The sequence below is a fragment of the Equus caballus genome, chromosome 20 (assembly GCF_041296265.1).
Source record: "Equus caballus isolate H_3958 breed thoroughbred chromosome 20, TB-T2T, whole genome shotgun sequence".
NCBI lineage: Eukaryota > Metazoa > Chordata > Mammalia > Perissodactyla > Equidae > Equus > Equus caballus.
In genome coordinates, this window is record NC_091703.1 from 29123982 (window position 1) to 29253433 (window position 129452).

The 129452-nt window shown below is 40.0% G+C and overlaps 5 protein-coding genes, 2 long non-coding RNA genes and 1 pseudogene across 27 annotated transcripts in view; 6 read left to right on the plus strand and 2 right to left on the minus strand.

Moving 5' to 3' along the window:
• On the plus strand, nucleotides 17530-18472 carry OR1F12P (olfactory receptor family 1 subfamily F member 12, pseudogene; annotated as a pseudogene).
• Nucleotides 32397-35039, minus strand: LOC106782252 (uncharacterized). Its single transcript, XR_001379195.3, has 2 exons — nucleotides 34823-35039; nucleotides 32397-34697 (listed from the first exon to the last, which is right to left on the minus strand). It is a non-coding gene; the product is annotated as an uncharacterized lncRNA (long non-coding RNA).
• Nucleotides 34608-42137, plus strand: ZNF165 (zinc finger protein 165). Of its 6 annotated transcripts, none has more exons than XM_070245024.1 (5): nucleotides 34939-35055; nucleotides 36423-36467; nucleotides 38552-39035; nucleotides 39326-39464; nucleotides 41135-42137. In XM_070245024.1, the coding sequence occupies exons 3-5, from the start codon at nucleotides 38625-38627 to the stop codon at nucleotides 42043-42045; spliced, it is 1461 nt and encodes a 486-aa protein (XP_070101125.1). In that variant the 5' UTR covers nucleotides 34939-35055; nucleotides 36423-36467; nucleotides 38552-38624; the 3' UTR covers nucleotides 42046-42137. The 6 variants fall into 6 exon arrangements, with proteins under 6 accessions (XP_001493889.2, XP_023479891.2, XP_070101125.1 ...); XM_070245023.1 differs by lacking the exon at nucleotides 36423-36467 and adding an exon at nucleotides 36946-37539 and having other exon boundaries at nucleotides 34942-35339; XM_001493839.5 differs by lacking the exons at nucleotides 34939-35055; nucleotides 36423-36467 and adding an exon at nucleotides 34608-34708.
• Nucleotides 42138-63410: 21273 nt separating this feature from the next.
• LOC102148684 (zinc finger and SCAN domain-containing protein 31) lies at nucleotides 63411-75624 on the plus strand. Of its 3 annotated transcripts, none has more exons than XM_070245021.1 (4): nucleotides 63411-63481; nucleotides 66147-66606; nucleotides 66738-66885; nucleotides 74173-75624. In XM_070245021.1, the coding sequence occupies exons 2-4, from the start codon at nucleotides 66208-66210 to the stop codon at nucleotides 75099-75101; spliced, it is 1476 nt and encodes a 491-aa protein (XP_070101122.1). In that variant the 5' UTR covers nucleotides 63411-63481; nucleotides 66147-66207; the 3' UTR covers nucleotides 75102-75624. The 3 variants fall into 3 exon arrangements, with proteins under 3 accessions (XP_070101122.1, XP_014589754.2, XP_070101121.1); XM_014734268.3 differs by lacking the exon at nucleotides 63411-63481 and adding an exon at nucleotides 63495-63724; XM_070245020.1 differs by lacking the exon at nucleotides 63411-63481 and adding an exon at nucleotides 64039-64173.
• ZSCAN16 (zinc finger and SCAN domain containing 16) lies at nucleotides 66801-89611 on the plus strand. 7 transcript variants are annotated; one of them, XM_070245036.1, is made up of 5 exons: nucleotides 80516-80588; nucleotides 81134-81628; nucleotides 82598-82736; nucleotides 83150-83201; nucleotides 88959-89611. In XM_070245036.1, exons 2-5 carry the CDS (start codon nucleotides 81242-81244, stop codon nucleotides 88960-88962), a joined length of 582 nt encoding a protein of 193 aa, XP_070101137.1. In that variant the 5' UTR covers nucleotides 80516-80588; nucleotides 81134-81241; the 3' UTR covers nucleotides 88963-89611. The 7 variants fall into 7 exon arrangements, with proteins under 7 accessions (XP_070101136.1, XP_005603707.1, XP_070101135.1 ...); XM_070245035.1 differs by lacking the exons at nucleotides 80516-80588; nucleotides 83150-83201 and adding an exon at nucleotides 66801-66885 and having other exon boundaries at nucleotides 81210-81628; XM_005603650.4 differs by lacking the exon at nucleotides 83150-83201 and having other exon boundaries at nucleotides 80491-80588; nucleotides 81210-81628.
• LOC138919600 (uncharacterized) lies at nucleotides 74519-95540 on the minus strand. The gene is made up of 3 exons (XR_011429909.1): nucleotides 95380-95540; nucleotides 76929-77047; nucleotides 74519-75140 (listed from the first exon to the last, which is right to left on the minus strand). It is a non-coding gene; the product is annotated as an uncharacterized lncRNA (long non-coding RNA).
• Nucleotides 95541-95614: 74 nt separating this feature from the next.
• ZKSCAN8 (zinc finger with KRAB and SCAN domains 8) lies at nucleotides 95615-121379 on the plus strand. Of its 2 annotated transcripts, none has more exons than XM_070245013.1 (6): nucleotides 95615-96531; nucleotides 110770-111282; nucleotides 112217-112358; nucleotides 114161-114249; nucleotides 114562-114685; nucleotides 115357-121379. In XM_070245013.1, exons 2-6 carry the CDS (start codon nucleotides 110866-110868, stop codon nucleotides 116316-116318), a joined length of 1734 nt encoding a protein of 577 aa, XP_070101114.1. In that variant the 5' UTR covers nucleotides 95615-96531; nucleotides 110770-110865; the 3' UTR covers nucleotides 116319-121379. The 2 variants fall into 2 exon arrangements, with proteins under 2 accessions (XP_070101114.1, XP_014589751.1); XM_014734265.3 differs by lacking the exon at nucleotides 95615-96531 and adding an exon at nucleotides 104206-104565.
• A 1625-nt stretch (nucleotides 121380-123004) lies between these two features.
• LOC111769170 (zinc finger protein with KRAB and SCAN domains 8-like) overlaps nucleotides 123005-129452 on the plus strand; it is a 19681-nt gene continuing 13233 nt past the window's right edge. Inside the window, exons 1-4 of one of the 7 annotated variants that reach the window (XM_070245043.1) lie at nucleotides 123920-124522; nucleotides 124727-124887; nucleotides 125743-125887; nucleotides 127059-127207. The gene's annotated coding sequence lies outside the window, so the exon portion shown is untranslated. Of the gene's footprint in view, nucleotides 124923-125104; nucleotides 125242-125742; nucleotides 125888-127058; nucleotides 127208-129452 lie in introns of all 7 variants that reach the window. The other 6 variants (XM_070245044.1, XM_070245048.1, XM_070245045.1 and 3 more) reach the window with 6 other exon arrangements.

Below are 129452 nucleotides of genomic sequence, written 5' to 3' on the forward strand. Positions count from 1 at the left end.
ACCTTACAAAAATCAGTTGCATTCCTATATGCTAACAACAAACTAGCAGAAAGACGACTCAAGAAAACAACCCCATTTACAATCACAACAAAAAGAATAATATATCTAGAAATAAATTTAGCCAAGGAGGTAAAAGACGCGCACACTGAAAATTATAAGACATTGTTGAAAGAAAATGAAGAAGATATAAGGAAATGGAAAGATATTCCATGCTCATGTATTGGAGGAATAAACACAGTTAAAAACGTCCCTATTACCTAAAGCAAGCTACAGATTCAATGCAATCCCAATCAGAATCCCAATGACATTCTTCATGGAAACAGAACAAAGAATCCTAAGATTATATGGAACAACAAAAGACCTCAAATAGCCAAAGCAATCCTGAGAAAAGAGAACTAAAGCTAAAGGCATCATAGTCTCTGACTTCAAAATTTACTACAAAGTTATAGTAATGAAAACAGCATGATACTGGCACAGAAACAGACACACTGATCAATGGAACTGAATTGAAAGCCCAGAAATAAAACCACACATCTATGGACAGTTAATCTTCGACAAAGGAGCCAAGAACATACAATGGAGAAAGGAAAGTCTCCTCAGTAAATGGTGTTGGGGAAACTGGACAGCCACTTCCAAAACAATGAAAGTAGAGCATTATCTGACACCATACACAAAAATTAGCTCAAAATGGATTAAAGATTTGAATGTAAGACCTGAAACCGTAAAACTCCTAGAAGAAAATATAGGCAGTACAATCTATGACATCAGTCTTAGCAGCAGCTTTCAAACGCCATGTCTACTCAGGCAAGGGAAACAAAAGAAATAATAAACAAATGGGACTATATCAGACTAAAAAGCTTCTTCAAGGCAAAGGAAACCATGAGCAAAATGAAAAGACAACCTACCAACTGTGAGTGAATATTTACAAATCATATATCGGACAAGGGGTTAATTTACAAAATATAAAAAGAACTCACACAACTCAACAAAAAAAACACAACCCAACCAAACAATGGGCAGAGGATATGAACAGACATTTTTCGAAAGAAGATATACAGATGGCCAACAGTCACATGAGAATGTGTTCAACGTCACTAATTATTAGGGAAATGTAAATCAAAACTACAATGAGATACACCTTACACCTTTTAGAATGGCTATAATTAACAAGACAAAATACAACAAATGCTGGAGAGGATGTGGAGAAAAGGGAACTCTCATACACTGCAGGTGGGAATGAAAACTGGTGTAGCCAACATCGAAAATAGTACAGAGATTTCTCAAAAAGTTAAAAATAGAAATGCCATACAATCCAGCTATCCCACTACTGGGTATTTATCCAAAGAACTTGAAATCAACAATTCAAAGACACTTTTGCACCCCTATTTTCATTGCAACATTATTCACAATAGCCAAGACATGGAAGCAACCCAAGTGCCCATCAACTGATGAATGGAGAAAGAAAGATAAGGTATATATATACAATGGAATACTACTCAGCCATAAAAAAGACAAAATCGTCCTATTTCCACAACAGGGATGGACCTTGAGAATATGATGTTAAGTGAGATAAGCCACACAGAGAAAGACACGCACCATATGATTTCACTCATATATGAAAGATAAACTAACACAGGGATAAAAAAAAACAAATTAGTGGTTCCCAGAGGGGAAGGGGATTGGGAGAACGGTGAAAGGGGTAAACAGGCACACATGTATGGTGATGGATAAAAATTAGACTACTAGGGGTGAGCATAAAGGAGTATATTCAGGAATTAATAAACAATAAAATTACACAGTTATAAACCATTATAATCCCAATAAAATTACTTTAAAAAAAAGACCCAGAGTTTACAGTGTTAGCTAATGACTACACTTTTTTTTAAAGGTTGTTCTTACTTATAAAACTCTTGGTTAGTTCTTGTTGACCCCACAGAAGCCAAAAGCAGATATAGTATTTTAAACATTCCCTCCTTTGTAATTCCAGCTATGGTACATATTTTTCTTTGCAAAAAAAAAAAAATTTAGACTACTGATGCTGAGCACAGTGCAGTTTATGCAGAAATTGATAAATAATAATGTACGCCTGAAATTACACAATGTTATAACTACTATGACCTCAATAAAACAATTGAAAAAAATTCTTTTACTTTTTGCCATTATTGGACTCACTCTATAATTGATAAGTAATTATATTATGAAAATTATTAACATCTTAAAATTAAAAATTATAAACACAAAGCTTACCATTATACTGAGGAAATCTTTGAATGTACAGCAAGCCGTTTAAAACATTAAGAAAAGTTGATTGCCACCTTTTGGTAATCATTAGTCTCTACCTAGTGAGAGTGAGAGCTTATTAAAAGAAATAAAAGAAGATATTCCATTTTTACATAGAAAGAGCCTAACTCTGGAGTCTGAATATCTAGGTCCACATCTTGGCCTCATCATTCAGAATCTGCATCACTTCAACTAAGAATTTAACTTCTCTGTTCCAGAATGTGCTGAGCTGCAAAATAAGTATAATATCGTCCCTCAATGTTGTGGTAAATAAATAAGAAAATGAATGTAAAAATGCATTATAAATTGTAAAGCATTGTGTGAATGCAAAGAACTACTAGCATTTCTGGATAGAGTCATACTTTTTCTTCAGTCCGTTTCCTCAGATCGTCTTCAATCACGCCACGCTATTGGCTACTTCCTTTTTGAAATGGTCCTCATGTTGCTTTTACAAAATGTTCAGCCTTGATATTTTCACATGTCAGTGGCCACTACTTTTCCGATTTTTCTGAAACCCAAAGTCCTTTACCTTTAATTCTCTTTTTACACATTTTCTCTTTAAAATCGACTTCAAAGGTTGGTTTTGAACCACCAAAGAGATAATTGCCAAAGCACATCATTCTCAAGGCCCTCTGTGCAAATATAATCCTACATTTCCATTGTCATTCCTGACACACCTATTTATATATTTACAAATAATATGGCTCTGTAAATTCACTGTTTCCCTCTCCCCAACAAAAGTTGCTGTATTACTTTCCGATGGCTGCCAAGGTGCCAACAACTGGGGGGCTTAAAACAACAGAAATTTATTCCTCACCGTTCTGGAGGGCAGAAGTCCAATATCAAGGTGTTTTCAGGGCCATGCTCTCTCTGGAGGTTCTGAGGGAGAATGTGCTCTATACCTTTCTTTTAGCTTTTGATTTGGCTAGCAATCATTGGCATTCCTTGGCTTGTAAACTCATCAGCATTGCTCCAATCATTGCCTCTGTCATCCCATGGTGCTCTCCCTGTGCGTATGTGTCTCTATTTCTGTTTTGCTTTCTTATAAGGACACCAGCCATTTTGAATTAGGGCTCACCTTAATCAAGAATAACCTCATCTTAATTTGATTATATCTGCAAAGACTCTATTTTCAAAGAAGTTCACATTCATAGGTAACACGTGTTAGGAAATGAACATACCTTTTAGGGGGACACAATTCAACCCTTAACAGATGCTTTTCCTCTTGGCTTCTCCATTTCTAACAAAGGGATCAACTGATTTCTCAGTCACCAAGACTGGAATCTTTTTTTTTTAAAGATCGGCACCCGAGGTAACAACTGTTGCCAATCTTCTCTTTTTCCCCCTTCTTCTCCCCAAAGCCCCCCACTACATAGTTGTATATTCTAGTTGTGAGTGCCTCTAGTTGTGCTGTGTGGTACACCACCTCAGCATGGCCTGATGAGTGATGCCATGTCCGCACCCAGGATCTGAACCAGCGAAACCCTGGGCCACCAAAGTGGAGTGTGCAAACTTAACCCTTCAGCCATGGAACCAGCCCCAAGACTGGAATCTTTAATGATACTATGGATATCTTTCCCTTGTTTACTCCCCTATAGTTAGTTATCATATGTTATCCTGTCATACTCCGCCTTGAATTCCATAAACCGTCTCTTAATCTGATTTTAAATCCAAATTTAAGTCTGAATTCACGACTTAAGATGCAGGTTCCCGTGTATTAGTGGTGTGAGCGCAGGAAATCCCCGTACCCTCTCTGGACTGATTCTTCATCCAGAAATTGACGGGATTTACTAAAGGCTCTCTTAAGATTCCTTCCAATTTAAAAAGTTGTAACTTCTGCCAAGTGTGTTTATTTATTCCTCACCTACCAGGTTGAATTACTCGTATAATCAATGCAATTAAAAATAAAAAAGAGTGCCAACACTCAAAACAGAACAAAGACTCATTAAAAGGAACAAATTTGAACCCGTCTTCCTGGCTCCTTATTATTATTATCCTCACTCCTCCGATGCTATATCACTTCACAGATCACTTTGGAAAACATTTCTTTCACCTTGCCACTCTCCTGAGCAGAAAGGAATAATGTTCCCCATTGTCTAAGACAGATCAGAAAACTATGGCCCATTGGAACTCAGACACACTCGTTTGTTTATGTGTTGTCTACAGTCGCTTTCTTGCTACAATGGCAGGGTTGAGGAGTTGTGACAGAGACTACATGGCCTGCAAAGCCTAAGATATTTACAGAAAACTTGCTGACACCTGGCCTAAAAGATGAAGTCTGAAGTCCTAAGCCTGTCTTCTTGGGCCTTTCACGATAAGGCTCTTAAGTTTCTTCTCTATATGAATCCTCCACCTCCAGCACATACCCGGAGCTCAGACCTTTTCTTCTGCTTGTTAAGATCTCTCCAGCCTTCTCCACCTAGACAAAGATTCACATCCTTCAAGGTGCAGTTCGAGTCCTACCATTATTTGTAAGCCTTCCCAAACCAATCAACTTGTTATCACGCTCCTCTGAGCTCAAACACTATGGCCTGCTGCATTCATTTTGCAATTGATAATGCATCATCTTTCTTAGTTTCCTGTATCTTCTTTTTAACTCTTTTAACTCTTTTACAACTTATTTAACTTCTTTTCACGTTTTCATTTGCCAATTAAATTGCAACACTCCTTCGAGTAAGACATATTTATTTCTTTGTATTTCCCATTGCATCCAGCAGACACAGGTTCTCAAACAGTATTTGTTTAATAGCATATGGTTTAATAATCTCTTCAGGGGACGGCTGGTGGCGCAGCAGTTAAGTGCGCACCTTCCGCTTCTCTGTAGCCCGGGGTTCGCCAGCTCCAACGCCAGGTGCAGACACGGCACCGCTTGGCAAAAGCCATGCTGTGGCAGGCGTCCCACGTATAAAGTAGAGGAAGATGGGCATGGATGTTAGCTCAGGGCCAGGCTTCCTCAGCAAAAAAAGAGGAGGATTGGCAGTAGTTAGCTCAGGGCTAATCTTCCTCAAAAATAATAATAATAGTAATAATCTCTTGACAAGTATAAGTGGATGTAGAATTAGAGGTCATCTTCATCCTTAGTTCTTCATCAGTTCATGCTGCACAAAAGGAAACCCTTGTCACCTGACATTTTCCAGCTCCAACAATATAACCCTACCTTAAAATCTTATACTTCTTGATTATTTATGTAGGGTGCATTTGCACACACATTATTTAAATCCAGTGGGAGTGGTCAGCTGAACAGTACATATAAAAGCCAAAATCAGGGCCTCCAGCTACGTCCATTAACGATGTAATTTAAGCATCTCATCTTCCATCATTGCGCTCATTATCCCTGAAAATTCAATTCCCTAACTTCCCACAACAAATTTCAAGCTTCCCCTTCCCACTTGCTGTCTCAGTTAATAAACTCTTTCTCTAAATCATCCAATAGAACCACCACCTCCTCCCCACTGTCTGGATGCTGCTCTCAAACCCCATTCAGCACCTATCCTGGCAGAATCATCAGCAACTGCTCCAGCATCAGAAGCTCCAAGATCTAATCCTGGTGTGCGTCTCAGGCCACAGACACTGATGGCAAAGCTACCAGAGGCTCCAGAAGATGGCTCATCAAATTGCCTGAAGCATTTTCACAAGATCTCCTGTCCAGAAATCTCCACCTCAAGTTATATTCCTATTTCTGAGTATTATCCTCCTTCATATTTACTATTAGAAGTCCCTCTTATTTGGAAGAAAAGTGGAGATCCAGAGTTGCTGTGCTCCTTGATTCTAAAACCATTTACAAAATGGCTCATGGAACATAGAATCTAGATTTCTAGAAGATTCCTTCATGTACTATTGTTGGCAAAAAATACCACTGTTAACACTGAAAAATCACAAAAGTTGCTACAGAATTTAAAAGAAACTTAAGCTTATTTACCATCAATGGAGTGTGGCTATAACAAAGGCGGGGGTGAGAGGGAACGTAAAGTTAGGGGAAAAAAATCAACTCCTCCAAAAAAGGGTACCTGTTACCCAAGTACAACAAGAAACTACTCTAGATAGTCTTCCAACTGCAAGAAGGGTAAAAGTCACAGATGGAGAGAATGGACTGGAATTGCTGAACCAACATAAAACCCAGCAAGGATTTTTAAAAAACAAGAAATTTAAAAATTACATAATTAATGTTTGATTGAGAGTTAATAATTTGGGCCAGCCTGGTGGCACAGTGGTTAAGTTCACATTTTCCCCTTTGGTGGCCCAGGGTTCACCAGTTCAGATCCTGGGCACAGACCTACACACTGTTCATTAAGCCATGGTGTGGCAGGCGTCCCACATATGAAGTAGAGGAAGATGGGCATGGATATTAGCTCAGGGCCAGTCTTCCTCAGCAAAAAAGAAGGGGAGGATTGGTGGCAGATGTTAGCTCAGGGCTAATCTTCCTCAAAAAAAAGAGAAAATTAAAAATTAATAATTGAATGAGAATCTGAGAGAGAGGCTGAGACACAATCTCACCAAAAACCCCACCAGTGGTGTGGCGATACAGAATCAGGAGGGAACTCGTAACTCACAGTTTCTCCCTGAAGAGCAAAAGTGTTTGTACCCTACATCTGGTGCCCCAACTTTTAAACACTTCTACCTGAGAGATGGGCCCCCAAAACACATAGCTCTGAAGCTAACTAAGCTTATGTCCAAGACCCACAAGGCTGTAAGAAACTGAGAAACGGTTACCCAGACTCAGTGTGTCTCTCTCTCCAGGGCACAGCACAGGGGGAGCAGACGGAAACAGCCAGTTTTTTCCTGAAAGAGGCCTATTTACTTATCTTAAAAGCTAAGGCTTCTAATTTAACATACATCTAAGTGCAGATTGCAATCCTCTCCAGAGAGGGGAGGCCCCGAGCACCATCTTTGCACTCTCCCTCTGCCTCACTCCAAGTCGCCCATATCTCCCAGAAGGGAGCTTGTGTATCATGTCTGGTGCCTTGATTTTTGCGGCTACCACCTAGGGTACACTTCTTGATCACCTGGTTCTGGTAGCCAGCGAGGTTTATCTACACGGGTACCACAGGACTGTAACAAACAGAGAAAGAGGCCTTAACTGACTATCCCCCCAGGACTCAATGCAGAGGAAGCAACAGAAAGGCTCATCTCCTAGTCTTCCTCTGGGAGAGGTATGTTTACATACTTTAAAAGCTGCTGCCTGATGGTCCAGCCTACATCGAGGTGCTGACTGAGATCTTCCCCTTTGGAATACTGACAAGTCTTGGCAAACCCTCAAATATCAGGAGACACTAAGAACAAAGTAGAGTTAGAACTGCCCCCCAATTCTTGAGAAGCTACACCACTGCCTGAGAGAGAGATGGGTGGAAAGAGAGAAGACAGATGCAGAGAGAGAGAGAGACAGAAAAAGGATCTTCTGTAAGCAACTATATTTTCTGGGTCTTTTTGTTATATCAGCTTAGCTTTAATGCAACTAAAAGAATTTTTCTCTCACCTCTCTGCATTTTTCTCCCAATCTTATTTAGAGTCTTACAATTCTCTACTACCAATCAGTAAATGTTAAGGTGCCCCAAACCTTGGTCTTATGACCTCTTCTTTCTCTAAAATTGCCCCCCGTGGGATCTTCTCCATTCTTATGGATACAAATGTCTTTGATGTTTAGTAACTCCAAAATTCATGTCTATAATCAAGATTAATTTTATAGGCCCCGAGATTTTTTGTCTTAGCCTAGGTTTCCCGGAAAACAGAGCCTGACACAAAGACGTATACACAAATACCTAATGCAGAATGTGACACAGCATCAGGAGTAAAAGAAAGTGAGCAGAACAGGGAAGAAAAGTGGGTTTGTCAAGGATACATTATCACATTTACCACCAGTATGGAGTAACTGGGAGCTCAGTCACATGTGTCCCCAGATGTGTAACCACAGGCCCTCAAGGACCAGTTCAACTGACCCCATCTTATCAACAGAGTAATTAAGAATGCTTTTCCAGGAACTGAGACCCTCTTGTCCAGTTCAGGCTGGCTGAGACCACCAAACTATCAACTGGGCCTGCACAAATGCTCAACAAATGACCTTTTGATGTCAAGGAGCTAAAAACTCCACCCTCAGATCATGGTAATAGCTGGCATTTTGTGCGCATGCGTCCTATGAAGAGGCACGAAGCCTGACTACACTTGTGCAGATCATCAATTACCTTATTTCTCCTCACCTCCAATCATCTATTCCCACATTTTAGACCACCTTTCCCCCTCCCCCATAAATATCCCTGAGTCCCTATTTTTGAGAAGGCAGATCTGAGATTGATTCTCTGGCCTCCTAACTTAGTTGCCTTGTGATTAAATCCTTTCTCTTTGCAAACTGGTCATCTCAGTGATTGGCATAATCACGCGGCAGGCAAAATGAACCTGGTTTGGCAACAGAAATGTCAGGAGGCATCTCAACAGACATCTATCCCAGGAAAAGAATGGAGAAACAATTTACTCATTGGCTCACATTCCCCACTGGTCAGATTTTCACTCCATGGGATGTTAACTGTCCCACACTTGCAGGTTGTGAATGTGTGACCACTAAGCAGTTTCCTTACCCCCTGCCATGGTGTTGTAGCATTAGACGAACCTTAGGGCAAGCACCGGCCCAAGCTGAGGCATGGTCAAGGGGCACCCAATCAAAAATAGTGCTCACGGAGCTAACCACTGCAGCAGTGGTTGAAATAAGAAGTGTGAGGCCCAATGATCTGAAGTGGTGCTCCAGACGTTCCTGAAACAGTCTACCCCCGGCAACATAAAGATCCCTTTTTGTCTGAACAAACACAGAGTCGCCTGCAAGGTGGCTGCCAGCATAATCTCTATAAAACCTTAATGCAAGAGATTTAGTGAAAATGCTACAATCTCACTGTTGCAGCTGTTCCGAAGCCGTTTATCAAAAATAGATTTCATTTATTCTCAGGCATTATCTCTGTCGTTTGCCTGGAATGGTGGTCCAGACATTTATCCTCAAGAGAACTGTGTCTTGCCTTACTCTTGTAAGGTCTTTGTTGCCGTAATTTCACGTTCACACCCTGGGCTCCAGATATACTCCTTCCTTGTCTTATGTGTAGCAGCAACCCTAGATCTACACGATAATCAAGGTCAGTTATCCCCTACCAGTATAGTAACACCTTTCTTTGCCTGCTCATCCACTGGCATGCGGAGCCCAGAGCGGCCAGATGGTAGTCACTGCTTCAAGTTCAGTGAAACCCTTACTGTGTTCCCTTATGGAAACAGTCTCTTCCTTAGAATCAAATCTAGCAGACCTAAAGTTACAGGGATGAGAAACACAAATTCCAAAAGCAAACCATTTGCAGAAATGGTAAAAGATATCATTCCTACTTCCAGCCTTGGTTAATTGCAGAAGTGACTACAATTTTGCCCTCTTCCTTGAATCCATGGTTTTTGCAATGTGACTTTGAAGCTCCACCCATCAAGAGGTAGAGTCTTTCCCCACGCTTTGAAACTAGGTTGGTCTTGTGACTTGTATTGGCCAATAGAATGAAATAGAATTAACGTTGTGCCAGTCTTAAGCCTAGAACTCAAGAGACCTTTCATGTTTCTACTCTTTCTCTCAGAAATCTGCCTCCATGATATGAACAACCCAGGCCATCCTGTTGGAGGATGAGAGACCACATCAAGCAGACAGGAGCCATCCCAGCTATAAGCCCTAGACCAGTAAGCCCTAAAGGAACCCAGTAGCTAACTGCAGGCATTTGAGTGAGTCTAACCAAAACCAGAAGAACTACCCAGTTGAGCTCAGCCCAAGTGGCTGACTTACGTAATTGTGAGATAAATAAATGGCTGGTGTTTTAAGCCACAGTATTAGAGTGGCTTCTTATATGGAAAAAGCTAACCAATACATACCCTTTGGCATCTGGACACATAAATTACAGCAGTGGGGAAACACTACCATACATTGGTCATTTTTCCCATGCATAGCACCCTAAAATTTCTGGATGTTATCCCCAAGCTGATACATTAGTTGAGGCTTTAAGAGGCCATTCCACTGTTATTCTAGGCTGAGTGCTTCATGAGGATGGAGTACACTGTAAGAGCAATGAATCCTGACCATGTGCCCGCTATCTCACCTCCTTTACCACAAAATGGGTCCTTTTATCTCAGGCAACAATGATAGATCAAGCATTCACAAGCCCAAGGGTGGTGTTGCTGAAGAGTGCTGAGGCAGGGAAGATAGACCCTATGTTTAGAGAGTAAATCGACTCATGCCTGAAAAGATCATTTGTTATCAGTGTAATGTTTGATATTTGTTGTTTTGGGGCCTCTTGAAGGTAGAGGGGGAGGAATTGTGTTACAATCCTTCCTGGAAGCCTATGAACAACTTCCAGATCTTTTAATTGTTTGAATCTCCCTGGAGAATTGTCTGCCACATACATTATCTCTAGGGTTTCAGTTGGGAAACCCACAGGAGGATGAAGTAATTATTACTGGCATCGAGGGAGCTTGTCAACATTGGGTTCCAAGAGCTACAAAGAAGCTGTAAATGTCAGTGTGGGGGAGTCCTGTGGTCACTCCAGTTCTCACTGCACCAGATATACGTCACCAGATACATCCCATCCCTCATCCTTGTACATCCTCAGGGAAGGGTAACTTTCTTCCATTTTTATTTTCCCTATTACCCCTCAGTGAGACTTGGAAGCTAAAGTCTCTTCCTGGAAGGTTCCTGAGAGGAGCATTTGGTAAGCACAATGAGAAGTGAGCAGCTTTGAGAAAAAAGGAGAAAGCACGTCTTTAATTAGATTTGTGAAACAAGTTCAGGTTCTACTTAAGGTCACCAGGCATTGTCTAACATGTAGTAAATTCTTAATAACCATTTGTGGAGTGAATGAATGAACTGATTAATTAATGAGAACATACCCTGGGAATGTGTGAGATCCTAGATGCAGTAGTGGCTTAGTAAAAAGTGGGCTGGATTTCAAAGAAATCGTAATTCAGATCCTGGCTCTGATAAACTTAGTTTTGGTATAATGAGGATATGTGACGTACGTTATAGAGTTGTTATGAGGATTAATAAATTATGAAAACATTTTGTGTGGTATAGAGTACCTGATAGTGGCAAGTCTTTTCTTTATATTTTTTCTATCTTGGTGAGAAATTTATGATTTTTACATAGTTATAGAATTTACTCAGCTTATTTCATGTACTTTTTATTGCTTTATCATGTTTACAAGAGTGAAAAACATTTTATCTTATGGCAATTGAGAGGGATAGATGATGTCTTCATTGTTATCACTATTGCCACCACCCTCGTGCACTGATGAAATCAACAGATGTCTGTGATTATGCATCCAAAGTATTTTCTCATGCCTATAACTCCTTCTTGATGCCTCCTAGAGATTATTGAAAAGCCCTTTCTCCTCCCTCCAGGGTATTTGTTTTCTAGAATATTCTCTTTATACATTCTCTGTAAATGAAGGTTTCAGTGGATCAGTTCTTTAACGGAATCAACAAAGAGCTTAGGATAACAGCTAATAATAGGTTTGGGTGAAAATGAAAGAATACTAGAAAAAATATATACCTGCAGTTGAAAACATACCTGCAGGCAAATAAGGTCTGAAAAGCCAATGGATATGAACTTGGTCCAGGCTATGAACAAAAAAGAAGGAAGCTGTGTCTTCAAAACTGAGTTTAGGAAGAATCCAGTTTGGTAGGGCAGGAAAGTCAAAGGTGCAAAGGTAGGAGGGAAACTAAATAGGAGCAAACCCCTTTAGACAGTCAAAGCAATTAAGAAATGAGTCAGAATTGAAGGAGAGCACTATGTGACTCTCTCCCTTTTTCTGCAGATCAATTTTAGCCTTCCTTCTCTGCAGGTAAGTTTCCTCTTTTATTCATTCTACACAGCATAAAGTGGCAATAGTTCAAATTCTAAATTTTCATATCTGCTCTGTCCAAGAACTAATCCCACTTCACCTGGCCATTCCCCAGCACCCCCAAAGATCCTTGAGTGAAAGAGCAGAGACTTTGATAGAAGAAAAGACTGTGGGCACCATTTTCTCTTGGAGTTTTCTCTTTAAGTAGAAGTGAAGGATCTACACACTAGAAGTAGTTACTGTCAAGGTATAGAGATATTCTACAGCTTATGTGCAAAGTGGAGAAAGGCATTGGCACTTTGGACTCCAGAGAAGCCAGGGCTGCATTGGCATTAGCAGCATTAGCAGCTCTGTGATCATCAGTGCCCCGATATCACATCACTTTTGTAAAAGCAGGCACTGGCAGAACAGTATTGGTGAGCAACCTAGATCAAAAGAGGAAGAAAAGGGAGGATTCCAACCACCAGGGAGACAGCAGAGAACCCGTGTGAGGATTTCCTGGGAACTCTAAATAGAAATTATGGCAAATGATAAAAGCAGAGATGTCTGGTATGCCAGTGAGAGATGTGGAGGTGAGGGAAAGTGCAGCAAGAAGAAACCTCCCATAAAGGACTTTTAATATTTTTATTTCTTCTGCTTCCTGCAGAGCGCATGGCCTGCCCTCCCCTCCGCCTATGTGTGCTTTATATTCCATAGTGAAAATCCTGTCTCCTGCTGTCACCATAGCTGTTACAGAACATTTATTCAACTAACATTTTTGAGTGCAAAAGCTGTGCCAAGTGACATGACACAATTCTGATCCATGTTTCCTGAAACCACATTAATCTGTTGGCCCGAGAGTGGCAATAAACAGCAGGCTGTCATTTTATCTACCGCAGCAATCCCTGCAGTCTGTGGAAAGTTGCTTTAATTATTTCTGGGAATTCCCAGGAAGTTCTCACACGAGCTCTGTGTGTTCTGCAGTCCAAAGTGTCAATGCCTTTCCGCACTTGACATATACATGTGTAGAATGCCTCTCCATTCCATTCAATTTCACATTTTTATTATTCAATCAAGGAAAAAGTAGTCCAACAGCATCCCTCCATTTCCTTTAGTTTCTGCCACCAGACTCTCCATCCCTTTGGCTAAGACTCAGGACAACGGGGCTGAGTGGAGAACCAATAATGGAATCAGAGACAGTGTTGTCTTGCATCCTCTGGCAAGCAGCTCATTCCACCCATAAACTCAGTCTGTCTTCATAGACAAATATAAACCATTGTTTATAAAACTGAGCTTCCCTAGACAAAGATGAATAAGATTCAGTGCATGTGCTCTCCAAAATATCTTATAAGCAAGGAAGAGCCATGAAAACAAATATACAAATACTGACATATAGATGTAGATATAGATAATCTCAAATTCTATATAGCCTAGAATAAAAGTCACTATAAAATATGCATTAAGGACACATATTTCTGTCTGATATTTAAGAAAAAACTTTCTGAGTCTTTAATAAGTATGTTCATTTATTCATTTATTCAACAAATACATATTGATTATCTGCTGTATGTCAGGCACTATTCAAGACATATAGTGGTTTAAAAAAAAGACAGATTTCATGCTCTTATGGACTTTACATTTTACTGATGTAGATTAGAAAATAAATAAATTACTTTTCAGGAAACAAGAAAATTCCAGATAGTGGTAGGTGATATGAAGACAAAAAGCAGGGCAATGCAGTAGAGGATGTCTTGAAGGAAGCTTTAGATGGGGTGGTCAGAGAACTTCAAAAAAGGAAAAGCCACATAGACATAAAGTTTCAGGGTGTGTCAGGAAGTTCTAAGGGTGGGAAATTGACCACAGCAAGAGATAAGACAAGAGAAGTAAGAAAGGGGTAATGAAGAACCTTGTAGGCCACAATAAGGAATTTGGAATTTGAATTGAAGGCCATTGAAAACCGTTGAAAGGTTTTTTTTGTTTGTTTTGTTTTGTTTCTGAGGAAGATTAGCCCTGAGCTAACTACTGCCAATTCTCCTCTTTTTGCTGAGGAAGACTGGCCCTGAGCTAACATCCGTGCCCATCTTCCTCTGTTTTATGCGTGGGACGCCTACTACAGCATGGTTTTTGCCAAGCGGTGCCATGTCCACACCTGGGATCTGAACCGGCAAACCCCAGGCCACCAGGAAGCGGAATGTGCAAACTTAACTGCTGCACCACCAGGCCGCCCCCCGTTGAACGTTTTTAAGAAGGGAAATGGGGAAATTCTTGTTTTAGAAGGATAATTCTTTGCTAAGTTTGAAGGAAGGGTTGAAAGGGAGAAGACTATAGGAAGGAAGACCAGTCTGAAGTTTACTGTAAGTATCCAGATGAGAGACGGTAAGAGTTTGACATAGACAGTATAATTAGGAATGACGAAAAGGAGCATGGGTGCGAGAAAAATCAGAATCAACAGGGCTCATTCACAAATTGGATGAGTCAAGGACAACTCCGAAGTTTCTGGCTTTGATTTCAAACTCCTTGAGGGTAGAGACCACATCTCTCTTATTCACTGCTATTTCCCAATGCCTAAAACAGTGCCTTAGTTGTGGTAGATATTAAAAATCCATTTGCTTAATAAAAATATTCTGATTCCTAAGAAGTAATAGCAACAGGGCTTAGCAATTGATTGGATGTATAGGTAAAGGAGAGGGTCCTGGACTCACTCTCAAATTTTCTCTTCTTGAAATTGGATAGATTGTGGCGCTGTTTACTGAATAAGGGTACATGGAGAGAGAAACAGTCTTTGAGCCCTGAGGAGAATATGATGGATTCCATTTGGGAAGTATTAGAGATAAGCTGTCTATGACATCCAAGTAGAGACATCAGAAAGCATTGGGTATATGAATCTGAAAATGAAAGAGAATTGCACTAAAGAAATAAATTTGGGAGAGAGTGGCACATGGTAGCATTAAAGCCATGGAGGTGAATAGAATCATACAGGAATATGTGTAGGATGAAAAGAAAAGAAGCATAAGACAAAAACCAGAGAAATGTCAACATTTAAGGGGCAGTTAAAGGGAGGGAATTCTGCCAAGGCAACTTAAGAGGAATGGCCAGAGAGATAGGAGGAAATATGAAAATAAATCCAAGAAGGAAAAGAGTTTCTCAAGGAGAGAATTCTAGGAGGTCTAAAAATGTAAGGACTAAGAAATATCCATTGAGTTTCTCCAGAAATTTTGATGGGGCCGGCCCGGTGGCACAGCAGTTAAGTGCACAGGTACCACTTTGGCAGCCCAGGGTTTGCTGGTTCGGATCCCGGGTGGGGACATGGCCCCCTTGGCAAGCCATGGTGTAGTAGGCATTCCACACATAGCGTAGAGGAAGATGGACATGGATGTTAGCTCAGGGCCAGTCTTCCTCAGCAAAAAGAGGAGGATTGGCAGCAGATGTTAGCTCAGGGCTAATCTTCCTCAAAAAAAAAAAGAAAGAAATTTTGAAAGAGCAATTCAATGGAGTGGCTGGGGCAGTAGATAGATTGGCCCGAGATGGAATCACATGAAGAGGTGTTAACCTTTTCAGGGAAGGATATTGCTTCTGTTGTAACAAAAGGGAAAGAGAAAAGGAAGGATGAATGGAGATGCAGAGAAGTTTTCTGCACTGGTGGCAGGAAGAGAAGAAAAGATTTAAAACAGCCACTGGAGGCTGGGAAAGAAGCCTGACTTATCCCTTTCTGGCTTTCTCAACAATAGTTTGAATTTATTGAGTAATCATTATTTGCTAAGAGTTTTTCATACATTAATTCATTTCATTTTCACAACAAACTTTAAGGTAGGTACTATTATTTTACATGAGGAAACTAAGATTTGGAGAGGTTAGGTGACTTGGTCAATCAGACTGCAAGTGATAGAGTCTAGTTTCAATGTGGGCTAACTCCAGAGCCCACACTCTCCTGTATCTTGTCCATCTCTTAGGGAGTCCTCCATTCGTCTAAAACTATCTCATCTATGGACGTGAACCTTTGTCTTCTTACTTATTTTCCATTATAATATTTTTCCTCCACAACCTGATTCCAAATTTCTTGGATCAGGAACTCTGTCTTCTATTACTTTGTGTTTTCTACATCTCCAAGAAATGCAGGAAGTAATAATGATACTGACAAGAGATTTTCACATATTGAGGTATATGGGGTAACTATTTGAGTTCAAAACTGATTCGACTTGAACTAGAAAGCCTGACTTATGGCGTATCAAAAACATAGATTCTACATCTGCTTATCCATTAAAGTAAGGAATCTCTCTTGACATAAAGAATGCATACTTCCCCTCCTATGCCCTATTGGTAACAACATCCAATTGGTAACATCCTATTGGTAATGCCCAGATTAGTCCCTTTCCTGGAATCATGGTCATGTTGACCTGTTAATTTGCAACTGTGTACTGGGTGTTTTTGAAAATGTATCCTGGGTGTTTTTAATGTATCTTCTTTGTTCTAAAAAGATGTAAGACTGTACTGAAATTCATGCTTCTCTGGAACACCTTCTAAAGCCTTCCCAGGTTATAATCCTCACTTTGGCTCATAATAAACTCACTCTAATTTTGATATATAGGTTGGTTATGGATTATTTGCATTGACAATGCTTTATAAACCTGAACCCCTTTTTGTAGTTATGGTTAAAATATTACAAAGCCATCAAAAGGAAATCTTCTAAATTTGCCCCCCTATTTTGACACAACTTTTACTCTGTGTTCTCCTTTAGATTTATCTACATGTATTATATAATTATAGTATACAACTTTTTAACTTGCTTGTAAATACTTACCTATTTTGTACATAGTTTTCATGTAAAGTTTTCTTTGGTGTCTTAACTCTTTACACTTGCCAAGTATGTTCATATATTTTTATTTTGCGTCTCAAAAAAATAAGATAGTTTATCTTCTCCTTATGAATCCTAAATGGTAGATGTCTGACTGGTTTCCAAGCAGGTTGGTTATTATTGTGTTTGACAAACATTTGGAAAAATTTTCTCATTTAAATCTTAATGTTTGGCGTGGAGTCATTTAGTGTGTCAAACCCATGGATGTGTTCCAGCACACAGCTGACAGTCAGGCAGTCATACAAATTGCAGAATGTGCAAGAGTTTGTATCAACATCATAAGTAGGAAAAGAATCTCTACTTACAGAGGAGAGATGTATAGAGATCCCTTGGAAATCTTGGATGAGGTGAGGCTCCAGCAAGAGAGGATAAGTGAAAAGACAACGCATGAAATGGAAAGACACACCCAAGGTGCAGCAAGGCTTGCGAGAGAACATCAGAAAGGAGGTAGGGTAGTCTAAAGAGAAAATATTTAGTAAATGGGACTAGACTAGGTAAGTAGGTAAAAAGTACCAAGGGGAAATTTATTCTGTCGAAAATATTTCATCCTCTGGGTCCTCATGCAGGTATATCCAGGCAATGGAAAAGGAAAACCAAACCAGTGTCTCTGAATTTCTCCTTCTGGGCTTCTCGAGTTGGCCAGAGCAGCAGGCACACCTTTTTGCACTTTTCTTGTGTCTTTACTTAACAGGTCTGTTTGGAAACTTACTCATCTTGCTGGCCATCAGCTCAGATCATCGTCTCCACACACCCATGTATTTCTTCCTTGCCAATCTGTCCTTTGTAGACCTGTGCCTTCCTTCAGCTACAGTTCCCAAGATACTACTGAACATCCAAACACAGACTCAGTCCATCTCCTATCCTGGCTGCCTGGCTCAGATGTATTTCTGTATGATGTTTGCCAACATGGACAATTTCCTTCTCACAGTGATGGCATATGACCGTTATGTGGCCATCTGTCACCCTTTGTATTACTCCACCATCATGACCCAACACCTCTGTGCCTCTCTGGTGACTGCACCTTGGGTCATTGCCATTTTGAACCCCCTCTTGAAACACCCTTATGATAACCCGTCTGCACTTCTGCTCTAACAATGTCATCCATCATTTCTTCTGTGATATCAACTCTCTCCTCCCTCTATCTTGTTCTGACACAAGTCTTAATCAGGTCATGGTTCTGGCTGTGGTGGGGCTAATCTTTGTGGTACCTTCAGGGTGTATCCTAGCATCCTATAGCCTCATCATCTCTGCTGTGATGAAAATCCCTTCTGCCCAAGGAAAATGCAAGGCTTTCTCCACCTGTGGATCTCACCTTGCCTTGGTCATTCTTTTCTATGGAGCAATCACAGGGGTCTATATGAGCCCCTCATCCAACCATTCAACTGAAAAAGACTCAGCTGTGTCAGTGATTTTCATGGTCGCAGCCCCTATGTTGAACCCCTTCATTTACAGTCTAAGGAACAATGAGCTGAAGGGGGCTTTAAAGAAGGCTGTAGGCCAGAGCAAAATCTTCTCCCGGTGATTCATACTGGTAGAAAGGAGTTCAACAGGAGGCAAGTTCTAATGAGATCATCATTTTCATTTTCATCATAATTACAAAGCTGTTATTAAATACCTATTAAACTTGACAATGACCTAAGTTTGCTACAAACTCTAAAAATGACATAGTCACAGGTCTTATCCTTTTGAGCTCCCTGAAATATTATTTATGTGGGCAAATATTTACATATGAAGTCCCTGAAAAATCACAATAAAAATATAAAATCAACATTCAAATGCATGATTAGGACCTCACATATGGCTCAGATTAATACAGGAATACACCACAGGGAGTTCAGAATAGAGTATTTCCCCAGGACTGTCCTCCTAGAGTAGACAGGAGTAGATAACACATTGTCATGCACGAAAAACAGTAGAGAAAAAATTACTATGTAATGAAAGGTTCAAATCAGAACTTTGATGTGAGGTCGAAGACAGAAGATATTGGGGAGGATTTAAGAGGTCAAGTAAAGCTTCAAGAAAAAGACAGCACTTAATCTGGACCTTAGACACAGATGAATTTTACATAGGAGTGATAAGAATATTCAAAAGTGGTTAGAAAGCCTTGTAGGGAAGAAAGAGCATGGTACGTATGAGTAAATGTATTGAATAAATCAATCTGAATGAAGTGAAGGGTCCATATTAGAGACTGGTGAGAATGAAGGATGGATTGTTATTTCTTACCCTAATGTTTTATATTTATTCATGTTTTATGATATTGTATGAATTTCCTATAATCTATTTTTATCTCCTTGTGTAAAGAGCAGGATTTATATCTATGTCTATGTATATAGCTATATAAATCTTCATGGTGGTCTCAACAAATTGCCTGGGATGCTATTAATCATCATTTTAAAATTTAAAAATTTGTATTGTTATTTACTCTGGAACATGCATAGAGTTGCCTATATGAGTAGCAGACCACACCAGCAATGGAAAGCATATGCCTTTGTGACTTTTGATTTGGAACTCACATCTGATTTAACAGATTGTTTTCTGTCCGCAGTGTCCCCCAGAGCCCTGCAAAGTGCACTTTTCCATATGCCATATGTCCCATATTTTAAGTCATACTACCCAAAGTATCTCTTCAGAGTTGGTTAAAAAAAAAATGCTCATTCATTTTCATGTGATGTGATAACTGACAGGAAAAAATAAAGATAAAAAGATAGAAATAAGATAAAGACAGAGATTTTTAAAAAGACATCCTGCTATAAATATTTTTTATTCCTTTGTTTATTTATGATGCGAAGATCTTCTACAAATTACCCTTCTGGTTTTCACTCTTCTCTGATGAGAAAGAGATCCAAAAAATTTGCTGGGGCATGTAAGGCCCAGTATAAATAACATTGGGCGGAAGAGAGAAGCAATGGTAAAAATGGCCCAATCAGATACAAATTCCCCAACTCTTGAAAGATCTTTGTATGCATCAGATATCTTAGTTGCAAAGAAACAGAAATCAATTCTGCTTAATTAAGCAGAAATAAAATTTAATGAAAGAATATTGGGTAGTTCACAAAATTGCTAAAAGGGCTAGAGAACTGGGTTCAGAGGCTCACAACCAGACCACAGCCAATACAACACTAATAATCATCCTATAAGTTGACCAAAGTCATGTCATTAAACACTGGATATTGCAGCTTGACCCAGTGATGCTGTGTGCCACAGACACTGGATGCCTATGCTAGCTTGCTGCCACTGCTGACTCAAAAACTGGACATTTCTGTCACTGCCGCCACCAGCAGAGAGATTTTCTACCATTTCTCATTTTTGTATCACCTATCCTTGATTCAAATTGCAGAGAGACTATATCTGATTGGTCAAACATAGAATACATGCCCTTGCCCCAAGTACAAAGAAGACTGAGAGAGTATCTCAGATTTTCCCCTGTACTGAACACCATGCCATGCCTCCCAGATCCCCTTTCAAGACTGCCAGATTTATCCCCCCAGTTGCCGGGAGTGTTGCTGGTTGATAGGCCTCACTGTCAGCCCTCTCCAGAAATTGCCCTCAGATGAAAAGAACAGCCTAGTCTAAGGGGCAAGCTCTTTAGGGGCAAGCTGTATGCAAAGACTGGTCTCTTGAGGGAGTATAAAGACCTTACCCATTTAACCCAATTCAGGACACTCTGAAGGGCCATCTTTCTTCTGAGTTAGCAGCAAAGGCTTTGTTGTGATTGCATCACAATCCAACTTCCTTCACCCAATGCTGATGCCTTTATTCTCTCACAGGTGTCAGTCACAGGATCACTACCTATAAACTTCCTGCATGCCAGTCTGTAATCTCAGAGTGTGCTCCTCTTGGAAGGCAATCTGTGGCTCCGCCTGTAATGAAATAGTTAAGACAACAGTCTCTGAATGTAATCTAGTAAAACTAAAAATTAATGACACATTCAGAGACAGAAAAATCTTCCACTTGAAATGTTTTTAACTGTCCCTTAGGTAACTGTTGATTCAAGGAGGAGCTATAAATATTTGAGAATACTTAGAAAATTATAATAATCAAAACACTACATATGAGAAAGCATGAGAACAACTACAGCAGTGTGCAAAGGAGAATTCTGAGGCATAAACATTTAAGTGAAACTTAGATAACTCTAGTTAAGGATCCGACTGAAAAGTTAGAAAAAGGCAACAAAATAAACTGAAGGACTACAACAGAAATGGAAATAAAAGCAAAAAACAATGAATCATAATACAAAACAACAACAACAAAAAATAACACTTAAAAAATAAGTCCAAGAGATGGATATTTAAAAAACAATTGGTAAAACTGAGAAACCACTACCTAAACTAATCAATAAAAAGAGGAGGGCAGAAATATACAAAATAAGAAACAAGAGGAAATATCTACAGAAATAGGAAAATTTGAAGAAACATAAGACTAAAGTATTTTAATTAAATCTATGCAGATAAGTTTGAAAATCTAAACAAAATGAGTAATTTTCTAGCAAAATATATTTATCAAAAGTGACCCTAAACAAGATATAAAATCTAAATAGACTGATTTCCATAATAAAATTTTCAAAGAACTATCACCCCAAAAGAACCAAACCTGAAGTTTTCATAGGAGACTTCTACTAAAATTTAAATAATTTTCAGAGCCTAGAAAAACTTCCAAAATCTATTCAAAATGAGCATAATATTGATATCAAAATGTGGCAGAGATTAAACAAAATTGAACTAGACAATGTGACTCATGTACACTGATCCAAAAAAAATAAGTAAAACATCAGCAAGAGGAATCTAGCCGCATTTCAAAAGAATAATACATTATGAACAAACAAGCTTTAGTCCAAAAATGGTTTAATATTAAGATCTGTCAATATAACTTATCATAATACCAAAAAGATGAAATAAACAGAAATAATCTTAAGAATTGTGCAAGGTAAATATGACGAAAATTTTAAACCACTACTGAAGGAAACAAATGAAGAACTGGATAAAAGATAGAACTCCACAAAGATGGTCAATTCTCCCTAAATTAATTTATATATTTAATGTGGTACCAAAATTTATCAACAGTTTTTTAATCTAGAAGCGGGTACTAAAGTTAACAAGGAGAAAATAAACAGATTGATAAAGGGCAACTAGATGTATCACGTTTAAACATCACACAGCCTCAATAATTGCATAGCACTGGCATTTGGCAAAACAACCAAAACCAACAGAACAGAATAGAAACACATGCAGTTGTAGATAAGAGTTGAGTATGAAAAAAACGTGGCAAACGATAAAAAGACTAATGTACTATTTAATAAATGGTGTAGGGATCTCCTTGAAAACCAAATTGAATCCATTACTCATACCTTTCACCATAACAATAATAAATGAATCAAAGACTTCGATGTAAAAGATGAAACAAATATACAATGATAAAACATAGAATTCCTTTATATTCAAAATTCAGAAATCATAAAAGGAAAAAATTATATATTCAACTACATAAGTTTTAAAAAAACAAAAATTAAAAAAACTTTTACATGGTAAAGACATCAAAAGGAATATCAAAAGAAAAATGCAAAATATTTGCAACTCGTATGAAAGACAAAGAGCTAAAGCGAGGAACCCCTAGAAATAGATAAGAAAAAGACTAACACTTGGAAAAATGGCAAAAATATTAGTAGATAATTTAAGAAAAAATGCAAATGACTCCTAAACACATGACTAAATACTCAATAACGCTTATAAAGAGGAAAACAAATTTAGGGCCGACCCAGTGTCATAGTGGTTTGGTTCACACTTTTCACGGGTTCGGATCCTAAGCACAGACCTACACCCGCTAGTCAAGCCATGCTGTGGCTGCGTCCCAAAAGCTTGCAGATCAGTAGGAAACTTACATAGGTTATCCAATCATTGCTATTGGGACAATCCACATGTAAAAATATATAAAATTGTGTCTGTATTCCTTACCACACACACGCAAAAAAAAATCTGTCCAGATAGATTCAGGACCTAAATGCGAAAATCAAAACTTAAAATTTTCTGGGCTACTTGTATTTATTGGTCGCGGGTAATTGGAGCCGTAAGCGCGGGCTCGAGGCCTGGGGTTTGGGGCGGGGATGGGCTGGGACCTCGGCGCTCCGCACGGCGCCTTCGAGCAGCTGCACAGGCTCCATCCCGGCCTCGCTAACCAAGCCCAGGCAGTTTCGCGGTCCTCCTCCTGTTCTCAGCACCTAGCGGCCCGCCTGCGCTTTTTCGCAATTGGAGATCTGAAGCTTGAGATAGTGGCGGCCATTCCTCATATCGTCGTTCCAGTTCTGCTCTGGAGCTACAAAAAAATTCCTGGAGTTATACATATACCCTCGGATTTCCCCCTTTGTTAGTCGTATATGGCCTAGAAAAGCTATACAACAATCCACTGAAAATAACAAAGGCAAAGTACACTATAAGAGTGCAGGCATAAATGGATTACCAACAAAAGGACCAACGGAAATCTCCCACAAAAAGAGAAACCGAAGGGATTTTTTCAAAGGATCTCGTTTTAAAAACGAACCTGACCATGTGAAGCACTTTCTGTGTAACTGTCTCTGATCTTTTTCTCTGAGACCAGAATTTAGTAGATAGTTTAGATATTTGCCTTATACTAACCGGAAATACATAGTATTTATATTTAAAATGTATTTGGTTATGTTTAAGGACCTCATTCCTGAGTTTCTCTTTCATTAAAGTCGCTTTCATTCCTATTACTACAGTTTTAATAATATAAATAAATAGAAAGTTTGCACCAGTAGACACTCTGTTACTAAATCTGTACTGAAAATCCCTGGGCCTCTAGCATTCATTTACATGAATTTGACTGCTCTTTGCTCTAATTTCTTTGGACTCTTCTAATTTGAGTGGAATATAATTTTACTGTGAAACAGTGTAGTGAGACTGCACAGTGAAATGAAAGATAATTTTTGAATATGATAACTTGAACCATCAAGATATAATTACTGTCAAACACAGTGGAGCAGTTTATCTAGTAGAGTAATAATCTCTATTTACTGCTCCGAAGAAGACAGAAAAGGCACGGAAATAGGAAAAACTTCTTTGAAAAATGGAACATCTTTTACATAAATGGCTAATGAATATTATAAAATTCTAATCTGTCCCGTTCCTTCTATTCTTTCAAATGTTCTAAATATTCAGTTTAAAAAAAACTTTTTGGGGAAAAAATACAGAATAATATCTTTGTAAAAGCAGTCTACAGAAAGATTTATTAGACAATTACCATTTTATCCCCATTAGATGGTGGAAATTACAACCAAAAATACTAAATGTTGCTTGAAATATGGAGCAATTGTAACTCATATGCTACTAATGGGAGTATACACTGGTACAACAACCTTTGGCAACAATTTGGCTATATTACTGATGTTGAATGTATTAATACTCTAAAACCCAAAATTTAATTCCTAGGTATGTATTCTAGAGCAATTCTCATACATAAACACAAGGAAACATATCCAAGAAAGTTTGCCCCAGATTGTTTGTGTGGTCCAGATATCAGAAACAGTTTAATGTCCATTATCAGTAAAATAGACAAATAAATTCTGATATATAAGCATATAGTGAAAATGAATGATAAATATGAGAAGAATAATTTTGACCCACGAGTTTTTCCTCTATGTATGTTCTCTTCTATATATTTTCTATATATATTCTCTTCTACGTATATGCTCTAGAAAAAAAAGAGAGAGAAGTTAAATGTACATAATCAAGAAAATGGATGAACTGAGTGGCTACATTTCAGTATATTTATATAGTGAAATATTCTACTGCATTTAAAATGAATGAACTACATATATATAGGAAAGTTTAAACATCTCAAAAATATAATGTTGAATGAAAAATCAAATGTGAAAAAAGAAAGTTGCAGTACAATTTCAGTTATATAAATATTAAAACCCATAAAACACTACTATCTACAGCAAAATAAATATATACCGAAAATAGAATTCTAAATATTGAATATATGCTAGGGAGAGTGTTAAGGGGATGGAATGCAGAAACACAGAGGAGCCCTCATCTGCATCTGTTATGTGTAATTCTTTAAAAAAAGTCTGAAGCAAATTGAGTATAATGTTAAAAATTGATGAATCAAGGAGGTGTGGCCAAGGAATTTTACATTATTTTTTATTCTTGTCAATAAGCACAAATCCATTCACAGCTTTTAGAAAACTGGAGAAAAGAAAAGAATAAAGAAAATGAAAAGTAGAGTTCATGTGAGAAATATGTGGGGAAAATTTCCAGATCTGAGTTCATGACTTACTAGACTGAAAGGTCCTACTAACTTACCATGATTGTGAATGAAAAAGACTCTCACCAGGACATATTGTTGTGAAATTTAAGAACACTAGAAATAAAGATCATAAGAGTTTCCAAAATGAAACATTACATCACATACAAAGGATCAAGAATCAGATCTTACAGTCAAGTCTTTAATCCATTTTGAGTTAATTTTTGTGTATGGTGTAAGATAATGGTCTACTTTCATTCTTTGGCATGTGGCTGTCCAGTCTTCCCAACATAATTATTAAAAAGACTTTCCTTTCTCCATTGTATGTTCTTGGCTCGCTTGTGGAAAATTAGCTGTCCATAGATGTGCAGGTTTATTTCTGGGCTCTCCATTCTGTTCCATGGATCTGTGCATCTGTTTTTGTGCCAATACCCTGTTGTTTTGATTACTACAACTTTGTAGTACATTTTGAAATCAGGGAGTGTGATAATTCCATATTTGTTCTTTTTTCTCAGGATTCCTTTGGCTATTTGGGGTCTTTCATTGTTCCATATAAATTTTAGGATTCTTTTTACTATTTCCGTGAAAAATGTCGTTGGGACTTTGATAAGGATTGCACTGAATCTGTAGATTGCTTTAGCGAGTATGGGCATTTTAACTTTGTTAATTCTTCTGATCCAAGAGCACTGCTATCTTTCTATTTCTTTGTGTCTTTGATTTCTTCCAATAATGTTTCATAGTTTTCAGTGTACAGATCTTTCACTTCTTTGGTTAAATTTATTCCTAGATATTTTGTTCTTTTTGTTACAATTGTAAATGGGATTGTATTCTTAATTTTTCTTTCTGCTTTTATGATGAGGATTTTTAGGCTGCTTAATTTTAAAATGGCTTATGATGAGGATTTTTAGGCTGGTTAGTTTTAAAACTACAGATGAGATTCAGGCTCCAAGGAGTGGAATTTGTTTGCCCCTTTGTTGGGAAACATTTACATTTCTAAGGGAAACCTCTATCTGTGAAGATGCCTCCCTCTTTGTGCCAGGAAGAGGGGGGGATGGTCTTATCTCTAGAGGCTCTTGGTCAATGCCAGAGGCAAGAACTTAAATTGGTTGCTGTCTGGCAATCTCATGTAACTGGTTTAGGGTGGTGGTGTCTAACCTTTCTAACCTTTACTTAATCCGATTTGATTCTTGTCTAAAAGTCATGGGATCACCCAATGACCAGACCCCACCCACACTGATACCATTTTAACTTTTTTTCATGTTCTTTCCTTTGTCTTGTAAAGAGATGAATCATATACCTATGCCTTATAAAATTAGCCCTAACCCTCAACTCGGGGCAGCAGCAGGAGCTCTGACTGCCCATGGGTCCTGTCCCCACGCACCAGCTCTGCCTGCCCATGGGTCCTGTCCCCATGCCAGCGGGGGCAGCAGCAGTGGCTCTGCCTGCCCATGGGCTCTGTCCCCATGCCAGCGGGGGCAGCAGAAGCGGCGGCAGCAGAAGCTCTGACTGCCCATGGGTCCTGTCCCCATGCTATTCCACACTATTTTCTAAATAAAAGAGCACTACTGCCAGATCTTGAGAGTCTAAGAAATCTTTCTTTCGACTCCTCGGCTCACCGATCCCGCATCACTATTTTGTTGTTAGGCTATAATTAATAAGACAAGAAGCAACAAGTGTTGGAGAGGATGTAGAGAAAATGGAACTCTCATACACTGCTGGCAGGAATGTGAACTGGTGCAGCCACTATAGGAAACAGTATGGAGATTCCTCAAAAAATTAAGAATAGAACTACCATACAATCCAGCTATTCCCCTTCTGGGTATTTATCCAAAGAACATGAGAACACGAGTGAGAAAAGAGATTTGCATCCCTATATTCATTGCAGCATTATTCACAACAGCCAAGACTTGGAAACAACCTAAGTGCCCATCAATAGCTGAATGGATAAAGATGTGGTATATATACACAATGCAATACTACTTAGCCATAAAAAAAAAAGTGAAATCTTGCCATTCGCGACAACATGGATGGACCTAGAGGGTATTATGCTAAGTGAAATGAATCAGATGGAAAAAGTCAAATACCATATGATTTCACTCATAAGTAGAAGATAAAAACAACAACAACAAACACATAGATATAGAGATTAGATTGGTGGTTACCAGAAGGGAAGGGGGGAGGGAGGAAGATGAAAAGGGCAAAGGGCACATGTGTACAGTGACAGATGGTAGTCTTTGGTTGGCGAACATGATGTACTGTATACAGAAATCAAAATATAATGATGTACACTTGAAATATATATAATGTTTTAAACCAATGTTACCTCAATAAAAAAATTTTAACAGTATAAGAATGGTGTTAGGCTTGCCAACACAAGCATTAGAAATTAGAACATAATGGAGAAGTACTTTAAAAATACTGAAGTAAATCATTTCAAATCTGGTATTCTCTACCTCAGTAAATAACAGTTGAGTGTGAGAACATAAAAAGGACAATTTTAGACTTGCAAGATCTCAAAAAATTTCCTTTCATGCATTCTTTGTTGAGAAACCTCTGGAGAATGTTCTCTAACAAAACCAGGTAATAAACTAAGAAGATGTGCAATCCAAAAAACAGGGGACTCCAAACAGGAGTGGGTGCCAATAGATTTTGGACTATCAGCTCCAAGCCCACTGAGGAAAAGCAAACAACAAAGAAGCCCATACACAAGGGTCATCTTTAATTCATTTATAATGTACCATCCCTTTGTTTTCAACCCTGTTGTGGCAATTTGTTTTAATTGTCTCACTCTTAAACAGCGTGTTACTGGATGTTCTTTTTTTTAACTCTTTTCTGAAAATCTCTCTTTTAAAAGAATTTAATTCATGAATATTTATTAAAATTATTATATTACTGCGATAATAATTTGTTTTCTGTTTGCTGTGCTTTCTAGTTTTGTTTCTTCTTCTATCTTGTTACACAGCTATACCATATATACTGAAATATAATAAAACATATCACTGATTCAAATATATGATATCAGAATGTCTGATATCTTCAGATATCATTGAAAGACTTCTTTTGTATTATTTTAAAATTAATATTTTAATATATGCAAATGAGTACTTGTGATTGGATAAAACTTCCAGGATGCCATAACTGGATTCAAACTCTCAAACATCTTAGACAGAAATAAAGATGATGTGCTCTGAAAATTTACATAAGAAGACTCTAAAACTAGCTTTGGAACACAAAACACTATCAAGGATGTAGATAAAAAACCGTAATATATTTATTTCACAAAGTGTGAATGAAAAGTCGCATTTCTAAGTTTATTTTTATAATATATGGTTTTTATATTTAATAAATTCTAATTTATTAATTTTTTTCATGGATCATGCTTTTGGCTATTGTGTCTAAAATATAACCATCAAACTCATGGTCATGTAGGTTTTCTCCATTTTTCTTCTAGAGGTTTTATAATTTTGCATTTAACATTTATGTCTACGATCTATTTTGACTTAATTTTGTGAAAGCTCTTCTTTGATTTATTTCATCAGTATTTTGTAACTTTCCACATACAGATCCTGTACCTATTTTGTTAAATTTATACCTAAGCATTTCATTTTCTTGGTGCTATTGTAAAAGGTAATTTCTTTTCATTTCAAATTCTAATTGTTCATTGCTGGTATGCAGGAAAGCAATTGACTTTTGTATATTAACATTGCATCCTGCAACCTTGCTATAATTGTTTATTAGCTTCAGGAGCTTTTTTGTTTGTTTTGTTGTTTTGTTTTATAGAGTCTTTTGGATTTTCTACATAGAAGAGCGTATTATCTGTGAATAAAAACTGTTTTGTTTCTTCCGTCCCAGTCTGTATATCTTTTATTTATTATTTATTTTGTCTTATTGCACTAGCTAGGACTTCCAGTATGATGTGGAATAGGAGCAGTGAGAGAAGACACTCTTGTTTTATTTCCAGTCTTAAGAGGAAAATAACTAGCTTCTCATTCTTAAGTATGGAGTTAGCTCTGGTTTCTTGGGGGTTTTTATTTTCATTTTCTGTAGGTGTTCTTTATTGAGTAGAGAAAGTGTCCCTCTGTTCCTAGTTTGTTGAGAGTTTTATCACAATGGGTGTTGGATTTTGTCAGTTGCTTTCTCTGAATCAAATGATCATATGACTTTGCTTCTTTAGCCGGTTAATTATATTGATTACATTGGTGTATTATATTGACTGATTTTCAAATGTTGAACCAGTCTTGCATATCTGGAATAAATCCCACTTGGTTGTTGTGTATAATTCTTTTTACTTACTATTAGATTTGTTTTGCTAATATTTTGTGAAGATTTTTGCATCTATGTTCATGAGAGCTCTTAGTCTGTGGTGTTCCTTTCTTGTAATGTCTTTATCTGATTTTGGTATTAGAGTATTAGGTGTCATAGAAAGTTATAGGAAGTGTTCCCTCTTTTTCTATTTTCAATAGGATATTATGAAGAATTGGTATTATTTCTTCTTCAAAGGCTTGATAGAATTCACCAATTAAACTATGTAGTGGGCCTGATGCTTTCTTTTTCAGAAAGTTATTAATTAGTGGTTCAATTTCTTTAATAGATATAAGATTATTCGGGTTATTTGTCTTTTGTGAGTTTTAGCAGTTTGTATTTTTCAAGGAACTTGTCCATCCATTTAAGTAACCAAATTTGTGGGCGTAGATTTGTTCATAGCATTCTTTTATTATCCTGTTAATGTCAATGGGATCAGAAGTGATGACCTCTTTTTATTTCTGATATTGGTACTTTGTGGAGTTTTTGTTTGTTTGCTTGCTTTTTAGTTAGCCTGGGTAGAGGTTTAACAATTTTATTCATCTTTTTAAAGAACTATATTTTGGTTTTGTTGACTTTCTTTATTGCTTTCCTATTGTTAACTGCATTGATTTATCTTCTAATTTTTATTATTTCTTTTCTTCTGTTTGTTTCAGGCTCAAATTGTTCTTCTTTCTCTAGATTAGATACATTACTTTTATTACCTATTACGCGGGGGGGGGGGGGGGGGGGTATTTGTTTTTTCATGCATTCTTTTAAATAGCCTCTCAAGCTGAGACAGAAGTCAGAGATAAAAAGAGAGGTGAGAATATGGACAAGAATCTAACTTGAGGTTGTGGACATGAGCAGTAGCCAGAAAATTAATGCAGTGTGTGGGAAGAAAACTGGGATCTGGTGTAGATGAAATTTTAAAGAAATTCAGGAAGAATGATCAGGAGAAATCCTAAGAGAAATAGTTGAGCAAGAAAAGACTAAGGATGAGATAGATTAGAATCACTCACCATTGGAGTTGGAGGCAGAAAAGAAGGAAAACTAGAATTTGGCCAGATCAGGCTCAGAGAATTAACCCTGCTGCAGGTCAAAGCTAAAAATAGAAGAACAGGGTATGTTGTCATGAATAAAACTGACTTAAAGATACCAACTTGAATTGACAGAAATTCCCTCCAGGCCTACATATCACAACAGATCCTTCCAAGACCCCTTAACTTCCAGAATCCCCAAACTGGTGTGCAAAAGGGGGACTCTGTCAGTGGTTGTCATGATGACAACAGAGCACAAAGATTCTTGGTCATTTCCTTAGGATTGGTTTGATTCTGTAATGAAAGGTTAATTGAGAGGCTTACTCCTCTTCTCCAGGAACGTCCCAGATCCCAGACTTCACTCTCATGCAGACATTTACCGTTTCTTCAAGACACACAGTTGTGATAGAGGCTGGCCTTCTGCAGTGATCCTTTTTAAAAATAGCTTAAGCCTTTTCTATCAATTTCAGTCCACATAGAAAGCTAAGAAATAGGAACTATGGACATCTCTGGCAAGTGATTATTTACTGTTATTTCATGTAATTGTTTCACATTTATGCCTTCATCAAATATTTACTCAGCATCTACTCTGTGACATACACAGGGTCAGGCAGTTGGTCATAGAAGTATGAGCAGAAGAAATGTGCTCCTTCCTAGTGGTTACCATCTAGTAGAGAATACAGACTTTAATCAAATAACACATTAATCATGTATAATTACAAACTGAAGTAAGCATTCTGAAGGTAAGTCACATAATTCTTTGAGGATAGTCATTCAACCAGTGTTTACCAAATACCTCTCATGTGCTAAGTACATCACAGTCTGTGACATAGCAGCTGTGTGGTCTTGGACAATTTACTTAACCTTTCTTAGCCTCCATTTGTTCAACTGTAAAATGTAATAGTGGCTACCACATACAGTCTTTATGATAGTTAAATGATTATTGTATGTAAAGCAATTAACATAGTGCTGGCATATGATAAAAGCTCGTCAGCATCAGATCCAGTCATAGACTGCTCCTGGGGAATAGAAACTAGGGCGTGTGTACTATAACTTTGCTGCACAGCCACTGCCAAGCACTGGGGATACAAGAATGAATACAATGTGGCCATGTTCTAGAGGAACTGAGTGGAATGGGGGGAAGAAGACAATTCGAGGGATTATTTCTAGTATACTATAGTATAGTATAGTATAGGAAAATGAATGAATAGATTCAGAACTTATGTCAAAGCAAAACTTTAAAACTTTTGGTATAATATATATCTTTCTGTCCCTTGGGTAGGGAAGAATTTCTTTTAAAAGAACACAGAAAATGCTAATTCTAAAGGAAAATATTAATAAATTTGTCCATATTCAAATTAAGAACTTCTGTTCATAAAAAAAAAATAAGGAACGTGAAAACAAAGTGCTATAAATTGGCAGAAAATATTTGCAATAAATAAAATCAACAAAAAAATAGTATCTAGAATATACTCATACAAATCATTAAGAAAAAATTTTAAAAACCCAATAGAAAAATGTACAAAAGATATAAAGAAATTTTTCATAGGAGAGGAAAACCATAATGCCAATAAATATTAAGAGATGTCTGGTCTCACTACTAATCAGACACAGACATATAAAGACCAAATTTTACACCCATTCAATTGGTAAAAATTAAGGAGTCTGTCAAACTAATTTTGAAGAAAGTATGCATAAACAAGACTGCTTAAACATGGACAGTGAGAGTATAAATTAGACGACCACCCGGTCTAACAAAGTTTGACACCCGGCAAGTCTGCTTCTGAGAGAAACTCTTACCCATATACAAGATTCATAGAAGCACTGCTTGTAATTTTTTTTTAATGGAAATACTCTAAATACCCATTCATTTGACAAATATTTATTGAGAGTATATTTCATGACAGGCCTTATTATAGGTGTTTGGATATGGTAGTTATCAACACAGAAAAGAACCATTACTTCAAATATTGTACATTCTAGCATATGAGGCAATCGACATAATAAATAAAATAAATTACATAGCATGAAAAAGTAGAACAGGGAAGACGGATGTGAGGGGGCAAGATACGTCTCATTGAGGAGGTATGACTTGAGTAAAGATCTGCAGAAAGTGAGGAATTTAGCCAAGCCCATACTTGTGACAGAGAAAACAGCTGGAACTGTGGACCTAAGCAAGAACATGCCTTTGTACTCCAGGGAGAAGGAGGAGGCCCATTGGGGATGAGGAAGCAGAATGAGCAAAGGAGAGAGTAATAAGAGATACATAGGGTACAGCTCATATAGGGTCTTATAAGCCATTTTAAGGACTTTGGGTTTCACCCTGAATAAAATAGGGAGCTACTAAAAGGTTTTAAGCTTTAAAGGCTTTAAGTTTTAAAGGGCTAGTATAGGAGGTGAAAAAGTAATTTTCCCTCTACCTTTCTGAGTTCTTAGCTGAAATCCTCATAATAAAAGACAAATTAACAGGGAAAAATAAACAGAAGTTCATTAACCTGTATACCTTATGTATACATGGGAGACACACAGAAAAAAATGAGTAACTAAAGAAATGGCTTTAGAATTCCAATATTAACAGGGAAAGAGGAGGGTGAATGCAGGCCTCCTACAAGAGAGTAAATGATTTTTAGGAAAGATGAATGGGCCCTTAGAAGAATAAATGGGAGGTCTGATAGTTTATGACAAAATTTGCCTGGGTGCAATGTCTCCTATACTCTGATAAGAGTCGATCTTGACTGGTTGATGAAACTCAAGGAGAGGGAATTTATGACAATTTTGCTCTTTTTTGGAAGATCTGTCTGTAGGCAGGGATGAGGGGAGTTCAGAGAAAGCTTCTCTCTGCATTTGTTGTTTTTTAAGTGCCTACAGCTCAAAATCATCAACATATCAAAGCAGTATATTTTGAGGAGGTAATTTCTTCTACCCTTCAGTAGCATGATAGAACTTATGCTTCAACAGTACCACTCCAGCTTCTCTATTGAGAACAGCCTGTGGGGGACACAAAGATATAAGCAGAGGGACCACTTAAGAGGTTATGGCAGCAATCCAGAAGAGAGACAATAGTCTATAGAGATAACAGTGTATTGGCCCATCTTTAGGAGAATGGTTGAATGCAATGTGATATGCACAATTGGAATATTATGCAGTAGTGAAAACTAATTTTAATTCAACAATACGGATAAACCTTAGTAACATTGTTGAAGGAAAAGAAGCAAATATCAGATAGTCTATGACGTGATGCCTTTTACATCAAAAACAACTAAAACCATACACTGGTTTGCCCATACATACGTATCTAATAGAAATATCTTTTTAAAAAGGGAAAGATAAACACAAAATTTGTTAACAGTGGTTACCTCAGATGAGAGGAGGTAGGGAGAGTGAGGAGAGAAAGAGTATAAATCTAAGTTATTGTGAATGTTCTAGTTCTTCCAGGTTGGGAAATGGAATCAGTGTTCGATGGGGCCTGCAGTGGACCAGTGATTAAGTCCCTGCCCTCCACTTTCACGCCCAAGGTTTTCCCAGGTTTGGATCCTGGGCGCCAACCTAGCACTGCCCAACAAGCCACGCTGAGGCAGCTCATAGAAGGACCTACAACTAGAATATACAACTATGTACTGGCCGGCTTTGAGGAGAAGAAGAAAACAAAAAGATTGGCAACAGATATTGGTTCAGGACCAATCTTTTAAAAAATGTTCACATTTTAGGGCCAGGCATAGACGTCTTGAGCCAGGGTTATGCTTAATCCCGTTTTGTATATCTGCTTTTCATCGGAGTTGGGGGATGAATCAAGGGTTCGGGAAAAGGCTTCCCGTAAATCCAGAAAGGCTTTGCAACGGTGAAGTTTGAGCTGCATGCCTGTTGCGTGGGCTTCAATTTCACTGCCCCAGACTGAAGTTGAGGACAGGCCGCACGGGCGCAGCAGAGCCAAGTTGACTACTACAAAGTGCAGAAAAGACTCCTCCTCCTTCAAGGTCTGTGAATTTTAGGATAGCGGTGAAAAGGCCAGGGACACAGAGTCTGAGCGCTGAGAAAGCCAAGAGGCTTCTGGGAATTGTAGTCCAAAGCCAGGCCGTCTTCTGCGCAGACTCAAAAGTCTCTGTGGAAGGAAGCCTTGAGGCGGTGCAGAGCCGTCCTTCCACCGGAAGTGTCCGATCGGAACCAGCCCTGTAAGAGAGGTGAGTCCGGATTTGGGGACCCAGGTGTCCAGCCCTTTGTCCCCTCCAAACACCCAGTCCCTACTATGTTCTATACGGGATTGTAGCAATCCTGTGTCGACCTGGACCGCGGACCTTAGAGGAATCCCGAGGAAAGGTGGAACTAGGTTCAGCGTTGGGAAGGCATTCGCGCCCGCCTATTTCGAGAGGGTAGGGTGGTTTCCATAGTCACCCCCGCCGCGTGTTACGTCATCGTTGAGGGCGTAGAGGGCGTGGTTCCGGGAGCCGAAGGCAGTTCTGGTGGCGGATATCTGGGGTCCTGGTTGTGAGGAGTGGCCTGACCCGGTCGGGCGAGACGGGGAAGGGTGGTATCTTTTCCGGTTCGGCCGCTTTCTGCCGGAAGACGCTGTCCCGGAGTCCGCCCCCGATGCCTGCTACTCATGGGAGGAGTAACTGCCTTTTCATAGAAAAAGTGGGGATAGCCCCCGCCTCCTCGTGAAATTTATCACACAGTAAATATTTAGTATTTCCTGTGTGCTGGGGATGTAGTGAAACCAACGCTGAGCCCCTGCCATCGTTCTCGAACGAGAGACAGACCGCAAAGTAGGCAATTACAAGACGGTGGAAAGTGCATCCACGTGAGAAACACAAGGTGCCGTGGGAGCCTTCCCCGACACGCACTTTGAATCCCCTGCTCTGCTCTGTGGCCTTTACTAGATTTCCGCCAACTTCCCTCCCTCCACCGACAAAACTGTTCCCCCGTCCTCCTTCAACCCAAGCATACACATCAGAGACCCGCTAATCCATCAGGAACCCTGCTCTTCGTCGAACCTGCACCTTTCCGAACATAATTACGCCTTCCTTTCAGTTCTAATGGCGTTTGTTTACATATCTGCTTAGCTTTTTTGTAACTCTCCCCAACATAATGATTGTAAAGCACTAGATGCTCAATAAGTGTTTATTAGCTTGAAGTTAGTAAGACATTTAAAAACCATCTTTAGGGGAAATATGTCACATCTTTGAGGACTAGATAATTCTCTCCACGGTTGTGGACTGTTTTAAGTGGATCAGAAGTGATGAAACACCTGGAGACAGAACTTTAAGCTATCTGAGGTGATAACATATGTTGTAGACCCAGCCACTTAGCATGATAATGGAAATGTAAGTGAATTGTGGATTATGTAGGTCCATCTTCCTATGCTGAATGAGAGAATGTCCATAAAGTATTAGGACACTACTAGGTAAGCACTTCACACATCCAGCAAACATAATAAGAAGTGAAATTAGATTTCTATATCAAAAGAAAGTCTCCGTAAACTATGAAGGATTGAGACTCTCTGATATATCATAGCACTAGCCCCCTTATTTCACCCTCTATCATTGCTAAATTTTGTTCTTACTTATACCCGAACTCTCTTTTCCAAGGTTCAATCTAATTCTGTGATCCTCATTTCATAATCTTGGAGAGTTGATCCCGATATTTGTCTTCAACTGCCCTTTCCATGGATCTTGTCTAAATCTATATTTCCATTCCTAGCTCCTTTCCCTTAAAATCTCATAATAACTGTTGGAAATGTTTTTCCAAGTTGATGTCTCCTTAAGACAGAATATCCAAAACACAAAGCATCTCAAACTTTCCTAATTTCCACTTTTATTGATTTTATTCAAATCGACAAATGTGAGAACTTAAAAATAATAGTAATAATGCATGGTCCTTAACCTCATGGAGCTCTAGTCAACTAATGAAGAAAAGCAGCCAAACAACTAAAAATAAAACAAGGTGATATGTATTGTATTCACAGATGTTATGTATTGGCAACTCAGGGTAGAGTTGATGAATTCCGTAACTGAGGCAGTAGAATTCTTAGTCGTTCGAATTATTACAGCCTGCAGCGTGGTCTCACTATCAATCTGCTGTTCGTTCCTGCTTTCTAAGCTTTTCTTCTATCCCTTCCTTTTTGCCTTTCTGGATCTTTCTCATCCTTTATTGACCAGTTTAAGCCCCACCACCTCTAGGGAATATTTGCTACCATTTGCACACATACACACACATTCTCTCCCTACCTCTGAACTGTTTGGCTGTTGTGTCTCTACAACTTTAGTACTTCAGCGTTCAACAGTTATGAAGCGTTTTCAATGTGCCATGTGAAACGTTTCATTATTTAAATGTTATATCCATGTTTGTTTTATGTCATTTCTTTCCGAATGTTTTGCAAACTCTTTGCAAACTCAAACACTCTTTGTTTAATTCCTTATAGCCGTACCTCAGAAGACAGATTCTCCAGGCGTCCCCCGTACTAACCCAGTCAACATCCCAGGCATCTGTTTGTAACAAAGTTCCCACGTAATGATCAGGCAGCGAGCCCAGCTCTGAACTCAGACTTTCTTGGAAACCACTGCCATACGACCTCTAGCCCAGGGCTTTGCTTGTGCTAAGATTCTAAAAGCACATGTGAGTGAACAGTCAGTAGTCAACGTGGTGATAGGTCTAATAGAAGGACCGGAGGAATTGATATTTGCATTTGCTGTTGTCCTCTAGGACTTCATCTCTAAATTCCTCTTATTCAGTTTTTCAGTTCAGAAACCAGACTGACCATTCCCACTGCTGCTAACACTTGAGGAACTGATACTCAATAACAAGACTCACAGAAGGCTGGTTTATTATATTTTATTGGTGAGATGATAGGCCTCAATGTCCAAACCACAGACTAAGCCATGAAACTAGGAAGGCAGAGAAGAAACTGCTGGGACAAAAGGAAATCTATCTGGTTGCCGGCCCGGTGGCGTAGCGGTTACCACGCGTGTTGCACTTCAGTGGCCCGTGGTTCCCTGGTCCGGATCTCGGATGCCAGGCAAGGAGGATTGACGATGGATGTTAGCTCAAGGCTAACTTTCCTAAAAAAAAAAAAGGAAACCTATCTGGGGACTTTTGGGGAGGGAGCTAGTTATACTGACTGAAATTATTAACATCTGGCTCTCAAGAATATTTGTCCTATTTTATTATTTAAGAGATTTATAAGTAATCCTGGTTATAAATTCTGAATAGATAATTATAACATTCTCAGCGTCTATTTTCCTCACACTTGTATGAGTACAGTGGCCTCTTTTTGTTTCTGTCTTTTCATGTTGCAGTCCATCCTAGAAATGAACAATGTGTTAATCTCCACAAACAGTATCTTTCAGGTCATTCTTCTCAAAAACTTTCATTGGCTCCCCAGTGCCTAAAAGATGAACTCTGAATTCATAAACTTGACAGTTGAGGCTTTCTGCAGTAAGGCCTCAGCCTTTCCTCTGTAGTTTCCTGATGCAAACCTGCTGAACTTCCCAGTTCCCCACTTCCGTGTTCCTGCCATTAACCAATTGTTCAGGCTGTTTCCTTGCTTATAATTTCCTATTTCTCTCTTTCCCACACCCTAGTCAAATCCTTTCCATTCTTCGGAAGTTAGTTTTTTAATTGTTTCAGAAGTTAGTTTTTTAATTAAGCTTCCCTGACCATGCAACCTACTGTGCGCTTTTCCATCTTCCAACATTATGAAGTACTTCTATCATTATCTCTTTTGATCCTTATTGTCTTTATGACTTAGATACAATTTAATTGCATGTTGCATGTTAACATTTAGTATTGCCTTATATTTGTATTGCCTTATATTTAATATTTCTAATTTAAGTAACCTTATTTTTTAGTTGAAATTTTAAGCTGCCTTGAGGTAGAAATTATGTAACAGTTGTATTCCACAAAGCAGGTATTTCAGTGCTTTTACGCATAGGAAATGCCCAGGAAATTTTTGTGTAATGGAGAATGGCTAATTCTATGTGTGATCTTTCATCTTCCTAGAGAGTAATAATAATTTTTTTACCCCTCAGGAGAGTTCTTGAAACTAAATAAGACCCTTCACAAAGCAGAAGTGTGTTTTCTGATAATATATTCTATTCGAAGATGACAACAGGATCAAAGAAAGCTTCAGCTCAGAACCTTCAGGAAGATGAAGGACTTCTGATAGTGAAGATAGAGGAGGAAGATTTTGTCTGGCAGCAGGACACTTGCTTACAGAGAAGTGATCCCCTCAGGCAAGAGCTCTGCCGGCAGCTTTTCAGGCAGTTCTGCTACCAGGATTCCCCTGGACCCCAGGAGGCCCTCTGCCGGCTCCGGGAGCTCTGCTGTCAGTGGCTGAAGCCAGAAACCCACACTAAGGAGCAGATCCTGGAGCTGCTGGTGCTGGAGCAGTTCCTGACCATCCTGCCAGGGGATCTGCAGGCCTGGGTGCGTAAACATTACCCAGAGAGTGGAGAAGAGGCAGTGACCATACTGGAAGATCTGGAGAGAGGCACTGATGAAGCAGTACTCCAGGTACAGAGGGGATGGGAGATCTAAGACCTCCAGAATGCATGGAGTCCCACAATGGGAGAAAAGAGCCTGAGATTGAATATCTAGTGAGACTTACAGGAGCTCTTAGTTCAGTGTGCATTTATATCTCCTTTCCTCTCTGTTTGGTACTATACTACATTTTACAATTGATTCAGACTTAATTCTTTCTTCCCTAGTTTTGTATTCCTACAGGAAGTTCTCTTTGTTTTTGGAAGATATTTAATTCCAACAGAGATTCTCTCATAAGCCCAAATATACTTTCTTTTTCTCAGATTCCAGTCCATGGACATGGACAAGAAATATTCAGGAGAAAGGTGACACCTTCTGGACCAGCACTTAATGTCCAGTTCCAGCCAGTGGACGCCAAGGCCCTTCCTGGTTCTTCAGAACCCCAGCTCATAATGGACTGTGGTAAGGGGCAGTTTTCTTTGCGGTGCATGTCACTAAAGCAGTGTGACAGTAAATCTCCCTTCTCAGATTAGTCTGAGTCGCTGTAGATGTCCTTTCCTTTATTACCCAGTGAGAAGGAGAGAACCTTTTTTTTCTATGTCTCATTGACCAATTAAAAAAAATAATTTTGTTCCTTATCCAGAATATTTCCATTTTTCCATTTTTTCTTTATCTTGAATGTTTCCAAAACATAGGTTGTTTTTATTTTATGAGCAAATTAAAAGAAAGAGAAATGAATGAGTCAAGAAAATGTCAGGGAATGAGAAAAGAAGCAAAAGAAGAAGCAGCACATGGACAGAAACATGTTAATAGAGAAGTACGTGTAACGGTAGAGGAAGAGAGAGGCAGATACATTATGATATACTCATAAATAGAATATAATTCACAGATACATAGAATAAGATCCATATTGTTGCTGTTTTTATGTAATTTTGGTCTTCCAAAGCTCTCTTATGGTTTTATAGAATTGGCCATACTTCTGACTACCTCCATAGAATACTTATCACTGTCCTAAAACTGATCTGTTTAAAAAGTTCATAGATTCAGTATCACTTTAGGGGTGAATGGTCCCAAAAATAAACCCAAGAACAAATTACAGTAATTTTTTTAAAAAATACCCAAATTCTGCTTTCAAGGTTGTTCTGGAAACATTTCTATCCACCCCATCTAAAATTGTAAATTTTTCCCACCCTAAGACTAGCACTGCTTAACCCCCTGTCCTGCCCTAACTTATTCTAGACAAAGGAAACCCTATATAAAAGAGGGGCTGCTTGACTCCAGCACAATATAGAGTCATGAGCACACTATGGATTCGTGAGCTAAAAGGAAGGAATTATGAGGACTAAATAAGTGGGTCCTGGAAACCAGCCTGATGAATTCGGATGTGTTGTGCAAGAAAAGAGTAGAGTGTAAGAGGATGACAGGGTTTAATGACAGTCTGGTAAGAGTATTTATGATGGCTAAGAAGTAACAGCAAGGAGGCTGTTACAGTCATCTAGAAAGGAAGTGATGAGGTTCTTGACTAGGATGATAGTAAGAGAAATGTAGAGAAAGGAATGTATATAGGGGACATTTAGCAGAAAGTGGTGATAGAACTTGATTAAGCATGGAAGATGAAGAAAAAATGGAAGGTTGGATTGGATGGATAGACGGATGGAGGTTTTCTTCTTGACATACACATACCTCAGGGTCATTTGTAGCTTTACTTTTTCCTTGCATCTATATCCTCTTCTGCTTTCTTTGATATGGTGCCTCTCTTTCTCCCTCTAAACCTACCACTGGAAATCTATCATAGATTCAAAGTTCTCCGTCATATTGCATAGTTCTTTCTCCTTACTTTGTCTCCCCCTCCATTCTTGTGGGTGATGTTCCTATTCCCAGTCTTTTCTATTTGGTCTGTTCCTCCTTGAATGTCTGTTTCCTCTTTCTGCAAACCACTGCATATATACTTGCTTTTAACAATTTTTCTTTCTTTTGTGTCCTTGTCTATCACTCCTTTCATTTGAAAGGGCACATTTTTAGAGTGGCCAAGTGAGGTGCCAATATGTAACTGTATTGTACATTCCTCAAAATTTTCTGTTCTTCCAGCTCATAAAACAGGTATTTACCTCTTTCTTTTTTCATTATTTTAGATAATAAGAGTGAAAACAATGGATCCATGCCAAAGTTGGACATTTATGAAAAAATGGAATCGCAGAGAATTATATCAGGAAGAATTTCAGGATTCATGTCAGAAGGATCTGCTGAGTCTCAAAACATCTGTAAGTCTGCAGGCAAGATAAAGAGGCACTGGGAAAAAGAACCAGAGGAGTCTTGGAGACCATCATCTGCTCAGGATGGAGGTTTTAGTAAAATCCTCACCCACAAAAATACACTTACAGGTGAAATAATAAGCCATGATGGATGTTCTGAGAGAAGCTTAAATCTGAACACAAATGAATTTACACACCAGAAATCTTGTAAACACAGTACCTATGACCAAAGTTTCAAATGGAATTCAGATTTTATTAAGCATCAAAGAATTTATGCTGGAGAAAAAATCCATCAATACAGAAAATCTCTGAAGAGCCCAAATCTTATTAAACATGCAGCAATTTTCAGTGGAGAGAAAACGCATCAGTGTAATGAATGTGGGAAAGCTTTCAGACACAGCTCAAAGCTTATTAGGCATCAGAGAATCCACACTGGAGAGAGACCCTATGAATGTAATGAGTGTGGGAAAGGCTTTGGGGGGAGCTCAGATCTTATTAGACACCAGAGAATTCACACTGGGGAAAGACCCTTTGAATGCAAAGAATGTGGGAGAGCATTCAGCCTGAACTCACATCTTATCCTACATCAGAGAATTCACACCAGAGAGAAACCCTATGAATGTAGTGAATGTGGGAAAACCTTCAGAGTGAGCTCACACCTTATTCGACACCTGAGAATTCACACTGGAGAGAAACCCTATGAATGTAGTGAGTGTGGAAGAGCCTTCAGTCAGAGCTCACACCTTAGTCAACATCAGAGAATTCACAAGAGGGAAAACCTATTAATGTAAAGAACTCAAATTCATATGGAAATGCTAAGGAAATAGCAAAACATGAAAAACATTGAATGAAAAATAAACACTGGTGAGATGAATGACTGAAAGACCAGTGTCTCTTTTTTTCTCTCTCATTCTCTGGCTTGCTGTTCTGCATATGATCTTCAACTCTGTGTGTGTGCTTTCTGTGAGCCTGGGAATGTACGTCTGCCATTGACTGCCAAAGTCAACCCAAAAGAGCAGAATTTGGGTGAGGCTGATAAATGGGTTAGTCTAGAACAATGGAGATAGAAAAAAAGACTCTCTTGGGAAATAACCATAATTACAGAGCCAGGGGGAGGGGGTTGGAGAGGAAGATTCAGGTAAAGAGAGACATCATCAACCCTAGTTAATGATTCTCCACAAGAGGAGGTAAGCTAAGCCCAGGAATGGAATAGCTTGAGCAATGCACTGCAGAAAAGTGCTTTTGGAACATTCCTTTAAAAAATCAAGACACAACAAAATTAGAGTCATCTCAAACAAGAAGGCATACACAATGGTGGCATTCCAATATGGAGGCCAAAATCTATGTCCAGATTTACTTCTGCCAGGAAGTTAACAACCAGAAGAGCATACAAGGCAAGAAGCCAACATCCAGAGATTCAAATAAGACAGGAGGGGACGGGGCTGGCCCCGTGGCCGAGTGGTTAAGTTCGCGCGCTCCACTGCAGGCGGCCCAGTGTTTCGTTGGTTCGAATCCTGGGCGCGGACATGGCATTGCTCATCAGACCACGCTGAGGCAGCGTCCCACATGCCACAACTAGAAGGACCCACAACGAAGAATATACAACTATGTACTGGGGGGCTTTGGGGAGAAAAAGGAAAAAATAAAATCTTTAAAAAAAAAAAAAAGACAGGAGGGAAGTAGAAGTAAATTAGGAAAGAGTTGGTGTTAGAGATGAGGAAAGTTGTTCAAATTGATCTAAACCTTAGAATTTGGAGGAGATAGTAGTATATAGTAGTATAACCAGGATTGTACTGCCACATATGCTGTGGCTTTTGGCACCTTCCCGGGGTGGGAGAATATAGACTATAGTTCTGGGGAGCTCTTGACAGAAATACAGGGCTCTGGCTACTGAGTTATGGAAAAGAGCTGAGGGAATTAGTACTACAAATAAAGATTCTAAAATCTTATTTCATTGCTGCTGGCTCCTCTTCCGTCCAGAAAAGACAGGAGAGTGTAGAGAGGTTGGTATCTGAGAGAAGAGTGGAGAGAGGAATCTGCAACACGTTGGAGCTCTACCATGATTTCAAGACAGAAAGGTGAATTCTGCTCTACTTGTTTTACCTGTTTGTCGAGGCACATTTCTGCTAATGTGAGCAATAAAAACAACCATACAAGGCTTAAATATTCCACAGTATATGTTTTTATGTGAAAACTCTCTAGCTAAAAGCAACCTCAATACTAGAAGTATGATCATCTAAGGTACAAAATCTTACAGTAAGAGACTTTATACAAACTTTGCATTTATTTTTTGATGACCTTGAAATAGAAATGTCGTGATAGGATCTAAATATGCCGATATTTGGTTTTTGGAAGGTAATATTGAACTCATAGGTTTTTTGTTTTTTTTTTACAGGCACTGTGCTAATGCATCCTATCTCATGATTGTACAAGTGGTGTTATTTTTCCCATTTTATAGTTGAGAAAATTGAGCTGTATTCCTGCACAAGAGCACATGGATAGCAAACGGTAGAAACAGGATTTAAACATATTATTCCAGGGCCTTAGTTCTTAACACCTAACCTTGATTATGCCACGATATTACTACCACAGGACATAAATCGGAAACGACAGTACTGCTCCACCATAACTTTAAAGTTGAGGGGGAGAGCGTTCGTTTACCACCCTTTTAGAAGGCTAACTGGCCATACATTTCAAAATAAAGGCGGCAGCAGGGAGCTGGGAGCCGCGCGAGACCACCACCGAGAGCGTCTTCCTAGAGAGGCCTAAAAGCCGCCGCTGAGCCTCGCTTGGCGGGCGCCTCGCCGCGGGTTTGTGTGGCCGGAGGGCCCTAGACGGCGGCCGAGGATCTTGTGCGCAGTTCCTATCTCTAACTTCTCTCACGACTGCTGTTTATGTTTAAGAACAGGATTCCGGGGAAGTAGGCGACAGCTGCAGGAGGGGGCTGCGACGTTGAATCACGAGATTCGCCCCTCCTCCCACCGCCGCACACACAGACTCCAACACAAGGCCGGGGGAGGGGCCTGAGAGCTGACCCTGTTCCTTTCCCTCTGTTTTCTCCCCTCCGGGTGCTGGCTCTAGGACGCTCTGTCTCCAAGGCAGACGGTGGCAGAGGAGACCTGTTGGAGGGCTGAGGTGTATAAACACACACAAGCGCTCAGACCTGTATATGTTGTTAGTGAACCTCTGGACACAGTTTGATCATTTTCTGATTATGATCGGAAGTCTTATCTGTAGATTTATTTGTAGTGGAAAACACCAGCATGCTTGGTTTGGTATTTTAACTTCACTCCATTTATGGTCAAGCTTCACATTGTTTCTATATTATAAATTTTATTGTCTGTCTTGCCTAATTTGTGCTTTCTGTCACACATCACAAAATTCACCAGAACTGTTTTTCTTTTGAATTAATATTTTAGTGGTTCATTCAGTGAATTTCAAAATAACTAATCTTCTTTAACCTCAGTAAAAGTTGTTAGATGGGAGAAATTCATAATATAAAAATGCCAGTACTTATAGTGGGTTGAATTGTGGCCCCCAGAACCTCTTTGGAATAAGGATTTTGCAGATGTGATTAAGGTAAGGATTTCAAGACAAGAGTATCCTGTATTAGGGTGAGCCCTCAATCCAATAACAAGTGTCCTTATAAGAGACGAAAGGAGAAGACAGAGAGACACGGGGAAAGCCATGTGAAGATGGAGAGGTTGGAGTGATGCATCTACAAGCCAGGGAATGCCAGGCATTGCCAGAGCCACCAGAAGCTAGGAGGGACATGGAACAGAGCCTCCCTCAGAGCCTCCAGAAGGAACCTACTCTGTCAGCGTGTTGATTTTGGCCTTTTGGCCTCCAGAACTGTGGGAGAACATATTTCTGTTGTTTTAAGCCACGCAGTTTGTAGTAATTTGTTACAGCACCCTTAGAAAACTAATAAACAACTCTCCCCAAATTCTATAATGCCAAATAAAATACAAAATATAACAAAAGAGAAGGCAGATGGTTCTGCTTCCTGCAAAGATGACAAACTAGCATAGGCTATTGGCTCCTTCCACCCAAACCAAGCCTGGAGAAACTTTAGAAGCTGAAGGATAATATGGATTCCAGGAAATAACAGAGAGAGAAAGAACTTCTTGGAAGGACTAATGTCTATCTTGAATCAGTTGGGGGATGAGCTTCTCTATAGTCTGGGGCAGAGGAGTTAGTAAAATGTCAGAATGAATAAATATTTTTTGTTTGTCTTGGTTTTTTAAATAAATTCTACTTTTCCCTGTCCTTTGGGATCCTTTGGGATCCTTTGGAATAGTTATCATCTTTTCTTTCTGTATTAGTTTCCTATCGCTGCCATAACAAATTACTTCAAACTTAGTGTTTTAAAACAGCACAAATTTATTATCCCTGAGCTATAATGAAGGTGTCAAAAGGAGTAGGTCCCTTTCTGGAGGTTGTAGAGGTGAATTAATTACCTTGCCTTTTTCAGCACCTAGAGGATGCCCATATTCCCTGGCTCATGGCCCCTTCATTCATCTTCAAAGCCAGCAATAGTGGATTTAATCTTTCTCCCATCACATCACTCTCACCTCCCCTTCTACCTCCCTGTTCCACATTTATGGATCCTTGTGATTACATTGGGCCCACCTGTGTAAATCCAGGATAATCTCCCTATCTCAAGGTCAACTGATTAGCAACCTTAATTCTATCTGCAACCTTCATTCTCCTCTGTAATGTAAGGTAACATTCATAACAAAATAAAGAAGAAATACTCATTATTGTTACAGACTTCATCTCTACAGCTGTCATGTGGTTGTAGCTAGTATTTATAATTATCTTCTTCCTCTACACATTCTTTATTCCTTTTGCCCTCAGCAAACATCTCAGTTAATTGTGATTCTTTGCCTGGTGGGGTGATCCAAACTTTCATTCCTGAAGAGTCTGGACCATTAGTAGTTTCCTTGAATTGTAGTTTTCCATTAATTTTAATCACAGACATGGTGGTACTAAGAGAAATTCTAAGATACCTCATGTATTCACACATATTCTTCCTTACCTCCATTATGTAGCAGCAACCCAATTTACCCTAGGTAATCAGGATCAACCACGTAGCCAGGATAGCAAGCCCCTTCTTTGCCTGTTTTGTTGTTGTTGTTGTTGTTGGCTTTTTTGTTGTTATTTTTGTTCAGTGTTTTTAGGCATGAGATGTCTAAAGTGGCTAGGTTGCAGTCTCATCTTCCAATTCAATGGAATCATTGCCGGGTCTCCCGATGGAAGCATTCCTGCCTTTGGAACTAAGACATCTAAACCATCTGAGGTGTTTGCTGAGGGAAAAGGGAATATGGAATGGGTAGTGGAAGAAGGTAATTATAAATACCAGCTACAATCATATGACCAATTGCAGAAACAAAGACTGTAAGAGTTATGAGTATTTCTTCCTTATTTTGTTATAAAGGTGTTATCTTACACTGCAAAAGGGAAATAAGTTTGCAAATCAGATAACCTTGAGGTAGGAAGAATATCCTGGATTATCCAGGTGGTCTGAATGTATTCACAAGGGTCCATGAAAGTGGAAGAGGGAGGCAGGCAGAAGGGAAAGTCAAAGTGAGGTGATGTGAGAACGCAATTCACTTCAACCCACTATTGCTGGTTTTGAAGATGGAGAAAGGGGGCCATGAGCCAAGGAATATAGGCAAGATCTAGAAGCTAGAAAAAAACAAAGAAACAAATTTGCCCCTGGTACCTCCAGAAAGGAATACAGCCCTTTTGACACTTTCATTGTAACCTAGTAAGATCTGTGTCAGACTTCTAACCTACAGAACTGTAAGATAATAAGTGTGCATTGTTATAAGCTGCTAAGATTGAGATAATTTGTTAGGAAATAAATTAGTGATGTGGATGTGAAACCACAAGAAATCACAAAAAAAGAATCATGTGATAATATTAGTTATGGAAAATTTAACATTAAAAAAAACACAATAGCTGAGATAAATGGTAAAATGAATATAGCTAAAAATGAAACAAATTAGTGGTTTGGATGATAACATTAAGGAACTCTCCCAGAAGGCAGCAGGAAAGGAGCTAGTAAATATAAAAAGCTAGGAGGTAAGGAGGATAGATTAGAAAACCAAAAAAAAAAAGAAAACTGAAGTGCCAGAAAAGGAAAAAAATAAACTGGAAAGGAGGAACATTTTGAAGAAATAATGGGGAAAGATGAAAGTCTTCAAATTTAAAATTCACAAATTGGAAGGGCTTTCTCCAAACAAAGAGAGATGGAAAAACTCGTCCCTAGACACATTGTCTTAATTTGGGTTCCTCTGAAAGCAGAGCCTGAGAAAAGGACTAGGATACACATCATTTATTTAGAAGGTGATCCCAATGGGTGAGCATGGAGAATGAGACAAGAAATGAGGGAAAATCAATAGAGTGAATGTCACTGAACTGATTACCACAATGTCAGCTGGAGATCCTGCTAGAGATCCTCTGAGAAACACTGTAGAATGTACCTCAGAATTGTTCCTCTGAAGAACAGGAAACTGAAGCATTTGTTCACTGCCTTCAATTCAGTGTTGCCCCTGGGGCATTAACTCCCCTGCATTTTTGAGATGTCTTTGACTATGTGGACTGATGTAGCTCCTATGGTGTTGGAGAAATCCCTGAGGCAGTAAAGCTAAGAGAAGGTGCTCTAGGTGGAACCCCATCAGTGTGTATGTTGTATCTCTAAAATGTTTTATGTAAGCCTCATGGTAACCACAAAGCAAAAACCTATCACAGATTCACAAAAGTTAAAGAGAAGGGAATCAGAGATACTACCATGGAAAATCATCACTCCACAAAGGCAGGCAGCAAGAGAGAGAGAAAAAAACCAGTGAAACTACAGAACAACCAGAAAGCAATTAAGAAGATGGCATTAGTAAGGCCTTACATATCAGTAATTAATCTGAATGTAAATGGATTAAATTCTCTAATTAAAAGGCACAGAGTAGTTGGATGGATAATAAAAAAACCAGACCCAAGTATATGCTGCCTGAAAAAGACTCACTTCAGTTTTAAGAACACACGTAGACTCAAAGTGAAGGGATAGAAAAAGTATTCCATGCAAGAAAATAAAAGAGAGAAGAGGGTAGCAATACTTATAACAGACAAAATAGTCTTTATGTCAAAAATAGTAAGAGACAAAGGAGGTCATTATATAATAATAAAGACGTTAACTCATCAAGAAGATATAACTTCATAAATACATAAGCACCCAACATTGGAGTACCTAAATATATTAAGCAAATACTAACAGATTTCAAGAAAGAAATAGACAACACAAAATAGCAGAGGACTTCAATACCCCACTTTCAGAAATAGATCATTGAGACAGAAAATCAACAAGGAAACATTGGACTTGACCCATACTTTAGACTAAATAGACCTAACAGACTTATATAGAACATTCCATCAAAATGCAGCAGCATACACATTCTTCTCAGCACATGGGACATTTACTAGGATAGAATATATGATATGCCACAAAAAATGTCTTAGCAAATTTAGACGATTGAAATCATACCAAGTATTTTTTTCTGATCACAATGGTCTGAAAGTAGAAATTAAAAGAGGAAAACTGGAAATCACATAAACACATGGAAACTAAACAAATCACTACTGAACAGCAAATGAGTCAAAGAAGAAATCAAAAGGGAAATTTTAAAAATCTTAAAACAAATGAAAATGGAAACACAACATACCAAGACCTATGGGATGCTGCAAAAGTAGTTCTTAGAGGGTCTTGTGCAGCAATAGATGCATACACTGAGGGGAAAAAAAGCAAAAAAAAAAAAAATCCAATTAAAAAAGCAGGCAGAGGGGGCCCACCTAGTGACATCGTGGTTAATTCGCCTACTCCGCTTCTGCAGCCTGGGGTTCACATGTTTGGATCCTGGGTGCAGACCTGGCACCACTCATCAAGCCATGCTGTGGCTGCATCACACATAAAATGGAGGAAGATTGGCACAGATGTTAGCTGAGCAACAATCTTCCTCAAACAAAAAGAAGAAGACTGGCAACAGATGTTAGCTCAGGGCCAATCTTCCTCATATACACTCACAAAAGAACAGTAGGCAGAGGATCTGAATAGACATTTTCCCAAAGAAGACATACAGATGGCCAACAGGTATTTGAAAAGGTGCTCAACATCACTAATCACCAACGAACTGCAAATCAAAACCACAATGAGATATCACCTCACATCTGTTAGAGTAGCTATCAAGCAGACAAGTAATAACACGTGTTGGTGAGGATATGCAGAAAACGAAACCCTTATCTGCTGTTGGTGGGAATGTAAATTGGTATAGCCATTATAGAAAACAGTATGATGGTTGCTCAAAAAATTAAAAATAGAACTACCATACGATCCAGCAATTTCAATTCTGGGTATTTATCCAAAGGAAATGAAAACACTAACTTGAAAAGATATGTGCACCCCCAGAAGTGAATTCAACAGCATATTGAAAGGATCATACACCATGATCCTGGGATGCAAAGATGATTGAACAGATGCAAATCAGTTAATATGATAAACCAAATTAATAGAATAAAAGATAAAAATCATATGATCATCTCAATAAATGCAGAAAAAGCATTTGACAAAATACAACATCCTCGTATGATAAAAAATGTCAACAAACTGGGTATAGAAGAAACACACCTGAACATAATAAAGGCCATATGTGACAAGCCCACAGCTAACATCATACTCAATGGTAAAAGGTTGAAAGCTTTCCCTACAAGATCAGGAACAAGAAAAGTGTGCCCATTCTCACCACTCTTATTCAACATAGTACCAGAAGTCCTAGAAAGAGCAATCAAGAAAAATAAAGACATAAAAGTCATCCAAATCAAAATAGAAGTAAAACTGTCTTTATTTTCAAGTGATATGATATCTTATATATACAGAAAATCCTAAAGACTCAACCAAGAAACTTGAAACTAATCAATGAATTCAGTAAAGTTGCAAGATATAAAATCAACATACAGAAATCAGTTGCATTTCTATATACCTACAACAAAATATCTGAAAAAGAGATAAAGAAAACAATCTCATTCACAATAGCATCAAAAACAACAAAACACTTCAGAATAAATTTAACCAAGGAGGCAAAAGATCTGTTCACTGAAAACTACAAGATTTTGATGAAAGAAATTGAAGAAGACTCAAATAAATGGAAATATATCCTATGTTCATAGATCTGAAGAATTAACATTATTAAAATGTACGCACTACTCAAAGCCATCTATGGACTCAATGCAATCCATATCAAATTTCAATGGTATTTTTCACAGAAATAGAAAAGCCAACCCTAAAGTTTGTATGGAACCACAAAAGATCCTGAATAGCCAAAGCAATCCTGAGAAAGAAGAACAAAGCTGGAGGCATTACACTTCCTGATTTGAAACTATACTAAAAAGTTATAGTATCAAAACATTATTATACTGGCATAAAAATAGACATATAACCAATGGAACAGAGTAGAGAGTTCAGAAATAAACCCCTGCATAAACAGTCAACTAATATTTGAGAAGTGAGCCAAGAATACTCAGTGGAGATAAGAGAGTCTATTCAATAAACAGTGTTGAGAAAACTGGATAACCTCATGCAGAAGAACGATATTGGATCCCTATCTTACACCACTAACAAAAATCAACTGAAAACGGATTAAAGACTTAAACATAAGACCTGAAACTGTAAAACTCCTAGAAGAAAACATAGGTTAAAATTCCTTGACATTGGTCATTGCAATGAATTTTTGGATATGACACTAACAGCACAAGCAACAAAAGCTAAAATAAATAAGTGGGGCTACATCAAACTAAAAAGTTTCTGCACAGCAAAAGAAGCAATCCAAAAAATGAGAAGGCACCCCATAGAATAGGAGAAAATATTTGCAAACCATCTGTTGGACAAGGGGTTAATATCCAAAATATATAAAGAACACACGCAACTCAATAGCAAAACAAACATCAGATTAAAAAATAGAAAAAGGACCTAAAGAGACATTTTTCCAAAGAAGACATACAGATGGCTAACAAGTGCATGAAAACATACTCAACATCACTAATCTCAGGGAAATGCAAATCAAAACCACAATGAGATATTACCTCACACCTGTTAGAATGGCTATGATCAAAAAGACAAGTGATAACAAGTGTTGGTGAGGATATGGAGAAAAGGGAACCCTTGTGCACTGTTAGTGGGAATGTAAAATGGTACTATGGAAAAGAGTATAGAGGTTCCTCAAAAAATTAAAAATAGAACATGAGTCAGCAGTCCCATGTCTGTGTATACAACCATAGGAAATGAAGACAAGATAGCAAACATTGTGTCCATCAATGGATGAACAGATAAAGAAAATGTGGAATAGATACGTATATAATAGAATATTATTCAGGCATGAGAAAGAAGGAAATCTTCCCGTTTGCAACAACATGGATGGACCTTGAGGGCATTATGCTAAGTGAGATGTCAGCCAGAGAAAGACAAACACTGTATGATATCACTTATATGTAGAATCTAAAAAAGCCGAACTCAAAGAAACAGAGAATAGAATGGTGGTTACCAGGGGCTGCAGGGTAGGGGAACTGAGAGTATATTGGTCAAGTCAAGGGTACCAACTTGCAGTTAAAAGATGAATAAGTTCTGGGGATCTAATACACAGTATTATGATTATAGTTGACAATATTATATTATAAACTTGAAAGTTACTGAGACTAGATCTTAAATGTGCTCACCACATAAAAGATGAGATAATCATGTGACATGATGCAGGTGTTAGCTAATGCTATGGTAGTAATCATATTGCAATATATAAGTATCAAACCAACATGTTCATACACTTTAATTGCATACAATGTTATATTTCTGTTATTAAATTATATCAATTATGTCTGAATTTTAAAAAAACACAAACACAGAACTATTTTCAAAATGTCAATATCTTGACACGGATTCACCCTGACATGAAACATATTTTTCCAAGTCTCATTATTCATATACTCATAATGACTAACTTTTAGATTAATGATGATGATGATGATGATGATGAAATAGAATTTTAAATTCATGCTGGATTTGGATTTAGAAATGATTCCTCCTTTGTTCTTTCATTTCAACCCAAGTTTCTCAGTCTCAAACATAACTTCTTATAAGACCCAAGTTTTGTTTTCTTTCCTGAAATTAAAAAAAAAAAGTCCAAAAATATTATAGCCCATCTCTCCCACCTGAGGGACTGATGTTGTGCATTTTTAAAAGAAAGAATACTTTGTTGGAAAGACAGTGAAGTTTATGTCTCTTGAACCTGCAAATTTTATGAAAGCATAATAATGAACACTGTAATATATACCTTGGGGAAAGGTTTTGATTCATATTCTGGAAACACAATTGTAACATTTTTCTTAAGTGATATTTGTGAGGTTTTAATATGCATTTTTTATTCTCATTTATTTCTTTTCTTTATTTAAATCTCATACTTTTTTTGGTCTTCCATTTTGATTTGGCAGAGCCCATACTCACCTCTACTACAGCTTTCTCATACTGATGTGGATTAAGGCTGCCCCAGGTAGAGAAGCCCAAAGTAACCTGGCCTACGTGCCAATCTATATGACCCGGTGGATTTTTATGGTATGTGCCGGGAGCCGTGGCTACATCATTTGATCGGCTGTTTGACAGGGTCCAGCCGATTAACGCCTAGGGGTGCAGGGTCGCCCCTTGGTGAAGAATAACCGGCCAGCCCCCCACATAGTTCTGAAACCTGTGCTGCTTCTAATTGCCCTTCATTCCTTTTCCTTTCTTAACCTCCAGTTTTCACTCCTTTGGGTGGCTGCTTGGGAGGCACTAACTCCCGGGAAAATTAGATATAGTAAGAGAATGTGACCACCTGCAGGTAACTTTCAAGATATTTTTCAGTTAATGATTGGAGGAGCATACAGTCCCATTTGAGACAATCAGAAAGGAATCCTGCCCAGATAAGATGTCGAATTAGGTTTATGGCCTCTGTCTGGTTAATGTTTCCTTCTCCCTCCAGTTCTTTGTCTAAATATATATATGCATCATCCTTCTAAGTTTGCTGGTTAATTGGATGATCAAGAAGTATCTATATATTATTCTTGACCTTCTGCTTTCTGTTAAAATGTTATAGAGGTTTTCTCCTAAAAGCAATAAATAATAAACAATTGATGAGTAGAAGGGCCGAGGGGTGCAGGGATGCCCCTCGGTGAAGAATGGCCAGCAGACACCCCTGATATTTTCTGAATTATATGCACGCTTTCTAGCAAGGTTATGCCTATACTTATTTCTGTTTTTCATTCTTGAAGATATATAGTTTAGCTTAGCTTTTCAGCCCTTTACTCTACTAACAAAATGATACTTTCTCCGGCAGTGTGTTTAAGGGACTGTTAGCTCCACAATCTAAAAGACAAAGGAATGCTTTCGCCCGCTAAAGGGCGCAAAAATGTAAAGATGTTTAACTGCCCACTGAGAATGCAGATAGCCCTGGGGATAAGACACCCTGGAGTCGCCTTTTGTTCCCATTAACCATCTACACTAACGGCGTAAATGATTGAGGGAGGCAGGGATGGCTCCCCCAGGATGTAAACAGCTGTCCTGTCCGGAGGCCTGGACCTTCTCTCTTTGATTTAACTTTACCATGAATTACAACAGGTGTCTAGGTACCTATCTCTTTTAGCTTAGAGACAACAAACACTAGTTAGTTGCGGAGAAGACGATCATTAACTTTATGCTATATAGAATGGAATGCTAATAAATATTCTTGTGCTCGATTTTTTTTACTTCCTTATCTCTCTGAGAATATTTGTAGAACCATTTCTGTACTAATCCTGAAAAATATATAAACAACACTTGTGCACAGTAAAGTCGGACTTGCTAACACCAACCCAAGTCTCACGTCCTCTTTATTTCCCCCTCCTTCAGGTTTTCGCCGACGCTGTCTCTCCCGCGGGAACCTGGACTCTGCCGAGGCTGGACCCCGGCAGGTATGAATTAGGGCTGCCCCAGGGAGAGAAGCCCAGGGCATCCTCACCTACATGCCGATCTATATGACCAGATTCATATCTAAAGTTATACAACCGCACAATAACCAGACCCCATCTGCACTGAAATCATTTAATGACTTTTTACATCTTTTCTTTTTCCAGTAAAAATAAGTCACGTACCCATGCCTTATAAATTTAGCCCTAACCCTCAACTCAGGGCAGCAGCTCTTTACTGCCCATGGGTCCTGTCCCCATGCTATTCCATACCATTCTCTAAATAAAAGAGCACCAATGCCAGACCTTGAGAGTCCAAGACATCTTTCCTTCGACTCTTCGGCTCTCCGTGCCCACATCAATACCAGCACAGAAATGCATATATTCAAAATGCCTTCCATATGTTACCTTCTTCTATCCTCATAATATTCGTGGTAAACAATAGAGTAGTTATTATGATCATTTTATTGAAAAAAATTTCAATAAAAAGGTATAAAGGAGTTAAATAACTTTTCAGCAGTTACAAGATTATGAGGTGAAGAAGCAAGATTCTTCAAATCTACAGCTGTTCATCCAGAGACAATGTTTAAACCTTTAAACTATAGGTATCTAGCACACTGCAGAGAAGATTTATGAGTGTTTGGCTAGAAAAGGCTATTTTAAAAGATCCTCTCCATACAAGGGTCTGACACTGGAAAAATTTGCCATGGCAGGAGGAAAAGACCTTGAAATTTTTCTCATGCTCCTTCCTGTAGCATCCTTTTTCAGAACACGTTATCTGTTGAGAGAGGCCTGAATTCTTAATGAAATTGTCTCAGTATGTAGCCCATTATTAGAACTTCTTATCCACATGGGCAGTCTGATGCTTTAATCCGAGCTAAACTCAGCTGGAAACTTCTCCCACATTCCTTACATTCTTCGGGTTTCTCCCCTGTATGGATTCTCTAATACTGAGAAAGGCCAGTGCTTCCACTGGAAGCTTTCTCACATTCTTTACATTTACAGGGCCTCACTCTATCATGGATTTTCAGGTGACCAACAAGGTGAGAGCATTGAATAAAGGTTTTCTCACGTTTATCACAATGATATAATTTCTCCCCAGAGTGCGTTCTCTGATGTCCAGAAAGGTGGGAATGCTGAATAAAGGCTTTCTCACACTCAGCATAATTATAAGGTTTCTCCTGTGTATGAAAAGATTTGAAGTCCAGATGAAATTTTTTCCCATATTTATCACCTGTTTGTTTGAAGACTTCATAATTGTCTTCCTTGTTAAGTTTCCCCATTGCTCTGCTAGATGTGCAGGACTAGCTTCTAAGGTGTGTGACCTATGCCCTAGCACTCAGACGGGGCCTGGGTTCAGAAGGTCCTGAGCTTGGTTTAATGCTCTGTGTCACAGTCTTGAAATTCTTAATTTCTTTGAACTTGTTTTGCAAGTGAAGTAAAATAGGACAATAGAGTATGTGCTTGATGTTATGGGCATAGTATATATCTGTGGACATGTCTGTGGTTTCTTGTACTCCCATTCACATATTGCATTTGTAATATCCCAGGAGCACAAAATTCCAGTGGACCCACGATTCATGGGAGCTCAGCAAGACTCAAAGTGAGTATAAAGGGGAGCAGAATAGGCTGCCCCAAAATGTGCTACTTTGGCAATCAAGACCCAGCAGACTCAGAAAAAACTTTTACCTCTCCCTTACCTACCTGAAAGGATTTAGATTAGTGGCCTGTACCAGGTAGAGAGCTATTGCCAGAAATAACATTTTTTATCTGAAAGAACTATCTGCATGGCAAGACAAACTTCCAATTACCAAACATCTGCTCTTCTTATCTTCCTGTGAATTACCCTCCTCCCCTTTGAAGCCCCCAGCTCCTATCTCATTCCTTAGCTCAGGATGGCATATAAGCTTCAATTGCCTGCCTTGGCCTTGAGTCTCAAATCTTGGGACTCCTGTAAGTATGAAATTAATTTTGTTTTTCTCCTATTAATCTGTATTGTGTCAACCTAATTATTAGACAGCCAAAGAACCTAGAAGCAAAGAAGAGAAAAATTGTCCTCCCCTACAAGTATAAGGTAAGCATGTTACTTCTGCATCTGAGTAAGCTGGGGCTGACAGCCAGGTGAGACCACAATTTCTGCTGGAATCAGAACTTGTTTATAACTCAGAAAGCTGACAAATGGCAGGGTCTAAGAAATAGCAATGACTGAGGAACCCTACCATATTCTTTCTTAATCGTGTTACTTCCCTGTAGGCAACCACTTACTGAAAATTACGACACAGAAGGAAAGGGAAAGAGAGCAACACACTGTTCTCTTCCTTTCAGTCCTTCCTTACTCATCAGTAAGCTAAAGGTAGAGAGTTTTGGCAGAATGAGTACCTGTCAAGAAATGATGAGTCAGTTTTGTATAGTGTTTCCACTGATCTAAAATACATGTGCACATAGGAGCTACAAAATATGAATTGTGTATAATTTTAGTGATTCTACATACAAGTTAAACACTTTTATATTTTCATTAAAAACTGACCGCATAATATAAAAGTGAACAGTAAATTTCATACTAATAATTTAACATTTTAATTTTTCTTTACTTAAATGACATTAAATAACAAAAACACAAAGACAAGTCAAGAGAAAGACCTTGGGGGGGAATAAAAAGGTGTTCTATTTTAATATCTTTAATAATATGTTTTCCTTGCTTTTTGAACAAGAGGCCCTACATTTTCATTTTGCACTAGCCCTGAAAATTATGTGGCTGGCACTGCCTATGTGGATGTATTTCTTTAAATGTTTATTTGGTGCAAACTTCGTATTCTCAGTATTACTTTTGTCACTTGAAATAAACAGACTGCACAGATATGACTTATTTTCTGAGAGAGACACCTAATAGAAAGGGCAAAGGATAACTTAAGTATGTCCCAGGATTACATACAATGAGTTAACCTAAATCAAGCACAGATACCAGGGTCAGTTCAAGGGAGAGAACACTAAAACAGAGAGGTCCAGGAGACAGATAAGAACAGTAGAGCTTCAGCAGTAATTACAGGGAAAATTACAACAGAACATTAGAGAGTTATAATGGGTATTGTAGGGGAGGAGGACATTTCCTCTCCCCAAATGGGGGTTCGTCTGGCCGGAAAACGAATTAAATTCACATGAGACAGAATAGCAAGAGAAAATTAAACAAAGCTTTATGAGGAACCATGGCCCGGGGCCTTTCTTCCCGAAGGAAGAAAGGGCACCGAAGAAGTGGGGTGCACATAGTGGTTAGATACCCCCAAACGGGGTGTTTCACATGTGACTGAAATGTCCCTCCCACAATAGTCACAAGATTGCCCTGTCAGCACAGCACTTGATGGACACAGCAGGTAGCGGTCTGCTGTCTCGGAGGGCGTAGCCGGAGGCAAGTCGATTGTCTGGAGCTGGGCGGTCACAGGTGAAGCTGGGCGGTCACAGGTGAGCTCAGCAATCAGTTCCTAGCCTAAAGAAAGATGCTTAATCCTTAAAGAAATGCCAGCGTTGGGAGGGGGAGGGAAGTTAGTTACAGGAGGTTACCAGACTAGCACAATAAAATGCAGATTTTAAGTCCTTGCCTTTGGTATTGATTAAGTTTTTAGAGAGAAGGTCATCTCCTTTCTTCTTCCTGGTACAGAGAGGGAGGCAGCTTTTACAGATAGAGATTTACCTTACAAATGTAAATGTGTCCTAAGGAAGGGCAAGTTCCATTCCTCAGAGCCTCCTTCCCTGTCCCAGTTTATCAAAAGCAATCAGCCTCAAATAATCCTGACGCCAAAGAGATATATCTTGGGGTGGCCAATTTCAGGTCCCCACAGTATAAAACACTTTTCAAAGATATCATCCTCACTTAACCTCACAACTCATTCCTGTAAGATGCTATTTTCATCCCCCTTTCACAGGTGAAGAGACTGAAGCACATAGAAGATAAGTAACTTGCCTGTGGTGGTTTAAAATATAAGCACAAATTCTTTGACACAACTCCATCCACAGGTGGGGCCTAATTTCCCTCCCCTTGAGTGTTGGCTGGACCTAGTGACACCCTTCTAAAAAATAGAATATGGCGGGAGTGATGGTATGAAACTAGGTCATAAAAAGCATTACAGCCAACTTGGTCTCTTTCCTGGATCACTCATTTTGGAAGAAACCAGCAACTGTGCTGCGAGTGTCACCAGTGCATTTCCTAAGCAGCCTGAACAAAATTTAAAGGTGTCTAACACTCCCTCAAGGTTGTTTTTCAGAGCTATGTCGGGAAGAGGTACCAGCGTCAACTGGCCTGAACCAGATCAAGCCCCACTGTAATGGCAGTGGCTGTACAGTTGACCTGAAGATGACCAGAAAATGCCCTTTTTTTACATCTAAAGACTATGAGCTCTGCCCTAGGAGGAGCCTAGGGCTTATTAGAATAGCGTGTGATGTATGTGACAGCATGGTTTCAGACTGTGCCTGTGCCCGATAATACCTGCCTCTACCCGTGATGATAAAACTTCCTTTTTAAATATTCATTCCCCACCCAAAATAAAAGGACCTGCCTCCTTTTGTTTGGGGAGTGCCACAACTTTGGAAATGATTCTGCGTGGTCTCCTATTTGCTGCAAGAATACTTTGCTATGTGTGACAGTACTTCTGGTGGAGAGTCTGATTTTAACTCACCAGGGAGTGAATTCATTTTGGTTTGGTAGCATGAGGACACTCAGGCAGCCCTGTGGAGAGGTCCACGTGTCAAGGAACTGAGGCCTCCTGTCCATAGCCACAGGAGCGAGCCAACTTGAAAGCAGATCTTCATCTTTCTTCAGATGACTGCAGCCTAGCCAACATCTTGACTGCTACCTCTTGAGACACCCTAAACCAGAACATTCCAGCAACAAGCTAGAACCTGGAGAAAATTAGATACGGTTGAGCCAGTGAGGGAAACACACTGGGAATTAGAACTAAAACTTCAGAAAATACATCACAAGCAGTATGACTAATGGGCATATAACAGGAGACTTAGGAACTAGAAATTCATCTATTCCTCAAGTCTAGGAAAGAATGTAGCAAGGAGTAAGAGAGGGACAAACATGGAACTACAGGAAGACTTTAGTTCAGCAACAATCTACTTAGTGTAATTGTACATCCATGTCTCCTCCTTGCCATTCTCAACTGTGCTACCCAGATTATAACTCTCCTTCTCACCTGCTGTCCTAGATCATCAAATTCTTTCTCTAAAACTTCCTAGTGTGGTCACTTCCTCTCCACATTATGGAGGCTTCTCCCACACACAGGCCTAGAGCTCTTTGGGTAAGATGGTCAAGAACTGCTTCAGCACCAGCAGTTCTAGAATCTGGTGCCTGATGTCTATCTTGGACCTCAGACACTAACATCAAAGCACCTGGAGGTGGCTCAGAGATTTGTGGGGCCTAGGCATTTGTTTCCTGATAATGGAACTACCTAAAGCACTGGCAAAACTGCTGGTCCACAGCCTTATTCCATTGCTGCCAGGATTCTTGCACCCTAGTTTGGTCTTCTTCTTTTACTAAGAGAGGTTCTTTGTCTTTTGGAGACTGTGCCTAAGGAATCAAGTTGACTAAATCCTTTATTTCCTTAGCCATCCTGATCTTGAACAGTGCTATGGTTCAGACAGATTCCTCTGAATCTTTTGGGAGAATTCCTAAAGCAGGAAAAACATGACATTTCCCTGATACAATTGTCATGAAGCAGAATGTTACCAAACCAGCTTCGTTTTTGCCTGTCACCTGGAAAGCCAAACTCTGAGACCATGAGATGGCAGCAGAGAGAGAGTTTAACCACAAGGCAGCCCCAACACAAATCCTTGTTTTATCGAAGACTTCATTATAACACCACAAAATAAAGTCTTGTTCTCAATAAGGCTTAGGTAATGCTTTTGTCCAAGCTATGCAGATGATCCCTTTTTCTGCCACAAGTTCCTTAAAGTTCTCAGGCTTTACTATTGTTGGGGCCCAGGGCAGGCTACCCCAAATTATCCCACAATGGCAGATTGATGATTTTGATCTAAAGTTACTTGAGAAGCAAAAAGGGCATCCTGACTCTCCTCTGTTCCCCCTGAAAGCAGGAAATAAATCTCCCATGTGAAAGACGCTCTCCCTGCAGAGCTAGGGAATTCAGGGCCAAAAAGCTTGTAGAAACAAACCAGGTTAACGCACTACCTCACGCCTAAACTCTGTTCAAATTCCTCACTAATTATGTGCCTCAAACTTAAGCTTCTTTGTCCTGTCATTCCTCACAAATATATTGTTTCTTTATGTAAAAGATATATATACTGCCTGTTTTGTTCACTCTCAGAGCATCATTTCTCTATAATCTCGAATATGTACATATTAAATTGGGGTTTTCTCCTGTTAATCCGGTCTTGCTTCAATTTTATTATTAGTCTGGCCATTAGAACACAAGAAGGGTAGAAGGAGAGATTTCCTCCTCCCTGACAATATCAATCAACCAACTAAAAATATATTCATTAAACATTTACATACAGATTCAGCAGATAATACAAAGAAAGATAAGGCAGAGCCCTGCCATCTAGATGCTGATAATATTCCAGAAATAATAAATACATCTGCCCCAGGGAAAGAAAGCCTGTTTACCAGGTAAGAAAGAAAACACATTTTAAAAAGAACAAAGAAAAACCAGTCAAACGCCAGCTAAAGGGGGCATCTGTTTTGGAGCAAGGGGCTCAGTAAGGCACAGAGGATTAAGAGGAGCTGGAAGAGAGAAAGCCAGGGAAGGAGAGGTACTATCTTTCCTTCTCTAACCTGGGCTCCTGCCCCATCAGGGCAGGTGCTCATGCTCACACACTTCAACTCTGCAAGAGCCTCAGCACCAGCCTCACCGGTCTCCCCTCAGTCTAATTTCAGTCTGGTCACAACCACCTTTTCCATATAGTATCTCTGCTCCTACAAAGGTAATCTGCTTTGTCACAGTCCATCTATGTTTGCCTCTTCAACTTCTAAGTCATATTTATTTATTCCCCTTTTTAGGTTCTCTGCAAGTCCTTGCTGAGGCAGAAAAATTTTCCCTTCTTCCCTTCTAGGTTCTTTGGCTGGCCTAATAATTAAATTGACATAAGAAAGATTAACAGGAGAAAAACAAAAGTTTAATAATGTGTATACGTCCTATATACATGGAAGAAATCCAGGAAAACTGAGTAACTCTCTGAGATTTCAGAAACCATCACCTTCAATACCACCTACAGCGAAAGACAAAAGAAGATGTTGGGGGTGGGGAGTCAGCTATGGGAGGTTACCAGGAAAAGCACAGTAAACAAAGATAAAATTGTTATGCAGATTTAAGTGTTGCCTTCTCCAATAATGAGTTTCCAGAGATTGAGTCCTGCCGCTCTTTCTGGTACAGCCTTGGAGACATCCTTACAGATGGAGATTTCCCTTATACATGTAAATATTTCTCACAAAAGGTAAGCAGCCCTTGGTTTTCAGAGCTTCTCTCATGCCTGCTGTTTCTTAAAAAGTAACCAGCCTAAAATAATCCTCATAGCAAAGAGACACATTTTGGGGTGGTAGATTCTGCTGCCCTACATTCCCTAAGTCAGCAAAGCATATCGGTGGTTCCCCGTTTCCCACTCCACCTGCCAACTTAAAAAGTCCCCAGAACGGAAGCTTCCTTTATAAGCTGCAGCTTATAAATTTTTCCAGAAGACTTTTGTTCTCTACATGGGATTCCAGTTTTCTTAAAGAAAACAAACAAAACCTTTGTGCTGTTTGCCATGAAACTTTTGAAACACTCGTTCTCTATACCTCTCGCTCAGCAGTTAGTACAGCAATAAATGAAGTGCCCCTCTGTGTAAGATCCAATAGAGGAGGAATACAAAAATGTAGAGTCTGTAGCCACACTGAGCTCATTCAATGCCTGGAACAATGCAATAAGCATTCTTGCCTAGAGGTAAGAAATCAAGTTACCAAGTGATTTCTGATGCGGGGTCGGTGAGCCGATGAGTCAAAAGAAAGATTTCTTAGACTCTTAAGATCTGGCAGTAGAGCTCTTTTATTTAGAGAATAGAATAGCATGGGGACAGGACCCATGGGCAGTCAGAGCTTCTGCTGCTGCCATGGGGACAGGACCCCATGGGCAGTCAGAGATGCTGCTGGCATGGGGAGCTGCTGCTGCTGCCGCTGGCATGGGGACAGAACCCATGGGCAGGCAGAGCTGCTGCCGACATGTTGCTGCTGCCGCTTCTTCTGCGAAGTTGGGTGGAGAGTAAGGCTAAATTTAAGGCATAGGTATGTGAGTTATCTCTTTACAAGACAAAGGAAAGAATATGTAAAAAAGTTAAAATGGTATCAGTGCCTGTAGGGTCCGGCCATTTGGTGGTCCCACAACTTTTAGATAAGAATCAAACCGGATTGAGTAAATGGCAGAAGTCACCGCTTAAATATTATCCTCAGCTAAAGACAAAGGAGGATTTGGGGCGGGGGGGGCTCACTTACATGAGGTTGCCAGACAGTAAACAACTTAAATTCTTGCCTCTGGCATTGATTAATAGTTTCTAGAGATAAGGCCATCCCTCTTCTTCCTGGCACAGAGAGGGAGGCATCTTCACAGGTAGAGGTTTCCCTTAGAAATGTAAATGTTTCCCAACAAAAGGACAAGCAAATTCCACTCTTCTGAGCCTGCTTCTCATTTGTAGCTTTAAAATTAACCAGCCTAAAAGTCCTCATCAATTTCTATCGTAATTTTTATTGTATAACTTGAAAATATCAAATTACTAAGTGTTGTGTTCTAACAGCTATGTGATATTTCCTAATTCATCACGATACTGCTATAAAGTGCTGATATTATCTCCAATTTGTAAAGGAAATTTCTTTAGAAAAGTTTAGCTAACAATCGAAGAACTCAGGATTACAATACAAGTTTGCCCAGCTGCATACCACAAGCTTCTAAACACTCGCTCCCGTTTCCTCAACTGGACTGTAGGTTCCTTAGGCCAAGAACCATCTCAATACTTTCCCTCTATTCCTAGCACACACGCTAGTTGTGAGCAGCTCCTAGCAACACACCTGCTGGGCGGTATTTAAAATCAATGGAATACATTTAAAAGAGGCATGTAGCAGTTTCATTTTAAAATGTCAATACAACACAATAAGCCCGGAAACTGCCATTTTAACTTGAGCACTGGTGGTCTCCGGCTGTGTGGCGCTGAGCGTGGCTACGCTGTAGGGATCCCGGGGTAGGTGTTGATCACACCTGCGTGGGGTGCATCCTGTCCCTGGGCTGTGCGGACTTGGGCAGGTCACTTAAGCTTTTTGCGTGTTTCCGGGTTGTAAGTGGAATACACAGCCCAGCGTTCATCAGAGCGTGCCTTAATCCTCCTTTCCCTTCCTCTCCTTGTGGGTCATTTATGATCAGGACTGCACGACTATACTGATGGGAACCCTGCGGACATACTCCGGTTGAGTGATGTGCCTGCCTGGTAAATATATTCACGTTGCGGAAGGCTGCGATGGCAGGACGAGGATGCTGGCCAAGGAGGCGGGTTGGCAGGGAGGGAGAGATGACTTGGGGTCGGTGAACGGGCCGGGGGAAGGGACGCTCGGGGGGAGGCGCATCTGGGAAGGTCGCGGCCCGCCGCCCCGCGCCGAGGAGGGCGAAGGGACTCAACGCGGCGGAGCCGGCGCTCGGCTTCTCTTTTTAAGAGGAGACGAGCTATAAATCAAAACCGCATAGGCCTGGGCGTCCCGGCTTGCAGAGTCGGCGGCAGGCGCAGCTCTCCTGGACACGCTAAACCGCGCGGATCTGTCCGAAGCCGCCGGAAGCTCCAGCGCGGGGCCCGGGCGGGTCCGCGGACGCACTTCCGCCGGCGGCCGGGCTGGGGCGCCAAGGGGCCGGTCGGGGTCGGGCGGCCGCCTCCCCCGGGCCTGGGTAAGACCGGCGGGAAGAGAGCGGGGCGCCGCTGCCTGGGACCCCGTAGTGGGCTAGACGCGGGTGGGAGGCGCCACCTCCTTGTTCGGCCCGTGCTGGAAGCGCCGGCGGGGAGCCCTCAGGAGCGGGACTGGGCGGCGACCGTGCCGGGCTCCGCGGGGCTCCCTCGCCGCCCCAGCTCCGACTGGCGCGCCAGGACGTTTCGAAGACCCGGACTCTTGGGCCACGGGTGCTGACCCGGGTGGGTCTGTGCGGACCACCCGTTTGTCCAACGCGGCCGGCAGCTCCCAGAAACCTTTGTGATCTGTCAGGTCCTTGTGGCTTAAGGGACACACACAGCCAAACCTTCCCGAGTCTTGGGCTCGTTGTGGTGGGTCCTGGATGATGTGCCAGTTCGGTTTATGTTACAGGGTAAAAGGGAAAGGTGTTGGAAGTCCAGCAGGTTAACTCACTATGTTGTCTTATTCCTTCGAAGATCCAAACTAGTGGAAGACAACATGTAGAAGCGGCCCCATGTCCTTTATCTTGAGTGATTCCTAAAATAGTCTTTCTCCAAGCCCCCTGTAGAATCCCCTGAATGAATATTTAGGGCTGGGGAAGTGAAGGTGTTTTTGAGAGATGCCCAGTGAGTAACATGCTAGGCGCAGAGAAGGCACTAGAGGGCCTCTCTGCGTGGTTCTAAATTCTGTGCCCAGAAAACGAGCCAGTGTGCCTGAGCGCTGGGCGTTGGCTCTCGAGCCGGCGCCTAGATGACCAGGTCACAGCGGTAACTGCAGCCTTTTCCTGCGGTCTTACTAAGTACTAGGCACTGAATTTAATGCTTTCTGTAGTTATTCCCAAAACAGCCCTCCATAATAAATGCCAGTAGTTTAATTGCATTATAACAATATTGTTTTTCTGGTTTTGTAATCGTGCTGTGGTTATGTAAGATGTTAATGTGAGGGGAAGCTGGGTGAAGGGTATAGAGACTGTTCTGTACCTTTCTTGGAAATTTTCTGTGAGTTTAAGATTATTTCAAAATAAAACGTTAAAAAAAACTATAAGATATTTTACAGAGGAGGAAATAGAAATTTAGAGAGATTAAGCCACCACACGTAAGAGAACATAACAGGATTCAAGGCCAGGTCTTCTGAAATCCACAGCTAAGCCCTTAAACCACTGCCCACCATGCTAATCAGTTGGTCTTTCCTTAAACTGATAGGCCCTGCTTCAGTCTGCTGTTACATGGAAAACTGAATCCATCAATACCCACATAGCCTGCTACCTTCATTAAGATGTTTTTACTATTCACTTGTCCTCCCTAAATGTGGCACTAGTATTCCACTGTCTTTATCAGCATGACTTTACTATTCCAGGAAATTCTTGCCCTGGAAGATAAAAGTTGCAAATAATTATATTTGTTTCAAGATCTTACCCCTCAGTGCATTTAGGTGCACATCAAACTCTTCGACTATCAATGGATAGGATCCAGATTTTTGAAACCCTTAACTCAAAACCTTACCTTGCTGAGTCCATCAATCCTGAACTATTGATCATGATCCTTGTCCAATCCTTATTCTGCTTTGAAAGAACTGCCTTAAAGCCCCAAAACCTCATAAATATTCTGACTTTGCCTTCCCTGGGAGATACTACTAAGAACTCTGTCAAGGTAGTGCACTCTGTGGCTCATAAGAATAAACTCAGCTTGGGCTCAGCAACTGATTGTTCTGGTGTTATTTGGGGGAAGCAAGCATCCAACAATATTCTCAGTCTTGTCAAAAATGATGTTTCTTGACAAACATTCCTTCTCCTACTTGGAAAAAGGTTTGAATTGCCTTAAACTTTTACTTTTTAAATTCTCTTTATTGAATTCTTTTTAATTTTGGCTTGAGCTTCCTCTTCTAAAACAGAAACATTAGACTTAGTGAGTGAGCTCGAGTATTTAATCAGCCTTCGTATATATATCTTTTTAACTATGGTTTCTGTAACCTTAGGAGGGTGCCCTAAAGATAACACTTGTAGCAGACATCCTCTTCTCTGCTGATTGGAGCTGGAATGGCTGCTGTCTTCCTTCCACGGGCTCCTGAAGAACCAAAAAGGCTCTTAGAAGTAAGCAACAAAAAAAGCCCTGTCAGGGGTCAGGGATCTGGCCCACAAGGGAGCAGCCCAAACAACCAGGAGTTATCCCGCCAGCGCTTCCGACAGTTCTGCTACAAGGGGACTCCCGGGCCCCGTGAGGCCTTTAGCCAACTCTGGGTGTTCTGCTGTGAGTGGTTGAGGCCTGAGATACACACCAAGGAGCAGATGTTGGACTTGCTGGTGCTGGAGCAGTTCTTGACCATCCTGCCTGAGGAGCTCCAGGCCTGGATGCAAGAGCATCAACCAGAGAGCGGGGAGGAGGCAGTGGCTATGCTGGAAGATCTGGAGAGGGAGCTGGATGAACCAGGCCAGAAGGTAAGAAAGGTCCCTATGCTCAATGGGAGGATGGTTGGGAGTGGGCATGTAGGCTGATCCTTTGTGGGCTCTCTGGGAATCATGTACACTGTGGTCCCTTCAGATGCCCAAATGAGCCTGCTTGTCCTCAGGTTTCAACCCAGGCCTGTGCACATGAAGTACTTTCTGAGACATCGGTGCCTCTGGATCCAGCTAAGGAAGCAACATATCTCCAGCCTCAACCCATGGAAATCCAGCGTAAGGGTGAATGTCAGGACCCTCAACACCAACAGGATTGTGGTTAGTGTTGACACTTGGTCATATGGCTTCCCTGGAGACCTGAGAATCATTAATCATTCAGTACATATATATTGAGTACTTATGTGCCAGGCACTGCAAAGCACTAAGTATAGTGAATACAGCAGACATGATCCTTGCTTTCGTGGAGCTGTCTGGTGGCAGAGGCATTAAACAAATAAATACACAAATAAATATACCATGACAGATTGTATATGGGGTGAGAGGATAGTCAGAGAAGGGCTTTTTGAGGAAGTAACGTGGGAACTGAATCCTAAAAGTGGAGTAGAAATTAGCCAAGTGAATACCAGAGGGAAAAGCATTACAGGCCAAAAGAGCAAAAACAAGTGGCAAAGGGGCTGGCCTGGTGGCATAGTGGTTAAGTTCGCACGCTCCACTCTGGCAGCCTGGGGTTTGCTGGTTCAGATCCTGGACACAGACCTAGCCACTGCTTAGCAAGCCATGCTGTGGCAGGCATCCCCATATAAAATAGAGGAAGATGGCCACAGATGTTAGCTCAGGACCAATCTTCCTCAGCAAAAAGAGGAAGACTGGTGGTGGATGTTAGCTCAGGGCTCATCTTCCTCAAAAAAAAATAAATAAGTGGGAAAGAAATTCATGGGTTTGAAAGAAGACCAAGATGGCTGGAGCATGGAGAGATAGGCAGGGTAGGAGAAAGAAGGTGGTCAGAGGCCAGAACATGCGAGCTTTGTGGGTCCTGTTAAGAAGCCAGTAAATTTTTAAGTTTCACTGTGTAAGGCCTGGCTCTGGATTCTATGAGGATCCCTGAGATCCCTTACAGTTGAGTACTCATAAAAAGATAGCTGTTGGTTTGAAACAGTGAATGATCGTGTACCATATCAGAGATCATGGTCTGAGGAGGGAGAAATCTGTCTCTTCAGGCCCTGGTGGTAGCAGAGTGGCTGGAATTTGAACTGGGTGGTAAAGAATAGGTTGCATTTCACCGGGCAGAGAGCATCAGGAAGTATGTTCCTCACACTCCCCTGTCTTCTAGCTCTCTCCCACTATTCTATACTTTGCTTACATTGGAATTTCTAGTCATTCAACCCATTTTTTTTCCCCAATGCTTCTTTCCTTCCCTGTCCTATCAACCCATGATATATTTGTTCTTTGCTAATAATGCTCAACATTCTCCCAACCACCCCTACCCCAGTGCTGTATAGACACACACACACATTGTGACCCTGTTGTACTCATAACACACCACCTGTCACCACACCTTCTCCACTCTTCTACCAAACCAACTTATAGCTATTCTTCAAGACTCAAGCTGTCTCCTCCTTCAGGAAGCCTTTCTTGATACCCTCCCACATGTTTGAGTTAGGTGATGCACCTTGTGCATATCTATCATAACATTTGGCATACTATATTACCACTTGTCTGAAGCTCCTTCTGTGTATCCTCAGCAACTTATATGTAGGAAATGCTCAATAAAGGTGAACGATGAAGTCCAAACAGGAATAATGTGGAAAAGTACAGATCATGATAGGAGGATGTGGGTGGGTCTACCCGACTGAGTGTCTGGTAGAGGAATAATGCTAAGAAGGTGGTCTGGAACAAAATTGCAGAGAGCCTAAGAACGTTTTTCTTTTTCTTTTTCCTTTTTTTTTTTTTTTTTTTGGTTTTTGAGTAGTAACTAACATGTGCATCATAAACCAGATGTAATCTGGATTGGAGAGACAGGAGAAAGAGGACCACTTTGAAGACCATTGCTATAGCTGCAGCCCAACATTATGATGGCCAAAAGTAGGGCAGTTTTGAATGATGACAGACAGGAAGGGAGGCTTGCAAGAGAGCTAGATAGCTTATTTTAAGGCTCTAGAAGTTACTTCAAAGATGACAGAGTTGCTCTTTCTGACTCCTCTCCTGTCTTGAACAAGAGATCTAGGGTTCAGGGTTGGAATCTTACTATGCCTGATGAGTGGAAGTGATGCCCACTTTTCCCAAGGGAGAATGAAGAATGTCAGTTAGAAATAGTGTCATCTAAAGCAAATAGTTATACTTTCTTTGTTGTGGTCTTCGTTTTACTTAGGGAGGATTTTTAATGACTAGGATACTTCTTACCTATAAGAGTATGTTTGTGCATCCTGCTATCATTTGGAAATTCATGTTTTCCAAATTATCTAGAAACAACATTGTCAGGAAATAAGGTGCTTCGCATGCTAAGGTTTCCCTAAACAACTGGAGATTGTCGTTTGATAGTTAAAACTTTATTATTTCCATTAGCCAATTAATGGACATCTTACTGATATGTATAACATTCTTAGGGTAAATTCAACACAGTCTATCCTTTTCATGAAGACTTAAGTCATTTTGAACATTAGTACTCCCTCTGACATGCAAATCACTGCTGCCCTTGGAGGCTTTTAGGTAGGTAGAACTATCGGCTTGTACCCTACAATAGCACCAGATTGCCATGCTAGTAAATGATACATGTGGGATTTAAATAGTCAGTCTCCAGAGCCCGTGTTCTTAAGTCCTTAGTACTGATGAAGTATAAAAATGTGAGGAAGGTGGAAGGTTATGGGAAATGAAACTGGAAAGATAGGCAAGGATATTCTCCCATCAGAGTTTTTAACCCTCATTTTGCATCTGGATGACTTATAAGATATATCAGTGCCTGGGCCCAACTTTCAGAACTTTGGTTTCAGTTGGACTGGGGCAGGGCCCAGGCATGGGCTTTTTTTGTTTGTTTGCTTTTTAAACTCTCCAGGTGATTCTAACGTGTAACTAGAGTCAAGAATCCAGTGGATCATGAAGGGCTTGTATACTCACCAAATGAGTTTAGATTTTATTCCATGGGGAAATTAAAGATAGAGATAGGTATTCAGAGCTTTAAGTCCTTGGGCAGATTTAAAATTTGGTAATTTAAGCTATAGGTATGGTAGGTACAGTCTACAAATGGCATGTGAAGTCACAATAATTATTTTTAGGACAAACAATACAGAATTGTATGCTTCAATAGAGCTACTGTAGAAATTGAGTATAGGGTGGGCATCTGATCATCTAGTCACTAGATAATACATGGTTGCAATGACCTTGATTCTAAGTTCCACTAAGGAGCTTGATTTCTTGAATAAACCCCCTCTTTTAAGTCCCTGTAAAGAGGTCTAGTAGCAGCAGAGTCAAATATTGGTCTACATCTATTAAACTACCCTTAAAAACCTCCCTTGGGATTAATTACACCCTGAGAGCACAGTGACTTGAACCTTTATTTTGCTAAAGAAGGCAATATCAGAAGAATTTAAATTCCATTATTTTCATGGTCTTTTTGAAATTCTTCCCCTATAACTGGGGAACTAGACTTTTGATCAAACCCAGGCCCCCTAGATTATAATTGGTCACTCATAGGAACCAGTTTCTTTTTAAAATATGAAATAGATTCTTTTTCTTTAATCATAAATTGTTAATTAAATTTTCTGACAAATTTTGCCCATTTCTGAGCCACCATTTTTGTATGCCAACACCTTTCCTCTGGGTTTTCACTCTGATGAAATTCATACTTTAGTGAGGTTCTTTGGGTGGTAGACTTAGTCTTTACATGTCTACCCTTATTTTATCCTCCCTTTTTAATCATGGTTTAGCTGGGATAAAATTCTAATTGACAATTTTTTTTTTCTTCAGCATTTTGAAGATACTACTTCACTGTCTTCTAGCTTCTATTGTTTGCTATTAAAAGACTACTATCAGTCTTGGGGCCAGCCCCGTGGCCAAGTTCACTCGCTCCACTTTGGCGGCCCAGGGTTTCGCCGGTTTAGATCCTGGGCACGGACATGGTACTGCTCATCCGGCCACACTGAGGCGGCGTCCCACATAGCACAACCAGAGGCACTCACAACTAGAATCTACAACTATGTACTGGGGGGCTTTGGGGAGAATAATTAAAAAAAAAGACTGTCAATCTAAATACCTTTTTTTTAGGAATTCCATCTTTACTCTTTAGTAACTTTTAGATTTACTCTTAACCTTTATGAGGTTTCACTAAAAAGTGTATTCTGGGGGCCAACCTGGTAGCATAGTGGTTAAGTTCCCATGCTCCACTTAGGTGGCCCAGGGTTCGTAGGTTCCAATCCTGGGCAAGGACCTACCACCACTTACCAAGCCATGCTGTGGTAGCATCCCACATAAAACAGAGAAAGATTGGCACAGATGTTAGCTCAGCAACAGTCTTCTCAAGCAAAGAGAGGAAGATTGGCAACAGATGTTAGCTCAGAGCCAATCTTCCCTACCAAAAAGAAAGAAGTATTCTGATATGGTTTTATTTTTGTTCATCTTGTTTAGTCTATAAGTTCACGTTTGCTCCAAGAACCCATGTTTTTCTTCAATTCTAGGAAATTCTCAGCCATCAGTTCTTTAAATAGTGCTTCTTTTTTATTCCTTATGTTATTTTCTTCTGGAACTCCCAGAAGACACTATTAGAACCTACTTATTAATTTATTCATTTCACTTAACTGCTTTTTCATATATCTTATGTCTTTCTGTCTCTGTGGTACATCCTAGTGGATTCCTCTTCAATTATCTTTCAGGTTATTATCCTTCTATCTCCAGTTTATCGATTTCTAAAATTTCTCTACAGTTTTTATATCACCTATGCTTATTTCATTTTTCCTTATTTTATTTCACAATTCTTTGTTTATTTGCCATGGATGGTATGTCATTATTTATCTCTTTTAGGTATCTTTAATCTGCTAATTTTTTCAGGTGCTTTTTTTTTTAGGGTTTTATTTTTCCTTTTTCTCCCCAAAGCTCCCGGTACATAGTTGTGTATTTTAGTTGTGGGTCCTTCTAGTTGTGCTATGTGGGATGCCACCTCAGCATGGCCCGACGAGCAGTGCCATGTCCGCGCCCAGGATCTGAACCGGTAAAACCCCGGGATGCCGAAGTGGATCATGGGAACTCAACCATTTGGCCACAGGGCCAGCCCCAGGTTTTTTGATGAAAGTAATTTTATCTGGATTGAATTTATGTTTAAATTGGTGATTTTGTTAACCATCTTTCATAGCAATACATTCATAAGTTTTGAAATTTTCATTTCTAGACTCATTTTGAGTTCTTTCTGATCTGTTTTATATTCTCTCCTTCCTTGTTTAGGAATGCTGTTGTTACTCTCACCTGGCTCCCCAGAACCAAGTCTTAGGTCTCTTGTTTCATGTGATAGCAGATGTCACCAATGTAGTCACAGGCTTCTAGGAGGCTTGACATAATTCTCGCTCACAGGGTTGTATCTTTCTCTGCATATGTCTGGGTGCTTGTGTATGTGTGTGCCTGCATGTCCCGTCCAGCCTCTGGCATCAATCAGCCCCCCCTCTCATAGAGCACTTTTAGTCTCCCATTTCCCTCTGGGGCTAAGATCTCAATCACTCCCTGGAGCCCAGCACGCCCACATCTTCAACTGTAGCCACATTCTCTATTTTTGTTTCCTTTCTGTTCCACAGGGATGTTTATCTTATTTTTTAGCACAGATGTGTTTTTCAATTAATTTTTATTTTTTATCTATCACTCTACGTATTTGGAGATGAAGTATGAACTCAGTATGCCATCCTAAGTAGAAGTACATCATTTTCCCCAACTTTTTTAGTCAGCTAGAAATGGAGTTTCTATACTGTGCTTCTTTTTTTATAATAATCCATAAATTTCCTTCTCAGGCTGATACGGATTTTAGTTCTATTATAGGTATAATGCTGTTTTGGATTCCATCCTTATTAGGCACTTTTTATTTGTTAATGGCTCTAAAAGACTATGGTCTTGCATAAATGTGTATCTTTGTGTAATTTTCCTTTAAATTCTGCACACAGATATATCTGGGGTAGCTATAACATAAAGTTTTAAACTGCCCAAAAACTTTAAGATAACCTTATATAACCACTCACAATGAGAGCTTTTAAACCAGTGTGGCAAGCTGGAAATCACTGCAGGCCCCTGTCCTAAAAGGAGCGCCTGAGGAGAGGCTCATCTTACTCTTGCCAACATTCTTTCTCAGCTCTGGTTTATCTCTGGGTTTCTGCCCTTCACAGAATAGGAACCCCAAGACTCAGAGGTGGCTGTGACTTTTCTCAGACAAGTTGCCAGTGAGCTTTGTCCCTCATCCACACTCTCAGAGATCGCGAATCGGCTCTTTGACCATGGCTTCTCTTGCCTCATTCCAGGGTCTCTTTAGCCAACTCATTTTGGCACAGTCAATCCAGTGCCTCTGCCTAGAGTTAGTCTGACTCATTCGGCATCCTGGTTCTTCAATTGTCTCCATAGTTATCTTTTCCTTTTTTTTTTTTTTTTTCCATTTAATGTCTCTTATCCACACAAAGCATATCACTTTTCCCTATCATTATTCTACATGGTTACAAATTCTGCCCTTCTCTCTGGGTCCTAAAATGGGATTACTTCAGGGAGAATATCCCTTGAGTGGGACAACCTCGCTCCCACTCAAAAAATTCCTGAAATTTTTTTCAGAAATTATTGACCATTGAGGAAATAGTCCCATTTCCCACTCTGGAGGAATGGGGGTGTTGGGCTTCTGCTCAGAGGAACCTCTGTAGGAAAGACAGGCAGAGGAATTATAGGAACATCGTTTCCTTGGGTAAGGACAGAAAGGAGTCTAGGGTCTATTTATCTTCTCTGTGTCAATGACTGCTTGAGAAGTCTCGAATAACCCACAGAGTATAGCTTTAGTCTTGAGAGATTCCCAGTGTTCTCCTTTGCAAAAAGAGTAATGAAAGTCTTTGGGGGCCAAAGCAGTTTTTGTCTGTCCCCACAGGATAACATTCTCTTTTGCTCCATATGTCTAAACTCTAATCTCTTTGTTCTCCATATTTGGAAATGGGATATTTCTTTGTGCTCTGATCTCCCATTTTTCGATATTCCCAGAGGCCTTCAGAGCAACCTGTACAGAGTTATTTCATGGCTCCAGCTTGGTTCCTGCCACTGTCAGCTTCCTTTCTCTTTTTGCTCCTCCCACAATTTCTGTTCTTTCATCCCTCTCTACTCAACTTTTAGCCTTCCCTGGTGAACTCATTCTTGTTTGAGAGCTTTCCTTCTTCTGTTTACTATGATCACTGTTACTCCTCCCTGACTTTTCTCCACTCCTTTCTTGATTCACATCCTCCAAGTCCAGCCACTGCTAGTCCTCTCTTCATTTGCCATCTCCCAATTTCCTCCTTAAATGTTGTAAAACCAATTTGGTGGTATATTTAAGCTGTGTACATCTAGTATATTTGTTTAATTTTTTTCCCTATATGTTTCAATGACATTTGAATTCTATACTTTTTATGTCAGATGATGTGATCAGAATTGAGGAAGGAGAATTGATTCAAAAGCAGGAACTTACTGTATCTGTGGAATCCCAAGAAAAGGTATCTGGCCAAATCAATGAAGAGGTTCCTAAACGTGGAAAAACCCCAAAACATGAAAGATATCAGAGAAACACTTCAAGGGAGAGAAGATATAAGTGTGATGAATGTGGGAAAAGATTCACTCAAAACTCAAGCCTCATAAGACATAAAAGAATCCACACTGCAAAGAGACCCTATTCGTGTAATATATGCAGCAAAACTTTCACTCAGAGCTCACAACTTATTGACCATCAGAAAATACATAGCCGATTAAAACCATATCAGTGTGATAAGTGTGAGAAAGCCTTTTATTACAGTTCACACCTTGTTCAGCATCAAAGGACCCACACTGGAGAAAAACCTTTCCAATGTAATGAGTGTGGGAAAGCTTTTCATTACAGCTCAGGCCTTATTCGACACCAGAGGACCCACACAGGAGAGAAACCATACCAGTGTAAATTCTGTGGGAAAGCTTTCTGTCTGAGCTCATATCTGATACAACATCAGAGAGTCCATACTGGAGAGAAGCCATACCAGTGTAGTGAGTGTGGGAAAAGCTTCAGCCAGAGCTCAGGCCTCTTCCATCACCAAAGAATCCATAGTGGGGAGAAACCATATGAATGTGATGAGTGTGGAAAGTCCTTCAGTCATAGTTCAGCTCTTGTTGGACACCAGCGAATCCACAGTGGAGAAAAGCCCTATGAGTGTAATGAGTGTGGAAAAGCTTTCAGTAACAGCTCACATCTTCTGGGACACCGAAGAATCCACACTGGAGAGAAGCCCTATAAATGCAGTGTGTGTGGAAAGACTTTCCGGCGGAGCTCACACCTCATTGTACATCAGCGAATCCACACTGGAGGGAAGCCCTGGTGATGTCAAGAGTGGTGCAGAATTTTTTATCTATGCTCATTCCTGTGGAACATCAGAAAAGCAAAACTAGAAAAGGATGCTGCCATTACAATGATCTAGGGAACTCTGCATTCACTATTGTAATTTCAGCAGTCATTTGAAAATACATATGGAGCTGAGATATATGGCTTGCCAAACAGTACTTTGTGATGTTCTGCCCCTAGGCACACCATCTGCTGAACTGGGACTTTGGAAAGGCTCATTCCTTATTCTCAAACTTTCTTCTCTGAAGCAAGTGGCTCAGGAAATCTAAATGTTCTATTAGATATATTACTGGAGATTTTAGAGATTACTATTGTTCCTCTTCCCCTTCCCTTTTTCTCCTCCTCTATTTTCTTTGGAGTTGGGATAATAGTCTTGTCTAGAGTGGGAATTTAGAGTTAATATCTGACCTGCACGGGAAAAGAAAAACCTGAATTTTTGGTTAACTTGATGAAATGCATTAACCTATCAATTATCTACACTAAAAACATTGTGAAATACAAAAGCCATTTTGTAGTATTGGAATGAATTATGATTTGTGTGGGTAGGATGCTTCAGTGGGAGTGGAGTAAGATTTATCATGCAAGTTCCCAGTGACCTTTCACAACTTAAATCAGAGATGGCAAACAGGCTGGATGGGCTGTGTTTGGCCTGTACATGCATTTTTTCCACATGGGTTTTTTTGGTAATATAAAATTATCACAACTGTTTAAGAATCTGGAGATTTCACATGAAATCTGACTTTCCAGATTCTTTTACAAAAGTGCATGATGTGGCAATATTAGGCACCACATTCCCCACATGGCAACAGTTGACATGAGCTGATTATCAGTACTCTCCAGTTGGACATGGTCCCCATTGCCACACAGCTCCCTATTGTCTTATATCACCCCCCCCATTCATTTCACCTGTGTGAACCCTGCCCCTGCCCTAAGGGTTTCTTAGAGGGGCTTCAGGGCTCTAGGTCCCTCACCACCAAAACAACTTCACTTTAGTTAGTTTTATATATGACCTCCCAAATAAGATTTTTTTATGACCAAATGGTTTTCTGCTAACAAAAGTTTGAAGATTTATATTAAAAAATAAATTTAAAAATGTATTCTTTGAGCAGCTGAAGGTAGAAGAAAGCCACTTTAAAATTCTCCTTAAACAGAATTTATAAGTAATCTCTTGAAAATCTACTGTAATAGCTTCTAGCCAAATCCTTAGAGACTAGTTCTTCAAGTGAGATGAAAAACAAAACACACTTGAAGTGAGTCAACATTCAGTGTTACAGTGAAAAAACCTAGGGCTAAAAGCAGAGGTTCAACTGGGCAAGAGAACCACTGAAATTTGAAGCAGTTAGTAATAGGAGAGTTGTGGGAAAGCAGCAAGATGAGGCCAGAATGGGAGCGGGAGGAGAGGGGAAAAGAAAAAGCAGTTAAGAAAAAGGGAAGAAAGGCAAAGAGGAGTTAGGGGGAAAGAGGAAAGGTTGGAGATGCCAGAAAAACAAACTGCAAAGGAAATGGAAGCAAAGTTAGTGAAAACATTAAGTGAAAAAGCAACCTTTAAAGAAACTTGAGGGGGAGGTTGAGGGTTTATGGAGGCTGGAGCACTTGTTCTTTTGATCATTGACCTCTCAGTGACTTCAGAGTAATAATCAACTCTTTATTTCTATGCCATGTAGGCCAAATGCCTAATATAAAAGATCCTAATCCAAATCTGAGTTCACTACTATTGCTTTGTACCACTGAGGATCCTGGCCCTGCATGGGTCTCTGAATTTTGAGACACAGGACACCTCTCTTTACCACTCTAGGCCCCAACTTACTGAACTCTGATCAGCCTGGACTCCACCTTCTTAGCAAAACCAACCAAGCAGCATTCTCTGGAGGAGCAATAATATATTCTTGGCCTTCGTATGGGAGGCATCTGGCTTGTCTATTCCCCCTAAAGAGGAAACAGTATGTTGTGAGATAGTAATACCCATTATAAATTAAATGAATGATATATGCAAAAGGAAAAGCTGTTTGCAAACTATAACAGTAGTAGCAAGCACCTTATTTAGCTCACGTAAACTTTCCAACTCTTCTGTAAGATAACATACGATTATCTCAGTGTGTAGATATAATTATTCTTATAAAAAGCTTATAACAAAATGAAAAGTTTTCATTAAAATGTTAAACAGCCTATTAAAGTGCTTTTAGAATACAATCACAACTGTGTAAAATAGATTAAAAATATTAAACATTGGAAGTAAATGACAACAAAATGTCAACAGTGACTGTTAATTTAGATGATGAAAGTGGAGTGATTCTCCCCTTTCTACATCTCTGTACATTTGAGATGGAAAAGTTAGAAAGAATCCATCGTACACATGTAGTAAGTACTTATAAAAAATGAAAATGCTACAGAATTATCCAAGTCTTTCTGGAGATGATTCTTTGATAACTTTTTCAGTTGTTTCCTTTAGGATTGGTTTATATAGATTTTTCTACCTCTTGAATGAATTTTGGAACTAATGGTTTTTTTCCCCAGAAAATCACCAATTTCATTGAGATTTAAAAAAATTTTGATAGCATCTTTTCATCTGCTATTATCATTTATAATTTTTAATATTTCTCTCAACTAGGTTTACCATAGGTTTATTGTTTTATTTGTTGTTTTTATGGGCTTGCATACAAAGATTTCATTCTTGGATTTATTTATTAATGTGATTATTTTTCTATTTTCTAATTCACTTACTTCTGCTTTTATCTTTATTTGTTTTCTAATCTTTCCCTTTGGGGTTTTTTTCTCATTCTTTTTCGAATTTCTTGAGTTGAATGCTTAGTTCATTTATTTTCTTTCTTTTTAACTAATGAGAGGAAGTGAGAAAATACACCTACCAAGTACTGTTATTTTTAAAACAGTCCACTAGTGGTTTTTGGGGGGTTTTTTTGGGTAGTTTTGGAAAATATAGACAGCAGGGCAGAAGAAGAGGGCCCTGCTTGTCATACACCAGACTGCTTATGCCTTAGTGAAGAGGTCAGAGAGGCTCTACCCAAGTAGAGGAAGGATATACCTAAGCCCAGAGCAGGGCTAGGATTATAACAGGATCTGTGACAGTGGCTGGAAGCCTCATTTTGTCTGGTGTGCAACCACTCAAGTTACCACCACCAGGTGCTCCAAGGCTCTGGTGAGTTGATTCTCTGAAGTTGATGAGCAACTGAAGCCAGGGGCATACCTGAAGAATTTTCTGGGCTGTAGCAGGGTTTGTCTGAAAAGCTGATAAGAGAATTTGATGTAACAAGACTTTAGATAAGGAGGGAGAAACATGCTGACTGTGAACGATGCACTAAACGAGCAGCAGGAAATAGTTAAGCATTATCTGGATTTTTAATTTGCTCAGTTGGCTATGAGGGACACGTTATGTCACAGTGAAAGGAAGGGGCTCTGGCTTTTGATCATTTACTTCTGTTGGAAAGAAGAGCAGACAGAGCTTATCCTTTTTCTAAATTTTTCTCCCCAGAGAGGAGAGTTTTCTAAAGCTTACTTGGAAGTTATTTATTTCTACACTACCTAAATGTTCCACCAGGTTTACTTGATCATTTATAATTGCCCTTCAGAAGCACAGAGAAGTTGGATCTGATTTTCATCCTAAAGGAGTTATACCCTTTGACAAGATGATTTGTCAGGCAAAGAATTTCAGACAGGGAAAAGGGATATTGATGACATCCACCAAACGAAAACTGTTTGTAGGTTGTGAAGAATAAATGGGGTTTTAAAACAATTATCTTTTCCTGTTTACACCAGTAGCAAATTTTTGTAAAAAATTAAAATTTTACGGAAATATATGATGTATAAATTACAAGTTCTCTGTAAGTTTACCCCAAGTGATAATCATTGAGAACATATTTAAGATAATTGTTTTACAAAAACCATCATATCATACTGTTTTGTAATTTACTTTTTTTACTCAATATGCCTTTGGCATCTTTTAGTTTCTAGTTTTTAAAATGATTGGGGCAGCCCCGTGGCCGAGTGGTTAAGTTCTCGCACTCCACTGCGGAGGCCCAGGGTTTCGCTGGTTTGGATCCTGGATGCGGACATGGCACCACTCCTCAGGCCATGTTGAGGCAGTGTCCCACATGCCACAACTAGAAGGACCTGCAACAAAGATATACAACTATGTACCAGGGGGGATTTGGGGAGATAAAGCATTAAAAAAAAAAAAAGATAGGCAACAATTGTAAAAAATAAAATGATTGGACATATAGAAATTTAAATTCCGAAATGTTGGACATTTGGATTTCCCAATTTAAATAAACAGTGTTGTTTGTATATATGTTCAAACATTTGTATAAGTATTTCTACATGGATAATTCCAAGAAATTAAGTTGCTAGCTCAAGGGGTATGGACACATTAATTTTAATACACTCTATATTTTTCTTGTTTATTGCCTGCCTCCCCACCTCACACACACACACACATGCTAAATTATAAATTCCACGAAGGCAAGGGCATTATTTTGCTTTAAACTATAGTTCCAGCTTCCAGAACAGTGGCTGGCATAGTAAGAGAATAATCAATATTTGTGTCAGAAAGGGAGAGCAGGAGAAAAAAATAAGCATTTCCCACCCATCAGATTGGCAAAGATCAAAATATTTTATAACGTGTTGACAAGTATAGGTAAGCAATATCGCGAGTAAGTTCTATGACTGGTAATTTGGCACTAACAAAAGTACAAATGCCCCTACTCTGTCTAGTAATATTATTTCTAGGAATACATCCTATGGATATATCCTTACACATGAGAAATGATGTATGTTCACAGTAATTTATTTCAGCAGCTTTTGAAAAAGGAAAGACTGGAAACAACCTACATGACCATCAATGGGGTAATTATTAATAAATGATGGCACATATAAACAAGTGGATACTAAGCAATTGTTTAAAAAAAGAAAAAAGAGCAAGATCGAGGAAGCCCTTTATGTACAATCTCCAAAATCAATTGGTAGGAGGGAAAAAAGCAAGGTGCAGAAATGTTACCATTTGTGTAGGGGAGAAAAAAGCGAGGGTAATAAATATCTGCGTGATATATTTACAGAACCATATATACTTAGATATGTCACGAAAAACATTGGTTATCAAAACCAGATGGGGACATTTCTTCTTTTTAAATACTGAACCATGTGAATACATTATTCATATTACTTAATAATTAAACCGAAAAAAAGTCTTGAGATGGAAAAAGTTTTCTAAAAAGAGCAAAGAAGCGGTGCTTGCGGGCCCCGCAACCCCATCAGTTAAACACACAGGAACCAGGTCCTCCACCCGCTAGGGCTGAGGGAAGCCCGGCCGCCGCCACCGAGGCGAGGCTTCCTAGAGTGGCCCGGAAGTGCCCGGCTGACAGGGGCAGGGCGCCGATTGGTCGGTTTGAGTCGAGCCTTTTGTTTGGTGCTGCCCAAAGGACTCTAGCTTTCGCACCTGTTCCTCTCCGCTTGCGAGGTGAGTCTCTCCCCCATGCTGGGTGGAGCAGAGGAGGGGGCAGGGCATAGTTGTCAGCAGCAACCCCTCCCCGCCTCCGACAGATTTACAAGAGAGATCTGGGGCCGACCTTCCGGGAGAGGATGGAGTGAAAGCGATTTGCTCTGCGGAGATAGCCATCTAACCCCCTTCCTGGGTTGGCGCACGTACCCCACAACCACTGAATCGGACGGACCCTCGCGTCTCAGAATGCGGAATGAAAGAGCCTTTTAACAAAGCTGTTAATACTTAGCGTTTATATAGTGCTTACTAGTGCCAGCTGCCACGCCAGGGACTTTGCATACGTTCTCATTTAATCCACACATCAATCCTATGAGAAACATGATAATTTTACTGATGAGGATCTGTAGCTCTAGTCTAGATAAGTAACTTGCTCCAAATTACACAGTAGAACACAGATTCACACCCGTGTCCCTGCTTCAGCGTTCTTGACAGCCTCCTATGAGACTATTTTTTCTGTTCAACTCTGATTGCCTGCCTTCATTAGTGTGTGTTTATGTTCACAGCAGCTTTTATTTCTCTATGGTAACAACTTTTTCTCTGAGACAAGATTCTAAGAAATTTTCCTTGAATCAATCCCAGATAGAGATTAATCGCCTGAAAAACTGCCCAGAATGGCCACAGCCCTGGAACCTGAGGAACAAAAAGGACTTCTAATAGTCAAGGCAGAAGACCCTTACTGGGGACAGCACTCCATCTCACAAAAGTACAGTCCTCACAGAAGGGAGCTCTTCAGGCAGCACTTCAGGAAGCTCTGCTATCAGGATGCACCTGGCCCCCGTGAAGCTCTCACTCGGCTCCAGGAGCTTTGCCGCCAGTGGCTGAGGCCAGAATACCACACCAAGGAGCAGATTTTAGACCTGCTGGTGCTGGAACAATTCCTGAGCATTCTTCCTAGGGAACTGCAAGCATGGGTGCAGGCGCACCATCCAGAGACTGGAGAGGAGGCGGTGACTGTGCTGGAGGATCTGGAGAGAGAGCTTGATGAACCTCGAAAGCAGGTGGGAAGGGGGCAGTCATTTGGTTGTGAGAGATCAGGGTATCTGAACCAGGCCAAAGCAAAAGACGTATGAAAGAACACCAGAAGGTGTTTAATATGTTACCCTGGAGAGGAACAAGGCTTAGGGAGGCACCTGACTGCCAGGGTCAAATAATTAAAGTGTGGCTGAGTAAAGAGAGACACTAGACTGATTCTATGTCAGTTTGGAAGACTAGAATCAGTGAGAAGTTACAGGAATGCAAATAGGTATCAGAGGAAAACAAAGAATTTTCTAACATTCATAGCTACCTATAAATAAAATAGGCTACTTTATTTTAAAAAACTCCCTTTCCATAGGAGTATTCAAGTTGGGGTTCAAGTAGATGTCAAGGATATTACAGAACAACACTGTCCAATAGAAATCTAATGTGAGTCATGTATATGTAATTAAAATTTTCCAGTAGCCACATTTTTTTAAAAAGTGAAATTAAACATATTTTATTTAACCCAAAATATTTAATCAATATAAAAAATGAAGTATTTTACATTCTTTTCTTTGTATTCAGTTTTCAAAATTTGGTGTGTATTTTACGCTTCATGTATCTCAGTTTGTGATAGCCATATTTCAAGTGCTCAATAACCACATTTTGCTAGTGACTATCATATTGGACGACACAGAGAAGAAATGCCCCCATTTGGAGGAAGTTGGGCTAGATGATTTTTAAGATACCTTTTAAGTCCCAAGACTATGATCTTGGACCTCTGCAGATCACTGTGAGAAGAGACACTGAATTTCACTCTCCAGTGTCCTGAACTGTAGAGATTAGCCTCTGTCTCTTCTTTTTAAGTCATTATAGCCATTTGCAAGCGAATGAAATTTTGACCCTTTTTCTATGTCCCTGGTCTCTGGCAGATGCTTCTTTTGATCTTTCCTCTGAAGTTCTTTCATAAAATCTACCTTGCAAGCCCAATCATACTTCATTGTTCCCAGGTCCCAGCCAATTCAGAAAGACAGGACACACTTTTGGACAAGTTGGCCCCCTTGGGAAGGCCACATGAGTCACTGACTGTCCAGCTCCATCCCAAGAAGACCCAGCAGGAGCAAGAATCTGGGGCGCCCCAAAGGAATGGTAAGGAGCAAGAGTTCTGTGTGTATGAGGGAAGAGGTGATTCCTCAGGTTAGAGAGGAGCTTTCTCACTTTTATCTTCTCCTTCTCAAGTTTTCCTGCTTGTCCTCCACTTCACTGTGGAAGATTTTATTCCCCTTCCTACCCTTGGCCCATCATGGAAAGAATTATATTTTAGTTTTTCATTAGACTTAAAAGCTGCTGTTTGGCCCAACAGGTGGGGGTAGGATTTAGTCATTCAAGTTAATAATACCTTATACCTCTGTCTGTTGCTATCTGATGATTCTAGTGTCAAATTCCCTTAAATTTCCATTTTGAGCAGGAGAATTTGTATGATACCCTGTATTAGTCTGTTAGGGCTGCCAGAACAGAATACCACAGAGTGCCTTAAACAACAGAAATTTATTTTCTCACAGTTCTGGAGCCTGGAAAGTACAAGATCAAAGGTGCCAATAGGGTTGGTTTCTGGTGAGGCCTCTCTCCTTGGCTTGCAGACTCACTGTGTCTTCACATGGCCTTTTCTCTATGCACGTGAAGTCCTGGTATCTCTTCCTCTTATATGAACGCCAGTCCTATTGGATTAGGGCCCCAACCTTATGACCTCTTTTATCCTTAATTGCCTATTTAAAGGCCCGTTTTCCAAATATCGTCACATATTGGGAGGTTACAGCTATAACATATGAATTTTGGGGTCCATAATTCAGTGCATAATATCCCCCATGGTGAAAGAAGTAAGGAAGAGAGAGCAGGAATCACTAAGTATAGCAGGCATTTTTTTTTTTTTTGGTTTCTCTGCATGTCAGGTTAACTGGGTTTTGGTTGTGGTTTGCTCCCCTATCCCACTAATCAGCTCTCTAATTAAAAACCAGGGTGTCTAGTGTATCCCCAGGCTACACTAAAAAGCAGACAAACTTTAAATCCTAATTTACCCAAACTCTACTCTTTTCAGTGCTCGCTGTCCTTTCTCTAGAGGCTCTCATGTCCATAATGCCTCCCCTGAGCAGTATGTTATACTCTGGCCTATTCTGGATTCCATTCTCACTACTATAAATTTTACCATTATGGTTCTCTCATTCTCTAAGATCCCTGCCAGATGATTTGTCTAATCTGAAAAATTATTTTAAGCTAAGAGATTCCTAGCTTACATCTGGAAAGCCTAGCATTCAATTATGTGTAATTTAAAGGAGTCTTTTAGTGCTTTAAAGTGAAGGGTTGGTTATTGGTTGGCTTTAGAGGTGAGATTGAGACCCCCTGTTCTGTTCATTCATTCCTCTTTCACTAAACATCTGTTGAGTAGCAGCTATACGCCAGGCACCATGCTAGAGGTAAGAAACACAAAGATAAGACACTTAAGTTCTTCAAGAAGCAGAGAAGTGGGCAGTTACAATATACTGTGAGCCACAGAGAAAAAGATAGCTATCCCTGTGTCTGGCCTGAAAAGGTATCACAGAGTAGGTTTGCTTGAGCTGAGACGGTAAGCGTAGGAAGGGGGAACATTCCAGGCAGAGAGAACAGTAAAAGAAAAGCATAACATATTCTAAGAACAGCAAGTGCTCTGAGTTTAATTTTGACATGGAGAAATTTTGTGGGAGGGAAAGTCAAACGCTAGTGTGAAGATTCTTAAATACCAGAACTTCATGCTATCAGATGGAGGTGTCACATTATTTTACATAGAGGACTGGGTGGCACAGATTTGTGTTTTTAAAAATCACTGTCCATGATTCCATTTTTTTAAAAGAAAAGACTGGAAGGGTTATCTCCAAATGTAGACAAAGGTTATTTCAAAATAATGAAATCACAGATGACTTATTTTCTTCTTCTCTATTTTCCAAAGTTTGTAAGTGAATGAGCACACAACTATAGTAGGGAGAAAAGATAAACACAAGGGACTTGGGGAGGAGACCACTCTCAAATATAGAGGTTGGTGAACCAGAGTGAGAATAAGACTGGAGAGAAAGGAAGGGGAAAATTCAAGAGATATTTAGTAAGTACAGTGAACAGATCTGATGGGATATTGTGGGACGGGGGGCTGTATTTTTAATATAATCTGAGTTTATGGCTTGGGCAACTTGGTAGATAATAGTGTCAGTAATTGAGAGGAATATGAGAAGAAGGATGTATCTGTGTGAAGAAGAGTTAGAGTGAATTCAATTTTTATACATGTGGATTTGCAGTGCCTGTGAAACATCTAAGTAAATAAAATCTAGCAGGCGATGCAGTTTAAAATATGGTTCTAAAATTTGGGAGTCATCGCTGGGTAGATGGTAAAAGACATGGGTGTAGATGAGTTGACCAAAAAGAATGTATAAAGTAAACTGAGAAGGGAGCCACATGCAAAATTTGAGGCATGCTACCATTTGAAGTTTGGGTGGAGGAAGAGGATTCTGGAAGGATATAGAGCAGGGACTATCATACAGCTAAGTGAGGCCAAAGAAGGTGGTGTCACTGAAGACAAGGGAGAAGTCAGCTGTAGCCAATGCTAATAGGACACAAGATAAAGACGGATAAGAGTCCACTGAATTTGGCATTTAGAAGTTAATGGTAGTCTTAGCAAGAATATTTTGAGGCAGAAGCTAAAAGATGCAGACCATTTTAATAAGCTTTAGTAAGCTTAACTATGTACAGTCTTCACCTCTTTTCTGTGAGGAGGCATAAAATAAGAAACTTCTCTCTCCACCTTTGGAAGGAGACAGGACATAGGCTCGTAAAATAGGTCACAATAATAATTTAACATGTCAACATGCTAAATTAATTTTACCATGTAGAACACAGAAAAGTACTGATTATGACTAATGGTTTGGGCAAAACTTTAAATTCTAGATGGTCTTTCCTTGTTTTTTTATAAACACTTCTGGACTATTTTCACTCTGTTTCCTGTTAGCCTAAGTCCAGAAAAATGCACTCCTCCTATACCTAAAATTGTACAGGCTTACACATGTGCTGCTAACTTTTCAAGGGAATACCGTACAGTTAAAATATAAATAGTCTTTTCTTAACCTAATCTACTGAAAGATGCTTAATGAAATCTAGCTATCCTGTGAGGCCTGAGAATTCTTAGGGAAGTCCATTTTGTCTACATTGAACAGTATAAATAGGACTTTTTTTCTAAGGTACACCACCAGCAACTTTACATAATTTTTATCTGTGTCCCCACCACCACAAGAAATAGACAAGCAAAACACAAACAAAACCCACCAAAACAATACCCACCCCCCAAAAAAAACCCCTGCATAAATCACAATACATACATTTCAAAAAGTGCCTCTCAACTTTATTAAAAGCATGTAATATCTGGTCTAAATCCTCATTTTACAGTTGAGGAAGCATACCCACAGTGGTTGTGCCTTGTCCAAGTTTCCATAGAAGTTAGAGGCAGAGGTGAGATTACAATCAAAACCTGGCGCTCCTGCCTGCTAGTCCAAAACAGTTCTCAATAGCCATCAGGATAATGTACCAAAAAGCCAGTATCTTTTAAAAATAAATTTATTGTTAGTCTCTTTTTTATGCAGTATTTGTTTAAAAAAATTCATTGTATCCATACCAGCAAGATTGTATAGTATTAGCTGTTGGCTAGGGTAACGGGACTCATCTCTATAAATATAACTGGGAATTGTAATAGTAGTCACTTAATACAGAATTATCTTTACATATGACAGAAGAACTTGGAGAGCTGAGTATCTTGCAATTCTGTGTAACATTCTGAAGTATTTCAAAGGGAACTTTTTGGACATGCTAATCTACTAACCCACAACACTGACTCTCTCCACTAGCAATGAGTGATAGTCTCCTTAACTCTGTTCCAATTTCACTTCACTCGTTATTTAACTTTGTCCTTTCTCCCCTTAGACTGTCAAGCAAGTCATACACACAGTAATCAAATGGTCTTTGTGGACTTATCCTCATCTCAGTGACCAGCAGGACTGGACTTATCTGGAATTGTAACTGATAAGGACTCTTGGTATTACATGTGCCAAAATAACATTGGAAGAACAGCTCTGGCAGAAGATGCTAGAACCAAATATTCCTAATTTTGTTGGTTCTGAAACAAGGTCTCTTGCAATCCTATTAGCCTGGCACTAGCTGGCACTTGGAAGAGACACATCAACAAGGCCCTGAAACCCCAGTTGGCCAAGAAGTAGACTGCAGTCCCTGAGATGAGAAAAGGTCACATTTGACAGTTTCCATATAACACTCTTTACATTGTTCAATCACAGATCTAAGGGAGAGGGTTATAATTTGAATTGCTGACCAAGGAAAACTGACTCTGTATTTAAAAAAAAAAAAAAGTCTTTTAATGTCCTGGTGAGAGATTTTTCTCCAGCTTTCTCCTGAAGTTGTGGGAGAGAGACTCATCTTAAGGACTGTGAAGGCAGTGAAGTGACCAATGGTGACAACTCTTTGTGTTTTGTGTTTTTTTTAATATTCACTTTCATCAATAAGCCACAGGAAAGCCAACCAGCAGTGACTCCAGTATGTAAAAGAAGCTGTTGAGCCAATTAGGTTGATGTTTGAGAACACTTCGTAATGGTATGGGGTGCCTCTGATTTCCATAATTTGCTTGATGATTACTACCCTACTAACTTAGCAATACTTGGGTCACACTATACTTTTACAAATGCTTTATCATACATTCCCTCATCTGATCAAACAACAGGCACGGAGGAGGGCACTGTGGTGATAAGGAAACCAAAATGGTTATCATCTGCCAAAATTTAAAAACTATCAGCAGAGCCAGGACTAGAATCTGGATGTTCTGGCTCTAGACCTTATAATTTCTAGCCAGAGATAATGTGGCATGTAGATTCCAAAACAATATCATCTTAGAGCAAATAGCCAAACTTTGAGAAAGTCTGTTGCCTGTTAAAAAATGTTTGTAAGGAGGAAGGTAATTCAGGAAGATTTGGTAGGAAGGGGATATGGTGATGACAAGGAAGAGTGAAATTCATAGCACTCAGATAGGCCAGAGCCAGTGTTTTCCATACCTAGCCCAGGCACTGAAATGTTCTGGTGGCTCTTGTTGCTTCTTCCATCATGCCAAGTGAACCACTGAAAACTATCTGTAATTAAATGATTATTGCACAGTTGGCATTCCTAGGTCTGTGGAGATGGTGGTTTCAGCATGCCAAATAGGTGACACCTTTTATCCCTCCAAATCACCAAAACAGCTATTTTCTTATAGAATTCAATTCAACAAATCCATGAGTACTTGCTATGTGCCAAGTTGTATGCTATGCATGGGGTTGAGGACATGGGGATCAAGAAGAGGGAGAGCGCACATCCAGTTTGGGAGATGAGGGAAGACTTTCTAGAGGAGACAGCATTTGAGATCAATCTTGAATAACAGCTAGGCCAGTGGTTCTCAAAGTGTCGTCCCTGGACCAGCAGTATCTATCACACCAGGAAACTTGTTATAAATGCGAATTCTTGGGCTCTACTCCAGCCTTACCAATTCAGAGTCTCTGGGGGTGAGCACCCCAGCTATTTGTGTTTTAATAAGCCATTCAGGTGATTCTGATGCACGATAAAGTTTGTAGGATTTAGACAGGAGAGATAGCGAGGCATCAGTTCCAGAAAAAAGGATTCAACTCAGCACATACACCAGACCATCCACTGACACTTCTGGCTTATCTTCCTTCCTCTATTTATCCTGCCCTGCATGTTCTCACTCTTCTTTTAACTAATTATTATTCTTCATACATGCTTCCCTCCTTTGATGGTTCCTACTCATTGCATTCCTCTCAGGTTCCCTGATCCCATTATCTTCTCCAGTCACTTTTACTCAATTTTACTCCCACTTACCACCTGTTTCAGGCCCCTGCATGTTCCCTTCAAACTTTTTCCTTCCTCCTCATCTCTGTTCTCTAATCTCCCTGTTTATCCCTCTTAATTATCCTTGGCATATCTATAGTGCCCATTTACCATTTACCACTCTGCCTTTTGCACAGGATTGCCAGGTAACACTGGATCCACATTTTTTGCCTTTTTCTCTCTTATTATATTCCCAAATAATGTATCCTGCTGCTATCTTCCTTATCAGCCTCTTCTTAATTTCTTCCCTGTATTATCAATATATATTTCCATGGTGCCAAATATCTGATTTGTGCATTGTATGTGACTTTTCATTTTTTTATAACATTTATAACATTTACATGTTCTTTCTTCCAGAGGCTTTTTGCTTCTCAAACCTAGAATAGGACCTGTTTGTATACTGTTTGTTTGTTACAGGTGATGAAACCAAGACTAAGAATGAAGAGTTGTCCCAAAAGGAAGATATGCTCAAAGACATGGAATTCCTTGGGAAGATAAATGACAGACTCAACAAAGACATTTCTCAGTATCCTGAATCCAAAGATGCTGTTGAAAGTGAGGGCAGATTAGAGTGGCAACAGAGGGAAAGAAGACGCTATAAATGTGATGACTGTGGGAAAAGTTTCAGTCATAGCTCAGACCTTAGTAAACACAGGAGAACTCACACTGGAGAGAAGCCTTATAAATGTGATGAATGTGGAAAAGCCTTCATTCAACGCTCACATCTCATTGGACATCATAGAGTACACACTGGAGTGAAACCTTTTAAATGTAAAGAATGTGGGAAAGATTTTAGTGGGCGCACAGGTCTTATTCAGCATCAGAGAATCCACACAGGTGAAAAACCCTATGAATGTAATGAGTGTGGGAGGCCCTTCCGAGTAAGTTCAGCCCTTATTAGACATCAAAGAATTCATACAGCAAATAAGCTCTACTAATATGGTGGAAATAAGTTCTTTAGATGCTCAGGCCTAATTAGTTATAAGAGAATCTACCTTAGAGACCTTATGAGTATCCTGAATGTATGCAAAGCTTCAATCAACATTAAAAATTTCTCTGGCACCAGAGAATCTTCCTGAGTAAAATTTCATTTTATTTCTAAATTAGTTCAGTTTCCTGGGAAGAATTGAGTTATTTCAGAAAGCCTTGTCCATTGACAACACTGCTCCCTTGCAGCCCAAGATAACCATGTTTCCTCATTGAAAGATAATGAATTCTACCTCTCAGCTCTGGCTCCTTTTTACTTGACCATTCAGTGTATGACTTGAGGCAAGACATTGAAATTTTTTTCTGCCTTCATTTTCCCCTTCTGTAAAGTGCAGATGATATAATAGAGGCCCACCAGGTGTGTTGTTTTAAGTTAAAGTGGATGAAAATTAAGAGCTAGAACAACACTTTGTTTTCCATCATTACTGATATAATGGCCTAAATATTTATCCTTTTTTTATTTAAAGTAGGGGGTATATCATTTTGTGGAATTTTTTGTTTGCCAATGATAAAAAAGAGGAAACCATCAGAAAAGGCAGGAGGCTAAGGAAAACACTAAAGTGGAAAGGAAAGCAGTAAATGATAAGTAGGAGCTGCTGGGAAGGGGGGTAATAGAGTGTGTTATGGATTTGTAACTGTGGATAAATCTCTTCTGAATTTCAGGTCATTGTAAACTGAGGGAGACGGGGAGAGGTTGGTCTAGAACTGCACTGTCCAATATGGTAGCCAGTCCCCACATGTGGCTATATAAACTTAAACTTAAATTAACTCAAATAAAATGGAAAATTCACTTCCTTAGTGACATAAGTCATGTTTCAAGTGCTCCATAGCCACATGTAGCTAGTAGCTACTGTATTGGACAGCACAGATTATAGACCATTTTTACCATTGCATTAAGTTATAAAGGACATTGCTGTCCAAATTGATCACTGGCACAGTACCTTCCACCTTTGATACTGTGTGATTCTGAGTTCAGGAAGGTAACAAGAGACACCTGAGGAGGGTGCAATAACAAGAGGAGATAGAATACAAACACCCTAAAAGAAAATAATTTAGTAATAATAACTTTATGGTACTTTTTCAGCCTTAAAAAAGAAGCATATTATAATTGGAGGAAGATGATTATGAAGTAAATACAATAACCTAATAATCTAAATTGAAAGCTTAAATTACTAGCTCATCTGTATAAAAAGAGTGGAATTACCTTTACAAGGGAGCATCCCCTGTCAGATACCCTATACTAATGAGACACTGGGACTCTCAGGGCACCAATACTTTAAGATAGTGAACAATCCAATTTTTTTCTTTTTGGCTTTGGAATGTACCAGCATTTCATGTATTTGCAACAGTTTTATATCCCGTAGCATTTCCTGTATTTGCAACGATTTTACATCCCTAGTTAGAGAATTTTATAGCATGACAGCAATTGTGGCCAAAGGCCCAACACATTCAAATTTATGCCACCATCAGACTGCCATGAACCACTGGTTCTAGGAATAGCCATCACCAAAACAATCAGGAAGTGATCTAATCTCTTATTGAAGACATTAATTGCACATACTTGCTTTCACATTGTTTGAGATTAGGAAAACCAGCAGAATCATTTTTGTGTCTACTACTATTGGAAGATGAATCTTAAATCATTTCTCATAACACCATAAACTGAGCTTTGATGTCTTTTGAACATAATGCTCCTTAAAAAATAAAATGTGTTTACTTTTAACATGTACATCAACTGATACAAATTTTTAAAATAAGTTTCACACATACTTGTTTTTATGATTTATAATTATCTGAACAATATTTCACAGCATTTGAAGCCAAAGATTTTTTTTTTTTGTCTCTTTTTGCTGAGGAAGTTTAGCCCTGAGCTAATGTCTGTGCCAGTCTTCTTCCACTTTATATGTGGGTTGCCACCACACCATGGCTGACAAGTACTGTAGGTCCGCACCCAGGCCACTGAAGCAAAGCACACCAAACTTAACCACTACGCCACAGGGCCGGCCCCCCAAAAGATTTTTTAATGGTCATGAAGAGAAAAGTAAAGTATTAAATCTTCAGTATTAGAAACATCCTCATTTAAAAAAATAAAGTTAGGTGCTTACTGAATGATAGTTTTTCCCCCTTTATCTTTAGTCTTGCTGAGAAACACTGTCATGCATAGAAGCTGTTCACAATCTTTAAACGGGAAACTCATGTTTCTGCTCTTATCCTTCCTTGAATTTAGAGAGGCTAGCACAATATTAGGTTTCCTAAAATTGGTAAAGACATGACAGACTGATTTTCTTCTATCATCCTCTGTATGACAGAATATTCTATTCAGGTAGTAGTTTTGAATACCTGTTTTATACAAAGAATTGTTCTAGTCTTAGCTGTATACCCTCCAATGCTGAGTGAAGAGTAGTTTGGAGCATAGAGACGATGCTACCCTTTTTAGGTTTAGTGTTGATTCCAAATTTCCATCATAGTGTCCACCATCTGATGTTGACCAGAGGGGCAATGATAAGAGTCAGGGAGGTACAGAAAGATATGGGGCCAGAGATAGCCTGGAGTGGTATAGACAAGAAAGTCCAGAGGGACCCGGGATAACTGCAGGCATAAGGCAAAGGAAGCATGAGATTAAAGAAGATCTAAGTAGTTGCTAGTACTATGAAGAAGCAGGCAATGTACCAGGAAGTCCGTAGAAACCCGTAGAAAAAAAAATGGTGAAGATGCAATCAGTTAGAAAGAAGAGCTCCGAGTTCCATCACAGCCAGTTATTGGAAGAGAAGATGTACTATGTTAGACATCGTAATCAGAACCACGGGGTCCTAGCAGAGAGACATCCTGGGATTGACAGCACCCGCTCTAAAAGAACCCTGAAAATGGAAGGCAGTTTCACAAACAGTTATGTCAGAAACATATGTGTTGCTCCTCCCTCTTTTTGGAGGAAGGCAAGAACTTGTAGTTTGTACTTTTCAGGAACAAATATATATGTATATATTGTGGAACAGTCATGGAAATCAGAATCAGATAATTTTCCTATAGAGCAGTGGTTCTTAACTGGGAGTGATTTTGCTCCTCAGGGGACAATAGTGATTGAAAGGGGCAGCTCTCAGACACAGGCAATGGTGATGACCTGGTAATTTGGAATGAGGAGCCAACAGCTATAAAGGGAGGAAACAGATGAGTGTTGGGGAGGAGGGGTTGTAGGAGTTATGTGTGCGTATTGGTGAAGAGGGAGAAAACAGAAGAGAAAAGGATGGAAAGAAAAGAGAATAATAGAAAGGAACAAGGATATAGGGAAAGGAACAAAGATAAAATAAGAGATGGTGATAGGGAAAGAGAAGAAAGTGATAAGTAATTCTGATATTATATTACATCCGTCATATTTGAGACAGTTGGGTCATATGATACAAGCCATACAAAGGTGAACAGATCAGCTCCTTATCCCCAGATGTATTGAGTCTTATGTGCACTGCACATATTATTTTTCTTATCTTTAATGAATGGGCCTACATTCTCATCCTGTGCCTGAAATTATTTCTTTATAGTCTAATCAAAAACTCCATCAACAGTGAAAACACAACTAGAAACTTTGAAATGCTTCAAAACAACTTGTTCTCCTCTTAGTAATATCACAAGAAGTTAAACTGAGGTTCTAATAGCTATCTCAGTCTTTCTTAAATCCTCTAGAGCACGGTTTCTCAACCTTAGTTCTAATGACATTTTTAGCCAGACAATTCCTTGTTGTGAGGGGCTGTCTTCTGTTGCAGGATGTTTAGCAGTAACCCTGGCCTCTACCCTCTAGATGCCACTACCATCCTCCATTGTGACAAGCAAAAACTTGTCACAAGTGTGTGTGTTGGGGGGGGAGGAAAATGTCCCCTGAGGAGCAAAATCACTCCCAGTTAAGAACCACTGCTCTATAGGAAAATTATCTGATTCTGATTTCCATGACTGTTCCACAATATATACAATAAGATTCTACTGAGAAATGGCACGTATGACCAGCACTGCTAGTCCCTTTTCCTAGCCCACAAAATGATCTCCAGAGTACCTGAAGTCTATGCAGCAATCACGCTAGAGAAGGCAGTCTACTGTAGGAAGCCACACCTCGTTTACTTTGAGGCCCCGAGAAATCTGTCCTCAGAAACGACTTGCATAAAGAGCTCACGCTGCCTTTACACCTTCCTCTTCCCTCCGTGCTGTACTTTTTTTTTTTAAAGATTGGCACCTGAGCTAACAACTGTTGCCAATCTTCTTTTTTTTTTTTTCTGCTTTTTTCTCCCCAAATGCCCCCAGCACATAGTTGTATATTTTAGTTGTGGGTCCCTCTAGTTGTAGCATGTGGGATGCCACCTCAACATGGCCTACCGAGCAGTGCCATGTCGGCGCCCAGGATCCGAACCCTGGGCCACCGAAGCAGAGCGCGCGGACCTAACCACTCGGCCACGGGGCCAGCCCCACCATGCCATACTTCTGGTGCTACCCTCTCCTTTGCCCTTAGACCCAACCATGAATAGACACTATCCTTGATCTAGATCTGCACTGTCCAATACAGTAGCCACCAGTTACATGTGGCTGTTGAGCACCTGAAATGTGGCTATGCAGTTGAAGAACTATATTTTTAATTTTATTTAATTTTAATTAAATTAAAAAACTGATACTCAATTCAATTATTGGGAAACCTTTAAGTATGTTCAGAGTAATGTGGATATATAAATCTACTTTTTCCATTTCATATTTTATGTAATCTCAATCTAAAGTATTTTCAATGAAAATTTAGTATCTGAATTGAGACATGCAATAAGTATAAACACTGGCTTTCAAAGACTTAGTATGAAAAAAGGAATGCAAAATATTTCATTAATTTTATATTGATTAGATGTTAAAATAATATTTTGCATATGCTGATTTAAGTAAAATATATTATTAAAATTAATTTCATCTTTTTAATGTGGCTACTAGAAAACTTAAAATTACTTAAGTTGATCACATTATGTTCCTATTTATTGGACAGCACTGATCAAGATCTTCTCATCCTTTCTCTGTGCCATTCTCTTCTAAGCCATTCTCTATGTTCCAAACCAGCTCAGTTCTGTGAGGCTAAGTTCTATGATTCCAGCGACTTTTTACCTAGTTCTTATTCATTCATTCAACAAGTATTTATTGAGTGCTGCTATGTGCCAAGCCCTTCGTCTAGGTACTGGGAATACCGCAGGGAACAAGATAAGATCCCTGCCCTTATAAGCCTACATTATAAAGGAAGACAAACAAACAAGACGAATAGCAAATAGGAGTAAGTGGTATGTAGAATATAAGCAATGAGTTGAAATGAAACAGTGACCGAATGACTACCACAAGTAGTCAGAAAAGGCTTTTCTGGGGAGCTGACGTTCTAACTGAAATATAAATGTTCAGCTTTGGGAAGTTCTGCAGAAGGGCATGCAAAGGCAACAGCTAGTGCAGTCTTTAAAGGAGGAATGAATCTGATGTGTTACGGGAACTGAAAGTAGGTCACTGTGTCTCAAGATCTGGATTAAGGGGAACGTGGCATAACATAAGGTCCGGGAGGTGCTTGGCACACACTAAGTATCAGCCGCGACCATTAGCGGTGTCAGGTCTTTTCGTTAGCATCATGTTCAGCATTTTCTTTCCCTCAAAGCTGTTTAAATCAGTTAACTGGTATTTGATCTTCATGAATTCACTGCGTTGTGGCTGTTGTGTTTCAAAATAAGACCCGTAATGTTAACAATTACTACAATTCTGAACTGCTCCCTAAATAGCTAACCCCAATCCCACCCAGGACGGTCCCGCCTGTCACACCGGCGGAGACCACCACACCTGGCGCCCTCACTCCGACACTCACCCGCCAGCCCTTCTCTCCCGACCGCCTCCGGCTCCTGACTCCGGGCCCAGCGCACACCGCCGCTCTAGCACCGGGCCGCAAACCCCTTCCCCAGCCCGGGGCGCTCTGGAACCGTTAGCAACCGGAAGTGATTAGGAGCCGCGAGAGCTCTGAAAAAGGGCGCCGGTCTTTCCCTGGTCCAGAAACACTGGGTTCCCGCCTGGAAAGAGGCGCAGCGCCCCCACGTGGAGGAAGAGGAGACCTGTTTGGGGGCGTCCGGGAACGCACTGTCCGGGAGCGGTTCGGACGCGGTGGACCGCTACAGGGGCATTCTCGCAAAGCGCACCAACCGAGGAGCTGCGGAAACCTCCAGGATTCCACGAGAGGCCCGAAAGTGACTTTGGGAACAGGCTTCTGCCGCGGCCTGCAGCTTCCTATCCGGGCCCTCCGCACAGCTGTCAACCGCAGTCTGCGGCTTCCCAGAGCGCGGGTCCGGCGGCCCCAGGCACGGAGTGGGCCGAGACCTTAGGGGCCTCCGGGTGGAGGAGGGGCTGTACGGAGCCGCCGCCTCAGCAGAGACCCGAGCGGCCGCGGGCGGGCAAAGGAGGCTTCTGCCGCTGCAGTCCGGCCGGGCGGGCGGCGCCTCAGGCTCCGGGCAGGGGCGTGCTGGGGAAGGGCGCGAGGAGCGTCCCTCCGCTCACGTCTCAGGTTCACCGACTGTACCTGCTCGCTTCGATCTGCCAGGACTTCGTGGCCTAAGAAAGACGAAAATTGGCCTCTGTTTAAACTTCTCTGATCCTTGGGGAAAATGAAATGGGCGAAGAGTACTGGCGCTAGAATCCTTTAAACCGGGATTCAAATTCTGGCTCCACCGCTCTCCAGTTAGGACCAAGGGCAATTTTTTTAACCTCTATAAGCCTCGGTTTCCTCGTTTGCGTTAAATCAGGATAATAACATAGTGCCTATTTCATGGAGTGGTTGTGACGGTTAAGTGAGAGTGCATATAGAAAAGCAGTCTTTAGACTTTTCCCTCCGCTCCCCAGAATCTGCTGTCTCTCTCATTCATGTCAGATGGGACTCATTTACTGTCACTTTTCTGGAGCTCGTGTGAAGAAAAGTGCAGGACTTGAGTGGGGGAGAAACCAAGAAGAATGCTAAAGATCGACGATCACTGTGAGTTTCAGAGAGGTACTCATCGCAGCAGTTTCTCCTCACTTGGCACCTAAAAGGGGTAGGCTCTTGATAAGTACTTACTTGGATGAATGAAGACAGATCTAGGGGAAGGAATTAAAAATAGAACAGAGGAGCAGGCCTGGTGGCGCAGCAGTTAAGTTCGCACATTCTGCTTCTCAGCCGCCAGGGGTTCACTGGTCTGGATCCCGGGGCAGACATGGCACCGCTTGGCAAGCCATGCTGTGGTAGGCGTCCTACATAGAAAGTAGAGGAAGATGGGCATGGATGTGAGCTCAAGCTCAGGGCCAAGCTTCCTCAGCAAAAAGAGAAGAGGACTGGCAGTAGTTAGCTCAGGGCTAGTCTTCCTCAAAAAAAAAAAAAAAAGAACGGGAGTGGGAAGGTGAACCAAACTGACTAAATTTAGCTAGTTGGCAAAACAAGTCAAACCACTTTTCCTGTCAGAAATATATGGCACATCTGCATATTTCAAGGGCCACCAAGTACTGGAAGTGGGAGGGAGATCTCAGAATAAATATTAGACACCTAAGCTAAGGAAGCTTATAGTCTGTTTGAAGAGCAAATGTAACAATAGCAAGTAATGACAGAATGTGATGAGTGCCAAACAGAATGATAAAATCCTGAGAAGAGAGAGACCTTTAGTAGAGTAATAGACCAGTGTTTATATTGAGTAGGGAGCAATGAGACAAGTCCTTTGACTTGCAAGTACTGGAGAAATGTGACAGTGATTATGGGAAAGAGAGGTTCATTCTAGACAATAAAAGGCAGACAGGATTGCTAATAGTGGAAAGAAAAAAAAACAAATGTCTAACAATAGGGGAATAATTACATATGCCATATCCCATTATGGAATACTATTCAGCCATTAAAATGATAAATTATCATTGAAAAAAGCACTGTCAGGACAACATATATTCCATTTTTCTTGGAAGAAAATTGTTGTATATAAAGATGTGAGTAATTATGTGTGTCACTTGTGCATGTAAAGGAAAAAGATACACTCCAAACTTAACAATGATTGCCCCATATTAAGAATTGTGAAGATTTTATTCTATTTACAAGCTAAAAATTTAACTTGCCACAGTTTCATGGATACTGGCAGAAGTCACTAGATTCCTGTGTTAGAGACAAAGCACTTTATTTAATGGCAGAGGCATCATGAGCTTCATGTTCCCCTTGTCCTCAAGCCCACAGGGGTGATGTGGTTGGCCCCAGGTGGATGCTGCTCATACAATGGATTTGCATCCTAGCAGAGGAACCCCAAGCTTAGGAAAACTAAATCTTTGCCCAACCTTTCTCCAGAGTGAGACATTATCTTAATTATCCTGGTAGGGAAACAAATCTGCTCCAAAAGGAGATACAAACATATTTGAAAAGATAATCTGAAAGAAAATCTGACAGAAGACTTGGAGAAATGTGAGAGATTCTTGGAGAATTGTTTCCCAACACTCTAGGTAATAACATTTGAGGGTAGAGGAGATGTCAGATTTGACTTTATATACATCTAGATTCTAATGTTTATCATGTTTTAATTGTTAAAAAATAAAAGGCAAACAGAGAAGTTTACATTTGTTTTAGTAAGCAATAACGAGCTACTCAGGGTCAGTGACTGGGGGAAGGGTAATGATATTTAAAGAACATGAATCTATTAACCATATCTGGGATGGACTAGAGTTAGGAAGACTGTCTCAAGGCTGCAATCATGTAGGCATGAGGTAATTAAAACCAAGGATGCTGGTTATATTAATGGAAAAGAGCAGCATTTTAAAGGAGAAATCTGCTGGCTCTGATGATTTCTCCTTTATCTCCAAATTTCATCAGGGTAAATCAAGGAGGCCTCTCAAGACTGTGTAACTTGGAAATTGGTGATATTGTTAATAACATCCAATGGCAATTGCATAGAGAGTTGAATTTAAGAAGGAAAAGGAAAATCTCAGGTCCAGATGGTTTCACTAGAGTTCTACCAAACATTCAAGGAATAAATAATTCCTATCTTATATAATCCTTTCCAGACAACAAAGATAAGGTTACACTCCACTCATTTTATGAGGCTTGCTTATCTTCGATTCAAAACCTGACTCTGACAGTCTCATTCATGAACACGGTTACAAAAATCCTAAACCAAATATTAAATTGAATCCTTCCAAAATATTGGAAGGGTGACATTCATGATGACCAAGTTGGATTGCAAGCATGGATTAACATTAGCAAATCAGTGTAATTCACACTAACATGTTAAAGGAGAAAAACTTTAGAAAAAGTGTTTGATAAAATTTAATATCCATTCATAATTTTTTAAATTAGCAAATTAGGTAATTGAAGGAGATTTCTTAGTCTGATAAGGGGTATCTACAAAACCTACAGAAGAAATAATGTTACTTAACTGTACCTCCCCATGTGCTTTTCTGTTTGTCAATTATAATTAATTTGATTATTTTATTCCTTATTTCAGAGCTCTTCTCAGAACCATCCTATCCAAAAAATCCCACTTGAAAGTGATTATAAGAGAAATCCTCTCATTTTCCCTGCTAACATAGGCCCTCTTCTTATAGTCCTTAGTGTATATTTTTAATGCTGAAATCAAACAGAATATTCTGTTATATCCACTTGGACCAAATTGGCATGGGATTACACAGCTCTCATCAGAATTCCAGTTCCCCTGAGTCAGCCAAGGTGCCATTGCCGTGTTTGGGAAGCATCATCCTCAGAGCTTCTGCTTCTTGTTGTATAGTTTAGTTGGACTTATAAGAATCTTCGCATTTCTTCTCATCCCTTCCTGGCCTTTAACCACTCCCTACTCACTCCACAATGAATCCCACCAGGTGCCCCGCCATCCCACCTGCTGTCACCCTATCTTTCTTCTGTCTTTTCTTTTGGTTCTTTGCATTACTTTCCTGAGATTCTTTCCCATGCCTTTTGTCACTCGTGTTTGCCTAACTCCCTGGCTCATCGACCCTATATAATACTTCCCCAAACAACATCCTTGGATCCAGTCTTCCCCCACCTTCCACTTGGAGCTGTTATCAATGGAATAGGCTATTCTCTGTTTCCAGCTTCTCTCTCCTTTTGGTCAATCCCTATCTCAAACTTTTATGACTTTGCGTCAATGTATACACCTATGTACCTTCCCTTCCTCTCTCTACTCACTACCACCTCCCACCCTGGATTTGATTTAAAGCTGCTTCCATCTGGACCATGGGACTCCCTAGATCAAAGCCAGATCTCATAATAGCAGTTTAGAGTCACCACTCTGCAGTAATATCAGGGATACGGCAACACCAATCTCAAATCAAGTAGATGACTGGAGTCAGCTCCTAGCTGCAAAGCTGGGCCTGTGCCCTTGGCATCCTTAGCCCAGCAGGCCTATCCATCAAGTCTGCAACTTTGGCCCTGCTCACTGTTTTGCACTTTTATTCTGTTTCTGATCAATAGAGATCCATAGAATATTTTAGCCTATGTGTGTCTTTTATTTCCTTGTGTATATTAATCCATCATTTCTGTTTAGGGCAGCATGGATTAAATACTTATATACTCATTTGCCTAGAAGCAATCTGCCAAGCAAGTCTTCAGCATTCATTCCCCAGCTCATGTATTTAAAGTTTTCTTCTGTTCCCTGAATTGTCTGTTTCTTCTGAGAGTCAGATCTCTTTGTTACTCTTAACCCTTTTCTTTCATGCTCTGCTCTTGATTTTCATTAAATGTTTTCTGATGTTTGGTGCCTGTTTATATTTAGAAATGGAGTCCTGTGCTGGTTAACTTAGGTAGTGTGAGTTTCCACTGAAGACGTAGGAGGCTGCTTCTGCAGACAGGCCTTCCTTTAGAGGGAGTGAACAGGGAGCAAGCAGACAGGCTTGGGGACCTACACAATTACCAAAAATGAGAACCGCCTTCTCTGGGGTGGAGAGCTTCAATGCACTTCACTCCTAGGCAGTGCTGTCTGTATTTTTCCTCCTCCTTGTTCTATTGTAGAGGTCTAGAGTCATCTCAAATTTTGCTATGCTTCTTTCTTAGGCCTCAGTTTTCTTAATAAGAGCCCTCCCATTTGTTTTAGAAAGCAGGTATCAAGCCATAGCTAGAGGACGGGGGCCCCAGAGATACCAGTGAGAAAGGGAAGATATCCAACTGTCCCAAATGCAGTTCTTAAATGAATGACCCACCCTTACCCTGTGCAACTGCTGATTCCGAGGTTAGAACTTCTCCAGGCTTCCTCTGGAGATGGACACTTGGCCTTGGTGTCTTGCATGGCAATTATCTCTGCTTCTCCAACAATCCTATCCCAATTATTTATTCTTTTCCAGAAATTCCTTGAAATTTCTGGTCCCCTCTTTGTTTTCTAGCACTGTTATTTATGTATGTCCTTGTTTTTTTAGTTTTTAGTTTTTCAGTCATTTAAGTAGGTTCTTGGGAGGGGGAGGAAGTAGATATATATATATTACTCTTCCAACTTGAACTTGAAACAAGCCATGTTCTTGCCTCTCTACCACCCTTTCTCCCATTTTCTCATTTTTACACACCCCACTTTTAGATTCTTAGAGAAGGCTTTCTGATTAAAGCAAAATTTGAGCAAGACCTTGAAGATGTACAGGGTTTAGGTAAATGGAGAGAGTAGGAGGAACTACACTTCTAGAAGAGGGGAAAGTGTGAGCAAAAGTGTGATACTGAAGAAAGAAGCAGATATGAGAATCCAGCCACCTTCTATTAAGACAGACATTAAAGATTTGCAAAAAGGTGAAATAATTCCACCCCTTTCACTAACTTACTGTGTTTTGGAAAATATAGTTAAATTTCATAAAATATGTTACTTAAGTTAACATGTAATAGGTTGTTATTGTTATTTTAAGGAATAAATATTTTTAATTCCTCCGTTTTAATGTGAAACACAGAAAATCTCAATAGATATGACCCACATAAACATAAGCTCTCTGAAGTCCTTACTACTTTTTAAGAGCATAAAAGGAGTCATGACCAAAATATTGGAGAATTACTGTGATAGTCATATAATATATATGAAGCAGTCCTTCTGAAGCTAAAATGCAGAGCAACTTAGGAGAATCTGGGAACACCTTTGAGGCCCTAGGTGTGGAAAATATTTGGAGTCTTATTAGAAATGTGTCCCCTGCTTATACAAATAGGGAAAGTACACGTAACCAGAGTCTAACTTCTTTTTGTACTTTGATGGGGCTGCTATTGTTGTGGGACCTAGCAACTCTAGGAAGTTTAAAATGTGTCCTCTAATACCTGGTGTGGCTAATCCAAGTAGTGGTTTAAAAGGGTTAAGTGCTTATTTTCCATAGTAAGAAGTCAACAGAAAATGCATATTACCTATACATGAAAAATCAAGAAATGGCAGTGTTAGCATGTTATTTATAAATATAGAGGTTAATAACAAAAAAGGAAAGAGTTAATGTAGTTGTCTCTGGGAAATAGATTTTGATGGGGATGAGAGGAGTGAGGCGTGCTGTCTTTCACACCATAAATCTGAGAGTACTATTTAATTTTAATCATTTTTAAATTGTATTTTTATTAATAAAATGCACAAATCAGATGTGCAGCTCAATGAATTTTTACATATGTATGCAACCACGTAACCACAACCTCAATCAAGGGTAAATACTTCTTGTCTTCTGTCACCACAGATTAATTTTACTTGCTCTTGAACGTATGTTATCATAAGGCTACTTTTATTCAGCATAATATTTTGGAGATTCGTCCACATTGTTCATTTGTCAGTAGCTCCTTTTTACTTCTGATTAGTATTCCACTGTATGAACACAACACTATTTGATTCTCTATTCTTCTGTGGATGAACATTTTCCAGTTTTGGCCTATTATGAATAAAGCTGACGTGAACATTCTTTTTGTAGACTTATGTTTTCACATCTCTTAGGTAAATACCTAGGAGTGAGACTGCTGGGTCATTATGTTTTTCAAATTATGCCATTTTACATTCCCACTAGTGGTGTATAAGAGTTCTAGTTGCTTCATATCCTCATTAGCACTTGGTATTGTCAGTCACCTTAATTTTAGCCATTCTAATGGATGTGTAGTGATAACTCATTATCATTTTAATTTTATATTTTCCTGATGTATATTGATATTGACTACCTTTTCATGTACTTGCTGGCCATTCATTTATCTTCTTTTGTAAAGTATGTGTTCAAATCACTTGCCTATTTATGTTGGTTTGTCTTCTTATGATCAAGGTGTGAAAGTTCTTTATATATTCTGGATACCAGTTGTTAGAAATATATATTGCAAATGTTTTCCAGTCTGTAGCATCTCCTCTCACTTTCTTAATGGTCCTTTTTGTTGAGCAGAAGATTTAAATTTTGATGAAGTCAAATTTATCAATTTTGTATTATTAGTGCCTTTTGAGAAATCTTTGCCTAGCTCATAACACTATTTTACTTCTAAACTACCTATACGTACAACTTTGGTTTTAAAAAATTATTTTCTTAAGTAAAAAAAGAAACCAAGAGCAGAGTTCTAGTCTGTTCCCAGTTACCTCCAGTAACCATCCCAGCAAAGAGGCAGGAGCTATGAAATAAAGAGCAAAAATAAGCGCTTTGAAAGAATCTTGAAAGAATCTGTAACTTCTTGATGTTGTTATTTACTTATTTTGTTGTGATGATTAGATGACAAAACACTTAAAAACAAATCAAAACCACTAAGATTTGATCTTGGTGGGTGGGCAAAATATTTTTGGGTTAGGGTTGGGGACTGGATAAAATATTGTTGGTGGCTATTAGAAGGAACAGATAAAGAGGGGAAATTACGGTGAAGATTGGAGGGGCACCTGAGTACTCAGAATAAATGGGTGGTTAGTAAAAGTGCTGAAGGAATAAAAACGTGGGATCAAAACAACAACAAAAATAAAAGACATTTCCCACAACCACCACCCCTGAAATCCTATTTAGTCTGAAAGTTAAAACTTTAATACAACGGGTATAAAGAATGAACATAGATTTGTTTCCCAAATTTTGTGGTATTAAAACTAGAGTCGAGAGGCAGCGGTTGCCTAGTGGTTAAGTTCTGCGCGCTCGGCTTCAGAGTCCCGGTTCGCGGGTTCGGTTCCCGGGTGCGGACTTACTACACTTGTCAGTCACGCCGCAGCAATGACCCACACACAAAACATAGGAAGATTGGCACAGATGTTAGCTCAGGGCTAATCTTCCTCAAGCAAAAAGAAAGCTAAGCTGAAAACGCAGGTTTTTATGAGATTGCAATTCGTTAAGATAGGACACGGTGGAAAATATGTAAGGATTCGAAAAGAATTTATATTCAATTACAATTTTTTTTTGAATACTTAACAGTATAAAGTGTACTATTACTAGGTGCCATAGAAGCTTTTAAAAACCATGAACTACGATTAACAGGAATTCCTCAAGAAATTTGCAGTCTATGTTGGAGGACTGGAAATATTTATGAAGAGAGAACAGAAAAGTACAGGGGTATCTAACCTGGCCAAACGCGAGGTCCAGATAATTAGCATCACAAGAATCCTTAAAAGTGCACCCTTCTCCACCGCCTTCCCAGCTTCCTCCTGTTCCCAGTCCTGGGCTCCGCACGCCTGCCGACCGGCCCGTGGGGACCGTTACCCTCGCCAGCGCCAGCGAGCGCGCAGAGCGGGCCCCCTGCGCGGGGCAGAGATGACACAAAGGTCCGTTATTCCTCAGGACGTTCATGGTGCCCTGTAGTCGTGCAACCCTGCGGCGCGCACACACTGGAGGAATCCGGCGCACCGCCTACCGCCTAAGAGGGGCGTAGCCCCTCCGTCCCCGCTGTCGGCCGACCATAGAGCTTTCAGACCTCCAGGATTCCTAGAGAGCTTCCGGAAGTGCCTGTGGGGCAAGATGCGTGTTGGCCGGTGTTGTGCCGCCGCAGGTTTGGAAGTATAGGGGCTGGAGGGGCCTGGCCCGATTACAGCTTTCGACCCGTTTTCTCCCCGCCCTTCCTCAGGTGCGCCCACCCTTGCCAGTCTCCCTTCCCCACCCTGGGCAGCCCCTGGAACTCACGGTGAGTACGCTTGGGGCTCTGGGCCGGGGGAAGGGGAGCGCTTTGTGGCCAGACCAGGCCGCAGCCGAGGACAGGCCTGAGGGGTCTGGAGAGGGGCCCGAGCCGAGGTCGGAGTCCCTGGCCGCTTTAGCTGCCGGCGCAGGCCGAGTCCGCGACCCCAAACTTTTTGCTAGGGAACCTTTTATTGGCGTTCTCTTTCTTCATGGCTAATCGTTTTATAGTGTTATTTGCAGTTGAACTTATTTATGTTAAGATAGTAAAACGCCCCCACGTTATCTTTTACCCAACTATTTCCACCATCTCAGTTGTTTTTACTTAGCAATTTTGCATTTTTCACAGTAAAATTGTCACTTTTTTAAAAAAAGAAAGATCTGTTTTGCTTTTGGAAGCCCCACTTATCCACGGAAACGTATCTTTGCTCTTAAGTTATTCTACGCTTTGTAGTGTATACAGAAAATGGTGGTGTGTTGACTGGATAATTGTACAAAAGAAACATTTTTGACCACCTCAAGGTAATACAGAATTCAACCTTATTCAGCTTACTTCGTTTATTAAAGCTAACTGAAATAGATGCCTGGGAACTCTTTAGGAGGGGCCCCATTTCCAAAACTCAGGTCACTCATGAGTAATTTTTGTCAGGCAACATGAAGACGGCCACCACCACCTCTAAAAACACTGGATATTTCTGTTGTTTGATTAGTTCAGTTAAGTATATTTATGCAGTAATCATTGTTTTAGCAAATACACACATATTTTGAATTTTTCTTGTGGTTAAGTGTAAAATGTGGTAGATGTTAAAACGTTCAGCTTAGAGGTTTGAGATAACGATAAAGCACAGTATTTGCTTCACCTACCTTTTCTTGATCTTTAAAGCCTGGAAAATATCTTTCTTGTTTTGTTTGTTTTGTTTTCAGTTCCCAAACATCCCAAATTAAACTTAGTCTGAAGGAAGAAAAAACATTCTTTCTTCATCTGTTGAAAAAATAATGTTGTTAAAAGCTGAGTTGTGCCTTTAGTAGTCCACAGGATTATCGCATTTGAGATGGCAAGAAGCTTTAAAGATTGACTGCTTGAGCTTACTAAATCAGTAAACTTGACTAGGTATTAAAAGAGGATGTAAAAAACAGTTTTTATCCAGTATGCTTACCTACTTAATACACAAGTGTATACACAAAACTATTTGAGAGGAGGATACATAGTGGACTAATTTGTAGTATATATCTTTGTACTTGGTTTGTTATAGGTTGCAGTTGTCCAAAACTGTGTGATTGGCCAGGGAAGAAAATAAAACATGGAAAATTAGCTACTAAAAAGAATAATCAAGATGGGGAATGGAGGAGATCTGTTGGCTGATTTGGTATAAAATATGAACCTGATAATTAGATGACTTCCATCAGTTTCACTGTTGAGACGTTATTTAATATCATTTATTATGATATTAATATATTGATTTAATGTTTTAATATGTCAGCAATATAAAGTTCTTGAATGGTGCACACTTAGCATTGAAGTATTTTATAGCTCGTATTGACGAGGATTGATTATAAGACAGAAGATGGCCAGTTGTTCAGCAGATAAAGACGAACCTTGGCTTTGAGGAAATTCATAAGAAAACAGGGTAAAACAATGACTGTGCAGCATCACATTCTAGACAATTAGAGCTTAGAATTTGTCCCATAGTAATGACCTTTTAAGCTTTTAAACCATAAATAGCTATTGTAAGAAAATTTAGGAATTTATTAAATTTTAATTGATTTTCAAAATAAATTATTTTAAAACTATGAATGTTAATCTTGTCTGTTCAAAACAAAATTGATTACCCCTTGTCTCATACCCTCCACAAAATCTCAACCTCTTGCCCAAATTCATTCTCCCCTCAAAATTTCACTATTCCAGGAAATCCCCCCACTTCTCTATAAAGTCATCACCCATGAATTAAACCCTGTGATGTGAATCACCATATTTAATCTTAGCTCGTGCTTCTTGGTTTTTCCTGTCTGTATTTTACTCCCCATACTGTTCCCAGCCTTGTCTAATTTTAAAGACAGTTTTCAAATTCCCTTCCTTTTCTGTCCACACTCTCTAAGTAGGGGTTCTTAACCTTCCTGGAATTCTTGGATGGGTGTCAGGTCTATAAACTCTACTGAAATTGAATGTAAACTTTCGTGCCTGTGGGCTTTTTTCTGGGGAGAAGTTCTGTGTTTTCATTAGATGGAAGAGACTGTGAACCAACTCCACCCTGCCTTCGCCCCAAAAAACTCTGAAAGATAGAGGCACTGCTTTGCAGATGCATGTCAGGCACTATGTGTAATCTGATTTTCCTTCTGATTGCCTATCTTTTCTTTTCCTTTGTGGACTATAGGTCTATGGTTTTACCTTGGTGTTAGCATCTCTTGCCAACTACTTTTGGACATGCTACCTTTTGTTATGCTCTTCTTCGTTCTCTACAGTGCTGCCTTCAATTACATTTTTCTCCAACCCATGGTCTACAAAGCTGCCATTGTGATCTTTTTGGCATACAAATATATAGCTTCCCTGCCTAAAAAGAGATACAAAGGAAAAGGTCACTGCCACAAACATTTGCAGGAAAACCATGGCCACGGCAGACATTTACAGTACTGTACACAATGTGATAAATCCTGTATTTGGATGGTGTAGAAAATACCTTGGCAAGAATGAGCACTTTAATCTGCTTGGGGAGGGGCAGGTGTTGGGTGGGGATGACAGAGAAGACCTCATGAAAAAGGTAATAGGTAAGCTGAGATTTTTAAGTTAGAGTTGAATGGTTTCAGCTAGACCAGGATTCCTTGGCATTGACACTTTGGGCCAAATCACTCTTTGTTTTGGGGGGGCTATGTTATGCATTGTAAAAGGTTTAGTAGCATCTCTGGCCTCTACTCTAGATACTAGTGGCACCCCCTCTCCTCAGTTGTGGCAGATGTTTCCAGACATTGCCAAATGTCTCTGAGAGAGGGGGGCAAAATTACTCCCTATTGAGAACCACTGAGCTACAGTAAAGAGCTCTGCAGCAGAATGTAGGTGTGAGGAAAACACATTTGGAAATGAGTTTGAATGCTATATGCTTTATGAAGGTGAGTTTATAGCAGATAAAGTTAGGCAGGTTTACATATCATAAAGGGCCTTGCATACCATGTTGAAGAGTTGGGTTTCCTGTTGAAAGATTTTTAGGAGGTGAGTGATATTACATATTTGTTAAAACAGTCTCTGGCAGTATATTAGTCTCATAGGACTACTGTAACAAAGTACCACAAATTGGATGGCTTAACACAACAAATTTATTCTCTCACAACTATGGAGGCCAAAAGTCCAAATTAAGGTGTTGGCAGGGCCACGCTCTCCTAGCTTCTTGGTTGTTACTGGTAATCCTTGGCATTCCTTGGCTTATAGCTGCCTAACTCCCTCTCTGTCTCTGTAGTCACATAGCTGTCTTCTGTGTCTGTGTCTTTACGTGGCCTTCTCTTTCTGTGTGTCGATCTCTGTGTATCTTCTCCTCTTCTTAAAAGTACGCCAGTCATACTGGATTAAGGGCCCACCCTAGTCCAGTATAACAGCATCTTAACTTGATTATATCTGCAAAGACCCTATTTCTAAATAAGGTCACATTAACGGGTACAAGAGGTTAGGACCTCAACATGTCATTTTTGGGGACATATTTCAACCCACAACAGGCAGCTTTGCAGAACACGAATGGGAGAAAAGCATAACCAAAAGCTGGAAGACCGCTTAACACTGCAGCTGCAGTGAGAGAGAGGTCCGATACCAAAGACAAAAGCCATGGACGGAAATCCCATAAAGAAATGGAACTCTGTAATTGAACTCTGTGGACCTCAGGTCTTGTATCTAAACCTCACTCTTCGACAAACATAGATACATTCTCTGTTAAGTATTGTAAATAATGGCCCTCTGATGTTCTTCAATTCTGTCAATAAGATAGAAGATATAGACCTCTACTCAAGGGGAACGTACAGTTAAGTTAGGAAGTCAGAACTCTTTTCCAACTAATAATACACAATTATGGGAAAAGTAACATTAAAGTAGTACACATTTAAGAACTATAGTGTAAGAGGGAAGTCACTTCCGATTGGAGTCATCAAAAAAGGATTTTAAAGGAGAAAGCATTTTATCTTGTCCTTTTAGAATAGGTAGTTTGGGCACTAATGAAAGAAGTCGGAGAAGACGAATAAATGGAGAGATGTATCGTGTTTATGGGATGGAAAACTCAATATTGTTAAGATATCAGTTGTCCCTTAACTGAGCTGTAGATTCCACATAAATCCAATTCCAGGATTTTTTTGTAGGAATGAAGAAGCCAATTCTAAAATTTATATCAAAATGCAATGGAAGTGGAAAAGCCAAAACAATTTTGAAAATGAACAACAAAGTTGCAGGACTCTTAGTACCAGATTTCAAGATTTTAAAAGCCACAATAATCAAGGCAGTTTTATATTAATAAAAGGGTAAACATATAGGTCAATGGAACAGAATGGAGATTCCAGAAATAGACCCACACACATATGGTCAATTGATTGACAAAAGATACAAAGACAGTTCAATGGGTAAAGGATAATCATTTCTGCAAATGGTGCTGGAACAACTTTGTATCTGTATGTAACAAAATGAACCTCCCTCCGTACCTCAAGCTCTATACAAAAATTAGTTCAAAATGGATCATAAAACTAAAGGTAAAACCTAAAACCATAAAACTTTGAGAAGAAAACAGGAGAAAATCTTCGTGGTCTTGGATTAAGCAAAGATTTCTTAGATATGGCACCAAAAGCACAATCCCTTAAAGAAAAAAATCACAAACTTCAAAATAATTAGGGATTTCTGTTCTTTGAAAGGCACTGTTAAAAGAATGAAAAGGAGGAAATATTTGCAAATCACATATCTCGTAAAGGACTTGTATCCAAAGTATGTAAGGAACTCTTAAAACTCAATAATAATTAAAAAAAACCCTGATTAAAAAAATAGGCAAAAATTTTGAATGGATACTTCACCAAAGAAGATATGGATGGCAGATAAGCACATGAAAGGATGTTCAACATTATTAGTAGGGAAATGCAAATTAAAACCATAGTGAGATACCGCTACACACCTATTAGAATATCTAAAATTTAGAAAAAAAAATGTTGATGAGGATATGGAACAACAGCAATTCTCACATATTTGCTAGTGGAATAGAAAGTTTTATAGCCACTTTGGAAAACAGTTCAGCAGTTTCTTACAAAGTTATACATGCACTTACCATATGACCCAGTAATTTCACTTCTGGATATTTACCCGTGTGAAACAAAAACTGTTCACAAGAAAGTCATATGCAGATGTTCGTAGTGGCTTTATTTGTAATCATCAAAAATGAAACAACTAAGAAATCTTTTCACCTGAGGAATGGATAAGGAAACGTACATCCATATAAGGAATAAACTACTGATACATGCGACAACATTGATGATCTCAAAATGTACTTAGCTAAGTGAAAGATGCCAGATTCAAAAGGCTACATACTGTATGATTTTATTTATAAAACATTCTGGAAGGTCATTAGTGTGTTAGACTAGACTTTTGTGTTATAGGTGTTGATAGGGCATCCAGGTTCCTTGGAGATGGAAAACCAATGCTGCAAAGAGAGTTGTAGAGCTTTAAGATAAGAGGGTCCATAGAAGTTCACCTTGAGACAGGAGGGAAGATGAGGAGCACAGATAGGAATGAATGTTAGGTGGAGAAGAGGAATGTGTTAGGACAGTTCTTGATGATACCTTGAGCTAAATTATATGGAAATTGGTCTCTTTTGTTGAAAGTGAGGGTCAAGTTGAGAGCTGAAGTGTGAAGAAACAGTACAGCTGGTGTAGCAAACGCTGAAAAGAGTTAAATAAGCAGCACTGAGGGCCAGCTGAGGTTAAATGCATGCTTTCTTAATTAGACCCAATCTACATGGTTTCCTGACTTTGTTTAGCCCTATTCCACGTCCTTAAAGAGAGAAAGCAGAAGGAAGGGGTTATTCCTCAGAAAGGTTTGGTGTGGCAGAAGGCTTAGAAGGTAAGGAGTTACTTCTGAAACAGTGAAGAGGATCACTTAAATGCCTGAGCCATGAAGTCCACATCATGGTAGGGAGCCTGATAAGATATCTTAGTAAATTATTATGACCTTTGACTTGCCTTAACACTATTTGTTATTTTCCCCAAGGAGTATCTTTAAAGAAGAGACCCTCGGAAGGGTCTTCTCTTAAGAAGATTATAAGAAGGTAGTGGAAACGAGCCTCCTGAGCTTTTCCGGCCCTAAATGGCTGCAGAATCAAGAAAGTCTTTAGCCCCATCCCCTCCAGACCAGGCTCCTGAAGAGGACCTTGTAATTGTTAAGGTGGAGGAAGATCATGGTTGGGACCAGGAATCAAGTCTACATGAAAATAACCCTCCTGGCCAAGAGCTGTTCCGCCTGCGCTTCAGAAAGTTATGCTACCAAGAGACACTAGGACCCCGAGAAGCTCTTATTCAACTCCGGGCACTTTGCCATCAGTGGCTGAGGCCAGATTTGAATACCAAGGAGCAGATCTTGGAGCTGCTAGTGCTGGAGCAGTTCTTGACCATCCTGCCTGAGGATCTCCAGACTCTGGTTAAGGAACATCAGCTCGAGAACGGAGAGGAGGTGGTCACGCTATTGGAGGATTTGGAAAGGCAGATTGATATACTAGGACGGCCAGTAAGTAGAAGGAGGTGTGCATGCTGTGACTGTGGGAGTCCTGGAAGCTGGGTGGGGGGACATTGGCACCACCATGGAAGTAAATGCTGAGCACGAGTTTCTGTTATAGGAGAATGAAAACAGTTGTAGTATAGTATGGCTTGTATTTGTAGAGTTCTTTTTAGTTTTGTAAAGGATGTAAATCCGTATGTTATCCTCAGAACATCTCTACAACTTATTGTTCCTGTTTGCCAGAAGGGAAACTGATGCACAGAGAACTTAAGTTACTTTTTCAGGGGCACCCAAATAACTAAAGGTAGATCTGAGACCAGAACTCAGGTTTCCTAGTTCTTTATCAAAAATTTTTTCCACTGAATAGCACTGCTTTAAGTTTCTGTTTATCATTCTCCTCCTCCTGCCTTGAGAGTGCAAAATATTTTTTTCTTTACTTTTACTTATTTTTTTTTTTTGAGGAAGATTAGCCCTGAGCTAACGACTGCCAGTTCTCTTTTTGCTGAGGAAGCCTGGCCCTGAGCTAACATCTGTGCCCATCTTCCTCTACTTTATATCTGGGACTCCTACCACAGCATGGCGTGCCAAGCGGTGCCATGTCTGCACCCAGGATCCGAACCTGCGAACCCCGGGCCACTGAGAAGCGGAACGTGCGAACTTAACCGCTGTGCCACCGGGCCAGCCCTGAGAGTGCAAAATATTGATGTTGTGTGCATCAGGGAGGGCATTAGCAGAAATCTTTCCCGTCAGTACTGAGCAAAAATGATGCCTTTCTATGGTAATCAACATATTTGTGTTCCTTACTGCCCCTAGGAAGTAAATGAGACTCTGCTTCTCCCTTCCCCAAGCATGTATCCCTGTAGATGTGCTCTTGGTCATCTTACATTGTTCACTTCATTTCTCAAAGGGGTGCCTTGTAATGCAACTGTCCCATTGTTTCCAGGTCCCGGCGCGTGCACATGGACATAGGGTAATGTGGGAGGAGTTGGTGCATTCAGAATCTGCACCAAAGTCTCCAGATACTCAGCTCCAACCTGTGGCAACCCAGCAGAAATCTCCAGTGCTCCAAGGGCCACAAGAGAGAGGTGAGGGGCCAGATTTTATTGATGAGGGTAGGGGGAAGTAGAAAGGAAAGAAAGTACATTTGGAACACCTGTCTAGTTCCTGGAGAACCAAGAACTAGAATCAGTTCTATTTACAGACCAGTCATATGATCTGGTTTAAATATTTATCTAGGCTTCAAATACAGACTCTCAGTTCCAGTGGTAAACTAACGAACAAATTAAAGAATTTGGGGATTTTTAGGTATTCACACATTTCTGTTACCCCAATGTATTTACAATGTAGGCATTTTTGAGGTTTTGCTGGTATCATCAAGCCACTTTATTTGTAAATATTTCAGTTTGTATTTCCTCAAACAAGGGCATTTTCTTACATAACTGCAATAAATTCATCACAATTAGGAAATACAACACTACTAATCTAGTCCAAAGTTCATATTCACATTTTCCCAGTTGTCCCAATATTGTTCTTTCAGAGTCCATTCCAAGATCACACTTTGCAATTGGTTGTCATATTTCTTTAGTCTCATTTAATTTAGAATAGTTCCTCAGCTTTTCTTTGCCTTTCATGATCTTGACATTTTTGAAGAGTACAGGTCAGTTATTTTGTGAAGTGGCTGCAAGTTGGGTATTGTGTGATGGTTCCTCATATTTGATTCAAGTTGTGTGTATTTGACAAGAATGCCCCGCAAGTGATGATGTATTCTCAGGGATACAACAGGAATTTGTCCTGTTATTGGCATTGTTATCTTTGATAATTTGTTTAAAGTTATTCTTGCTAGGTTAATCGTTGTAAAGTTACTATTTTCCCCTTTGTAATTAATAACTAATTTGTGGGGAAGACACTCTTGGGTCTATGTAAATATCCTGGTCCTCATCAGACTTTTGTTGCTAAAACACTAGTTTTAGTATTCACTGATGCTTTTTGACTGAATCAGTGATTACTAAGACTGTTACAAAGTGATCATTTTCTCTTTCTACGTTTATTTCCTTATTGTAATGGAGAGTGTTCCCTTCTCATTTTATTATTTTTCTAATTTATCAGTATGGTCTCATAATTCTTACTCCATAAATATTCTATTACTGTCTTTATTTTTATGCTTAAATTGTCTCAGATTTGGCCAGAGGAGGCCCCTTCAGTCTGGCTCCTGTGCCCTTTTGACATTTCCCTGTCATTTTTTGAGAGCTTCCTTACTTTCTTACAGAACAAGATGTTCTACTCTCATCTTGTACTTGCCTTGCATTTCTTGTTTTTTTAGTAGTTCTATATAAATGGATTTTTAATATTTCTAAAGAAGCATAGAAACATTTTCAATTAATAGTATAATTATTAAAGTTCTAAAGCGTGTTGCCCAAGACACAGTGGTCTATGTTGATTCTGTTGTTGCACACTCTGGTATTTATGGGAAGAAGATACTGGCAGTCGTGGTAGACATTTCAGAAAGGTAATAGAATTAATAGAGAGAGACTGGTTCTCATATTCAGTTTGCCAAGAGATCAAGACCTAAAGAAATACTGTATACAGGCACAAGGATAGAATATAGCTTTGGTGGTGGAGAAGAAATTGTAAGGCGATCCCTGTTAGGAGACCAGCACACTTTCTGTTTTTGACATGTAGCTTGAGGCTGAGTGGGGCGTCAAAATGCTTGTGTTTTGTGGGCAACCATAGGTATGGATCCAGAACCCACGATATCAGCATTTCATATGCAAAATCTCTGGTATGCATATCTTCTGAAATACAAATAATTGTGGAATGGGTTACTCCTAGCTCCCCCAATCGCAGGACAAGGCTGGTATCATTCATAGCTCCTTTCCTCCTCTCTCAGCCATATCTACTCAGAGTCCTGCCCCTCCCCAGAAGGGAAGTCCTGGAGACCAGGAGATGACAGCTACACTTCTTACAGCAGGATTCCAGGTGAGTCGTGCTCCTTCTCACGGAAGTCCCATAGCTCTATTTGGCAGTGTTTGTGGCATCTACCCCATGTTTGGACTGTCTGTAGCAGTACTGACGCAAGAACTTGCCCCAGATTCTTTTGCATAGAGACAGATCGATACTTGATTTTCCCCCAATAAATCTTTTCTTCCCAGCTATTCAGATCCCTTTACACAATACATTCCCACCTCTTGATCCTCTCCAATTGTCCAACCGTGGTGGATCTCTCTGACACTCTGGGTTTGAGCTGTGGAACAGTCCCAGTCCCCAAATGGGGATCTTGTTTTGTTTCAGACTTTGGAGAAGATTGAAGACATGGCTGTGTCCCTAATTCGAGAGGAGTGGCTTCTTGATCCATCACAGAAGGATCTGAGTAGAGATAACAGGCCAGAGAATTACAGAAACATGTTCTCCCTGGGTAAGGAGAGCTCTGGTTATTATTATCATTTAAGTTTTTTGTTCATTTGTATTTTATGTGTATGGTAGCTCTGAGCTTTCTGAAAGACATATTTGAGTTTAAACTCAGCATCTAATAGAGAGATACAATGTTGAGACTTCTTGAGGTCTAAAATGAAACTTTTATTCTCCCATCCAAGATTTACCTTACAGTTTGTAACTGGGTATTGGTCTCTTTGCCAGTTGAAAATTGAAATCTTTTAGTGCTCTCTGAGTTCACTCATTTCTTCTGCTCCCAGTTCCCATAGGATCTTTACATAGATTTCTCTCACTTCGGCCTGAGGCTTTCTTCCATTTCTATCCCACTCCTTAGATCTTTTAGTAGTTCTATATTCCTTCCCACTCCCCAACTTCCACTTCTCCTCAGTTGGTACCTTCCCTACTTTAATACTCCTTCCAACAACCCTCTTTTTTCATAGCACTTCTTCCCCAGGTGGCCTGTCATACTTCTGTTTGACCCTGCTCACATCTCCCCATATTATGAAGGCATTTTGAAGACAGATGGAAGATTCACATTTACTTATAGCTATCCATGTGTGTTTTCCTTTTCCCCTATCTTGGATTCCTTTCTCCTAACATAGAGAATAGCAAGTGACATTGACTTGATGTTTATTTATTACATTTTTATTTCAGGTGGTGAGACCAGGAATGAGAACAGGGAATTAGCTTCGAAACAGGTAATATCTACTGGAATCCAACCACATGGAGAAACAGCTGCCAAATGCAACGGGGATGTTATCGGGGGTCTTGAGCATGGAGAAGCTCGAGACCTTCTGGGCAGATTAGAGAGGCAGCGGGGAAATCCCACCCAAGAGAGACGACATAAATGTGATGAATGTGGGAAGAGCTTTGCTCAGAGTTCAGGCCTTGTTCGCCACTGGAGAATCCACACTGGGGAGAAACCCTATCAGTGTAATGTGTGTGGTAAAGCCTTCAGTTACAGGTCAGCCCTTCTTTCCCATCAGGATATCCACAACAAAGTAAAACGCTACCACTGTAAGGAGTGTGGTAAAGCCTTCAGTCAAAACACAGGCCTGATCCTGCACCAGAGAATCCATACTGGGGAGAAGCCGTATCAGTGCAATCAGTGTGGGAAGGCTTTCAGTCAGAGTGCGGGCCTTATTCTGCACCAGAGAATCCACAGTGGGGAGAGACCCTATGAATGTAATGAGTGTGGGAAAGCTTTCAGTCATAGCTCACACCTCATTGGACATCAGAGAATCCACACTGGGGAGAAGCCCTATGAGTGTGATGAGTGTGGGAAAACCTTCAGGCGAAGCTCACATCTTATTGGCCATCAGAGAAGCCACACTGGGGAGAAACCGTACAAATGCAATGAGTGTGGGAGGGCCTTCAGTCAGAAGTCAGGCCTTATTGAACATCAGAGAATCCACACTGGAGAAAGACCCTATAAATGTAAAGAATGTGGGAAAGCTTTCAATGGGAACACTGGCCTCATTCAGCATCTGAGAATTCACACAGGGGAGAAGCCCTATCAATGTAATGAGTGTGGGAAAGCCTTTATTCAGAGGTCGAGTCTCATTCGACATCAGAGAATCCACAGTGGAGAAAAACCTGAATCCATAGGAGTTTAGGAAGAAACTTCAGTCATAGTTTGGGCATTATTCAGCATTAGAGAAACCACATGCCAGTAAGAGGTCTTTCAGTGTGGTAAAAAGGCAGAAAGTTTGTCATCATTGTAACCTTACCTAGGGTCAGAATCAATAGTGGTGGCAAAGTTAGAATAGCTCTTCAGTAGTTTGGGCCCAGTGCCTTGATGCAGGTTGATTAGCTTGACATTCTTGCAAAGTATCTGATGGAGTGGAGCTCCCGATGGCCTAGTGCATCCTTTAGAAACTTAAAATAGCATTAGAGCAAGTTGCTTGTCGTGGCTCGAGGCACTTAATTTTGTTTTTTGGGTGAGTAGCTGTAGGTTTGAGAGAGGCTGCTCCTAGTTCCTCTGCTTTTTCCCATCTCTGTGATCTCCCATTTATTCCCCTGAAGGTGCACTTGTGCTCCTAATCTGATCTAAGAAGCTGCTTTAGAGTGCAGAGCAGCCTCTGTATAAGACTTATATTTGTATTTAGCTTTCTAAGATGCTAGTTCTAGGGAAATTTTTACAGACACTTAGTGTATTTATGCTTAAGTGCGCATTCTATTTTATTCCAATGTTCCTGCTAGTCAGTGGAAATCCATGTTCCCATGCAAACTCAGAATGCTATATTTTTAACAGCACTCCAGCATTTTTCTTCATATATCACCTTCACTGACTCCACTGAGTCATTGAGCATCCATACGTATCCTTCACAACCCCCAGTCCCAGTACCTGTGTCAGCAAAGGAAGTGGACGCATTAGTGATGGTTGTGGGATGTTGCAGAGAAAGAGGTGAGTGGAGACTCAGCCCAGTGGCTCTTGAGCTTCGATGGTTGTACCTTTTGGTGGCTTCTGGCTCTCCTTCCTACCTTCCCACTGTACACTGTGGTACAAGTAGGTGTTTACACTATCCTAGTTAGGGCATCACCTGGGAGAAAGAGGAGACAGAGGTGCTTGAGGAAGATAGTAAAATCCTTACAAAGAATGTACACTTGTCCCTTTAGGCCCATTACAGTACTGCTTTCTCAGGTTCCTATCAGTCTGCACAAACCCCCTGACCAGATGGTCTGTCACTCTTGTCATTACCCTGGATCCACCTCCTTAGATGGCCTCAGCACCTCACTCATCATTCTCCATCTGTTTCTTGCCATTTGTTTTATATATCCACAGTGACAATCTGTCAAATACTTCACCTTAAAATTCCTCATTCTTCTGAATTCTGGTGTACTCCATCTGTAATCCAGCAAAGGCACAATATTAAACTCATCATCATCAAGCACTGTATTTCATCTTTGAGGCTTTCACTATACCAAGGGATATTATGTTAAGTAATGAGGCTAGTTTAAAGTAACACACCAGAACTTAGGCATCCAAACGTGGGTTGTCCTTTAAATTGAGCATTCTAGTTATTCCAGTAGTGCTGTTATTCCAATAGTGCTACCACTCCTCCACATATTTGGAACACTCCCCAAATTCCCATTTAATAAACCATACAAGGAAACTCTCTATTACTCTTGAGTCACATCTCATTTTCGACCATTTGATTACCCACTTACTCACCAGATTTGGAATTGAGTAACTTATGGCTATTTCCAAAATTGGCTTTCAAAATTGGAATTGATTCCATTAATACTATTCAGAAGAATATGACCTACATTCTGATGAAAACTCCAAGAGAAGCTACTCAACTTCACCCTGTGGCTATCCTCAACAGGGACCACACTCATTAATCACGTTATTTTATGATTGCTATTTTAAAAAATCAGTCATAAAATCGTACATCATAGAGGTCCACCTTTTGGATCATAAATTCCTTCCCTGTAACATCCTTTGTCTACCCACCCCTTCATGGTCCACCTTCACCACTAACATCATCAAGGTTATTACACCTATTTCATTGAGCCATTGGTACCTACTTGTCATTTGTCGTCCTGGTTTCCTTGGTTAACTTTTTCAAAACAGTGCTTTCCATTATGCTTTATTTTATCGTCCCTTCTCTCTTTTCTTTGTGTTTTGCGGGGGGTTTTTGCCTATAGATTACCATTCCTAATTCCCTTGTAGTTGAAATTTCAAGAAACCAGAAACTAATATACCTGGTTGTCTCTAGATCCATGCTCTCTGTTTAAGTTGTGCCTTACCATAACTCTGTGCAAGATACTAATTCTGCCTGAGGCCAGTGCTGCCTATGTACAGATATTACATAGGATGAGTACATTGTCAGGGGGAGAAAATGTGTGTATGCATGTGCTTGTACACACACACACACCCCTCTCATATAGCGTAGAAGAACGTTTGCCTTCTATTTCATTGAAAGCTCTTAGCAGAGCAACATACTGAAATAACTATAGATGTACCAGTTAACATCTCTTTACTCAGAGTAATGTGTAGCCAGCTTACTTAAATCTCAGAATTACTATGCATCTGGCAGAAATTCAGAGAAAAGAAAATATAACCAGAAAGATTAATGTTATATTGGGATGAATGTGAGAAAAGACACGACTTGAAAAAACTATCAAGGTTGATTCATCACACCTGTAGAAATAACCAAGTAGTATGAGACAGTAGAAAAAGGCTGTTGTTTCTTTGGGGCATACATAGAAGTCCATTCTTGTTCTCCACTTCTTACTCATAGCATTAGAATATTGTTGGTCAGTCTATAGGACCTTATTTTGAGCTCCTAACTGTGAGGGACATGCACTAAGTTCCTTTATCCTGCAGATTCTCTTTTTATGCTATTAATCTGAAATGCACTGTTCACCAATACTTTCTTCTCGCATCCTCAGCTTCTCATTATAGGACCTGATATGATGAAGTGGTTCTTCTGTAACTCTGCTGCCATCCAACATAGTCCTAGGAGAGAGGCATCTTAGGTTTCAAAGATTTTCTCGGTTGAGCAAGGTGACAATGCTAGAATGTATTGGTTGATTCCCGTATGGAACACTTCGCTTTGCACTTGGTTCTAAGTCTCTAGACAATAATAGCTGACATTTATTGAGCACTTACTATGTGCCAAACCATGTTAAGCATTTCTCATGCTTATGATAGATATAATTATTATATTCCCTGTTTTATAGATGAGATGAGGCTTAAACAGTTGAATGAGTTGCCCAACATCACATAGCTGGTAAGTGATAGAGCTGGGATTCTAACCTGTACAGTCTGATTCTCGAGCCTGTGCTCCTGACCACCGTGCTACCATATCTCTAATGGACACCCTAACGCTGGTCAGCCATTTAAAAATTATGTATCCCTGGTCATAGGAGGTATAGGGGAAGGGAATGTGCAGTATAGTTGTAAGTCCATTACAATTACTGGAAAATTGGTTGAAAAATGCCATTTTGGTTTGTAATTATATCATCTTTAAGTGTTGATACTTTTGATGCTTTGTAGTACTAGAAAGCTAAATTGTGCAAGTAAAACATGTTTAAAAGGGTAACTGGGAGGATGAAGCAATAATAACTTACAGTTTCAAATACATTTCTCTCTAAACTGCCCCAGGGAAAGTAGAATGATGCAGGGAAATGAGATATCCATGTACAAGGCCAGGCAGATGGACAGTTAGGATGACAATAGTATCTTCATCTACAACATAAAATGTAGAAATCCTTCAACTTCACTGCCCATTTCCAACAACCATTTTATTTTTCTTCTATCAGTCATGATTTTTCAAACATGTCATCCATTGTTCAACCCCGTTTCCTCATTCATCTGTTTTTAAAACTTCTCTTTACTAGTTTTTGTACTCAGTATTCCACTGAAATGTTTTCATAATCACTAGTGGATAAATATTAATACCTTTTCTGGAGCTCTTATCCTTCTTGGTCTATATTTCATACTGTTGAAGTTCCCCTGCATCTCAGGAATTCTCTTCTCTGGCTTGTGGGATCCTTTTTGGTCATATTTCTCCAATTTCTAGCTTTTATTTATTGGTCTTTTTTCTCCTTCTCTCTACTGAAAATAATCCCCATGTCTTAATTTTATTCACTACTTCTATACTCATTCTTAGTTATCTATTTTGATTGTTTGCACTTACCTCCTATATTTCAGTAACTTAATATTTCCTACCTTGTGGGTCATCTCTTAACTTGTGGACTTTTCCACAGGTCCCTACACAATTTGGTATTTGAAAACAGAACTCATCTCTCTTGTCCCCAAGCTCCCATTTTCCTTTTAAATAAGCATCGTTACTTAACTTCTTTACCCTGAATAGACTCACTACTCTTCATATTTCTTATCCTAGTCTTGGGTAAGTCTTTTCTTGCTCTCCACTCTCCAAATCCAAAATCTTGCTAAGTCATTCAAATTTTTAGTCAGTTTTCTCTTTGAGGTTGGATCTTTTACATTACTGCCATCCTCTTGTAGCCCTCTGCAGCTCTGTATCATCTGAGGCCCAGGTTATTGTAATTCTTTCTTACCAGTTTCCTTGCTCTCAAGATCCTCATTTTGTATGCTTCCAAGATGGTCCTCCTCAAAATCCATTTTCGTTAGGTCTTTTTCACTCAAGAACACCTAGCACATAATTTCCTATGAGAGCAGTGGTGTTCAGTGTTCTTCATTACCTTGCCCTCCATGCTTAATCTGCCTCAGCCCCATTATTCTCCAGCATATTCACCTTGATTTGTCACGTTCAAACTTCCTGTGGCCTTCCACTCTTGTCTTATAAACCCTGCCTCTGTGCCTTTCTCATGCTATTCCTTTTGCTTAGATTGCTCTTTGGCCCCAGCTCAGTTGATCACTCCCTTCAAAGCCTTGCTTCCTTTATATCTTCTGAGTGAGCTCTCCCTGACTGACTTCACCTCATACTGAGACCTCCCTTATTCCGTGCTGCCTCAGCACTTATCCTTTGAGTTTATATTGTGGTCCATGCACTTACTAATATGTTGCTTTGTAATTATTTTCTAGCACTCTGTATTGTGGTTTCACCTTTGTATTTATTTCCAAATTAAATTGTAAGCTCCTTGAGGGCAGGAATAATAACTTTGACATTTGTATCTCTGCACCCCCTAGTGCCTAGAACAGTGCTGAGCACACAGTAGGCGTTTAATAAATGCTTGTCGAATTATTGTGTGGATTATTTATGGTGTTACCTAAAGAAATTTTTAAGCCATTTTCAAGGATGTACTTTTCTTACCACTTTGTGTGCAGATGTATTTCCGTAGTACATCAGTAACTGCCTATACCTAAGACTAAGACCAAAAAATCCAACTTTAGGAGATTATGTGTGAAAGCTGAAATACGAAGCTCTCCATTTGTTTGCCCAGACTTATTTATTGGTTAAAAAAGAAAGAAAATAGGAAACTCTAAAGATTACTGTGTTAAAGTTATCATTGCAAAAATGCTTGAGGATAGGGTTTTGTATCTGAAGTTAGACCAGTGGTTCTCAACTGGAGAAATCTGGCAATGTCTGGAGACATTTTTGGTTGTACCATCAGTGGATGGCTGGGATGCTACTGTCATTTAGTGGATAGAGGCTAAGGATGCTGCTAAAAACTGCACACACAGGACAGCCCCCACAACAAAAAAATTGTCTGGCTCCATATGTTTAATAGTGCTGAGGTTGAGGAACCCTGGTCTGGATATCTAAGAAAAAGAATAGAGATCAAATATTAACATTACAATTACAAAAATTAGCTATGCCAAGCTTTAAGAGAATCTTAAGTGTGTATATATTTTGTAGTTTATAAGATTATTTAAAAAAAGCTTTAATGTTTGGAGTTCACAGCAACATACATGTTGGGGTGATGGTAAACAATAAAATTGCTGATGATGATGTTCTAAGGTTGCTTTCAGTATCAGATCTGCCTCAATCCTTATACCAAGTGGAAGGTGTCAGAGGAGTAAAGTCTAGTTTTAGTCTTCCACATCTTGGTGCATTATATAAAATCAAAGATAAAACACTGGGGGCTATCTCTTTAGCAGGGGGCCTGTAAATCATCAAAGATTTACCTTTGGGGACAAGACATAACCCTCAACAGTCCCTTGGCTTTTGTATCTGAAGTTAGACCAGTGGTTCTCAACTGGAGAAATCTGGCAATGTCTGGAAAATCAGCCACTGAACAGGATTAATTACCAACTCTCCAAGGAAACCACAAGCCAGAATGTTGTCAGAGTTTGTCAAGTAAAACACATTCCCACTTAGCAAGTTTTTAACAGACTGTTAATCCTACTTAGGAAGGCAGATATGTAGGGGGAGATGTGATTTCCTAAATTAAATGGCTTAAAAGAAGACCTTTCAAAAATATGTCTCCTTTTGTAGCTCTATGGTACTTCCTTCAACAAGTTTAAAAAGGATCAATCCCAGAGTTAGAAAATCAGTTCAATGTGTAACACACCAAAGAAGTAACTACATTGCTCTGTTGTGTTTAAGTATTCATAGTCTGTAGAATGCTAGGTTGGGAAGTGACTTTTGAGATCATTTTCCAACCTGTTCTCTAAATAGAGGTCCAGAGAGTCCACCCATTGCACTGGGTCACCCATTAAGTTAGTGGTACAGGTGGAAAGAGAATCCAGGTTTTCTGAGACTCTGCCCATTTCTTTTTTGGCTGGGTATGCCCTCAAGTCTGAACCTTGTTATTGTATGTTCTTAATTTATACTCTGCCACGGGATGGAGTCATACTTAGTGCCTCTACCTGTAATGTTTCATTTTAAGAATTACTCCTTTTATCCGCTTGTATGTCCGAACCAGTATACTGTCATCCTGCAAAAACAGAAACCAGTTTAAGAAGCAAAGTGTTTATCAAGGAACAAAGAATTGAGATTTCAGGAGCACAGATTCAGGTAGAAACCCAAATAGAGTCCAGTCCTGCTAGGGAGGACACTCAAAGTCCGGGGTGGTAAAGCATTTTAATTGGAGCTGGAGGCAGACAGCTAATCTTGGGTAAAAATTGAATTTTGATTGTATCTTCAAAAAGTTCACAATCAGTCTTTGTGATCAGGATGTCTGTTCTCCTGCTGACCTCTCAAACAATTGCTTGTAAAACAATTGTAGTTTTGGCCCAGTCCAAGGTTCAAGACAGCAAAGCAGTTTCTCCAGAGAGGCCAGCTCCATTTTCAAATAGCTCCACTCAAATCAATTTTGACAATACTGACTGGTATCTTGAGTTAAATTCTTTCATAAATGAGTAGTTTGAGGGATTTTTGCAGTATCACAGTAATGTTTTGAAAGCCCTGCTTTCATGGGCCTGGTCCCTAATCCTCACGAAAGCAGAGAATATGCAGCATTGGCTTTCAGATCACTAATAGTGAAGACCAGGGCTCTTGCGGTCCCGCCTGCTGGTTTTAGGGGTCCTGTAGGGCCCACACTGGAGATGTTGCCTTTTCCCATAAGCAGTGTCTTTAAATTCCAAGATTCAAGGGTGGTCCTACCCTGGGTAAAATCAGGAAGCAAAAATCACTTTCGGTGAAGGGTGAGGTAGGAAAGCCAAGTCTTGCGGATGGGCCTGGGGTAGAGGCGGTCCCAGAAGGATCGACCAGGACCTGGGCCTGAGCTCGAGACAGCCAGCCGGGAGCGAAACCAGGCCCCGCCTGGAGATTTCCGGGCTCCTGGGCCCGCCCCGGAAGTGCTGAGAGGGACTTCCGCCCCGTAGGGAGCGGAAGGAGCTGATTGCTGTTCTCGGTCTAGGGCCGACTGCTCTGCGTTTGGGCGGTGGCGCGGTGGGCGTTGTTCAGCTGCAACCTCTCAGATCCTCTCTCGCGAGGCAGGCCCGGGTGGAGTGCTGACGGGAAGCTAGTGAGGCTGCCCATCTTGGGACCGTGAGGATTATGGCTAAATGCAACATTCCTAGGAAGGGTATTTCACGCCATTCAGTGCTGCTGGAGTCCACATTTGGGACTGCTTCCCTCTCGGGATTATAACTTTGGTCTTTACGGTCTTCAGAGTTTTGAGGCCTGACAACAACGTGGACCCCTGATATATTTGGTATCACTGCGCATCAGACCCTCAGTTCTCCTTTCCAAACAAAAAGAAGAAACTGCAAATGACTGGAAATTGTTAGGGGCTCTAAGTTTAAGAGAGACTTCCTCTTCCAATTCTTCTTGTGCCCATTACATTACCTTTTGATTGCAGAATACACCTCTTTATTTCAGCTTGGCAATAATTTATTGCTCTTCCCCTTTAGCAGTCACTTTTCCATCCACGCCAGGGCAGAACCACTTTCCAGCAACGGTGATGCCGTTCTCTACTGACGACCGTGTCCAGGCCCTTGGTCAGTAATGCACAGAAGCACTGGCGGGGAGATTCCTGTGGCGCAGGGCCACACCTGCCATCCCAGTCTGTGATCTGACAGCCCTTCTTAGCAAATTAGCCCTTTATTTGATATTGCTCTTTTTTCTGCCGTAACCCTCAGTAATTAGCGTAACAACTATGGCAGTCTTTGCTTTTTCTTTGAGTAAAATAATTTCTTTTACAGAAGAAATGTTCTCGAAGAAGAGGCCCTCAAGAGGAATCTTACTGCATTTGGAAAGCTGCACGGCTGCATTTTAGAGGATCTGGTTTTGCTGGTTCCAAGGATTCTGTTAGCAGAAAACTCGCTCTGAGCTGGCTCCAGCAGCTCGGTTGACAATGGCTGAGGTCAATTCCCCATCATTCTTCCTGAGGAGCGCTAGGTCTGGGAGTGGGAGCAGCGTGCGGTGGTGGGTAGGGAGTTGTTGGGAAAGTGGCTACCTGGACGACCCGAAGAGTGAGTTGGATGAACCCAGATAGCAGGAAGGGAAGAGAGAGGTATTTTTCAAGTCATCTTAAAGCTTTTAGTCTCTTAGGGATTCTTCTCTTCTGTTCTCTTGTTTAGGCATTTAAGTCTAACGGGCTTTTGTCTAAGGGCTTTAAAATGGAGCCAGGAAGCTATTAAGGAAATGGGTCTTATAGACGTCCTCACGGAGCAGAACATGAACTTTTTAACAGAGTTAACACTGCAAGAAACCTGCGGTTGGTCACAGTGACGAACTTTTGCCTCCCTCTACCTAGCCTTAGCAATCAATTATGTTTTGCCAAGATTAGCTTTCTGCCGCCAACCCCAATTAATATTGTTTGTAATGCAAACCTCCCTCTTTTGCCTTTAAAAGCCTCTGCCTCTTACTCCCTAGCGGGACATTATTTGAGTTGTTACCCGGATCTGTGTACCTTGAATTGCAATTCTTTGATCCCAAAATAAACGCCTCTCTGCCTCTCATTTTTAGCTCTTTATTTTTAGGTTAAAAAACTTAATTTCTCTGTCCCTCCATTTCCTCATCTGTGAGGATGATAAAAGCACCTGCGTAGAGATGTTATCAAGATTACATGAACAGTACTTGATACATAAGAAGTCCTACCTAGATTATTTGTTGTAATTAATTCTTCCTCTCCTTATTTCCCTGGGACTGGCCTGCTCTGCTGATTTATTTGTTTATATGGTGATTTATTCACAATTTCATGTATTTAATTTTCCAGATTCCAGCTCTTGCATGCAGTTAAGAAGTAATCTAGCAAGAAATGCCAGCTCTGGGAGCAGGAGAATCACTGTCTCTCTAGCTCCTACTCCGTAATACACCACTGAAATATCAATTATAGGGATCCTTCCCCCTAAAGAAGAGTTGTAAGTGTTAAAATTGACATTCTGTGGTCTTCTGAAGGTTCTAGAAGTAAGAGGCCTGAGGAGACCCTTTTTTTTAAATCTTCTATTTAACGGAATCAGAATAAGTGTATTGTTGTGAATGCTTAGCAGAATCTGATTCAAAGTGAGGATGGAACAAGAGGGAAGCCAGCTCAGCTCTGCCGTTTCCACAATGTTATTGTTTAGGAGGTCCATCTTTGCTGCCTATTGTCTCAGATATAAGTTGTAAATATGTTTTCCATTTTTTATTTGTCTTTGACTTTGCTTAAGGTGGTTTTGTTTGTTTACTGTGCAGGAAATTTGATTCTTTGCATAGAGATTAGATTTATCAGTCTTTTCATTTATGGCCTCTGGATTTTGGCTCATAATTAGAAAGGCCTTCCTGAGGTTATAACCTTCTGAGGTTATAAAACACTTCTCCCAGGTTTTCCTCTGGTACTTTTATAGTTTCATTTGTAACATTTATAATTTTGATTTATTTGGAATATTTACCCATGCATAGAGTGAGGTAGGAATCCAATTTAAGATTTTCCAGATGATTACCCAGTTCTCTTCCTACATTTATTGAAAAGTCTACTCATCTTTTTCTTACTGATTTGCCACCTTTGTTATATGCTAAATTTCTGCCTCTGATTGCATCTATTTCTGGACTTTCTATTCTGTACATTTGTCTATCTCACTCATCAGTACTACACTGTTTAATTATTGAGGCTTTATAATATGTCTAAAATCCTTTAGGACAATTGCCCCTTCATTGCCCTTCTTTTTCAGAGTTTTCCCAGGAAGTCTTGCTTGTTTATTTTTCTATGTGAAGTTTAAAATCTACTTATAAAAAAGTTAGTATTTTTATCGGAATAGTGTTAAATTTACAAATTAATTTAGGGATTAGTTTCTGAGTGCTAAGCCCCAAGGAGCCATATGGTGGTTCATCTAGGAGGCAAGTGGAAGGAGTTGGGACTGTGACAGATGTAGGTTCAAATTTCATCTGTGCTGTTTTATTAGTTCTCTGACCTTGTAAAATTTATCTGCTTCTCAGTTTTCTTATATATGAGAGGAGGACTATAATGTCTACTTTGCAGGATTAAAGGAGATAAAAAGTATACAATGTCTTCTTCGGAGTGAATAGAATCCTTTCCTCTCCTGCTCCTTTCAGGGCATCAACTCTCGAACCACCGAGAAGGAAGCCTCCGCGATCCTAGAGCGGCCCCCAGGTGCCCAGGGGCGGGGTTCCGCGGAAGGCGACCTCTCCAGGCCAGTGGTGGCCTGAGTCGGTCGTCAGGTTGTGTAACTGCACATCTCCAGGTGAGTCTTCTGTTATCCTACCTCTCTGGTTTTGAGTGACCTCTGGGGCGAGCACCGCAGAGGAGGGGGAACTACCTGCTGCGCCATGTCGCCTCAAGCCTGTCCCCCGACCCTGCCCTCTGACCCCTGTGCCTCCCCTCACCCCGCCCCTCTTTTCACGCTCCTCACTTTCTTCTTTTACTGTCTTTTCCTTGCCTTCTACCCCTGCCTCTTCTGCCCTTCCCCTCTTGCCTCCCCTCCCTTGCCGCACTGCCAAGGCCGACTCCCCAGAGGCCCTGGGAGCAAGGATGGCGGGGGCGCAGGGGCTCTGCGGCCAGAGCCCTACCAAGCCCGGATCTCGGGCTGAGGCCCGCAGTCCCCAGCAGCGTCTTCGGGGCTCGGAGGAGACATAATCACAGTGACCTGCCTGCCTGTTCTGACAGGGCCGATTTCCAGAGGCGGGGAAGGAGAGTAGGGGAAAGGAGGAGACCCTGTTTTCTCTTGGCCCTGTGTCCTCAACTCTCCTTTGTGCTCTATTATGACCTTGGTAGCTGAGGGACACGCAATTTTATCTAGATGTTCTTGAAATAGTTTCATTGTGCCTCAAAGAAAAGATCAGCTTAGCTGAATACTATGCTCGGGAAAGCTCCTTTCTTTTGATATCTGTATTGCATTTTTCCACCCCCACCCAGCTTTTTTCTTCTGTTTAAAAGATAAGAGCAATCGTTTCTTTCTTCTTGATAGCTTTTCTTTGAAGTTAAAAAGTTAAAGGTTTCTGATGACAGCTCACAAAAGTACTTTATGTGTACCTGTAGCCTTAAAATAATTTATTCAGAAAAAAATAAATATTTATCCTTTGTAGTTGCTTGAAGTCAATATCAGCAGTTTGGGGCTCTGAGGGGAATGTATTATGGGAAAAGAAGGAACATTGAAGCAGGAGTGGGAAAGGCTAATTCTAGTGTGAGCAAGCTGCAGATCAAGAAGGATTTGGGTAGGACTAGGGGTTCCCCATGTTTTGCTAAGGGCAGAGCAGCTTACACCACGTGCTTCCATGGTAACCGTGTTTCTGGACTCTGGGCAAAGGTTCATGTACATGTGACCTGTGCACTGAGTGAGCCTTTTTCAGTGTTGCTAAGGAGCTACTCTTCAGAGAAACTTGACAGAAGAGCATGGCTTAGAAATAGTACAGCTCCTAAGCCGTGGAGGATATAGTGTCTGTGACAACAAACCTGTGACCGATTTCTGGGGAATCCCTTCCTCCCCTCACAAATCAGAGGCTTAAGAAATACATGTTCATATAAAGAAATATTGGAAAGACACAAGAAACTAATAAAAGTGATTACCTATGGAGGTGGCAAACTGAGGGGGATCAGGGTGGAAACAAGACTTCTCTACATGTATCTTTTTAGATGATTTTGACTTTTGAATTGTATTTTACCTATTCAAAAATAGAGACAAATTTTTAAATAAAATGTTTAGAATAGTTTCTGGACTCTGGGCATTTTAGATTCACAGAAAAAATGTGAAGATAGTACGAAGAGTTCCTATATACCCCACACCCAGTTTCCCGTATTATTAGTATCTTACATTAGTATAGTACATTTATCACAACTCTGGAATTACTTTTGACTATTATTATTAAAGTCTACTTCATTCACATTTTCTTAGTTTTTATCTAATGTCCTTTTTCTATTTCAGGATCCCATCCAAGATACCATATTAAATTGTCATGTCTCCGTAGGTTCCTCTTGGCTGTGACAGTTTCTCAGGCTTTCCTGGTTTTTGATGACCTTTACAGTTTTTAGGAGTACTTGTCAGGTGTTTTGTAGAATGTCACTCATTTGCAGTTTGACTGATCTTTTTCTCATTATGATACTGAGGTTATAGGTTAAGTGGAGGAAGACCACAGAGGTGAAGTGCCATTCTCATTTCCTTGTATCAAGGGTGCATATTGTCAACTTGACTTATCACTATTGAGACCTAAAACAATTTATAAGATGGGAAAAAGCAGAGAGGGGATAATTTGTGTAATTTGAGTTTAGAGCAAAAGTTTTATCAAGTCTGGATAAAATTGGATTTGTTCCCAAGGAATATGAGAGTGGCAGCAATCAACCAAGTTCTCCACATGTTGGTTTGAACTATAAAGATGAAAGGGGCTGGTGGAGCCCCTTTCTTTGGAGTTAAAGGGTCTGTTCTATCACAGTTCCAGAGAAGACAAAGCATCGCTGTTGCTAAGATACTGTCTATCATAGCAACAGCTGCTGCA

Bases quoted from the DNA above. Each gene is read 5' to 3' on its own strand.
- ZSCAN16 (XM_070245035.1), top strand. From the start codon at position 81,242: ATGGCCACAGCCCTGGAACCTGAGGAACAAAAAGGACTTCTAATAGTC. The intron at 81,629-82,597 runs GTGGGAAGGGGG...CATTGTTCCCAG, and splicing joins TTGATGAACCTCGAAAGCAG to GTCCCAGCCAATTCAGAAAG. The intron at 82,737-88,958 runs GTAAGGAGCAAG...TGTTTGTTACAG, and splicing joins TGGGGCGCCCCAAAGGAATG to GTGATGAAACCAAGACTAAG.
- ZKSCAN8 (XM_070245013.1), top strand. From the start codon at position 110,866: ATGGCTGCAGAATCAAGAAAGTCTTTAGCCCCATCCCCTCCAGACCAG. The intron at 111,283-112,216 runs GTAAGTAGAAGG...CATTGTTTCCAG, and splicing joins TTGATATACTAGGACGGCCA to GTCCCGGCGCGTGCACATGG. The intron at 114,250-114,561 runs GTGAGTCGTGCT...GTTTTGTTTCAG, and splicing joins TTCTTACAGCAGGATTCCAG to ACTTTGGAGAAGATTGAAGA.
- LOC102148684 (XM_070245021.1), top strand. From the start codon at position 66,208: ATGGCTGCTGTCTTCCTTCCACGGGCTCCTGAAGAACCAAAAAGGCTC. The intron at 66,607-66,737 runs GTAAGAAAGGTC...GCTTGTCCTCAG, and splicing joins TGGATGAACCAGGCCAGAAG to GTTTCAACCCAGGCCTGTGC. The intron at 66,886-74,172 runs GTTAGTGTTGAC...TTTTTATGTCAG, and splicing joins TCAACACCAACAGGATTGTG to ATGATGTGATCAGAATTGAG.
- ZNF165 (XM_001493839.5), top strand. From the start codon at position 38,625: ATGACAACAGGATCAAAGAAAGCTTCAGCTCAGAACCTTCAGGAAGAT. The intron at 39,036-39,325 runs GTACAGAGGGGA...TCTTTTTCTCAG, and splicing joins CTGATGAAGCAGTACTCCAG to ATTCCAGTCCATGGACATGG. The intron at 39,465-41,134 runs GTAAGGGGCAGT...TCATTATTTTAG, and splicing joins CCAGCTCATAATGGACTGTG to ATAATAAGAGTGAAAACAAT.